This window comes from Natator depressus, chromosome 14 (genome assembly GCF_965152275.1).
Source record: "Natator depressus isolate rNatDep1 chromosome 14, rNatDep2.hap1, whole genome shotgun sequence".
NCBI classification, from domain to species: domain Eukaryota; kingdom Metazoa; phylum Chordata; order Testudines; family Cheloniidae; genus Natator; species Natator depressus.
The window spans coordinates 37,610,459-37,723,787 of NC_134247.1; the positions used below are offsets into that span (position 1 = coordinate 37,610,459).

Consider the following 113,329-nt stretch of genomic DNA (forward strand, 5'->3'; position numbering starts at 1 on the left):
CAAACACCTGTCAGGGATAGTCTAGATAATACTCAGTCCTGCCATGAGTGCAGGGGATTGGACTAGATGACCTCTCGAGGTCCCTTCCAGTCCTACAATTCTATGAAAATGGAAAGTGCCAGACTGGATCTGACAAAGGCTTGTCCTGTCTCTGATGTGGGACAGCATTGAGTGCCTCAGAGGAAGGGGCAAGAACCCCATGATGCAGATTTACAAGGCTTGGGCTATACCCTGGCCCTTAACTTAACGCAGCAGGAACCCTCTAGTGCGCCAGATCCCCAGGGGTCAAACGCATCCACCAGGGCAGGCCACGCAGCCTCAACAGCTTTTGGGCTGAGTCTTCAAGCTCCAGCAATTAGTGTTTCTCACCGTGGCTCTCAGCAGCAAGTCTAGCTGAGATCAGAGCCCCAGGCAAGGAATATCAACATTGAGGATCTTCTGTGAGGCAAAGGGATTTTTATTAGTCACCTGGAATACAGCATCAGCAGGTCCTAAGGTTAGCCTGGGCAAGGGAAGCTTAAGACAGTTCATATTGGTGGGAACCTTGGACCAAGATCAATGTTCCTGTAGATCCAGATTCTCTCTTGTCCCTCCAGACTGTTCCCAGAAGCAACGTTAAGACACAGTCTTGTATCTCCTGTCTTTGTTCTCCAGCTAGGGGTTTTTTGCTCTGGGAGGGAAGGAACTTGCTTTCACAGTTGATGTTTGGTCACTGAGTTTTCCGCACTCTCTCTTGCTTGGTCTTCCATCCAACTGTGTTGATTCCAGCCCAGACAGAGAGACATTGCTTCCCATGTCCTCAGGCAGGGGTTCTCAAACTGTGGGACTGGACCCCAAAGTGGGTCGCGACCTCATTTTAATGGGTTCGCCAAGGCTGGTGTTGGACTTGCTGGGGCCGAGGGCCGAGGCCAAAGCCTAAGGTTACATGCCCCTTGCCCAGGGCAGAAGCCTTTGGAATTCAGCTTTGGCCCTCACCCTGCCTGGGGTGGTGCAGCTGGGGCAGGCTCAGGCTTCAGTCCCCCCTCCTGGGGTTGTATAGTCATTTTTGTCGTCAGAAGGGGGTTGCGGTGCAATGAATTTGAGAACCGCTGTCCTAGGGAGAAGGTGAACTCTTTCCCTTCAAAGGGTAGCAATACAAGTGGGTAGGTACAGAGTCCTACAGATCCTTCATAACAGTATCACAAAGATGTCCACAGTTGTCGTGGGGTAGTCAGCCCCCCGCCATCAGTCTTTCTGTAGTAATTAGAGATTGGTTTAAGGCCTGTAGCCTCTCTTCCAGCATTTTAGAGTGGTAGCCGTGTTAGTCTGTAGCAGCAAAAACAATGAGGAGTCCTTGTGGCACCTTAGAGACTGACAAATTTATTTGGGCATAAGCTTTCGTGGGCTAAAACCCACTTCATCAGATGCATGGAGTGAAAAATACAGTAAGCAGAATATATATTCTAGCACATGAAAAGATGGGAGTTGCCTTACCAAGTGAGGGGGTTAGTGCTAACGAGCCAATTCAATTAAGGTGGAAGTGAGCATTAGCTGTTCTAACTCTGAATATTCAAGTTATCTGCATAAATAGCCACTCCCTTTTAAAAAAATCTTGCTGAATTCTTGGCTTCAACCACTCCCTGTGATAACAAATTACATAGTCCAATCCCACGTGGTGTGAAAAAAGTGCGTCCTTTTTATCCGTTGTTCACTGGCCACCTTTTGTTTTCATTGAATACCTCCTTTGCTCTTGTCTGGTGAGACAGAGAGAACAGAAATTCCTGCTGTCCTTCCTCTAACCAGTCCCATATTGTATAGATTCTCATCATGTCTCTTTTCTAAAGCCATGTCTTTTCAGTCTCTCGTCACGGGAGAGTTTTCTGGACACCGTATGAGCCTCATTGCCCTTCTCTGAATCTGTCCCCTCCAATCCTTCAATGAAATGGACCCATGTTTTAAAATGAAATGATCTGCCCTGAATTACTTATGAAGATACTTAACATTTAACACAGAGGTTCTCAACCAAGGGTACATGTACCCCTGGGGGTATGCAGAGGTGTTCCAGGGGGTACATCAACTCCTTTAGATCTTTGCCTAGTTTTACAACAGGCTACATAAAAAGCACTAGCAAAGTCAGGACGAACTGAAATTTCAGACAGACACTGACTTGTTTATACTGCTCTACAGACTATACACTGAATTGTAAGCACCATATTTATATTCCAATTGATTTATAATTATAGGGTAACAATGAGAAAGGGAGCAATTTTTCAGTCGTAGTGTGGCTGTGACACTTTTTTATTTTTATATCTGATTTTGTAAGCAAGTTGTTTTTAAGTGAGGTGTAACTTGAGGTACACAAGATAAACCAGCCTCCTGAAAGGGGTATAGTGGTCAGGAAAGGTTAAGAGCCACTGATTTAACAAAAACAAAGGAGGGCGGGGGGTTGGTCAACAATTTTTTTCATTCAGTGGAAAAACCCATTTTTCAGTTGTGTTTGGGGGACAAATATTTTTAACTAAATAATGGAAAAAACCCAAAAAAGTGATGGGGGGGGGGCCACAGAAGGAAGCCGTTGTATACCAAAGTCGTCCTGTGAAAAATACCAACCCAGCTCTGGTGTTAACCCTTTGCTCTTCATGTCCCTTCTGTGATGACCAAAGTTGTCTCTTTGCCCAGCTACCCCAGGGGAGTCCTCGATGCAGGAAAGTGCTTAAACATTTGCTCACATCCTGACAGCAATGAGATCGAAGCATGTGGTTATCTTACATTTTGCTCAAGTACTTTCCTGAACCAGCCCTTCCATCAGAGAAGAAGTCAAGACCCGTTGTCCCAGCCGCAGAGCTAGCTGCCTCCCTGACCCTCCTCTGCCTCTCTGAGGGCACTCCCACAAGTGCTGGCCTCATGCCTTTACCTCCCTGGGATGGAATCCTCATGCTTCAGGGTTTCACCTGGCAGTGGTCAGGAAAGGATTTCTCTTCTGCACCCTCCCCAATGTCTTCTGGGAGGGCTTTTCAAATCTCTTTCCTCTGAAGCATCAGGGGTGACCACAGCTGGAGATGGGACAATTAGAGGGAGGTGGGTGGGCCAGGATGCTGAGATGGCACCAGGCATTCTTGCTCTCTCAGGTGCTTGGCTGGCTGGTTCTTGCGCACATGCCTGTGGTCTCACTGATTGCCACATGTGGGGTGAGGAAGGAATTTGCCCCCCAGGGCAGCTTAGCAGTGATCTTGGGGAGGTTTTTCACTTTCGTGTGCAGCAGGTGGGTGTGGGTCGCTTGCCAGGATTATCTGGGTATATCTCACTTAATCACTTCCCTGCCATTGTGGGGTCCATGGACACAAATGCACCTTGGTCCCTCCTGGTCCCTGCCTGTGGCACGTAACAGTCTAGTCTCCTGCAGGCTGTAATACTGTGGTCTTGTTCCAGGTGTTGGGCTGAGCGGGCCGGTGGCGGTAGCCTGTGATTCAGGGTCAGCCGCATCGGGTGGCACCTTCTGCCCTTAAACTTTATTTCTGCCACTCCCAGCCTGGATCCCTGGGCTGCCTGCGCTTCCCGTTTTGGGCGTTCTGACCAGTAGTAAATGCTATGACGAATGTAGGGTTTGCTTCCCCCAGCCGGAACAGAGCAGAGCATAAGAGGAAAAAAATCAAGGCTTTTAAAACCCTCCTGTGGTTATATTACCTAGATGCTTGCCAGCCCTTGGCAGAGCCGCTAGGCAGGACCCTGTTTACTCCAGCCATCTGGGATCTGTGGCTGGGAGGGGGAGACCAGCTGCTCAGTAGCAGCACCCACCAGCTCCCTCATTTCTCAAGAGTGCCTCTTTTCATCCCTCCAAGGGCCTTTGGCTCAGGTTTCTGGGCTTCTGATTCTCCTGCAGTTACAAACAGGGCTCCCCGTCCGAACAAACTGGTCCCAAGCACTCGGTAGGGGGGACATCAAGGTGAATAGTTCTAGCTTTGTCCCTCAAGTGTTGGTAGAGAGGCTGGCTGCAGCTCTGGTTTGCTTTCCTGCCTGCCTGCAGACAGGCTCTTAATAGCCATCCCAATATGTAACCCCTTGTGTTCACACAATAACCCCCCCCTTGCAGCAATCAGACCTTACAATGATTCATGCTGGGAGCAGAGAGGCTGCTTAAAGCAATGCCCTACCCAGTCCAGTGCTGATACAAGTTTGCCAGGTCTCAGAGGGGCTGATCGGACTCTGGGCCGTGTCTGTGAGGTTGCAAGTGAAAGTCAGCTCCACCCCCAGCAGCTGTGTTTGCTGCCCTTTCCTCTCCCTTTGCGTGTGGCTGTCTTGTTTTGTCTCCTTTGGAAACAGGATTGGACATTTAACCACAACAGCTCCATCCCGATTCCCCTAACTTCTCTTGTGCCCTGTTATGACCATATTTGATACCATCTAAGAAGTGGTCAGACAAGGGAGTGGTTAAAATGAAAACCTTGTTCAATATTTTATCTTTCAGCTGCTTTAACTAGTTTTCCTTCATTTTCTGTCTCTTTAATAAAAGGTTAAAAGGATTTTTAACGGTGTATTTGACACGGTGCTAAGCAGGTTGGTCTCTGCATACCACAACCCAGACCTTGTTTAACTATTTCATAGTTGCAGTGTTGTTACCGCCAAACTGGTCTCAGGGATTACGAAGTGAGTGAGGTAATATCTTTTATGGGCTCGCCTTTGGCAGGTGAGAGAGAGACATGCTTTCCATCTTACACTGAGCTATTCTTCAGGTCTGGAAAAGGTACTCCCCTTTCCAGACCTGAATACAAGGTGGAATAGATTGTTAGCATAAGTAGTTAACACACATTCTAAAGCACCATTCAAGGTGAAATGGCCCATTAATACCCCTCCAGTCATAGGACACAAAGGGGATTAGTGGATTACACATTGCTGTAATACAGTAGTTCTCAAGCAGAGGTACACATACTCCTGGGGGTTTGCAGAGGTCTTCCAGGGGGCACATCCACACATCTAGATAGTTGTAGCCTAGTGTAAAACTAGGCTACGTAAAAAGCACTAGCAAAGTCCGGACAAACTAAAATTTCATACAGACACTGACTTTATACTGTTCTACAGACTATACACTGAAATGTAAACACATTTATATTCCAAATTGATTAATTTTATTATATGGTAAAAATGAGAAATACTGAAAAACTGCATAATAGCGTGGCTGTGATTCTTGAATGTTCATATGATTTTGTGAGCAAGTCATTTTTAAGTGAGGTGAAACTTGGGGGTAGGCAAGACAAATCAGACTCCTGAAATGGGGACAGTAAGCTGGAAGGCTTGAGAGCCACTGCTGTAATACATCCTAAATCCAGTGTCTTTATTAAATCCATGCTTTGGTCCCTTACAACATGTTAACTACTCATGCTAAACAATCTGTTCCACCTTGTATTTAGCTGTGATGCTGGGAGTCTCCGAGCCCTGCAGAAGAGCTAGGTGCGGCTCAAAAGCTTGTCTTTCATTTAGCAAAGTTGGTCCAATAAGAGAGATCACCAAAGCCCCTGCATCTATCATTTAATGTTGGAAAACAACTGGCTTACATTAACCCCTTTAGCCTAAATACACCATCTAAATTAATACAAGTCCCTCCTGTTCCTGGTTCATAGCACAGAACAGTTTAGGCTCCTGAAACCTGGCATACTTATTCTAAGTCTTTGTGTTCAACAGAGTGGGGTCTGGATGAAATTCTCTAACCTGTGGTACACAGGTGGCCACATCAGTTGCTCTATGGTCCTTTCTGGTCTTTGAGTCATGGGTGAATTTCACTCTCGATGGCTTGGCCTGGATGGATCTAACTCTGCCTGTATTTATTTATCACTTGTATTACAACCCACGACTGGGGCCCCCTTGTGCGACACACTTCACAGACCCATAGTAAGGACTTGTTTACACACAGAAATTGCACTTAAAGTTGGATCAGCTTAAACCTAGTTTACATTAGGGCCTGAAAAGCACAAGTTGTACTTACTGGCACTATGTCCAGATCAGCCCTCGCCCCAGAGATCTTACAAAGGATGGGAGGAGAAAGTGAGGCAGAGAAGGGGAAAATGGGAGGGTTGGGAACAGAGGCCTCATGTCCCATCTACCCGCTAAGCCACATGGCTTGATTTGTGCCAGTGCACCCGGCTACATCAATAGGGGTAGAAGGAACCTAAGAAATCTCTAGGCATGAGGCAGGATTACATCAGAGCACACCTCTAATGTAGACACACTGCACTGATGTGAAGTGGGGCTCACCCATTAGCCACAGCCTATCAAGCAAAGGTATGTATATGGCACCCCATTACGTAAACACCTGAGCACCTCATCTTTTAACACCTCGATCCTCCCAACACCTCAGGGAGGCCAGGCTGAGCTGTTTGCTCCCCACGGGGAAACTGAGACTGAGGCTAAGTCCCAGATTGCTCCACTTAGCACTCAAGCCCTAAGGTAGCTTAGATGGCTAAATTCCGTTCTCAAGAGTAATTGGGGGCCCAGATCATCCCATTGAACGTCAATGAGACACAGGCTCCCCAATGGCAGAGTCGTTTCTGAAAACGGGACATGGCCCTCGAAGTCACTTGGCACCAGATTTTGAGAAGTTGGGCAGCTGCTGTGATTTTCAGAAGTGCAAGAGCACCTCCCTCCCCATGAAAGCAGCAGGACTCCGACACTTGAAAATCCCACCAGGTGGAGGGTTCCCAGTTTTGGCTGGACGGATTCCCGGAGATTTCATCAGAGCACAGAATCTTTCATTAAAACGTAAGAACGGCCAGACTGGGTCAGACCAATGGTCCACCTGGCCCAGTATCCTGTCTCCCGACAGTGGCCAGTTCTGGGTGCCCCAGAGGGTATGAACAGAGCAGGTGATCATCAAGTGATCCATCCCCTGTCGTTCATTCCCAGCTTCTGGGAATTAAAGATTCATTTTTAATTCCTGGAGACCCCAAGTCTGCCTCTTCCTGCTGAGGCCACCCCCCACAGCTCCGAGACGTGAAAAAACCGTGCTCCTCCAGCCCTGGGGCTGTGGCAGGGGGAGATTTTTCTCAAGAGCCCCCCAACCCGCCGCTGCCCCCACCCCACTGGAGGCATGAGCTTCCATTAGCACTGCCCATGCCAGGTGTGTAGTTGCAATTTTTAGATGCCTGAAAACCCTCTACCCTTCGGCTTCACAATACCGAATGCAACGCAGGCTAAATACCTTTACAAATCCAGGGCTACGGGACTTGCTCCAGATCTCTGGCAGAGCAAGGATTTGACCCAGGGACCTGAACCTGGGGCTAGGTCCATAGGCTCTGGGCCACGCTTCCTTGAAAGTTCAAGCTGCCATAGACAGGCGCGTATGGCAAAGATGACACCCAAACAATCCCCAACCTCCAAAATGCACTTTTTATTCAATATTTTTACACAAAGGTAGGCTGCGTCCTGTGGGTGGGCTCTCATCTGGTCCCGATGGTGACCTGCCAGACGCGGACCAGGTTATCTGTGTACCCAGCAAACAGGGTCTGGGGAGGAGAGAAAAGATGCATCAGTAACAGGGTAGCTACAGCTGGCCTGGGGACAGATCAGCCCCCAGGAGAACAGCCAGACTGAGGGCCTGCGTCTGGGAGGGGCTCAAGCTCCCTCGCCTGATGCCAGTGCCCAGCCGGGAAAGTGGCGACAGGGTTTGTTAGGGGGCCGGGAGAAAGGGCTGGGCCTCAGCCCATCAGCGACATGGCGCTCTGGGAAGGGCCAGGAAGCTGGCGGGTGTGGAGGCTGGGAGGGGCTGAAGGCAAGGGCTCAGGTCTCTTGCAGGGGGGGAGGAGCAGCAGTGCTGGAGGATAGGGAGGCGGGTGGAGACAAGAAAGGGGTGATGTTGGAGGGGCTGAATCTCTTGCTAGGAGAGGGTTGGAGGCTGGGAGGGGCTGGGCTCCATGCTGGACAGGGGGCTGGAGTGGATGGACCATGGGAAGGATTGGGATGGCGGCAGGGACAGAGGCAGAGAGGGCTCAGGTCTTCTGGCAGGGAGGACGACAAACGCGAGGCCCTGGGAGGTATCAGGGCTGTTGTCAGTGCAAGGAGGGGCTCGGGTGCTCATGGGCACATCTGCTCTCCCATGGGGTGTGAGAAGTGGAGTGGTTCACAGGACCACCTTCCCACAGGCTGAGCCAAGAGCAGGTCCCTTGGCTGCCTTCGCCCTGTGGGGCCAGTGGTGAGGATGCATAGGGCACCTCCGCCCCCACTGAAATATTGGCCCCGGCCCTTTAAGATTCTGCCCTGGCACTGAGTTCCCAACCCCTCCCCCCGGGTGAGGGAGGTGGGATGTTAAAGGGCCATTACCTGTCCATCCGCGGACCAGGCCAGCGAAGTGCACTGTGGCGGCTCGGCTTTGCTGCTGGTGCTGATCACCTCCTGCTTCAGCTCGTCCACGATGATTTTCCCTTCCAGGTCCTGCAGGGGAGAGGGGAGAAGGTCAGAGAAAGGACCCCTGCTGGGACTCACTGACCCAGGACCCCCCCGCCCCGGGAGGGCCATGGAACCCCTTCCCAACTGTGCCCACATCAGGGCAGGTGCTGGGAGCTGGCTCAGAAACAGCCTCTGGGTTTCAGCACGGAGATGCAGTCAGTCGGCATGACGTTTCATCACAGCATGGCCTCTTGGCCTTCACAGCCCCTGTGGGGCTCCAGACGCACAAACCCCACAGCATGGCCTCACCCCACATCTCCTGGGGGCTCCAGACCCCAAGGTATCAGAGCACGGCCTCACCCCACATACCAGGGGGCTACAGAAACAGGCAAGGAAGGCAACTCTCTGGGTATTCCCTATAGAAAAGCATAAGCCTTGTTCCCTATATAAAGGAAGCACACCAGACACGACTCCCAGAGGTGTGTCCTCTACACACACCTGGTCCCTACTCCCTATAGAAAGGAGACAGAGAATGAATCTCTGTGCCCTACGGAAAGGAGTCACGGAGATAGGGAATTCCAGGGGAGCGGCCCCTAGGAATCCCAGGCTGTACGCTCTGTATAAAAGGGGGTGAAGTCCCCTGAAAGGCCCATCCCCGCCCAGCAGAGGGCACCCGCTCACCCAGATCTTGATGCTGGGCCCGGTGGCAGCGCAGAGCCAGTAGCGGTTGGGGCTGAAGCACAGGGCGTTGATGATGTCACCGCCGTCCAGCGTGTACAGGTGCTTGCCCTCGTTCAGGTCCCACAGCATGGCCTGGCCGTCCTGGGGGAAGAAAGAGCGTCAGCCGGAGAAAGAGTCCCTCTCCCACACCCACCCCATAACCAACCAGCCAGCAGCCTGCACTTGTACCAAGGAAATGACACACCTCGGGGGTCAGGCAGCAAACCTTTAACCAGTGGCACTCCCTGCTGCAGGATAGCACCGAGAGAAAGGGTAACTAATATTTGTTATTGCCTGCTATGTACTTCCCTGATGCCCAAGGACAGGCCCTGTACTGAGAGACTCAGAGATGAGGGGAAGGGGAGTAACAAACTTCTCAGATTCAAAACCAACAAAGTTCCCCTTAGGCAGAGATGGGGCCATGTGGACTTGGGCAGGGGCTCAGAGTGGCTGTCCGGTGGCTTTGTGAGACTCTGACAGGGTAGAATGAGATTGGAAGCAGCGGTGGAGGGGAACAGGCAGGATCAGGGTGGTTGATCACACAGAGCTTTGATGGTGGTTGTAAGAAACTGGAGTTGCAGCCAATATTGGTCAGCGAGTCAAGGGGAGTTTAGCAGCAGCATGGTGAAGGGATCAATAACGTGCCTCTGTCTGTGTGGGCACAGAGGATGCTGCTGTGAATGACAAGGGAGCTCTCTGCCCCCCAAAAGCTCATAACGTCAGTGGAAGGCAAGAGACGACAGGCGGATAAAGAGAGAGGAGCACAAGGAAGCAGCCATCTCAGCACAGCGGCTGCCCAACCACTAGAATCCAGTTGAGCTGGAGTGAATCCCCATCAGCCCAGGGAGAGCTGGGCGGGGGCAGCTCAGAAACAGCCTCTGGGTTTCCGCACGCACACGCAATCAGAAACTCAGTGGGTTTCATCACGGCTCAGCCCCGCTCCCACAGGCCAAGAGAGAGACAGACAGAGACAGACAACGTCCCCCAGCCTCCAGGTGGGGGGTAGCTCAGCTGAGATCTATGACCCCTCAAGGCCGACAGAACCCAAGGAGGACAGGGACCTCGATCCAGTCCCTCGATCCCGCTGTCCATCCCACCCGTGCCTCCCAGTCCTGGATCCCCACTCGAACTGGGCTGGGAACGGACCTTGCCGCCGGAGGCGCAGAGGGAGCCGTCGGGAGAGACTGTCACGGTGTTCAGGTAGCCGGTGTGCCCGATGTGGTTGGTCTTCAGCTTGCAGTTGGCCAAGTTCCACACCTGGGGGGTGGGAGAAGAGTACCACGTGATCACCCAGTCTGAGCTCGAGAATCTCCCAGGCCACCGACCCTCTGCAGCCGAAATCCCCCCTTCCCGTCACTTTTTATGGCCCTCAGCAGCCCAGCAATGAAGCGCCTGCTTCTTTGGAGACCAACCCACCCACAGGGTAGGACGCCAGCGTCTCGAGGACAGGACAGCAGGCCGCGGAGACGAGACACGAATCCCTAGTGCTGAAATGCCCCCTCCACCACCAAAAAGCAACCAAGAGATCATCCACCCACAGTCTATCCCCTAACCCCAGGGCAACCGAGCAGTTGCGGGACAATGCGAATTCCCAGATGTCTGCTCAGATGCTCCAACCCAGCACCACTGGGAGTGGGAACACAAACAATCGCAGCCCAGGCCAAGACCCCATCAATGGTCCATGCCCTTCCCTGCATGAAGCAGCCCCGGACCAGCAGGGGGAGCCAAACCTCTGCAGCACACCACAGCCTCAAACCCACCTTCACCAGCTTGTCCCAGCCACAGGAGACGATGATGGGGTTGCTGCTGTTGGGGGAGAAGCGGACGCAGGACACCCACTCCGAGTGGCTCTCGTCCTGGGGAGAGAAAGGGGGGGAAGGCAGGTGACTCAGGGAAGTCAGAACGGCATTGAGGTCAGAACAAGGAGAGATCGGAGACCAGGTATCTCCCACTCTACCCGGAGCTCTGATGTCCACTGCCCACCCATCTCCCTAGACCCTGGGGGGCTCTACCCAAACTGTTCTAGGCTCACTGCCCCTCACCGTTCCCCACTATCCAGGACTCTGCTGACCCCCCATGTGAGCTGCTGCCCAAACCCCTGGCCTTCCAGGGCTTTGCCAGCCCTCCCTGCATCCCATCATAATTGCAGGACATGTCGTCAGGCCCCGAGGGGTCAGCAGACGTGTCAGATCTAATCATTGGGAATGGGAGGGCAGCAGAGAGCCCTGAATCCGTGACAGCTGGGAGCAGGACCAGTTCCCAGCAGGGGAGACACGAGGCAATTGCAGAGATGCTTCCAAATCCAGCTTAACTCAGAGGGGTTTCCCCGAAGACCCAGAGGCCATCTTCTTCACCAAGGCCATATAAATCCTCCCCTTCCCAGATCCCATCCCCCAGCACTTCTGAGCCAGCTGTTTGCCAACCACCCCCTGCCCTGCAAGACTTCAGAGGCCCCCCCCCCCCCCCACCACCAGAGCAGCAGTTCATTAGGGTCACATTCAGAATGCAAGTAGGTTGTTACCATCACCAAATCTGAAGAGAAACAGTGAGGAGCATAAGACAGAGTCAGGACTCCTGGGTTCTATCCCCAGTTCTGGGAAGGGACTAGTGGGTTAGAGCAGGGGCCTGGGAATCAGGACTCCTGGGTTCTATCCCCGGTTCTGGGAGGCAAGCGGGAACTAGAGCAGATGCCTGACCCACCCCATGGCTCAGCAGCCCCGTCCTATGCCTCACCTGCACTGTGTACTTGCAGACGCCCAGTGTGTTCCAGAGCTTGATGGTTTTGTCCCGGGAGCCCGAGACGATCTGGCGATTGTCGGACGAGAAGGCCACGCTCAGCACGTCCTTGGTGTGGCCCACAAAGCGGCGGGTGGTGGTACCTCTGCAAGGGAAGAGACTAAGTCACTCCCAGCCTGGCTATGGGAACCTCCCCTTGCACCCCACTGAGTCATAAACACACACCAGGGACAGAAAGCAGCCGGGACGTTAAGCACGAAGGGGAACCCAGGACCCAGCAGCAGTGGAGGTAGCTCAGCCAGATGCAAAGGGATGGATCAGAGGAAGATCCAGGCAGGCTGTTAAACAGAATGAAGGACTGTGAATAATGTCTCTTTTGGGGCGACAGGAGGGAAAAAAGCGAAAGGAGAGCGCAACACCTCCCCATCTCTCCCTCTGTCCCATCATAATTGCAGGACATGTCATCACACCCCTGGGGGGTCAGCAGACATGTCAGGTCTAATCATTGGGACTGGGAGGAGAGGGGGGCACCTCAGAAAACCCTGAGGCCCCAACAGTTGGAAGCAGGAATGTCTTGCCACTGGGTAGAGCCAATCCAGCCCCCAGCAGGAAATCTCCCCATTTGTGGTCTTAGAACCTGGACTGGTCATTTCCCTGCAGCAGCTTCTGCAGCAGTGTAAGACCCCGATCTGATGTCAAACATCTGCAGCCCTCCTGACATTGACTATGAACGAATAAATAAAGGGTCGACACCACTAAGCCTGTATACATAACTGGGGTGCTTCCAGACATCGACAGAGAACACTTGACTTGGAAGGGGAAAGGTGCGTAGGGGAGCAATCTTTGGTTTTGCTTTAAGTTGTGAATTTCAATGCCTCATGACCCCACCCCCCAACTGCCTTCCATGACCCCTCCTGGGGGTTGTGACTGCCCATTACAGAAACACTACCCTAGGGCACCACTAAGGGGAGCTACAACAAGCCAAGGAGTACTTGTGGCACCTTAGAGACTAACAAATTTATTTGAGCATAAGCTTTCGTGAGCTCCGATGAAGTGAGCTGTAAATCTTATGCTCAAATAAATTTGTTAGTCTCTAAGGTGCCACAAGTAATCCTTTTCTTTTTGCGAATACAGACTAACATGGCTGCTACTCTGAAACCTAGCAAGCCAAGGGACTCTGGGGTGGGCAGCCAGTTCCCCTCCCTGGCACACCAGCCCCTCTCCACTAGGGGGAGCTGCCATGGGCAGGGCAGACAGGACATGTGGCTGAGAAGAGCCCGACTGACTCTGCCACCCATGGGATCCTCTCCCCTTTGCGCTCCCACCCTCCTCCGCACAGATGCTCGCTCTGCGAAGGGTGCCCATCTGATGGCCACGGTGCCCCCTCACCCGTCACTCACGTAGTGAGGTCCCAGAGCCGCAGGGTGCCGTCCCAGGAGCCAGAGAGGGCGAACTGCCCGTCTGAGGAGATGACCACATCGCTAACGAAGTGTGAGTGGCCACGCAGGGCGCGCTGGGGGATCCCGTAGTTGGTCTCATCCCGCGTCAGCTTCCACATGATGATGGTCTTGTCTGCGTGGAGGGAGCAGGGAGAGTCCAAGTCAGCCAGTCACCCCCCGCAACAGGCATTTCCTCCCAGGAGAGCAGCCTCTGTGGCCCGAGCCCAGAGCCAAATACACCACAGCCTATTCCCCACCAGTTCCCGCAGCCTGGGGCTAAATCCAAACTGGTGCTGCTAAGAGAAAGGCCTTGTATCCTACTTCATCGCCCCCCCACAGCCAGTCACCCCCTAACCTGGGGCCCGACTGGAGCCAGTGCCCCTAGAGAAGATAGGTCCTGTATCCCATTCCTTGTATCTGCATTTATGAGCAGATCAGCGTCAACTAGAGGAGAAAGATCCCACATCCCTGAACCAGCCAGTCCCCCAACCTGGGACAGGATCGAAGCCGGCACCCCCTAGAGAGGAAAAGATCTCATATCCCACCCTGCACCCTGAGCCAGCCAATCACCCCCCGCCCCCCTCTATTTTTATAGCCACAGGCTTCCCTTGAGCCCAGCCCTGCCTCCCACAGCCAAGGGCTCCACTCACGCTCCTTCCCGGCATCCCTTCATCATTGCAGGACATGTCATCAGACCCCGGAAAGGGTCAGTGGATGAGCCAAGTCTAATCATCAGGGCTGGGAAGAGGAGGCATCGAGCAGCCCAGTGGCGGAACCGGAGGTGGATACTGATGCTTTGACAGGGATGCTCCCAGGGACCCATGCGCAGGGCAGGGGGGAATGTGCCTGAGCTGAGCTGCCAACAAACTGGGTCATTACTGCCTGTGGCAGCTCAAGGCGGAGGGGGGCTGGGCTTGCAAAGCCCCAATGTTGCCCCTGTGGCCGCATCATGGGTATGCCCCTCCATCCCTTCTACTGAGTTAACCCCTGGGCTATGGTATTTAGGCCTAAAACCTCTTCCCAGCCTCCTGCAGCACGTCCCCTCCAGTGTATCTATCTAAGGCCCTTATACACCAGACCCCCCCATCTCCGTGGTATCCAAGGGCCTCTCACTGGGTTCTACCCTTCCAGTCACCCCCGCGAGATGGGGTAAGCACCCCATCACCGACAGGAAAACCGAGATGGGCCACAGCCCTGATTTGCAGAGAATCATAAGGAGCCATAACAACAGGACAAGAGCCCCCCCCCCCAGATCGAGAAGCACTCAGAGAGCCCCAGGTGGGAAGTGCCCCAGGACAGACAGGTGGTGCCACCTGGTTGGGGGGAAGGAGAAGGGAAATAGGAGCCAGAGCCAGGAATTGAACCCAGGTGTCCGGAGCCCCAGACCAGAGTCCTCGCTGCCACCTCCCCACCCAAGGAGTTAGTGAATTACCCCTCCCCCCACAGCCTGTTATTCACCCCTGTCCCCCCCTCCCCCAATAGCTGGACCCCCCCTGCCCTGCCCCTCCTCCTCAGGTACACACGTCTGTGCCCTCCCCCCCTGCCGGGATGACACTGACTTCGCCCCCCCGCGGTTGGTCCATCCCCCTCCCCTGGGATCGATCCTCCCCCTTCCATGGCTGAGATGGTCCCTCCCTTGCCTGCCCCCACGAGTGAGAGCTGGTCTCCCCATGACCCCCCCTCCCCCCCCAGCGAGATGGGATCTTCTTCCCATGTCCTCCCCTCTGCAGTGACCAACCTCCCGCCCCGGGTGACTACCAGATGGTCTCACCCATCCCCCCTCCCACACCTGAAGATATAGAACCTCCCACCGCGCCCCCCATCGTGGGTGAATCGGTTCCATTCCGCGCCCCCCACCCCCGCGAGCGCCGCCTGACAATGCGCCCTCCCAACTATAAGATGGTTTCCCCCCCCCGGACCCCACCCCGCGGCGGGGCGGTTGGTCTGGCCCACGGCGCTCACCGCGCGAGGCGGACAGTATCATGTCCGGGAACTGCGGGGTGGTGGCGATCTGGGTCACCCAGCCGTTGTGGCCCTTAAGGGTACCGCGCAGGGTCATCTGTTCCGTCATGGCGGCGGCGGCGCGGGGGGCTCAGCTCGAGCGGGGAAGGAGGATGGAGGCGGATTCGGCGGCGGGCCCGACCCGTCCCGTCCTCTCGCTCAGCTAGCGGCCCAGAGAGAAAGGAAGCGCTGACGTCACCCGGAAGCGGAAATAGCCTTCCCTCTGCGCGGCTGTATGTCAATATGGCCGCCGGCAGGAGAGGGTCGCAATATGGCGGCGCCCATGTAGGTATTCAACTTCGTGGCTACATGGTCCCAATGGATCCAATATGGTGGCGTCTATGATGAAAGCTCATGTGCATCAGACGAATCCAATATGGTGACGTCTGTACAGGCCCCTAGATGGCGACATTTCTGAGAAATCCTCATATTCCTCAAAGGAATCCAATACGGCGGCGCCCTTAGCTTGATCCAACAGGGCGGTGCCTCAGGTTGGTACCCGTATGAGCACAATATGGCGGCCTGTATACGGAATGTATCATGGCGACCCCCATGGGAAATGCCCGTATGTTCTGCCGTGCTGGAAATACAGACGCAACGTGGCAATGGCGGCGGCTTTAGGGGGGGATACAACCTGGAGGCGGCCATGTCTGTGCTTTCCGTACAACCCTCTCCTATCTGTACAGCATAGAGAACGGGCAGTTAGTCTAGCCCCTGAAGAGACAAGTACAGTCTGGGCCCGCCGGGTGGCGCTGCGGCTGGCGGGGCCCAGATACAGCCTGTTTGCTTGGAGGGGCTACCAAGCTGGGCAGGTCTAAGGGCAGCCCCAGAAAGTGAGCGGCTTGCACGTGGCTGGGCTAAGGAGCTGGGCTCTCAATGCAGCGCGTCTTTAATGATGCAGAGTCTAAGCACCAGGGATCCCCACGGTCTGGAAAAACGGGATCTGCACGTAAAAGTCCAGCACGTTTGCTTGTGTAGAATCCCCCATATGACCCGTGGAAAATTCAGAATTTGCACCCCACCCAAACTGGCACATGTAATCCTTAATACCAGCATGAATGCACAACCCCTACTTTGGATTTATTTATGTATTTATTTGGCATGCACCTTTCCCATGTTTGCATAGGGGAACCTAGGAAGTGGCTGGGCTAACTTCCCCCGCCCCAAATTTCCACACTTACAAAAGCGCAAATTGGGACAGGTGAACCCTTGAATCTGCATGCAGAAATCCTGGAATGTGCATATAACTCCCTCTGTATTTTCATACATAAACTTCCAAATTTGCATTGTCCCCCCCCCCCCAAATTGGTATAGATGAACTCCTGAATTTGCAACTTGAACCCCAGAATTTCTATGAACAGTCACTTTTAAATTGCACTGACAACCACACAAATTAGCATAAGAGACCCTGTGAATTTATACCCATGAAGTAGCAAATTTTGCTCATATTAACACCAGCAATTAGCAAAGGTGAACCCCTGAATTTCATGCATGAACCACTGAATTATGTACACCCCCTACAAATTAGCCTTCTTTAACACCTGAACACCCAATTCTTCACGCCAACTCCCGTGAATTTACATGTGTAAATTTCGAAGTTTATATGCCTACAACCCTGCATTTGATCAGAGCCTTAGGGTTCAGATGAAACAGTGTAGGAAGTAATAGGCACAAATTTAGCGTGACATACATTCATATTCAAGGTTTTGAATGTGACGAGTTTTTTGCAATTCAGGATTTAACATCTGCTTATTCAGAGTTTTGCAGGTGAAATTTTGGGGGATGAGAGACATAGGCACACAAGAAACATGCAAATACAGGGGGTTGCTATGTCAACATTTGGAATTTTATATGTGCAAATGCAAGATGAAAAGTTGGAGGAACAAGGTGGTGAGGTAATATCTTTTACTGGACCAACATCTGGTGGTGAGAGAAACAAGCTTTTAAGGTTACACAGAGTGCTTCTGCCCAGATCACATTTCGTCTGCTTCCTGTGAAATTTACCAACATGCCCCAGGGGCTCTCTGATCTTTCATGGCCCATTAGGAGCTGGGTGTATACAGTGCCTGGTCAGCATGAAGATCTCTCTACCTATAACCTCAAGTAGACTCAAAATTTAGGACCAGATTTTCAAAGGTGCCAAAAGGCGCAGGTAGGTGCATACTGGGATTTTCAAAAGCACCTACGTAGGTTAGGGGCTGAACTCCCATTGACTATCCTTGTGTCTGCGTGGATTTCAAATGTCCCTATGTGAGTTAGGCAGTACTCTGCAATCTTTAGAAGCTTAAATACCTCTGTAAATCTGGCCTGAACTCCCATCTGATTTTGGATCTGGCCTCAGAATGAAGGATCTGGCCACAGCTCTGATCCGAGGCGGCTTATCCACTCTCTACCAGTGCAAGGAGTTGTGATTTGAGGTTCTAGATGTGGACCGTCATGGCCAGGATTATTGGTGGTCTCGAGAAGACAACATGGTCCAGTGAATAAGACAGAACTAGGCGGCAGGATTCCTGAGTTCCATTCCTGACTTTGAGAGGAAGTATGTTTTACTAGTTAGAGCAGAAGGCCTAGGAGTCAGCACCCAAATTCCTACTCCCAGATGTGGGAGGAAGAATGAACGAGTGGTTAGAGCAGCGGTGTGAGAATTAGGCCTCTTTGTTTCTGTTCCTGGCTTGCAAAGGGGAATATGGTCTAGTGGGGCTCTCACAACAAATCTTTTGGTGGCCTCTTGCTGGTGGCCACTCTGATCATTTTTCCTAAAATAATTAATTTTAGGAAAAACAAATAAATATGCACATATCCATGCCCAAATCATTGTAATGTATTTATGAAGAGTATTTTTTGCAGACTCAATAATAAAAGTATTGTACAGTTGTCTCTATTCTTTGCTGGACCTAAACAGAATAGAAACACAAATAAGGTGCTTTGCATGTTCTTGTCCTTTTTTGTTGTTGTTGTTGTTTTTTTAGACTTACTAGCTAGTACGTCTGTGGCTGTGAAGAGTGATATTTGTCTGTTTGTTAATATCACTTTTCACAGCCTCCCAGCTTGCTACTAAGTTTGCTGTGAAAGGTGATATTAACAAACATCACTTTTCGCAGCAGACTTACTCAGCCCTGGCAAGCCAGGTAAGCCCTGGTTGGGGAGGTGGGGAGGGAGGCAGCGGGGCCAGAGGCGATGGGGGGATGCATGGGGGCCAGGGGAGGCATCAGGAGCCAGAGACGATGTGGATGGTGGTGAGCCTGGGACCGGCGCCTGAATCCTGGGGCCCCATGGCTGTGGTCCAGGGCCGGAGCCTTCTGCCACTTGGCTGAAGCCCAGGGCCGGAGCCTGAAGCCTTGCTGTCGGAGTCCTGGACCAGGCCAGAGCCAGAGGAGGCAGTGGGAGCCAGGGGTGATGGGGGTCATGGTGAGGCCAGGGCCAGAGCCTGAAGCCCTGCGGCCGGGAGACAGAGCCTGCCGCTGCATGGCCGGAGCCTGGAGCCTCACAGCTGTAGCCTGCCGTCTGCCACCCCAGGGCTGACGCAAGAAGCCCGAGCCCCATTGCTCCTGGAAAGGTGGGGAACTCTCACTGGCTGCCTGCTTCTCTGGCATTTGTGACTTGAGGGGGGGCAGGGCCCAGACCCTGCTGGTGGCCCTGGGGGGGGGCACTGCTTTGTCCCATCCCTCCGTCCCCCCAAATCACTGCCCAGGAGGCTGTGGCCACAAGAAAAACCCTGGTGGCCGCATTTGAGAAACGCTACCTTACTGTAATCTCCATGGAGGTTCTTTCTCAGTCCTTATCCAGTATTCAGATGTGGCTTTGCCATGGGCACTGAGCAAGAGTTTAGAGCCAGAAGGGACCACTAGATCATGGAGAAACTGCATCACACAGGCTACCACCACCAAATACCACCAGAACCCTCCCTACCCCCCCTGAAACTAGAATGAGACCAAGCTACTTGTGACATGCCAGGGTACAATCCAGACTAATGAGTAGCAGTGTCACCCCTGCCCTGTAACCTGGGGTGCCCTTTAAACTGCCTTGCTGCTGTAACCTCTAGCCTGGACTGCTCACAAACAGCCTCCAATAAGCCTCTGTAAGTGCTGTGGTCAGCGAGCCACACCTTGGCTCTTACCAGCCCTAGTCATACTTCAGGGTGACCCCAGCACACTCCCAGTCCTGGATCTTCCCCCAGAAATGAAAGTCCTTTATTCCCCAGCCCTCTCCTGGGCAACGCAAATAGCTTGAGTTCGTTATTCCTTTAAGGCAATAATATGCACACAAATTGTCACCCCAAATGGAGGTACCCAGACACTTCAACATGAGTGCACTGGATTAGATAAAACAATAACACAAGTTTATTAACCACAAAGAGAGATTTTAAGTGACTACAAGTCATGAGGCATAAAAGAAAAATAAAGATAGAACACTTACTAATGCCTAACTTAACAAACTATATTAGATTCAAGAAAAGTTTCTCACCACATGCTTTCAGCATCCTTACTGACCAAACCATCTAGGTCAGGACTCCCTCTCCCAGTAAATGCTTCCTTTGTCTCTTCAGGTGCAGTGAATGTGATAAAAGACAGAGGAGTGTTTTGGGATGTTTGTCCCTTCTTTTCATAGCTTCAGTCCCCCTCTTGAAAAACAGAGTACCAGGAGCCAGAGTGTCTATGTAGAAGAATGTTCCCTGCTGTTTTTTTCACCTGTTTGAACTTCCTTTGTTTTCCCCTTCTGCTTGATAACTCTGTTTATTGCTCAAATGCAAATGAAGCAGAGCACATGTTCTTTCGTTTAGGACAGACCTGTTTGCCACCTTCTCTTTGGACAGTACTGTGGGGTTTTGAACACATGTTAACAACACCATATAGGGGAATCTTATCACTTCACACACACAGAGTTGCCACACATATATTACCAGGACAATAATGACCAGAAAATTATGAGTTTTCATATGATACCTCACAAGTAAGGCTACATTTTAGTCACAGGTTTTTTTTAGTAAAAGTCATGAACAGGTCACGGGCAGTAAACAAAAATTCACAGCCTGTGACCTGTCCATGACTTGTACTATATACCCCTGACTAAATCTTGGGCAGGAGTAGTCCAGAACCCCTGCTGGTGCTGGGGTTGGTGGGGCTGGCAGGCTCCCTACCCGGCTCCTTGTGGCTCCCCGTAAGTGGTGACACGTCCCTCCCTCAGCTCCTAGCGCTGCGCGCTGCCCCCGCCCCAGCGCTGGCTCCGCAGCTCCCATTGCTGGGAACCGCAGCCAATGGGAGCTGCGGGGGCGGTGTCTGCAGGCGGAGGCAGTGCACGGAGCTAGGAGCTGAGGGAGGGAGGGACATGTTGCTGCTTCTGGGGAGCCCACCCCTGAGGTAAGCGCTGCCCCTCACCCACTCCTGTGCGACAACCCCTAGCACTGAGTCCCCTCCCAGACAAAAACTCCTACTGCTGCTGATGGGGGGAGTGGGGGGCGAGACTGCCCCAGCAGCGGCTGGTGTGGCTGGCCCAGGGGCTGCCTGAATTACTCAGGCGGCCCCCGGGCCAGCTGCACCGGCTGCTGCAGAAGTCACAGAGGTCCTGGAAAGTCACGGAATCTGTGACTTCCGTGACAAACTCGCAGCCTCACTTACAAGTCATACTTTGTACAAAGATTATTACAATAGTGTGTAGGGTGTGAATGCAGAGCTGTATTCTGTCACACGATTACACCGCGTCGCCCAGGGCAGATGGAGGGCCCAGGGCTCCCCACAGCGGCCTGGACTCCCTGGGCAGCAGGCTGGCTCTGCCTTCTGGCCTGGCCAGGGGATGGGCCCCTGGGGGGAAGAGGAGGAGCAGAGGTGGGGCCACTGAGAGGGGCCGGCTGGGAAGAGGCTGGCGCTGCAGGCAGGGGTCGCGAAGTGCAGCCCCTGTTTGCGTCGCTCCGCGCCTGCCTGATGCTTGCATTTTGGCGGGGCAACGCAGCTCCCTGCCCCGCAAACTACGCTCATGTTAAGAAGTGGATGGGCCTGGCCCACCCACTGTGAAAAGTGAGGGGACCATGGCCTCCTGGTCCCCCCATTCCAGCACCCCTGTCTCCATTCCCCTGATTATCCTACTAGGTCTTCTCTGTACCTATTGCAGTTTAAATTAATCTTTCTGGAACATGGGAGACGAGAACTCTACACAGTATGCCAGATGAGATCTTACCAGTGCCTTGTGCAATGTCATTAATACTTCTCAGCCTCTGCTGGAAATGCCTCGGCTAATACTTTGTAAGATCATATGATCATCCTCACTGAAAACCAAGGCAAAATGCGAATTTAGCTTCTGGGCTATACTGTAGCTTATCTTTAATCTCTTTCCCATCCACAGTGCATAGTGGCCCTACCACTTCCTTCCTTATTCTCTTTTCATTTATGTAACTAAAAAACCACTCAGTATTTGTTTTATTTCATTTGGCAAGAGCTAATTCCGCGTCACTCTCAGCAATTCTCACTTTATTCGAACATTTTTCTATCTTCCTTGATGTAGCTTTCTTTGCTCATCATTTTCCCTTTCCATATTGGTGGTTATCCAGCCAGCCAGGTCTGGAGCCTTTTCCTACAAGTTTCCCTCCCTTGTTTGGGATGTAAATTTCAGCTAGCTTTTGTACAGTTGGGCCAAAGAAATTCCAAGCTGCTTTTGCATTTCAGTCCTTGCGAACGTCAGTCCAGCGACTTCTTTAACTAATTCCCTTAATTTCCCGAAGTCTGCCCTCTTGCAACCTAGACCTTGCTCCCTCTGCTCTGTGATGCAAGTGCCTTGCACCAGCCCTTTACCTGGCACAATTTTTCCCCGGCAGTGATCACTGAATAATTAAAAAAGAGAAAAGTTGCAAAATTTGTACAAAGCCCTTATAAAGGCACAGAAATGGCCCTACTTTTCATGCCCCAATAGTGCATTGAATGGATGAACTATGCCGTGAGTGACAGCATCGCTTTCATTAGCATTCACCAATCCCACTGTCACGTACGTTGCTTTGTGTCTCTCTCCTTTTCACTGCCCTTCACTTTAATTAACTACGGCTCCCATCTATCAGTCTCCGATCCTACAGGCAGCTAGAGTCCTTCTGGATCACTGAGGACCATGACAAACAGGTGTCAAATCCTTGTGGCAATGAGATTGGCTTCTGTATCTCCATCTCTCCCTGGTAGCCTGTTGTGGTTTGGACACTCCAGAGTATGCATTAGAAGGTCTGCGGGAAGCTGGGACTTGGCCAGGGCCATAGAGATGAGGACGTCAGAGGCTACAAGGGAAAATTGCAGGGTCCCCAGTGGGACATTCCCCTCTTGTCTCAGGGACAGAGCCTGAGCTGAGATCCCGTCCCCACTCGGAACCAAGGGTGGATTCTCTCCCCAGTGAAAGAGACCAGCAGGAAAGTATAGATCAGAACCTTGTTATCAGCGTCGAAAAATGTCACCTGCCTCTGTTCACAGTCCAGAGAAACACGGATCTTCTGGGGGCTGTAGCTCATGGACAGGAAGGTTGTTGGGCAGGTGAGAGCTCGGTACTGGCCCCCCCACTGTCGCACAGCCCAGATCCCCCCCTCAGGGTTCAGGATGATCTCTCCCTTCCTCCTCACAGACTCTCTGGCCACCCCCACGGCCCACCGTCCCCCATCTCCCACGTCCACCTCCCAGAAATGTCTCCCCGAGGTGAATCCCTCACAGCCCAGCACACAGAGAATAAAATCAAATCTCTTGGGATTGTCAGGGAGATCCTGCTGTGTGTTTCCCCATCTCACGCATTTCCGATCTGCAGACACGATGAGCCTGGGATGAGCCGTGTCTGGATCCAGAGTCACATTCACTGGGGAGAGAGAGAGACTCAGAGCGTTAGGGGCAGAGCTCAGACCTGCGGGAGGCTGGGACCATTTCTCACACTCCCCAGCAGCCCCGGTTCTGGCTGGGACAGTCCCTAGTTTTCTTTCTGTCCTGGGTCCCAGGGAATTGCCTCTGTGCTGGGGCTGAGCCGGGATTTCACTGCAGTTCCCTCCTTCCAGACACTAAAGGTGCAGTTACAGCTGCTGTTGTGGTTGCAGAGCTTGGCTCTCTATCTTTTTCCTATTACCTCTCCCTGGACAGGTCTTGCAAGTTCTTTCTCCCTCTCCACAACCTATATACTGGTTTGAAGGAAGATTTTAATCAACTGTCAATAAGTTCACTCCATTTTTTAAAATACGATTTTGTGCAGCACTAGACCCATCCACTCATGGCACTAAAACTGTTACAAACATGGGGGAATTAGCCTGTAAGCATTATAAACGTCACTTTCCAGACAAGGTTTCCCCATACATGGAATCAGAGAATCGTAGGACTGGAAGGGACCTCGAGAGCAGTGGCGTAGCCGGGTGGAGAAAACAGGGGGAGCGGAGATAACAAAGGCGCCACCCGCTTGTACTCACCCGGCGGCGCTCCGGGTCCTCGGCATCGGGTCCTTCACTCGCTCCGGTCTTCGGCGGCACTGAAGAACCCCTCCCCCTCCCCCACCACCAAAGACCGGAGCGAGTGAAGGACCCGACGCCGAAGAGCTGCTGAAGACCCGGAGCGCCGCCTGACCGGCTGCCAAAGACCTGGAGCACCGCCGGGTGAGTAAAAATTAAAAAGGTGCCAAGACATTAAAAAGGCCCCACTTGTGCTCGGTGTGGGAGTGGCCGCTGCCCCGCTCCCCCCGTAGCTACACTACTGCTCGAGAGGTCGTCTAGTCCAGCCCCCTGCACTCATGGCAGGACTAAGTATTATCTAGACCATCCCTGACAGGTGTTTGTCCAACCTGCTCTTAAAAATCCCCAGCAGCCCCAGTTTTTCCTCATGTCCAAACTAACATGTTTGCACTCGGGTGTGCATAATGTTAATTTAAGGGACATGCTAACGTCGGCACATTGGTACCTAAGATGCTGTAGACCAGTGGTTTTCAACCTGTGGACCACAGGCCACTGGGGGTCTGCAGACTACGTCTAAAGCATTCGCGAAAGGTCGTCGTTACCATAGACCAGTGGTTTTCAACCTGTGTCCACAGACCCTGGGGGCCCGCAGACTATGTCTGAGATTTCCAAACAGGTCCGCACTTCCATTTGAAATTTTTTAGAGGTCCGCAAGTGAAAAAAGGTTGAAAACCGCATCTGGGCTGTGTTTGCATAGGAATGGTCAAACGACCATGTGATACAGATCCACCAGGTGGTATGTTCCATTAAAGAAAAGGTCACACAGCCATTTTCAGCGTACATGTTCATTACAAACACCCAGTTTTATTTTATTTCTACATCAGCAGTTTCATCAACCTCTAATTTCATCCTTCTAATTTTTTTCAAATATTTTTTTTTTTAAAGACACATTCAGGGGACCCAGGTGCAATGTTGGATAAAATAACCATTGGATAAATGTTTAATGCTCTAGCTTTTCGCTGAAAAAAGACGGTCAACATGGTCTGTCTGGGGTATCATGCCCCCCCCACCCATCCCAATCCTCAGTCACAGTGTGTGCACAGCACAGGATTCCTCTGGGCAGGGAGAATCAATCTCTACCTGTCACAGCAACCCCCTTCTCATTCACATGTTGAGCCTAGTTTGAGATGAGGTGGGTCTCTGATCCCAGAAAGGTTTTTCTACAATCACTGAGAATCTGAGGCCCAAATCCCTGTAAAACTCACCCTTTGTATGTGTTTTTGTTACACCCTGTGGCAGAGACAATTCCCATTCTCTCTTCAGTTCAGATGACAGCATGTCTAGAGTGAGGAGAAGGGGAGAGAGAGATGAGATTTCGGGCTGTCATGTTTATGGCCAGCTTTCTGCTATTAATTGACACAACTGTTCTTTAATTTTGAAACCCAAGCAGAGGGAAAGGGGTTGAGAGACAGAGGAAGGTTGAGAAATGAAGAGATACAGGAAGAATTTCTAGGAAGGGCAAAGTATAATTAAACAGAATCAGGAATATTCTGGGAACACTTTGCATAACGAGGGGCCTGATACTCATTTGCTCTGAGGACTCTTTGTATGGCTCTGACAGTGTAAAGAGGCCTTTACACACTTTAAAGCCCCTTCATACTGTCAGTCCGTAAAGGTGTTAGTGTAAATAAAGACCAGGCCTTATATCACTCAGTCCATCCAAGGATTTCAGGGTCTGATTTTCAAAGGCTCTGTGCACCCACGGCTCTAACTGAAGTCAATGGGACCCGCTGGTGCTCAGCACTACTGTATATCAGGCCCTCAGTGTTTGTTACATGTAGGGATCTGGAAGCATTTTAATACATCCACCAGTTGCACATCAGATCCACACCCTCCTGTGGGGACTGGAATTATTGTAATTATCATTTTGAAGATGGGGACACTGAGGCAGGGAGAGGCTGATTTGGCGAAGGAGGTTAAGTCCATTAATGGCTATTAGCCAGGATGGGTAAGGAATGCTGTCCCTAGCCTCTGTTTGTCAGAGGGTGGAGATGGATGGCAGGAGAGAGATCACTTGATCATGACCTGTTAGGTTCACTCCCTCTGGGGCACCTGGCATTGGGCACTGTTGGCAGACAGGATACTGGGCTAGATGGACCTTTGGTTTGACCCAGTCTGGCCATTCTTATGTTCTTATGAAGGTCGCACAGCGAGTCAGTGGCAGAGCTGGAACAGAGCCCAGCAATCCCGACTCCCAGACTACCGCACTATCTTTAGATATATTTCCTTTCTCTTTGTTATTAAATAGCAGTTTGGGGGGCTCTTGTCTCCATTTATAAACAGGATGAAGCCATAACTGAATGTTGTCAGGAGAATGTGACATGGCTCCCTTCACCTGGATCCTGTTTTTCTCATTACTTAGAAGAAATTTCTTAATGGAAAAAGGAATCACATTTGTATCATTATTGATTGTGAACAATAATTTATTTTTGCTTGGAAATTCCCCAGCCCTTTGCCCCCTGATTCAGGAGCTGTGTTTGAAAGTTAGGCTCTGATTTATTTCAGTTTGATGTAAGCATCTAATCATAATTAATCAGCTGGAGCCCATCACCTCCCAAAAGCACAGGTTTCAGCTTCCTCACTAGACCTTAGTACCTTTGAATTTCCTCAGAGTAGCCTTCAGGGCAATATTTTGCTGACACCAAAAATCAAGTTTGCTTTCCAGCTTAGGAGAAATCTCCTCTGGCTGCTGGAACTTCCTTTTCTCACATCTAAGGAGCAACAAACTTTTTCCGGTTAACAAGCATTTTATTTTACTATGAAAGTACTGAGCTGTGGGGCCTAGAGACAGAATTTCTCTGTGTGTCCCAGCCACAGAGCAGTTATATCCCAGCCAGTGGCAGTGCAAGCTTCCCCCCTGGTGTCCCATGAGTGTGCTTCAACCTGGCCCAGTGGGACCAGCTTTAGGGATAGGAAGGGAGTTCGATCCCCATGTGCAATTGACTCTTTGTCCTCTGTGCTTTGGTGGCCAATAGGTTCCCATATGTCTGCTAGTCACTCGGCTGTGGGCACCTGTCCACATTGATCTGGACTGAGATCAACTCCCCTCTCACCAGCCCATTCCTTAGGTTTCCAAATCGTCATCAAGACTTTTATTTACTCCTGACCTGGGCCCTACAGAACTCAGACGCCCAAGAGGTGAAAGGCTCATACTCCATTCCACAGGCCTGGGACATCTCCCCACCCTGGGAAGGCAGGTGATCAGATAATACTGTTCACAGGCGCCAATTTTACAAAGTGCTGGGGGCACTCGCCCCCTGGCTCTGCCCCAGGCCCTGCCCCGACTCCACCCCTTCCCCCAAGGCCCCACCCCACCCTGCCTCTTCCCACCCAGTTCCGCCCCCTCCCCCACGCATGCCATGTCCTCCCTCCTCCTCCTCCCTCCCAGAGCCTCCCATATGTCACAAAATAGCTGATTGGGACATGGGGAGGGATGGGGAGTTGCTGATCCGTGGGGTCCACCGGTGGGTGGGAGACACTGGGGAGGCGGGGGGGAGCTGATGGGGGGCTGCCGGTGGGTGTTCAGCACCCACCATTTTTTCCCGATGGGTACTCCAGCCCCAGAGCACCCACGGAATCGGCGCCTATGATACTGTTAGCTTTGCATGAAATGCAGGAACCCCAGGTTTCTATTAAACAGAGGGAGAGGCCTACTCCATGTGTCACCTTGCCCCACTTTGCTGTTGGGCCTGGAGGTGATTTTTTGGTCATGTGGTGTCCCAGCCTGTTCCTAGAATAATGAAGTACGAAGGCAATTGAGAAGGAGCCATCTACCTGTTCAAGGTGCATCTGATGCCCTATAGGGGAAACAGAGAGAAACAGGAAGTTCAGTTCCATGCACCATGCACTGGGGCTCTCTCCTGCTCTGGACAGGACTCGCTGTGCCATCACACGCTGAGCTCCCGCCATGCTTCACTGGAGTTTGTGACTTTACAAATTCAACTATGAATACCTGGATAAACAGGCCAGGTTTTCAGCAGCAACCACTGGATAGTCCCATGGAATAACACAAGCAAGTTATGGTGAAATGGAAGCTCTGGTACAGTTAAAATGGATTATCACCTTGTCTACACTGAAGTGCTACGGCAGCACAGCTGTATTGTTTTAAATGTAGACATACCCTGATTTAAAAGCAATATTGTAAAGTGCTCTAAAATCCACATGAAGACTCTGATTTTACTTCAGATGTATCGTCAAAGGAATTCACATTAATTAGAGGCATGATGAAAGATTCTACTAGTCCGTGTAAAGTAATCATGCTCCTCAACCATATCCTGAACAATTTGACTGATTGTGATCAAAGGAAAGCAAGTTTCTGGGACCTTTGGCCAAGAGGTTCCTTACTCCCAGCGCCCCTACCAGGAATTGCTCATAGCATCTTTAGCGTCATGTAACTTCTTTGTGCAGAGTTAGGCAATATGAGTGGTCAGCGCAGAGAGGAGAATACGTGTGTGGACGGTGTTGGAGGAGTGCAAGGGATGTGGGGGTTGGGAGGATGCAGGGTCGGGGTTTGGCCTCTTTGCCAGCCTTTGGAGGTGTGTTGTGGTGCAACTGTTGAGGGGCCAGCTGTTTTATGACCCCTGAGTCAGGAAATAAGGAATTGTCCTCAAACAGATCTTCGCTCTGGGAGCTCAGAAGAGCTGACAGAGTAGAACCATAAATGGGGGAAATTGACCACCTTCCCCTCCAGTGACATACCTGTCTGAGGAAGGGAAGGGGAGGGTTCTGTGGCCAGGGTAATCATTGCCAGTGAGCCAGAGGCAGTGGAGGGGGTTGATACAAATAAATTTCCTGGTGTGGCTCTAACACAGGCTCACCTGCAGGAATTCCCTCACTGGCTGCTGACACTTCTTATCCATCTCACCGATCAGCTCACTGAGACGGGAAATCTCCTCGGAGAGTTTGGCGACCTTTTCGTCCTGAATCTTCACAATCTCCTTCTTCAGCTCTTCCAGTAATGCCAGCAGGGGTCGCTCTTGTTCCTTCAGAAACTGGCGCAGTTGCTCAAATTCAGACACAATCTTCTGCCTCTCGGCTTCCGTCTTTTCCTTTAGTGAACAATGACAAATCAGGAAAGGGCAGGTCAGAGTTTTGGAGACAATCAGGGTGAGTTTGTGCCAGAAGCGGCAGAAGCACCCTAAAAGTGTGTGTGTGTGGGGGGCCCACCGGCACTTGAACCATGGCCTGCCTCCCGGGCCGCCTCTTCCCCCTGAGGCCCTACTCTTGCACCGCCTGTTACCTCCAGACCCCACCCTCGCACCATCCCTTCCCCCGCTCCCGTGCCGCCTATTCCCCTCAAAACCCCACTCTTGGCTCACTCCTTTCTGCCCCCTCCCCCAATCACTTGCCCCTGTGGCTGATAAAAAGTGATGGGGCCATTGCCCCCTGACCACCCCGTTCCAGTGCCCTTGAGATGTGCAGGAGGGAAAATTCACCACAACCTCTAAAATTCAGCTTAAGATATTGCCTTAGAAATTTTCCCTATGGATGAGAGAGAAGATTTTCCTAGAGACCCCCCCAGCCAGCCCCATTTTCTGTTTATCATGTCTGAGATCTGGCATGATTAGAAATTCTTTTGCACTGGCCCCTGACAACCCAAGTCTATCAATAGAAAGGGCAGAAGGGGGTAGTACTCAGAATTCCCCGGGCAGACATCCATGGGGAGAAAAACCACAACACACAAAAACAACATTTAAATGGGTCAATGGTGCTCTCCTGACAACAGTTACTCACACACACACACACACACACACACTGCATGCACACAGAGAGAGCAACAACTCACCGACAGCTGTGACACACAAAACAGACATGCACAAAAGTGTGCACACGCAGGAACACAGTTACAGAGAGATAGGGACACACACACTGTCTCCCGTAGCACCACATGGCCACAGAGGAAAAACATACACTCCTCCATAATGCCACAGCAAAATATACCCTCAAAGATCGTTACCCCAAATAATAACTACTGGTTAATGACAATGGGACCTACCAGGAATTCCTGCAATTTCCTCTCTTCAGACTGTCTACATTTTGTGAGCTTTTCTTTTTCTTCCCTCAGCGTCAGCAAATGGGTTTGGAATTGATCCTGAGAGGGAAGAAAAAGACTTGGTGTGGTTTTTTTTTTTGCTTTGGCAGGAGTGGGCAGGGGTCTATTCCCACCATGGGAAAGAAAAAACAGCATTGCTGGAATTTAGTTTTTGATGAAACTCTTTCTAACGTGACTCCATTGGCAGTAGGAAATAAAGCCAATTCCCTGAAAGCCCACTGGCTGGAGATGCTGGGTTAAGCCCTAGAATAAATTGCCTAGGGAGGCTGTGGAATCTCCATCATTGGAGATTTTTAAGAACAGGTTAGACAAACACCTGTCAGGGGTGGTCTAGATAATACTTAGTCCTGCCTTGAGTGCAGGGGACTGGACTAGACGACCTCTCAAAGTCCCTTCCAGTCCTACAATTCTATGCCCTGGTCTACACTAGGACTTTAGGTCGAATTTAGCAGCATTAAATCGATGTAAACCTGCACCCATCCACACGATGAAGCCCTTTATTTCGACTTAAAGGGCTCTTAAAATCGATTTCCTTACTCCACCCCTGACAAGTGGATTAGCGCTTAAATCGGCCTTGCTGGGTTGAATTTGGGGTACTGTGGACACAATTCGACGGTATTGGCCTCCGGGAGCTATCCCAGAGTGCTCCATTTTGACCGCTCTGGACAGCACTCTCAACTCAGATGCACTGGCCAGGTAGACAGGAAAAGAACCGCGAACTTTTGAATCTCATTTCCTGTTTGGCCAGCGTGGCAAGCTGCAGGTGACCATGCAGAGCTCATCAGCAGAGGTGACCATGATGGAGTCTCAGAATCGCAAAAGAGCTCCAGCATGGACCGAACGGGAGGTACGGGATCTGATCGCTGTATGGGGAGAGGAATCCGTGCTATCAGAACTCCGTTCCAGTTTTCGAAATGCCAAAACCTTTGTCAAAATCTCCCAGGGCATGAAGGACAGAGGCCATAACAGGGACCCGAAGCAGTGCCGCGTGAAACTGAAGGAGCTGAGGCAAGCCTACCAGAAAACCAGAGAGGCGAACGGCCGCTCCGGGTCAGAACCCCAAACATGCCGCTTCTATGATGAGCTGCATGCCATTTTAGGGGGTTCAGCCACCACTACCCCAGCCGTGTTGTTTGACTCCTTCAATGGAGATGGAGGCAATACGGAAGCAGGTTTTGGGGACGAAGAAGATGATGATGATGACGAGGTTGTAGATAGCTCACAGCAAGCAAGCGGAGAAACCGGTTTTCCCGACAGCCAGGAACTGTTTCTCACCCTGGACCTGGAGCCAGTACCCCCTGAACCCACCCAAGGCTGCCTCCTGGACCCAGCAGGCGGAGAAGGGACCTCCGGTGAGTGTACCTTTTAAAATACTATACATGGTTTAAAAGCAAGCATGTGAAAGGATTACTTTGCCCTGGCATTCGCGGCTCTCCTGGATATACTCCCAAAGCCTTTGCAAAAGGTTTCTGGGGAGCGCAGACTTATTGCGTCCTTCATGGTAGGACACTTTACCACTCCAGGCCAGTAACACGTACTCGGGAATCATTGTACAACAAAGCATTGCAGTGTATGTTTGCTGGCGTTCAAGCAACATCCGTTCGTGTGTTATCCTCAGGAGAGTGAGATATAATCCATGGTCACCTGGTTGAAATAGGGTGCTTTTCTTCAGGGGACACTCAGAGGAGCCCATTCCTGCTGGGCTGTTTGCCTGCGGCTGAACAGAAATGTTCCCCGCTGTTAGCCACAGGGAGGGGGAGGTTTGAGGGGGTAGCCACGCGGTGGGGGGAGGCAAAATGCGACCTTGTAACGAAAGCACATGTGCTATGTATGTAATGTTAACAGCAAGGTTTACCCTGAAAGAGTGTAGCCAGTGTTTTATAAAATGTGTCTTTTTAAATACCGCTGTCCCTTTTTTTTTCTCCACCAGCTGCATGTGTTTCAATGATCACAGGATCTTCTCCTTCCCAGAGGCTAGTGAAGATTAGAAAGAAAAAAAAACGCACTCGAGATGAAATGTTCTCCGAGCTCATGCTGTCCTCCCACACTGACAGAGCACAGACGAATGCGTGGAGGCAAATAATGTCAGACTGCAGGAAAGCACAAAATGACCAGGAGGAGAGGTGGCGGGCTGAAGAGAGTAAGTGGCGGGCTGAAGAGAGGGCTGAAGCTCGAATGTGGCGGCAGCGTGATGAGAGGAGGCAGGATTCAATGCTGAGGCTGCTGGAGGACCAAACCAGTATGCTCCAGTGTATGGTTGAGCTGCAGCAAAGGCAGCTGGAGCACAGACTGCCACTACAGCCCCTGTGTAACCAACCGCCCTCCTCCCCAAGTTCCATAGCCTCCACACCCAGACGCCCAAGAACGCGGTGGGGGGGCCTCCGGCCAACCAGCCACTCCACCACAGAGGATTGCCCAAAAAAAAGAAGGCTGTCATTCAATAAATTTTAAAGTTGTAAACTTTTAAAGTGCTGTGTGGCATTTTCCTTCCCTCCTCCACCACCCCTCCTGGGCTACCTTGGTAGTCATCCCCCTATTTGTGTGATGAATGAATAAAGAATGCATGAATGTGAAGCAACAATGACTTTATTGCCTCTGCAAGCGGTGATCAAAGGGAGGAGGGGAGGGTGGTTAGCTTACAGGGAAGTAGAGTGAACCAAGGGGCGGGGGGTTTCATCAAGGAGAAACAAACAGAACTTTCACACCGTAGCCTGGCCAGTCATGAAACTGGTTTTCAAAGCCTCTCTGATGCGTACCGCGCCCTCCTGTGCTCTTCTAACCGCCCTGGTGTCTGGCTGCACGTAACCAGCAGCCAGGCGATTTGCCTCAACCTCCCACCCCGCCATAAACGTCTCCCCCTTACTCTCACAGATATTGTGGAGCACACAGCAAGCAGTAATAACAGTGGGAATATTGGTTTCGCTGAGGTCTAAGCGAGTCAGTAAACTGCGCCAGCGCGCCTTTAAACGTCCAAATGCACATTCTACCACCATTCTGCACTTGCTCAGCCTGTAGTTGAACAGCTCCTGACTACTGTCCAGGCTGCCTGTGTACGGCTTCATGAGCCATGGCATTAAGGGGTAGGCTGGGTCCCCAAGGATACATATAGGCATTTCAACATCCCCAACAGTTATTTTCTGGTCTGGGAATAAAGTCCCTTCTTGAAGCTTTTGAAACAGACCAGAGTTCCTGAAGATGCGAGCGTCATGTACCTTTCCCGGCCATCCCACGTTGATGTTGGTGAAACGTCCCTTGTGATCCACCAGAGCTTGCAGCACTATTGAAAAGTACCCCTTGCGGTTTATGTACTCGCCGGCTTGGTGCTCCGGTGCCAAGATAGGGATATGGGTTCCGTCTATGGCCCCACCACAGTTAGGGAATCCCATTGCAGCAAAGCCATCCACTGTGACCTGCACATTTCCCAGGGTCACTACCCTTGATATCAGCAGATCTTTGATTGCGTGGGCTACTTGCATCACAGCAGCCCCCACAGTAGATTTGCCCACTCCAAATTGATTCCCAACTGACCGGTAGCTGTCTGGCGTTGCAAGCTTCCACAGGGCTATCGCCACTCGCTTCTCAACTGTGAGGGCTGCTCTCATCTTGGTATTCATGCGCTTCAGGGCAGGGGAAAGCAAGTCACAAAGTTCCATGAAAGTGCCCTTACTCATGCGAAAGTTTCGCAGCCACTGGGAATCGTCCCAGACCTGCAACACTATGCGGTCCCACCAGTCTGTGCTTGTTTCCCGAGCCCAGAATCGGCGTTCCACCGCATGAACCTGCCCCATTAGCACCATGATGCATGCATTGGCAGGGCCCATGCTTTCAGAGAAATCTGTGTCCATGTCCTGATCACTCACGTGACCGCGCTGACGTCGCCTCCTCGCCCGGTAGCGCTTTGCCAGGTTCTGGTGCTGCATATACTGCTGGATAATGCGTGTGGTGTTTAATGTGCTCCTAATTGCCAAAGTGAGCTGAGCGGACTCCATGCTTGCCTTGGTATGGCGTCCGCACAGAAAAAAGGCGCGGAATGATTGTCTGCCGTTGCTCTGACGGAGGGAGGGGCGACTGACGACACGGCTTACAGGGTTGGCTTCAGGGGGCTAAAATCCACAAAGGGGGTGGCTTTACATCAAGGAGTAGTTCAGGCAGGACTTCACGGAGGGTTCCAATAAGAAATGGTGCACCTAAGTTATTGTTCTTATTGGAACAAGGAGGTTAGCCTGGCCTCTGACTGATACATGGCTAGATTTACCTCGCTGCACCTTCTCTGTGAGTGACTGCAGTGTGACCTAGAGGAATGAGTCCCCTAGACAGGGGAGAAGGCAAATGAGTACAAAACAAATCTGGTCTATTTCTTGTTTTGATCCACTCCATCTATCTTTTACATCTTTGGCTGGCAGCAGACGGTGCAGAAGGACTGCATGCCATCCACATCTCATGGCTGCTCGGCAGAAGATGGTGCAATAGGACTGCTAGCATTCCATATTGCCTGCCTGCTCACCATAAGACGGTTCAATAGGACTGACTGCCGGACTAAAGAGAATGACCTGGTCAAGTCACTAAAAATTTAGTCCCTGCGCCCATGTCTGCCCAGGCGCTCCTGATCGACCTCACACAGGCGACCAGGAACACCTCGGACATGATGAGGACGGCTACCAGTCGTACTGTACCGTCTGCTGCCACAAGGCAATGGGTTGCTGCTACTGTGTAGCAATGCTGTGCCACGTCAGCACCCAGGAGACATACGGTGACGGTTACCTGAGTGGGCTCCATGCTTGCGGTGGTATGGCATCCGCACAGGTAACTCAGGAAAAAAGGCGCGAAACGATTGTCTGCCCTTGCTTTCACGGAGGGAGGGAGGGAAGGGGGGACTGACGATATGTACCCAGAACCACCCGCGACAATGTTTCAGCCCCATCAGGCATTGGGATCTCAACCCAGAATTCCAATGGGCAGCGGAGACTGCGGGAACTGTGGGATAGCTACCCACAGTGCAACGCTCTGGAAGTCGACGCTTGCCTCGGTACTGTGGAAGCACTCCGCCGAGTTAATGCACTTAATGCACTTCTGTGGAGACACACACACTCGAATATATAAAACCGATTTCTAAAAAACCGACTTCTATAAATTCGACCTTATTCCGTAGTGTAGACATACCCTATGATTCTCTCCAGCGATTCCCTTAGATCCTCTCACCAGGCAGTAATATTGACAGTGATCATTCTCGGCTGCCCAGTGCACAGCAGCAAGGGGCCCTGCACCCAGCGCTGCTCTGGCTTTGAGTGATCCGGATGGTTTGGTCCCCATAAATGACTTTACCCTTGTTGGGATGGAAGTGAGTGATACAGACAAAAGGGGGGCGGTTCTGGGTTCGATCCCAGCCCCTGTGTAACTGTAAGGCTCTAGAAACATGATCAATCTCTTCATCTCCTGAGTAAGGGGATGACATGGGGCGAGCAGAGTGAGTGTTCACCAACCCCCTGGTTTATAGGGACCTGCTGGGGACATGCAGGAATGTGGCTGGGGCGCCCTGCACTCTGCCTTTTCTCAGCTGCCACAATCGCCCATGGAGCAGAGTGTAAGAGCAGCCCCCGGGGCTGGGGATCCAGGCAGGGCCCCCGGAGAAGCAGATATTCTCAGGAGGTGGAAAGATGTCATACAGCCACCTCTGCCCCCACTCTGTGACCCTGTGCTGAGCTCAGCTCTGTTGGAGGTGGAGAGTGAAGGACTGTGATCTATTTAAGGCACGGTGTGTACACACCCTGCAGAGCATGTTCCGAACAGAGGCAGCAGATGGGACAGGCCACTCCGAGTTTCTTTCCTACCTCCCCTTGATCTCTGGCTGTCCTGAAAGGTTGTAAATATTTGGGGGGGGGCGGGCGGGCAGGGACCTCCTTGCAGATTTGGCTGGTCTATTAATGAATCATAATAATAATGAATAGTGCAGTCGTGTAGCTTTTCTCACTCCCAGGGGCAGTACTGAAGGAAAGCATGTTCCCCGCCCTCCTTTCTGTCTGCACCTTCCCTCCAGATTAGAACAAAGGGATGTGTACGTGCAGAACTGCAGTAAGGTAAGCCAGGACTCTATTCTAGACAACCTAGAGAGCTTCATTCACCAGCATGCTGGATCTTTCTGCCCTTGCTCTCATGGCCCAGTCCTTGCATTAGAGATGACCCCCCTGCTCCAGCACTTGGAATGCTGGGTGCACCCCCTTCTTCTAGCGAACCAGATCCAGCAGCATGGGGCCCTTCTGCCCGCTCAGGAATAGCCACAAAGGTCCCACACCACCCCCCAGGAACAGCAGGGAAGGCAGCAGGGCCTCAGAGTCAGGGGAGCAGCTGGGCCCCATCAGATGCTCCCCCCAGCAGTCAGGGTTTATCTGCTTGGGAGAATTGGTTGGATCTAGTTAGCTCTTCCCCTGATGACACACCTGGAGCCCCCTGCTGGGGTGTGGTTGATGAGGACCCCAGAGCAGTAGGTCTTGGAGTTAACACCCTCTTTGGATTGATGGATCAGTTCTAGCCCCTTGGAGCTATTGTCTCAGGCTCTCTGAAAACTCAGGCAGGCCTTGCCATATCACTTATGCTTGGTTCTCATTTCCAAGCTATTCTTTGCAAGAATGAAGGCCAAGAGCTTACTTTTTGGTGGTTCTGTTGAGACTGGAAATTGAGGGTGTGATGCAAGCGGGTGACTCCAGGAGCTAGGGTCCATATGCCTGTGCCTTAATCCAGCCCCATATGTGCTCCATGCAGCAGAGGGAGGGCTGCTGTGTTCATCATGAAGGTGAATGCCCTGCTTGAAGTGCCTGGGCTGTCAGGGATGTGTTGGGAGCAGCTCATTCCCCCTCCATTCCCGGCCTGGCAGCAGAAACTGCCTCACTCTGAGCTCAGGTGACCATCTCTCCCTAATGAATAGTGCAGGTTTGGCAGGCTGGAACAGCACCTGCCCGGAGGGAGGAACCTGCAGGGGAGAGATTTGGATGGAGCTAGAGACTAGGGAAAAAAATGTAGGAAATTAGGGGACTCTGCTGCTTCTAGAATGACTCCAAAAAGACTCTAGATGCCCTGGGAGCAAAGTTCAGATTAGACTGCAAAGGAAAGGACCAAATGAACCCGGATCCACAGTGTTTCCTACCTGATATTTCTGGGCAGCCTCCTTCATGAGCAGCACCTTGTGAGATCTGTGCTCGGGGGATTTCTCGCAAACCACACACACGGCTTCCCCGTCCTCTTCGCAGAACAGGTTGAGTTTCTCCTGGTGTTTCTTGCACAGATTCCATTCTTTAAGTATTTCTGTTAATCTTGCCAGGTCCCAGTTGGGCCGGAGATTCTCCTTCTGGATCCGAGCTCTGCACATGGGACAGCACAAAGGGTCATAGTCCCCCTTTGTCCATGTGTCACAGTGCTGAGAGATGCAGTCCCGGCAGAAGTTGTGCCCACAGTCTACGCTCACCGGCTCCGTGAAATAGTTTCTGCAGATGGGACATTTGGTTTCCTCTTGGAGTCCCTGTTCAGAAGCCCCTGAAGCCATGGCAGCGAGGAGCTGGGCTTCTGTTCTCTCTGCCTTCTGCTCCGAATCAGAAGTGATTTTGCTGATAATGAAAGGTCCCTGCCTGACCTGCTATCAGCTGCTCTCCAGCACAGGAGCAGAAGGTGCAGAAAAAGGAGGGGGTGGGAGAAGGAATAGAGGAAAGATAAGAAAATAAGGAAGTTTGACCTACATGGGGCGAGGAGGAGAAGGAATGCGAGGGGAAGGGGGTAGAGAAATAAAAAGGGAATGGAAAGAAAAGGCAGGGGGAGGATAAAGTGGGTGATGAATATGAAAAGAAACAAATTTAGGCTGCTCTTCATCTGAAACGAGTGTGTCTCAGACACATACAGATTTGCACTGAAATAACCAACGGGGGGAATTAAACCCATATAGTTGTGTCAGTGACAGTCGTGTGCGTCGATCCGGCCTGGCTGTGCTGTGTTAGATGCTGAACAGTCTAACATTCCCATCCCAGGGACTGCCAGACTTACAATCACTTCCTGGCTTAATATCAGAGGCATCCTGTGACCTGGGAACAAGTTGTGTCCTACTTGCTGTGGGCTGATTCTGTCAGTATTTTCTCTCGTCTTCACCCGGAACATGAAGATTTCTGTACAGAGCGACCCTTGAACCGAAGGGTGATTTTTTTTGCGGTAAGTTTTATGACTTTTCTGAGTCGACAGTTCACATCCACGCCCGTTTCCAGACTCCAGTAAAGCCTCAGAAAAACAGATTTCGGTTTTAAATTTTCAAAACAACAAGAAGAAAAGGCAAAGGAACAATTTGTAGCCCATACAGAGAAAATGTAACTAACACCACACACAGCTTATTCAAGGGAGTCAGTGTGTTTTGCCATGACTAAGACCAAGCGGAGACGGGGACACATAGCAGAGAGGAGAATGTGTTTGTTTTGGAGGTGATTATTCATTTACTAATCTGACCCCATGACTTGCCCTGGGGACAAGTCTGAATTCCACAGAGATGGGTAAATCTCCCCAGTTGTAAGTAACAGGGACATGTTTGCTCCAGCAGAGATATCACATATGTCCTGTGTTAATGAGCACAGTAGCATGTGACCCTGTCATTAGAGGTTATATCCTAATGCCCAGACACAAGGGAAAAGAAATAACTTTGCCCAGATGTAAGCGGGAAATGGTCCAGCTATTGCGGGGAAGAACTTTCCTGGCTTATACACCACCCTGGTGGAATGGGCTAGCGAAAGGATCTCAGTCCTCGCTCCCACTCTCTCTACCCAGAGGCCTGCCTGACCTTGAGGGCTCCCCTTCCACTCTAGTCCCAGTAACCCTGACAAGGCTGGGTCCAGGATTCCTGGGGGGCTCGACCCCCAACCTTGTCGTGGTCACTTAGGGCAGGGGCTAGGCTGTCCCCACTCTGGGGTGCTCTCTCTGCACTTGACACTTCCCTGACCCACTGATCATTACATACAGTTCAAAGCAAATACAATTTAAATCATTACATACAATTCAAAGCAAATACAAATACAAACAGCAATCAATGAAAGAAAAAAAAGGAAAAAATGGGAAAGGTTAAAAGAAAACACACGTCACCCTGCTCTGTGTCATGGGGCAACCAGAAACAACCATCTCTGGAATGTTAGGGCAGTTCACAGTCTGTGCCCCACATGTTCCAGGCCTCCTGCCCGGGCCCTGGCTGCGCTGCGGGATGCTGTGCGTCGGACACTTGCTCTGGCGGTGACAGCAGTGCTGGATTAACGCGTAAGATAACTAAGCTACATCTCAGGGCCTTGCAATACGAGGGGCCTCTAAAAAAGAAAAAACTGACTCCGTTTCAAATTTTATCAAAATCAGTTGATAAATAAAGGAGATATAGGAAAAAGTAGATTCTCTCTAAATATAGCAAAAACAACGAGGTACTTGTGGCACCTTAGAGACTAACACATTTATTTGGGCATAAGCTTTTGTGGGCTAAGACTCACTTCATCAGATGCATGAAGTGGAAAATACAGTAGGAAGATATATACACATAGTACATGAAAAGATGGGAGTTGCCTTACCAATTCTAACGAGACAATTCAATTAAAGTGGGCTAGTATCAGCAGGAGGAAAAATCACTTTTGTAGTGGTAATCAGGGTGGCCCATTTCAAACAGTCGACAAGAAGATGTGAGGAACAGCAGGGGGAAAATTAGCATGGGGAAATTAGTTTTTAGTTCTTGTAGTGACCCATCCACTTCCAGTCTTTATTCAGGCCTAATTTGATGGTGTCCAGTTTGCAAATTAATTCCAGTTCTGCTGTTTCTCATTGGAGTCTGTTTCTGAAGTTTTTTTGTTGAAGAATTGCCACTTTTAAATATAGACATATAGAATAACTATAGACATTTTCGTTCAAATATGACAAAAATATATACATCTGGCTACACAAATACCCTTACCTTACCCTTCACTAATTGTTCATTATTGACAGGTGGGAGGCCAGGGCTGAGAAAAAAAAACAATAATTGCACTTGTAAAATTAGTATTTCATAAAATATCAGGGTTGGAAGGGACCTCAGCAGGTCATCTAGTCCAACCCCCTGCACAAGGCAGGACCAATCCCCAGTTTTTGCCCCAGATCCCTAAATGGCCCCCTCAAGGATTGAACTCATGACTCTGTGTTTATCAGGGCAATGCTCAAGCCACTGAACTATCCCTCCCACCAGCCCCCTACTTGTCAAGACAAGAAGTAGTGCCACATCTGGATAACAATGTACAGCCCACAACCTGAAGTTCAAACTCCCCAGATCAGTTCCATTTCATTTCATTTCATTTCATTCCATTTCATTTAAGTCATTAGACTTAAAGGCCCAGATTCTGGGAAATTTGGGAAGCCCATCTACTTATCCATTGTGGAAGGAGGAGAGCAACAACAGCTGCCCTCTGTGAGTGACATGGGACATAGTTTGGATTTGTTTTCATCATCAGTTTATTCATTTATGGTTTGAGATGAAGGAAAGCTGCTGGATTGGGGAGTTTTTGTTACACAATTCCATTTTTAATTTGTGGCAGCTGGAGCTTTTAAAAATATATAATAAAATCAAATAGTCTGCTCAAGAAATGTATCGTACTGATTGAATATTGTTACTCACTTCTTTAACTGTCCAAATCTAAATGATAGTAATGTAGATTATTCTAAAGATTAATTTATTCACATTTTTTATTTGTTACACTCAACTTCACTAAAACTACTCACGAGTCCAACCCACATCAGGTCACATACAAATGCAAAAATTTGTACGAGTAAGTCTGCTATCAGTCTCCTAAGGCAGCATTTTGTTGGCCAGCTACTACTGGTAAAATTCTGACCATGCCCTCATGACTTATTTATTTAAATAAATAATCTAACTGACGATAAAATCGGGGAAAATGTGAGGTTGGAGATGGCAGTGTCGTGAAGCCATGCTGCTAAGCTCATACTCGTATGGGACTCATCCTAGGAGTGACATCATCTATAGAGTCCCCCTTGGCTGGTAATAGCTGGAAGGCCGCCATCTTTTGTTTACAGTCGAACACGCTCAGTTGTATAGTGCCTTCACTCCTGCTTTTCCTAAGTGGTAGTGTGTTCTTTCTTCGTTTGGTCTGTATGTATGTAGAATTGTGTATTTTAGTGCGCACACTACTTTCTATTTCATGCGCTATCCATGCTTCACATGGAGTTTGCAGGTGATCATCTTATGGACTTGGCTTGATTGGATCTTGAGGAGGATAAATTTGTGTTGGCTTCCCTCTGTCAGTTTCTGGAACCTTCACAGTAAATATCAGAGAGTGCTGATGAAAGGATAACTAGAGGGTTTTGAGAGAAGTGAAGGAAGATATAAATATATATCAAAATATTCTGAGTACTTGGGCAGCAAGTTATTTCAAAGTATGTGCATATATGATTTATAGGCTATTAAATATTCATTATACAGGCAGTCCTCGACTTTACGATGTTCGACTTACGACAAACAGCACATATGATGTTTCTGAATTGACACCCTGATTCGACTTCCAAGAATTGGTTTTGACTTTATGACGCTCGGTCCCTCAATGGAGTGTATTGCGGTTCCGAGTTATGACGTTTAGACTTACGATGCAATTTTCAGGAACCAATTGTGTCGTAAACCCGAGGATTGCCTGTATTTGCTTGAATATAATCTAGTTTTTCTTACTTTCTCAATGCCTGTCTAAAGATTACCAGTCTTTTTTCAGGTAAATTCTTTCTTTCTCTTTCACGCATATAGCTTGTTGTCACTCTGTGTGTCCAAGGTGTTTACTAGAGATTAATTAGTGGTCCTGGGGGAGACAGAAGATAGGGAAGCAAATGCAAAGACAGATGGCTGCCTAGCAAAAAGACTGGGATTTTCTGCTTGGCGGGATTGGAGCACGCAAGATCATATTTTATTATAGGTAGTGTGCTATGTAAAAATTCTTATATAGACTTATAAATCACATATCATATGCATAATACATCATATTTTTTATAGTATGTCAAAAGAAAAATCCCAACAATTCATTGTTTCATAGCAAAAATTAAATCAGAATAAACATTTGTAAATATATTTTATATATAGTCTGGATAAACTTTGTATTTCCCAAACAAAATTAATCAAAAGTTTTTTCATTTATTCATATGAAAAGAAGGATAATTTTCCTTATTCATAGTTTAAAAAAATTGTATATCCTCTCTTGTTTTCCTGTGAGAACACAGACAAAATAGCACTAACTTTAACAGAAATATCCTGGTAAAATAATACAGGTTTTCAGCATATATATATATAATTTGTTGTTGTATAGATATATAAATCTCAATATTTATAATTTAAAATTAATTTTTTTACTAGTTTTTGAAAGTGATTTTGTGCCTTTTTTTGAGTCTAATGGTAACAAACTGCTCAGGAGAATAGTCATTTTTGCAACTGAAATGTCAAGAATGAACTGCGGACAACAATTCTGCAAGACAAGCTATCTGCCCTAGGCATTCTGTGCATCGAAAGTGACAAACTCCATAGCTTATCATGTGAGGACATCACCAATGACTTTGTTGTCCAAAAATCACGAAAGAAAATGTTTTACGTTTCAGTGTTCAAATTAACATGATGTGCAAACAGACATACTGCAGGCTGTACTGCTTCCAGTAAGTAAGCTGGTCTGTGTAACTGTCACTGCTTTTGCATTGCTGTAGATATAAAGTTTTCATATCTAGTAATTAAGAAATCATAGATGAGAATATGTTAATCTGAAACTATTTTATAATGCAAACAGGCATATTGCAAGACGTGTTTTAGTTAGATTATTCTATTTTTACAACTTTGCCTTTGAATATATGCAAATATAAAGCTTTCATGTTTATATATTCAATGTCATTTATGTGAAAATAATAAATTCATTTTTTTTTTATGGTATGGGGCCTCTTACACTTGACATAGCTTAGGGCCCCAGAATGTCACAATCCGGTCCTGGGTGGCAAGGCCCTTCTTCCCAGCGTCAGCCCACCCTGTTGGGGTTATGATCCCCCTCCAAGTCTGGCCTGCAAGGCCTCTTGGCTGGGGGCAACTCCTTGTGCTGGGCCCTTTGCCCAGGGTCCCCCCTCGCTCTATCCAGCTGGCTGCTCACAGCCCCCGACTCCGGACTGCTCCAGCCCCATCTCCAGCTCCACCACTCTGCCTCAGCACGGCTGCTGCTCTAGCTCCAGTGCCCTGAGCTGCTTTTCTGGCCCTTCTGGCTCTGGCAGAGCTCTGCTCCCCAGCTCAGCTAGGGCCCCTGCTCTCTCCTTAGCTCGGCCCCACTCTGACTGACCCAGGCAATTCCAGCTCACACGGGAGGAGGACTCCCTGATTAGCCTGCCCGCCCTTTCAATCAGGCTGACCTGGAGCGTTGGCCTCTCCCCATTGTTCCTGGGGACTGCCAGTCTCAGGGTCCTCATTTCCCATCGACCCTTCCCCTTTCTTTTGGTACTGGGAGCTAGCCAACCAAAACACCCCCACTGAGTGGTAGTAAGGGGACAACAGTCCCCTCACATCGGCATGTTTGGGGGCGGGGGCAAAATGGGGCAGGAAGAGGTGGGCAGGGTGAATCGGGGTAGAAAGAGATAGGGCGGGGGCAGAGCAAGGGTTGGAAGAGGGGGCGGGGGTAGGGCCTTGGGGGAAGGGGTGAGTGGGGGCGGAGCTGGGGGGGGGGAGCAGAGCACCCCATTGCACATTAGAAAGTCAGCACCTCTGTGCCTATCGTACCACTCCTTCTGAGCTTCCTGGCTTTCCTTCAGGTTTTGCTGAATCAAATTTGTCATACTTTGCAAATTTTTCTTAAACGGAGACACATATTCCATCACTGGTTGCTCTGTCTCCTCATCATTATCTTCCCAAGAATCACGAACCAGATCTGGGGGGTCCCCTAACGTGCCTCACATACAGCAATTCAAAGGGAGCAAAGCCGGTAGACTCTTGGGGTACACTCCTGTACGCATACAACGGATACGGCAGTAGAATGTCCCAGTCATTCTGGCACCTGTCCACATACATTTTCAGCAAAGACTTCAATGTTCCATTGAACCTTTCCACCAGACCAGTGGCTCTCAAACTTTACCAACCCGAGGACCCGCATTTTGATTTAAAAATTTTCGCGGACCCCCGAGCCGGCTTCTAATTTTCCCTGGGGGTGCTCAGCCCCAGGCCCCACCCCCACTCCACCCCTTCCCCCAAAGCCCCACCCCTGTCCCACCTATTCCTGCCCCTGCTCCACTCTTGCCCCTCCTCTTCTCCGCCTCTTTCCGCCCCTTCCCCCAAGCACGCTCTGTCCCCGCTCCTCCCCCTCCTACCCACCATCTCCTGCATGCCGCTGAACAGCTGTTCCATGGCGTGCAGAAGGCACTGGGAGGGAGGGGGAGGAGTTGATCAATGGGGCTGGTGGCCCCGGACCCGTTCCTGCCATTCCCAGTGTTCTTCCCTGGCCCAGGCTGGCTGGGGCTGGGGCTGGCTGGCCTGCCGCAGGGACAAGGGGCAGCTGGTGCACGGGCCATGCTGCCTGCCCAGTGCTGCGGCTGTGTCGCCTAGTGCACCAGGGCTGGGGTCACAGTGGGGATGCTCTGGACTCCTGCGCGGGGGCGGGGGGCAGAAGGGCAGGGGAAGGAGGGCTGAAGGGGGGAGACCAGGGGCTAGCCTCCCCCAACAGCTGGTTCACTGGACATGCTGTATCCATTTGTTACCATTCATTAGATACACTGTCACTGAATGATTGATAAACAAACACTCTGTACCTGCTGTAATTTTGAGATGTTCAGTTTTATGAATTTTTTGATTTAATGGCCTCCTGAACCCCCAATTAGTTAATAAAATAGGGGTTCTACTGTAATTAGGTCAGAGTGGGACCTCATGAAAGGCTTCCTGTGGGTCAGATGCGATCTGTTTTTTTCCACGTCGGTTAATTATGCACTTGAATCTTCCCACTGAACTCAACGGGAGAACCCCTGGGGGATAACAGCTCACCAGTGTGAGTAATGGTGTAACAACCTGGCCTCCGATCACAATATAGCCCAGTGACTTCCTTAGGTGGAACAATAAAAAAAACCCATCATGCCATACTTTGAAAAGGTCAGGTTCTGTCATATTCACTCAGCACCTTATCCTGGGCTAGATTGGAGTTTCACTAAATGCCCTGACTAAGGGGTAATGTGTAATTGTACTGCTCTAGGAACAGAGCAGGGACTATGTTTTAGTACCCCTCTCTTACATAGCGCATTTCCACCCTTGATCTCAAAGCATCTTGCAAAGAAGATGAGAATTATTATCCCCATGTTAATGATGGGGAAATATCATGCTGCCTCCCAAAGAACCAGACCATGGCCTTGATTTCCCCCCCTTACTCCAGGGGCAAAATAATCTTTGCCAACCTGGTGCAGATTACTTCCCCTTCTGCACCTGCTTGGATGCCCTGGCCATCCTGGGGATGGATGGGATGGAGCCAACATTCCACACATTCCCTTTCTGTGCCCATCTGTGTTGGAGGGACAGTAGCAGCCCAATGGAGGCTGTTTTCCCTAGGATGCTGAGATCCATGTTATGATTAGCCTGAAAGGAAACAGGTGGGTGCTTTTACACCTCTTTACTCCTCTGCACAGATGCATAACGCAGGTGACCTCTGTGAGCAGTCCCACTGGTTTCATTCTTAAGTCATAGTCATTGGGTTGGCTATTATAATGAGATAAAATCTGACAGTAACGACATTTTCTAATTGGCTGTGCTTTAACCTTCATGGCAAGAATAATACAAAGAGCAGTGCCATAAAACCCTTGATGACATTATGAGGATTATTGCCTGGTGTAATAGGGATTTTTCATTCTGAGTCTGAGGTTCAAAACACAGCTTAAAGCAGGCTGGGGCCCCCGAGCAAATTCTCGTGTCCCACGGCTTCGTAAAATGGAATGATCTGGCAACACTACAGAACACCTTAGGAATAGGGTAAAGGGTAAAGAGCTGGATTGAGATTTGGGAGATCTGGGTTGCATCCCTGGCTCTCATAGGCGACACGTAATGGAGGCTGGAGGAGGTTAAGCCTCCCCAAACCTCGTGCCGCCGGGGCGGGGCTGGGGGCGGGGGGAGAGGAGGGAGTATCGTATCTGGGGTCCCTGGAAAAATCTCCCCCTGCCGCAGCCCCAGGGGCACAGAGCTTTTCTGGTCTCAGGGTCGCAGTGGGGTGGGGAGGTGGAAGTAGTGAGCGGGGGGTGGGGGTTCAGGGGAAGAGGTGGAATGGGGGCAGGGCCTTGGGGACGGGGTGGAACGGGGATGGGGCTGTGGGTGGAATGGGGTGGGGCTGCAGGGAAAGGCATGGGATAGGGTGGGGCCATGGGCGGGGCTGTGGGTGGAAGGTGCAGAATGGAGGAGGGGCTCCAGGCTGTGGTCCCGGCTGAGGCTGAGAGCTCAACCCTGGCCGGGGCCAAGCTCTCAGCAACCCCACTCCACCCCAGCCTGGGATGGGGGGGGGGGAGTAGGGGAGAGAGAGGAGGGGAAGGCTGTGAACAGTGAGTGGTGTGTAGTTGCGGCCAGAAGAGGGGGGTATGGGGCTAGCTTTCCCACGGGAAAGTTTCACCCTCCACCCATGCTGGCTGTTAATTCCCTGATTTCTGGCTCTCATCCTATGTGTCCTGTGGCAAGTCACTTAGGGCCAGATTTGTAGAGGTATTTAGACACCTAATGGGATTTTCAGAAGCACCTAGGTGCCTAACTCTCATTGAAGTAAATGGGAGTTGGGTGCCTAGCCACTTTTTACATTTCTACTAGGTGTCTATCTGCATCTTTAGGCACCTAAATACCTTTAAACTGGCCCTTAATCTCTCCAGGCCTCAGTTTTCCATCTGTGAAATGGGAATTAATATTTCTTCTGTATCACATAGAGGGACTGCGAGGATAAATTCATCAATGGCTGTGAGGTACTCAGATAATAAGGTGATAGGCAGGAGAGATGGATAAATGATCTGGAGAAAGGGGTAAACAGAGAGGTGGCAAAGTTTGCAGATGATACTAAACTGCTCAAGATAGTTAAGACCAAAGCAGACTGTGAAGAACTTCAAAAAGATCTCACAAAACTAAGTGATTGGGCAACAAAATGGCAAATGAAATTTAATGTGGATAAATGTAAAGTCATGCACATTGGAAAAAATAACCCCAACTATACATACAATATGATGGGGGCTAATTTAGCTACAACTAATCAGGAAAAAGATCTTGGAGTCATCGTGGATAGTTCTCTGAAGACGTCCACGGAGTGTGCAGCAGCAGTCAAAAAAGCAAACAGGATGTTAGGGATCATTTAAAAACGGATAGAGAATAAGATGGAGACTATCTTACTGCCCTTATATAAATCCATGTTACACCCACATCTTGAATACTGCGTACATATGTGGTCACCTCATCTCAAAGAAGATATACTGGCATTAGAAAAGGTTCAGAGAAGGGCATCTAAAATGATTAGGGTTTTGGAACAGGTCCCATATGAGGAGAGATTAAAGAGGCTAGGACTTTTCAGCTTGGAAAAAAGGAGACTAAGGCGGGATATGATAGAGGTCTATAAAATCATGAGTGGTGTGGAGACAGTGAATAAGGCAAAGTTATTTACTTGTTCCCATACTATAAGAACTAGGGGCCACCAAATGAAATTAATGGGCAGCAGGTTTAAAACAAATAAAAGGAAGTGCTTCTTCACACAGCACACAGTCAACCTGTGGAACTCCTTGCCTGAGGAGGTTGTAAAGTCCAGGACTATAACAGGGTTTAAAAGAGAACTGGATAAATTCATGGAGGTTAAGTCCATAATGGCTATTAGCCAGGATGGGTAAGGAATGGTGTCCCTAGCCTCAGTTTGTCAGAGCGGGCTGATGGATGGCAGGAGAGAGATCAGTAGATCATTACCTGTTAGATTCATTCACTGTGGGGCACCTGGCATTGGCCACTGTCGGCAGACAGGATATTGGGCTGGATGGACCTTTGGTCTGACCCAGCATGGCCACTCTTATGTTCTTATGGACTACAGCTCATGGGAGCAACCAGCAGGTATCCAAAATAACCTGAGTAGCTTTTTAAACAGGGAATAGGGGAAAAGAGGAGGAGCGTTGTTCAGAAAAACAGGGACATGTCAGAAAATGGGGAAGACAGAAGAAAAAAGGACTTGGACGGTTAAAATATATTCTGCAGACACTAGTCACACACAAGGAAAGATAACTGCACTGGGTGGCTCTCTTTACACTTTTAGCAAGGGACCTCCCCAAAGTCAAAAGACAGCTAATTTAAAACTGGTAAAAGGAAAAAAAAAAACTTATTTACACAATGTATAATCAACCTTTGAAACTCAGTATCACAAGGCATCACTGAGGCCAACGGTTTATTGGTGTCCAAAGAGACTTTAGACATTGATATGAGTAATTAAAGTTAACCAGTTTGATAGTTACATTGGAAAACATCACTCTTCTACATGGCCATATCAAGTTACTTACATTTTCTGTCTTACTTTCCCCTTATGTAAAGTGGGAATGCTAATAGTAACCTACCAGTCAGGGGTATTTTGATGATCAGCTAATCTGACCTCTTCAGGTCCTGTCCAGTCCTACGTTGCTATGTTTCTATAGCCATTGAGTCATTTTAAAAAATGTGACAATTTTCATTGTTATTTTAAAGCTGACAATTAAGGAATAATTTTTCATAAAAAGCATTCCATCACTTTTCACTTTTACCTCTCTGACACTTTTCAGAGCAGACTTCCTCAGACACAGCACGCTGGGGGACAAATTAAACCCAGGATGGGAGGTGGGCAAGGAGGCAGCAGGGGTTGCGAGTGATGGGGTGGATGGGTGAGGGGAGGCTGCAGGGGCCAGGAGCGTTGAGGGGGTTGGTAAGCCCAAAGCCCGGCAGCTGGGGATGGAGCCTTGTAGCCCAGGGATGGAGCTCGCCGCTGTGCAGCCAAAGCCCGGAGCCGGAAGCCCTGCACTTGGAGTCCGTGGCCGGAGCCCGCTGCCATGCGGCCAGAGCCAACCCAGGCTGAAGCCGGAAGCTTGAGTTCCATCGTCCACCAGAAGGTGGGGAGCTCACCTCCTCCAGCATTTGTGGGTTCAGCGGGAGGCAGGGCCCAACCCATCCTGGTAGCCCCAGAGGAGCAACCGCTGCTTCCCCCAATCACTGCCCAGGAGGCTGTGGCTGCAAGAAAACCCACTGGTGACCGCATTTGATAAATGCTGCTCTAGGCCTAGGTGCAGTTAGGTCAGAGAAGATGTGTGTGTGTGTGTGTGGGGGGGGGGATGTGGGGTCACATGCCCCCTTCTCCCCCTGAGATTTGCTGCTTGGCTTGTATCGAGCAGGCTAACACAGACTGAGCATGCTCAGTAACACTCCTGAAGCTGGCTGCCCTCACTCTGCCCCCCCCTCCACTATTGGCAGGCACGGGTCATCTGGGATTTGAGCACCTACCTCCCATTTGTGCTTTTGAAAATCTCCCCAACTTTCTTTTTGTCTTCTGTGAAGCACCTGGCACTTTTTTGGGGGGGCTACAAAGTAATTAAAGTGATTATTTATTATTATTTTACTAACAATAATAACAGCTCTGTCACATTGTTTTCTTCAGTTCAGAGAATACTTAATTTTTTTGGCAAAATGTACCAGTGGGAAAGAGCTCCATGCAGCGCTCCAAAGACAAGTCCAATGCATAATGTTGAGCATGTGCACAAGTGTTTGCTGGATAAGGGCCTACACAAAATATTGGGACAGGACTGGACTCTAAAAAAGAATAATTTTCCTCTGTGGTTGAGAGGTAAATACTTTATTTAAAAAACAAAACCAAAATAAACAAACAAGCATATTTCCAGCTCTTTTCTAGTCTCTTTAACCCAAGAACAGTATTTTCTCTTGTTGCGGGTTGGCTTATTGTTTTGAGTTAATAGACAGCTGAGCAAATCTTGGTTGATGGTTGCCTTACCAGAGAACAATTTTATTTGATTCTAGTAATCTGTGGTGACTGTGGGAAAGAAAGAAAGTTTTCAAAACTGAAATTGTTCTCCAGCACACAGAAGACCTTGGAAAATCAAAACTGCTGACAGTGAAATTGCTATCTCAGTATTATTGGGATACTAGGACTTATATCTCTCTAACATAATTAGCACATGATAAGCATTCTAGTTTCTAGTCTACTTCCATTTCTGAAGCTGGTGAATACAGTGGGAGGGCGTCCATTTCAATTCGGAGTGCATTAAATTGAAAGGAAAAATGCATTCAGGCTAGCCTCAAATTCATGGGTTCTGTGATGTTATTTGTAGAATTAGAATTCAGAATTCACTGAAAACGTAATGTAATGTTGACGTTTGGAAGTGGATGATAGAAAAGCTGGGAAGATCCTGAAGAGCTGAAAGTACTCTAGACGCTTTTTTTGGCCAGTATTTGTCAGGTAGGTGAACTTTGTTCAGTCAAACAATATATAAATTGCTGTTTTCTATATATTCTTATATATACCCTAATGCAGATGAACTGTTGTTATTAAAGGACAATACTCCCAAGACTTTCAGGGATAAGTTATTTGGAATTTGAATATTGCATTTGAAATGTATGTTCAAAGTACTATTTTAGTTCAGTTTTTCATTATATGCTAGAGATGATTATGCTGGAATAATATTTATTCTGTCTTTTGCTCTTATGCGTAGTTTATTGACATTGCATTATATCACAATATCAGTTTTCGAGCAGAATTCCGTGGTGAAATCATTGCAGAGTTCTATAAAAGGCTGCTGGTATGATATAAGCCACATGTCATCACATTCCGGTGTTAATACCTCATTTCACTCGATTGGTTATGTTTAGGTTAGGTTAGTTCTTAGGATATTTTTTTGTTACTGCCTCAATAATACATTGATACCCTACCATAATGTAGTGAGAGTAGAGAAATACCTTATTTAAAGCCAGTTTTCTCTTTAATAGTTTTAAACATACAGTTTTCAGCATCATGAGATCTATTTATCTTTGGTAGAAAGCGTTCCTGAAATTATGCTCATCATACACGTGGGATCAGATCATTGTTCATCCTGACTATTGGTGTAAAGGGTTAAAAGATTATAAGGCATTCTATTATTCCTTTGTGTCAGTGTACAGTATGGTTACTTACTTTTAGTTGCATAGAGTAGAAGGACCTACAAAGCCGCTACAGCCTCCTCATGCTGGAGGAGATGGGGAGTGGACACAACCTTAGCTCTGCCCTGATAATGTGGTCTGCAGCATAGCATTGAACCAGATGTAAACCTGGTATGGTTTACTCCCTCCCTGGATCATGGTGATAGCTTGGCCTCCTGGGCTGCTCTAGGGGCAGCATGATAATACATTGCCCTTTGGCTTTGGCCCCCCCATACCCAGGGCTGCGGGCCTTGGGCTTTGGCTTCGGTCCCCCCTTCTGTGGTTGTGTAGTAGTTTTTGCTGTCAGAAGGGGGTTGAACAATTTTCTGTGCAAGCCATTTGTCTTCGGAGCATGATGTTTTGTTGAAATAGAAATTTTCAGGAAAAATATGTGCTTTTGTAGAAATATTGGGGTTCTATGTGATTAAAAAACAAAACTTTCAAAAAAAATTTGTATTGGGCAAAAATGAAACAAAAATTTCATAGGGAGAAAAATCAATTATTCACCAGTTCTTATCATAATGTCACAATCTAGCTTATGAGGAGCACGAGTCACTGATACATGCTATAAATTAAGTCTGTATCCCCAGGGAAACCAATAGGGTTAGAATGAACTCAGAATATACAACAGTGCAGGGTGAGTTAGGACAATAGAATCATAGAAATGTAGGGCTGGAAGGGACCTCAAGAGGTCGTCAACTCCAGCCCCCTGCACCTCTGAGGCAGGACCAAGTAAACCTAGATCGTCCCTGGTGGGTATTTGTCCAAACTGTTCTTAAAAACACCTATGATGGGGATTCCACAACCTCCCTAGGAGTAAGAATGCCAGCACTTGAAGGTGTAAGGGTGCAAGATAGTTGGTTAAAACTAGACCTGGTTGAACAGTTTTCCACCAGAAAAAATTGATTCAACAAAACTGAAACATTTCACAGGAACACATCAGTTTTGTTGAAATTTTCTATGGGAAATTATTGAAACATTTCATTGTGACTTCATTGTTTTGACTTTTATGTCAATATAATATAATGAGACAAGGTGGGTGAGGTAATAATCTTTTATTGAACTAGAAGTTGGTCCTATAAAAGTTATTACCTCACTCACCTTCTCTCTCTAATATCCTGGGACCAAAATGACTACAACTACACTGTATAATATAATATAATATAATTATAATAAAGCTGAATCAAAATATGTTGACCTTATCATCTCATTTTGTGAAAAATTCAGATTTTGTCCTTTCATCCCAATTCCTGACTCAGGATTAAAACAGAGTTTGAAATCTTGGAATTTCCGATGGGATGGAAATTTGAGTTTTAGACCAGCTTTAGTTAAACACATACAGGTAGAAAGGTCAGGATGACGACAGGCCGATATTTTCTTTCTTTCTTTCTTTCTTTCTTTCTTTCTTTCTTTCTTTCTTTCTTTCTTTCTTTCTTTCTTTCTTTCTTTCTTTCTTAATGAAGACAAGCAACATACAAAGAGTAGGGGAATGGAAGACAAACAGAATGTATACACTTTTTATAAACCTTACGTACAATTTATATTTTCAGCAAGTGACCCAGTGGTTGTGTGGTTAAGAGAGGAGTGGCAGCAGCACAGAAATTATGGAGATTAATTTGCTGGAAATCTCAAAGGGCTGGTTAGTTGATTTGATGGTGGAAGTAGGTGAGTGATATTCAAAGAGATGACGTGGAGGTCAGAGAAAGGGAACTCAGAAATATACAAACCAGAGGCAGTATTATTCTTGTATATGGAATGTCTACTTCCTAACCTTCAAACTCTAATACCCAGGGTATCTTATGTACAACTCACTGCGTTGATCTCAAATCACTGGCTTTGCACTCACTTATTTTTTTTCTCCTTTTGTCCAGTACCAGCTAAAATGAAGATGAAGCTTTTCTCTTTCTCCAAGAGCTCAGTAGGGAGCTCATCTCTGCTTGGCTACATCATTTTCTTCACTTCTCTACTTGTTCACAGGTTGGACTCAGGTAGGAATTCCTATTTGCACAGCACAGATGTTGGAGATAGCTGATACATTATAATATCCATCCCCCGTAACTTTACAATTGTTCACCCTAGAAACTATTTCTTTAGGTAGGGAAATTATGCTCTTTCCCTTCTTTTTGGGTGAGGCCATTGTCATTCCTCCCTCATTCTCCTTAGAAGATTTAGGCATTATGGCCCTGATCCAACCCCCATATCGGATCAATGGAAGTCTTACCCATTGACTTCAGTCGGCATTGGATCAGGGTCTAGGGGCTAGAGTCACAAAAGGACTTCAGCCCCTAACTGCCACTTGAGGAACCTAAATCCCAGAATCTGCACCCTGTGGGATTCATAAACCCCCCTGCTCAGCTGTCCCTGAAGCCTGTAGGTACCTAACTCGCTCGATGCCTACATTTTTGCAGAAAAAGTTCCCTAGGCACCTATGTTTTTGCCTCTGAGCATGTGCACTGCAGTGCCATGCCAAGCGTCCAGACAGCTAGACCCCAGAGTAATACGCAACCAGTGAAAGATCGGCATCCTCTGCCTAGCTCACTTGCAGGGCCTGATCTGGTAAGCATGCTCAGAGCTCGCCTACTGGCTCTGGCCCCTATAGGCGAGCTTACCGAAAACAGCTGGGGGTGTGTGTGTCGGGGGGAAAATAAGTCATCACTGAGTTACTACCTCCCTCAGAAGTTTTAGCCCTGGGGTTAGGCTACTCACTTGGGATGTGGGAGACCGCCAATTCAAGTCCCCCCTCTGCCTGAGTGCGGGGGAAAGGGATTTGACCTAATGTTTTCCTCTTGTCACATGAATGCCCGAGCCCCTGATCTATGGGATACTCTGGTACGTGTGGGTGGGGAGGTCCTCAATCTTTTTTGTTGAAGCTGTTCTACTGTGGATAACTAATTAAAAAAAAAGGCACTGGAGCAGCCAAACTTGCTTCTGAGTCTCCCAGGCAAGTGCGCTAACCACCAGGCTACAGAGTCATGCTTGCTCTCTCTCTAGGGCCTGATAATTCTTTCATTATTTATTCACCCTGAAACAGCTGCAGCAGGAGGGACTGAGGGTGCCCCACATCAGAATAGCCTAATGATGAGGGCAGTCATTTGAAGGGTATCCTGGTTCAAATTCCTTTGCTCCTCAGCAGGAGTGGAGACTTGAACTGTGGTTTACATCGTGCATGAGTGCTTTAACCCAAGGGTTCTCAACCTTGTTTTTTCTGAGCCCCACCCCCCCACTTCAATATGCTATAAAAACTCCAGAGCCCAGTGGCGGGGGGGATGGGACGGGGGGAGAGACTCGGGGCTCTGGGCCAGGGAGGTGGGGAGACCCTTGGGCATAAGTGTAGTTTTACTTCTATTTTGGGGGGTGCAGGGGATGGCAGGGCTCGGGCCAGCTCTGCATAGATGGGTCCATGGAGTAGGGAGAGCCACCTCCACCCCCTGATTTAGCTGCGGGGGGAGGGGGGTACTGGGGCTCCCAGCTTCAGCCCTGCACCACTCCCGGCCGGCTTCAGCCCTGTGCCACTCCCAGCTTCAGAGTGCGGGGGAGGGGGTGGCACGGGGGAGATGGACAACACATGCCTCTCAGCTTAGCGGTTCCCAGTGGCCAGTTTAGGCAAGGAACTGACTAGCGTGCTGGCTTCTGTGACTGGCATCTTTCTCTCCCCATTCAGTGCTGTGAATCTCAGTGATTTTCCAGGTACCTAAAAGTTAGGGGTGGGGATACTAAGTGTCTCTGTGAATCCAGCCCTATATGTCCCTGTGCACGAGCCAGAACACCCGCAGCTTGGATCAGCCTTCTATGTATAGCGGGCTGAAATTTTCCAAATTTCAATTTTTTGGTGAAAAACTGTGGTATTTTTGAAATTTAACACAAAACGGGGGAAGGGGGTTATCATGACTTTTCATGATTTTTTTTTCCTTTCATTTTTCAACCAGCTACATAGGGGGTCAAAAAATGTAACATGTCAACACGTTTTTTCATCAGAATTTTGAATTTTGGTGAAAAAAACCCCTTTCTCCTCCCATTTTTTGACTCCCATGCTTCTGCTAGACAATACAAACTGCAGGAATGTCATTGCAGATTTAGACTGTATTGACTTTCTGGCAGATTCCCTGTAAATCTGAAGATCATCTCAACCTACAAGGTAACAAGGAAACAACGTAGATCAGGACACATGAACATCCCGACTGTACTGAAAGAGAATAAGAGAGATTCTTTTAAATAACATGCCTATTGTGACTTATTGCTCAATTGATGTCATAGTGTCATTGTCTTCATGTGCTACTATATTTTACAGCACACTTTACCGTGATTGGGTCAGATCAAGCTGCCACTTCCTCGATAGGAGATGAAGCCATTTTACATTGTCACCTCTCCCCCAGAATGAGCACTGAGAACATGGAAGTGAGATGGTTCCGATCCAAATTCTCTTCACCTGTGCACCTGTACCGTGATCAGAAAGATCAGTATGTACAGCAGATGGCAGAATATCGAGGACGGACAGAACTTTTGAAAGACGGCATGGCTGATGGAAGAGTTGCCTTGAAAATTCGCAATATCAGATTCTCTGATGCAGGATGGTACAGCTGTTTTTTTTCGGTCAAATGTCTCTTACGAGGAAGCCTTAATAGAACTGAAATTAGCAGGTTAGTTAGTGTCTTGACTCCTTCAAAATGTAATGAATGGAGTCATATCTATTAATCAGAGATGACACTTGGTGTTTCACAGTTGCAATATAATGACAATTACTTCAATTTTACTTCTGGTTATTTAGAGGATCACAATAGTTTTTGAACTCTAGGAGTACAGGTAAAAGTTTTGGTCAACCAGGAAAGTGGGGAAGTGCCACTGGTTGGCTGGTGACAAAGTCCTTTTCTAACCACTGTTCTTCTCACCCACCATCCTGTGGAGTGCTACTCTTGGGACCCAATCTCAGTCTTCAGAATCAGGCCTTCTCTCCTGCAGAGCTTAGGGGGCATAAAGAAGTTGTAACCTGATGTATCGATTGTGTATTAATTATACTGGTTACTTAAGAATTCCCAGTGATCACTCTGAGGTTTGACAGGTTCTTGTCCCAAGATCAGTATTATTAAAATTACTGCTCAGTTGGGAATCTCGGTGTGAATGGTACAACACTCACACTAAAGGAACCCTCCTGTATTTGTAACAGTTCATTAATGCATTTAGATAAGTCACAAACACTCCAACTCAGTAAGGTAGACAGAGATAACACGGACTGTCCATTTGTCCATCCACATACTCACACCATCCCTTGCAGAACAACCTGAAATGTTAGCCATCATCTTCCTCATCACCATCACCTTCCTTATGATCACCCATGGCCATCAACCTGGCACCTCCTAAGGGCTACGTCTCTCTCTCCTCTCGCATGTGGGCTGGGATACAACTTTTATAATATGTTACGCTGATGCCACCATGTCTGATGCATGTTCAACAGGGGTTTCTCCCCTCTTCCTTATGAGTATTTCCTCACCTTACTAGTGTTGGGGTGCCCATTTCCTAAACTCTGTCCATGAGTTTGATTAGGTTCTCTGCCAACATTCCACATTCACACATATTGAGACTTAAGGGATGCAAGTCAGGCTACAGTCAGCTTTTATACCTCGAGGAATTCTGTGCCACTGCACAATGCAGAATTTGCACAGAATTAACTTTCTGCACAGAATTTCCTCAACCAACCCCAGAAATGGGCTGCAGAGCTGCTGACTGCCACTAGGGGCTGCTGGACCTGGCAGAGCCAAGCTGCCCATATCACAAATGGAAGACACTGCCGGGGCGGGTGATGGGACATGGAGGGCTCCTGGCAACTGCAGTTCCCTGTATGCTCTGAAAGAAGGAGGAAGAGTTCAGGAAACTCCACGCAAGCCTGGGACACAGCATTAGGCTGTTTCTGCCTCTGGATCCCTGGGCTCTGGGGGATAGGGGTGTGATTGGCTGGGCTGGTAGGTGCCCCACAGCTGGGCTCTGTGGAAGAGGGAGTGTGGGTTTCTGGTCTCATGGCTGGGCTCTGGTGTGTGTGTGTGTGGAAGGGACAGAGAAATAGGAACTGGGTTGTTGTAGGGATTTCTCCAACTCTCTACCACAGGCATCAACTTTACACAGCGCTGGAGGGTGCTCACCTCCTGGTTCTGCCCCAGACCCCCTCCCCACTCCACCCCCTCCCCCAAGGCCCTGCCCCACCTCTTCCTGCCCGCGCTCCACCCCTCCCCACCTCTTTCTGCCACGTTCTGCCCCCCCCCCCCCGAGTGTGCCGCTTCCTTGCTCCTCCTCCTCCTCCTCTGCCAGCCACCTGCACACCATGAAACAGCTGATTGCAGTGGGCAGGAGGCTTGGGGAGGGAGAGGGAAGTGCTGATTGGTGGGGCTCACTGGCAGGCAGGGGAGCTGAGGTTCTGATAGGGGGACTGCTGGTGGGAGCTTAGCAAATTTTTTCCCTATGTGTGCAACAGCCCCAGAGCACCCACAGAATTGGCACCTATGCTCTCTGCTCCAAAATAATTGAAACTCACATGATTATATAGCGTTATTTTGACAAATATAATATGCAGAATTTCAAAATATTGTGTGCAGAATTTTTAAGTTTTTGGCTTAACTGTGCAGCTCACAGGTATGGATTTTTCACACCCCTGAGCAACGTAGTTAAGCTGACTTAATTTTCTAGTGTAGACCAGGCCTGAGGGTCAGTAAAAATGTGAATGCAGCCATGCAGTAAGGTTACTGTGTGAACTTTGATTCAGTTTCCTGACTCTTGCATGTTTAAAATCTCAAACTTAATATTACTGAATATATTCATCTAGATTATAGGCATACTGCAATTTTTATTCCTTTCTCTAGCTTCCGGCTCAGATCCACTGATATCTGTTGAGGATTATCAAGATGAAGGGATCCGAATTGTTTGCCAGTCGACTGGATGGTATCCAGAGCCTGAGCTGCAGTGGAGAGATCTCAGTGGAAATCATTTGCCATCCCTTTTCGGAAAAAAATCTCAAAGTGAAAATGGGTTGTTTAGTATTCAGCATGTGCTCATTATAACAGAAAAGTCTATCAGAAACCTTTCCTGTTCTATCAGAAACAGTGTTCTGAACCAAGAAAAGGTATCAAAAGTTTATATATCAGGTGAGTTTCTTTCTAATTTACACAACAAACACAATGAAATATGGCTTACTTTAATGGGGAGTATTTATTAATATATTCTTGACATTGTCTACATGAAAAACTCAAGATGCTACAGGTAGAGGCAGTAGTTAATCAATATTTTATACAAAATTATTCTCTCAATCACCATTAACCAACTGCTTGAAGTGTTGCTATTGGATAATGTGCTTCTGGATATGCCTTATTTATGGGTGAGTTATAAAACCCAAATGTCGACCAATTATAAGCCCAGTTTGGACCAATGAAAGATTCCACCACCATTCTCAAAATAGTAAGAGGTTTTGCCTCAGTACCTTGGAAAAAATTACAATTTGGTTAATTTTATTGAGCTGTGAAAAATTGCCCCTCTTAATTTTAATTAGATACTGGATTCTTCTTCACTGCTTGTATTCTTAAAGTGTTATCAATAATACAAGAATAATCATAGGAAAAGCTGCTGCATTCAACATCAGATATAAAAGTCTGTAATAGGTAAAGTGATTCTTGTTACTGTTAAATAAATATAAATCAAATTTTGTCACAAAATCACTGTTCAGTTTAGAAGAAAATCAATTTATCCTATCAGTGTTTCCAAATTAATGAGACTTTGTTTTACAGATGTATTTTTCCCCAAAGTTTCCCCCTGGCTTGTGGCACTGCTTAACCTGGTGGCTTTTATGGTTTTTTCCATCTCTCTTGTGATTTACTTCTATTGGAATCAACACAAAGAAAACGGTAATATTAAGAAAAAGAGCAAATATATTGTACTCAGGAGATTTTTCTTCTAAACTAGAAAGTTAGGTAAAGTGATTGGCAGAAGGGTTATGATTCACTGGTTTGAAGAAGGATTAATAATGGATGCCTGGAAGTAGTGAGAAGCACAAAAGATGACTGAAACACTTCTCAGACAAAAGCTGAATGTTATAGGTTCAATTTTAGTAATAATAAGATGTCAAATAACTTAGGTTTCATTTTATTAATCAAAAACAGAACTGCACAATGCGGAAAGGTTAATACTTTACTGATCTGGGAGGCAGCAGTGCAGCAGTCAAACAGTTCCAAATTATCTGCTTCCCCTACCCCATATATATATATATGATTTCACAATTTCACTGTATTACCACAAACCTAACACTCCTTTTTTATCTAGCTCTTTTGCATATTTTTCAAGATGTCAAGGCACTGGGGTCAAACAGACATTAGTGCAGTCCCTCCTGTAGATACCATCCTCTGCCTGATGGGCTCGGCTTCATAAGCCTCATACGTCCTAGCTTCTAACAGGTTGTTAGCGGCATGTACACACAACTAGTTACACAAAGGCTTAGCAGAATTCAATGTTTGTTTGTTTTTATCATTTTGATGATTGATATAGATGTTTATTTTTAAAATTTCCCCCCAATGTTCCCAGTTGTACAAAATGGATTTTAAGCATGTTTTCAATTTTTATTGACTTAAATGTTCACAGTGCTTTGAAATTCAAAAAGTTAATGCTTTCTGAACATTAAAACACAAATTGGGAACATCACATGTCAAAATATACAAAGTAAAAATACTTAAATCAAAGTCTAATGATTCTCTTGCAGCACTTTTCCTACCTTGCCTCTCTGTAAATTTCAATTATCATTGATGGAAATTTTTTTGTCGGTTTGTGTGTGTATGGCAAAACCGATGTTTTCCAACATTTACTGATAAATATGTAATCCTTCCAATCTTAGTTATACAAAGGTCATAATCAGTTAGCATCAAAAAATTTCCAGTGTACAGTTAGCCTAAGTATTTTAAGTAATACAGTTAAAAGTTTTATACCTTAGAATGAATAAAACTATTCTAAACATATGATCTACCCTACTTACTAGCTACTTTCTTATTTTAATTGTGTAATATATTCACTGAAGGTGAGACAGGAAATAATTGGCTTAGTTTGCAGCAAGAAAGATTCAGGTTATATATTAGGAAAAACTTTCTAATTCTAAGGATAGTTAAGTGCTGGAATAGATGACCTAAGGAGACAGTGGAACCCTCTGTCACTGGAGGATTTTAAGAACAGGTTAGACAAACAATTGTCAAGGATGATCTGATATATTTAATCCTGCTTCAGTGCAGGAGGATGGACTAGAGGACCTCTTAAGGTCTCTTCTAGCTCTATATTTCTATGATTATTTACCTTAGATTCATGTCAGTTTCTTTCTTTTCAGTGAGACTTCATGAAAAAATTAGTAAGTTCAATTTTTATCCCTCATTTAAATGTTGTATGAATTTCTTCTCTCTTATGAGTGTATGGGCTCATGGTTGATGTAGCTCTGGGTATGCAGGGGTGGGTGGGGATGAAAAAGTGAATCTAAGTTGCTGTTTTGCCTTCCCCAGTCCTTGGACCAATCAGAGTCTGAAACAGACCATGACTTTGAGTAGCGTAAAGGCTTCTCTGGTGCAAACTAGAGGGTCCCCTAGGGTCTACTCCACCAGCTGAGGTTTGGGCAGAGTGCTGAGTGCAGTGGCCTCACCTCTTGGATGCCTGTTCCACCCTGTGTACCTCCAGCCCTGACATGCCTCCTAAGACAAAATCAGGGGAGCCAGTGGTGTAAAGCCTGCCTATGCTGGGAGGATTCTCGGCTGCTTGTCTGAGGCAGTTGTAAAAGCAATTTGTGCTACCGGAGTAGCACAAAAAGCATTCAGGGACTGAAAGGAAACCTTGTGTAGTCAATGGGAGTCTTTCCATTGACCTAAACAGGCTTTAGATCAGACCCTTGTTGAGGGCCAGGGGTGTTCGGATGAGTTCTCTAGCCACCTTGTGTTTATATCTGATTCTTTCTTTTCAGAGAAACTTATTGAAGAAATTAGTAAGTTCATTTTTTTCTTCCTATCAATCTTTGTATTACATTCTATCTTCTTAATATGACGTGTTCAAAGGAGTTCTCATCTCTATATATTTATGCTCTTGATTTCAGAGTGGAGAAAATTTCGAGGATATGTAGGTGACTAAAGCTGATGTCTTATCAATATCAAAATCCCATCTTCCCCTGAGATCTTATATGTCCTGTCCTCCTACTATCAAATATCTTAATTACAAAATTAATGGGATAAAACTAAGAATGGTAGAAAAATTCCTTTAAATTATTTTTTTCCAAGTGGAGGTTTTTCAACTAAGCTAAACTAAACACATTTTCATAGAAATGAATCTGCTTTTCTTGAAACTTTTCATTTTTTTTGTCAGAAAACTGAAAACCCATAAACTGAATTTCTTCCATCTTTTGGCCAAAAATATTTCTGTTTTTGCCTGTTTGGGGCAAAACTTTTTTTTCTTTTGTTTTTTTTTCCAGTTTTCAACCCCAAATATTTTGCTTCTGGCAGCTTTTGGCTGAAAGCTGATTTTTTTTCCTTCAATTTTTAGTTTTTCCAATGAAAAGCATTTCTTTCTCTGCTGAAAAAAACCCAACCAACCAACAAACCCACCCACCCCAAAATGCTTTCCACCCAGTTTGAGATAAAACTGATAATTTTCCTTGTGGGAGAGCAAATAATGAAACGTCTTTCAGGATCAGGATCTGCGTACTTTGAAAAAGTAGAGAATAATGAAAAATATTTTCTCTGGTATTACATTTTCAGGATGGCACTTGGCTTTTATTATTATTTGTTTTATAGTGGCACCTAAAGGGTCCAACCCAGATCACAGTTGTGTTGTGGTCATCATCATCATCATCATCATGTTCCCATTATGCCTTTGGCATTTAGGGGAGTGAGGAAGCTCCTCCACACCTGTCTGTTTCTGGCAAGTCTTTCAGTGGTTTCCCAGCTATGCCCCAGGTTTTTCAGCTCGACTTCCACAGCTCTTCGCCATGTTTTTGGGTGGCCCCGTTTTCGCTTGCCTTCGGGTGTCCATCTTATTGCTACTCTGGTGATGGAATCAGTTTCCATCCGAATCACATGGCCGATCCATCTCTCACGCCTTCTGGTATTGATGGTGCTCAGATCCTCTTGGCTGCACTGTGTCAATAGACCTAGGTTTGAGATTGTTCTGAGCTAAAAGATACAGAGGATTTTTCTGAGGCAGGTTGCATGGAATGGACAGTTTGGACATAGGGATTGTAAATACTTTGTCCCCAGGAGTTTGCAGTCTAAAGAGATAAACAAAGGGTGGAATGGGAAACAACATGGGCTGCACAGAAACACCCCCATTGGGGAGGCTAGTCCCCTACCCTATCCCTTCCACTTGAGGCCCCGCCCCTTCCCGGCCCCTTCTGCCTCCTCCCACACCAGAGCCCTGAGCCTCCCTCCTCACCATGGCTGGAGGAGCCCTGGCTAAACCACCCTGACCCCAGCCCAACCCCCAGGCTGCCAGCTGGCTGGCCCAATCCCCAGCTGCTGGTGGGCCCGCCCCTGAGTGCCAACCCGGCCCCTGGGCTGCCCCCTGGCCCAAGTGGCCCCAGGCTTCCCTTGGCTGCCAGCTGGCTGAAGTGGCCGGCTGGCCAAGCCCAAGCTCCAGGCTGCCGGCCCAAGCTGAGTCCCCTGCCAACTTCTGGGTAGAGCGGGAGCTAGGGCAGGGCCTCGGGCTGAGCCATGGGAGGGGCCAAGGTCTGGGTTAGGGGAGTCTTAGCCTTCCCTGGCCTATGATAGCCGCCGCTCATGGGAAACAACTTGTCTAAGGCTTATGTCAGCCTAACTATGTTGGTGTCTACACTACAATTGTGCTCCTCCCAATGTAAGTCACCCACTACATCAACATAATAACTGCACGTAGCTCTTATATCGATGTAGTTAGGGTGACACAGTGTCCATGTTAGGGTTGCCAGGAGCAACTGGAACAAGTGCTCAAAAAGGGACCCTGGTGGCTCCGGTCAGCGGTTAAAAGTCCGGTTGGTGGCACAGCAGGACGAAGGCAGGCTCCCTGTCTGCCCTGGCTCCGTGCTGCTCCCGGAAGTGGCTGGCATGTCCAGCTCCTAGGTGCAGGGGCCAGGGGGCTCTGCTTGCTGGCCCCGCCCCGAGTGCTGGCTCCACATCTCCCATTGGCCAGGAACCACGTGAGAGCTGCGGGGGTGGCGCATATGGGCATGGGGCTTACAGCTGTCCATGTCTCACGATGCTCCACTTCAGTCGGTGGAAGTGTTCCTGGTGAGGACATGCACCGCCAACAGAAGGCGCACAGTGAGGATGTGAACCAACACTGTAATTAGTGTGGTGGCTGTACGTCGACTTAATTTTGTAGCCTACACAAGCCCTTAGGTAACAGCAGATTCGTGTCAAAATTGGGATTAGCAAGAAGGTCTCCAGACTGCTAGACCAGTGTCCTGCCATGCTGCCACCTGCGCGGCACCTGGCCAATATTTCAAAACACACTTTAATTTCTTTCATATTCTCTTATAAATGCTGAGATTTCTGTAGTTAGACAAAAAGAAAAGGAGGACTTGTGACACCTTAGAGACTAACCAATTTATTTGAGCATAAGCTTTCGTGAGCTACACTCACTTCATCGGATGCATTCAGTGGAAAATACAGTGAGGAGATTTATATACACAGAGAACATGAAACAATGGGTGTTACCATACACACTGTAACGAGAGTGATCACTTAAGATGAGCTATTACCAGCAGGAGAGCGGTGGGGGATGGGGGGGGAACCTTTTGTAGTGATCATCAAGGTGGGCCATTTCCAGCAGTTGACAAGAACGTCTGAGGAACAGTGTGTGTGTGTGTGGGGGGGGGGGGAATAAACATGGGGAAATAGTTTTACTTTGTGTAATGACCCAACCACTCCCAGTCTCTATTCAAGCCTAAGTTAATTGTATCCAGTTTGCAAATTAATTCCAATTCAGCAGTCTCTCATTGGAGTCTGTTTTTGAAGTTTTTTTGCTGAAGTATTGCCACTTTTAGGTCTGTAATCAAGTGACCAGAGAGATTGAAGTGTTCTCCGACTGGGTTTTGAATGTTATAATTCTTGACGTCTGATTTGTGTCCATTTCTTCTTTTACGTAGAGAGTGTCCAGTTTGGCCAATGTACATGGCAGAGGGGCATTGCTGGCACATGATGGCATATATCACATTGGTAGATGTGCAGGTGAACGAGCCTCTGATAGTGTGGCTGATGTGATTAGGCCCTGTGATGGTGTCCCCTGAATAGATATGTGGACACAGTTGACAACGGGCCTTGTTGCAAGGATAGGTTCCTGGGTTAATGGTTCTGTTGTGTGGTGTGTGGTTGCTGGTGAGTATTTGTTTCAGGTTGGGGGGCTGTCTGTAAGCGAGGACTGGCCTGTCTCCCAGGATCTGTGAGAGTGATGGGTCGTCCTTCAGGATAGGTTGTAGATCCTTGATGATGCGTTGGAGAGGTTTTAGTTGGGGGCTGAAGGTGATGGCTAGTGGCGTTCTGTTATTTTCTTCGTTGGGCCTGTCCTGCAGTGAGCTGTAGCTCATGAAAGCTTATGCTCAAATAAATTTGTTAGTCTCTAAGGTGCCACAAGTCCTCCTTTTCTTTTTGCCAAAGTTACACTGGTTTAACTAAAAGTGTGGGGTTTTTTAGGCCTTATCTACACTGGCGGTGGCATGTAGGGTACATGTAGCCACATGTTACAGTGAAAGGCAGGTTGCATCCACACTGAGGTGTGTGACTCCATGTGGCAGTGAAGGGGCCTGGCAAGGGGAGGCAGTGGGGACACTACACAGTTAAAATAGTGTAGATGTGGGAGGCATTGCTTGGGCATATAGAGACTGTGTAGGGTCCATACCCCAGGATTCTGGCATGTCCCTTACTCCACTTGTCTCAGCAGAGCCTCACTGTCTACACTGCTGCTTATACCCATGCTAGCTGAGCAGGCAGTTTCTATACTCTAGATGCCTCCGTAAGTGTAGACGTACCCTTACATCGGTTTAGATTAATTGACACAAACTCCTGTGTTGTCACTCTTCAATCAGTTTTACGCTTAAATCAATTCGGGCACAATGATCAATCTAACAAAATATGATAATCACTCTTACCTTATTCCTAAAAGGCCAACTTTAAATTAGGGTTCCTAAATAACATGGGGTCATATTGTCCTGAACCACGCAAGGAGATGGGCTGCATGCACAGTTCTTTTCTTCGCCATGCAGCTATGGGGACTTAGCCACCTCTACAGCACTGTCCCATGTATTGGGATTGTGTGGGGCTTTCTCACCATGTCCGGGGGCAGTGCTGGAGGGGTGGGAGAAAGTTTGGTTCCGCTGCAGGAAGCAGTTAGCAGGAGGGTCGTAAGTACACAGTTCCCCCATTTTGGCCTACTGGATCTTCCCTGGAAAAGGTAATACAGAACCACGTTTTGGGCCCAATTTTCAAAGGCAGGGGTTTTTTTTAATGGAAAATGTTGAGTTTTTCTTGAAAAAACAAAAACGGATTTATTTTTATTTTTATTTTATTTTTTGGTTTTCAGATCAAAAATTCGTTATTTTTAGGAAAGCAGCCACTTTTTCTGAGAAATTTTTCATTTCATTGAAAAAAAAAAGTGTTGATGGAAAATGTTTAACCAGCCCCATCGCTCATCCACCACTCTAGTGGAAGCTGCAGGTCCTCAACACCACAAAACATCGGGCTCATTCTCTCTTTTCTTTCTCTCTCTATAATAAAAACGATTAATCCCTTCCATGGGAGTGACTGTGATTCTCTTGTTCTTCTTTCTATAGTGAATTTCACACTGGATCCAGACACAGCTCATCCAGAACTCATCCTGTCTGAGGATCAGAAAAGTGTGTATCATGGAGATGTACGTCAGAATCTGCCCAACAACGCTGAGAGATTTGATTATTCTGCCATTGTGTTGGGCAGTGAGAGATTCACAGCTGGGAAACATTATTGGGAGGTTGAGGTGAAAGGCAAGACTAACTGGGACTTGGGTGTTTGTCTGGAGAATGTAGATAGGAAGAAGAAGATTATAGCAAGCCCTACAAAGGGATACTGGGTAATTGTGCAGAGGGCTGGAGGTACGTATAAGGCCCTCACTGAAGATCGGATTTCCATAACTGTGAAAGTAAAACCAAAGCAGATAGGGATTTTCCTGGATTGTGGAGAAGGAAAAGTCTCATTTTACAATGTGACAGACGGGTCACACATGTATACTTTCAATGCCAAGTTCACGAGGCCTGTCCGACCCTTTTTCAGTCCTTGGTACAATGAAGATGGTAAAAATGTTTCTCCTCTAAAAATCTGTCATGTTAGGGACTGGGAATGAGGCAATCAGCAATTCACAATGGCAGATCAGGGAGGCAAATGTAGTCCAGTGAATAGGGTGGGAGACAAAGTGTGAAGAGATGTAGGGGTCTATTTCTGGCTCTGCTGTATTACTGCAAGGAAGACGCACTGGGTCCATTTCCCCTGCCTTGTCTGTGTAGATTGCAAGCTGTGAGAAACAAAAGGTTTAATTGGTGAAAGAGCCAAGTGGCTTTCAAATCCCTCAGCTAGGTTATCTCTGTTCTCAAGATTTCTTGGCTCAATTTGTTAATTTGAAACTTAAAACAGCTCTGTATATTTTTATAAGTTGTATTAAAAGCTAATAAACAAACAAACTTAAAAATCTAACAGACTTATTCATAGAATCATAGAATCATAGAATATAAGGGTTGGAAGGGACCTCAGGAGGTCATCTAGTCCAACCCCCTGCTCAAAGCAGGACCAATCCCCAACTAAATCATCCCAGCCAAGGCTTTGTCAAGCCTGACCTTAAAAACTTCTAAGGAAGGAGATTCCACCACCTCCCTAGGTAACGCATTCCAGTGCTTCACCACCCTCCTAGTGAAAAAGTTTTTCCGAATATCCAACCTAAACCTCCCGCACTGCAACTTGAGACCATTACTCCTTGTTCTGTCATCTGCTACCACTGAGAACAGTCTAGATCCATCCTCTTGGGAACCCCCTTTCAGGTAGTTGAAAGCAGCTATCAAATCCCCCCTCATTCTTCTCTTCTGCAGACTAAACAATCCCAGTTCCCTCAGCCTGTCCTCATAAGTCATGCGTTCCAGTCCCCTAATCATTTTTGTTGACCTCCGCTGGACTCCTTCCAATTTTTCCACATCCTTGTAGTGTGGGGCCCAAAACTGGACACAATACTCCAGATGAGGCCTCACCAATGTCGAATAGAGGGGAACGATCACGTTCCTCGATCTGCTGGCAATGCCCCTACTTATACATCCCAAAATGCCATTGGCCTTCTTGGCAACAAGGGCACACTGTTGACTCATATCCAGCTTCTCGTCCACTGTAACCCCTAGCTCCTTTTCTGCAGAACTGCTGGCTAGCCATTCAGTCCCTAGTCTGTAGCGGTGCATGGGATTCTTCCGTCCTAAGTGCAGATCTCTGCACTTGTCCTTGTTGAACCTCATCAGATTTCTTTTGGACCAATCCTTTAATTTGTCTAGGTCCCTCTGTATCCTATCCATACCCTCCAGCGTATCTACCTCTCCTCACAGTTTAGTGACACCTGCAAACTTGCTGAGGCTGCAATCCACACCATCCTCCAGATCATTTATGAAGATATTGAACAAAACCGGCCCCAGGACCGACCCTTGGGGCACTCCGCTTGATACCGGCTGCCAACTAGACATGGAGCTATTGATCACTACCCGTTGAGCCCGAGGATCTAGCCAGCTTTCTATCCAACTTATAGTCCATTCATCCAGCCCATACTTCTTTAACTTGCTGGCAAGAATACTGTGGGACACCGCGTCAAAAGCTTTGCTAAAGTCAAGGAACAACACGTCCACTGCTTTCCCCTCATCCACAGAGCCAGTTATCTCGTCATAGAAGGCAATTAGATTAGTCAGTCATGACTTTCCCTTGGTGAATCCATGCTGACTATTCCTGATCACTTTCCTCTCCTCTAAGTGCTTCAGAATTGATTCTTTGAGGACCTGCTCCAAGATTTTTCCAGGGACTGCGGTGAGGCTGACTGGCCTGTAGTTCCCAGGATCCTCCTTCTTCCCTTTTTTAAAGATGGGCACTACATTAGCCTTTTCCCAGTCATCTGGGACCTCCCCCGATCGCCATGAGTTTTCAAAGATAATGGCCAATGGCTCTGCAATCACATCCGCCAACTCCTTTAGCGCTCTCGGATGCAGCACATCTGGCCCCATGGACTTGTGCTCATCCAGTTTTTCTAAATAGTCCCGAACCACTTCTTTCTCCACAGAGGGCTGGTCACCTCCTCCCCATGCTGTGCTGCCCAGTGCAGTAGTCTGGGAGCTGACCTTGTTCGTGAAGACAGAGGCAAAAAAAGCATTGAGTACATTAGCTTTTTCCACATCTTCTGTCACTAGGTTGCCTCCCTCATTCAGTAAGGGGCCCACACTTTCCTTGACTTTCTTCTTGTTGCTAACATACCTGAAGAAACCCTTCTTGTTACTCTTAACATCTCTTGCTAGCTGCAACTCCAGGTGTGATTTGGCCTTCCTGATTTCACTCCTGCATGCCCGAGCAATATTTTTATACTCTTCCCTGGTCATTTGTCCAATCTTCCACTTCTTGTAAGCTTCTTTTTTGTGTTTAAGATCAGCAAGGATTTCACTGTTAAGCCAAGCTGGTCGCCTGCCATATTTACTATTCTTTCTACACATCAGGATGGTTTGTCCCTGTGACCTCAATAAGGATTCTTTAAAATACAGCCAGCTCTCCTGGACTCCTTTCCCCCTCATGTTATTCTCCCAGGGGATCCTGCCCATCAGTTCCCTGAGGGAGTCAAAGTCTGCTTTTCTGAAGTCCAGGGTCTGTATTCTGCTGCTTTCCTTTCTTCCCTGTGTCAGGATCCTGAACTCGACCGTCTCATGGTCACTGCCTCCCAGGTTCCCATCCACTTTTGCTTCACCTACTAACTCTTCCCGGTTTGTGAGCAGCAGGTCAAGAAAAGCTCTGCCCCTAGATGGTTCCTCCAGCACTTGCACCACGAAATTTCCCCTACATTTTCCTAAAACTTCCTGGATTGTCTGTGCACCGCTGTATTGCTCTCCCAGCAGATATCAGGGTGATTGAAGTCTCCCATGAGAACCAGGGCCTGCGATCTAGTAACTTCTGTGAGTTGCCAGAAGAAAGCCTTGTCCACCTCATCCCCCTGGTCCGGTGATCTTTAGCAGACTCCCACCACGACATCACCCTTGTTGCTCACACTTCTAAACTTAATCCAGAGACTCTCAGGTTTTTCTGCAGTTTCATACTTGAGCTCTGAGCAGTCATACTGCTCTCTTACATACAATGCAACTCCCCCACCTTTTCTGCCCTGCCTGTCCTTCCTGAACAGTTTATATCCATCCATGACAGTACTCCAGTCATGTGAGTTATCCCACCAAGTCTCTGTTATTCCAACCACATCATAATTCCTTGACTGTGCTAGGACTTCCAGTTCTCCCTGCTTGTTTCCCAGGCTTCTTGCATTTGTGTAGAGGCACTTGAGATAGCTCGCTGATTGTCCCTCTTTCTCAGTGTGAGGCAGGAGCCCTCCTCTCTCGCGTGCTCCTGCTCGTGCTTCCTCCCGGTACCCCACTTCCCCACTTACCTCAGGGCTTTGGTCTCCTTCCCCCAGTGAACCTAGTTTAAAGCCCTCCTCACTAGGTTAGCCAGCCTGCTTGCGAAGATGCTCTTCCCTCTCTTCGTTAGGTGGAGCCCGTCTCTGCCTAGCACTCCTCCTTCTTGGAACACCATCCCGTGGGCAAAGAATCCAAAGCCTTCTCTCCGACACCACCTGCGTAGCCATTCGTTGACTTCCACGATTCAACGGTCTCTACCCAGGCCTTTTCCTTCCACGGGGAGGATGGACGAGAACACCACTTGCACCTCACACTCCTTTATCCTTCTTCCCAGAGCCACTTAGTCTGCAGTGATCTGCTCAAGGTCATTCTTGGCAGTTTATCCTTCTTCCCTTATTGCTGGGGCTAACAACTATAACGTTTTACTAAACTAACTACGGATAAAACAACAAAATTATTGAGTTAATCAATCAATGAATGAACAATGGTACTGAACTTAAAATATTCTAGTAATTTAGCCCCAAAGTATTGGTCTTGTAAAGCAAAGACTGAAGCCTATAATCTTCCTAGAATAATCAAAAGAGAGGGACTCAAAACTTCATCCCCGGTCCCCAAAACCCAAATCTTATATTAAACTAATTTTAATCAAGTCATTAAATTAAGACAGCTGATCATCAAATCATGATATTAATACGGCACACTGTCAATTCTTAAACATACTACCTTGAAAACTTCAAGAGGCAGTTGTCCTGTTAGTTCCAAACCTTAATTACAGGATCTTGCTCATGGCAAGGTGAATAACTGAACTGATTGAATGTTTTAGAATCAAAACCAATCTAATTCGACCCTCAGACCTGAATGAAAATTTATACTCCACTTGCAGGTCCCATATGCTTAGGGCATGTCTATGCTACAAAATTAAGTTGACTTAGCATACAGCCACCGCAGTAATTACACCGCTTGTATGTGTCTACACTTTGCTTCTTGCGTCGGCGGTGCGTGTACTCACCAGGAACACTTGTGTCAATTGCACTGTCAGTGTGGGGCACTGGGGGATGACTTCTGAAAGCCAGTAACAGTCGACTTAAGCAACACAGCATCTATGTTGAAACTGCATCGACCTTGACTCTACACCTCTCGTGGAGTTATTAAGTCGGCATTGCGGGGCAATTACATCAGCAGGAGCGAAATTTTAGTGTCAACCCTTCCATAGTTAGGTCGACGTACATTGCCTTGCATCGGCCTAACTCTGTAGTGTAGATAATGCCTTAGTGACTACCAAGTCTCTTACCAGCAAACGAGGCCAACAAAGATTGGCTGCAACACACTGCAGACTACAGGCTTGGAAATACAAACTGCTGCTACTCGTGGTGATAAAATTGCCACTCTAGCTGAAAGACGTGCAGGAACCTTCATGTTGTGGTGTACCAAGAGTCACAGATGGCTTTAATTTAGCCCAGTATTCTGCCGACTGTCCTGCACCACACTAGTTGCCTCTTGCTGGAGAATTGGAAAAACTCAGTAGAAGACCTGTACCCATCCGTTTATAACCCTTGGGACATGGGTGGTGTGTGACTCCTCCCTTTAGGGAGGCTGTGCGTTCCCGGACCGTGGCCCCACCCTGAGGCCTGCCCCCACTCAGCCTCCTTCCCTCGGAGCCCCACCCATGCTCCACCCCTGGCCCCACTTGGCCCCCTCCATGAGACCTGAAGAACAACTCTGTGTAAGCTTGAAAGCTTGTCTCTCTCACTAACAGAAGTAGGTCCAATAAAAAATATTACCTCGCCCAGCTTGTCTTTCTGATTTCCCTGGAAGCAGACAGCCCCAAAAGCAAGTCCCGAGAAAGTGCTTGTATGTTGCATACCCTCATAGATTTCTAAGGCCAGAAGGAACAATTGTGATGATCTAGTCTGACCTCCTGTATAACACAGGCCATAGGACTTCCCCATAATTCCTTTTGAGCTAGAGCATAGTCCATCACTAATTTCCATTGCTTCAGTGTCCATCTTCCCAGAGAAAATGTGAATCAAAGCTTTTGCACACCATACAGACTTTTAAGAGAAGAAGAATGACAAATCCAACCTGAATCATGGCATAAGGTATATTTTAATAGTCATATGAAGATTGATTCGACTCCTTCACTAGCACATGAATCAGTTGTGTTTTTTGCTCTTTACACAACAAACATAGTACAAAGGAATCACATGGGACCAGCAGGGTCAGAATAACTGTATTTACTATGCAACCCTTCTGCCAGACATTGTTGGCAGCAAAAAGGCACTCAGATATCTAGGGGTTCCTCTTAATGTTTAACAAACACATCCTTTTCAGCCCCCACACGGGAACTGGGAAAAATCCAAAGTACCTCTCCTGTCCATTAATAGACAATATTTTCCACCACACAAGCACTGAGTCTGTGTCTAAGATAAGGATTGGGAGTGTGTGTGTGAGTGTGAGTGAAGGGAACACAACATAAACTCAGGCGAACACAGCAACAATGCATCAACATTATATTTGTATAAATAATAAGTAAAGTACTCATCCCCTCAGTATTTTCAGGAGTATCCGTCACCTCAGTTCCCCCCATGCCTGTGTGAATGTCTGCCAAACAAATGTCCCTTTAACATGTCCCTGCCACCCTCTTCCTCTCCAGTGTACCCCACTCGTGGGTTGTTGTCAGTGGTTAATAAAGTCCAGGCGTGCGCTTGGGCAGGTCTGTCTCCAGCTCCTAGGGGAAAGTGCTACCTGGCTTCCATGACCTTGAAGCTGCTTCTGTGCCATCTCTCACTGCACCTCTTTCATCTCACTGCCACCATCCTCAGGTACCACCACCTAACCCAGCTATAGTGACTTCTGCCCAAATCTCCCCTATTGAAGTTGTTCCGAGTTCACTGAATAATTGAATAATTGACTATTAAGTAGGCCAGAGACCATATGAAAGTCATTCTATACCTCAGAGGTTACGGGCACACATGTGAGATCCCTGTTCGAATCCTTTTTTTATCCCCCTCAGGCAGAGGAGTGGGTGCCCTAACCACTTGGCTAAAAGCTATAAGGGAGAATACCACCTCTTCTACCATCCCCACCCCCGCCATTTTGTGTGGAGTGAGGCAGATGCCTAACTCCATCTTGCAAAAAATGACTTAGGTGCCTAAGTTGCCCGACTCCAGGAAAGGGGTTCCCGGCTGTGGATCACAAGCAGAAAGAAGCACCCCCCAGCAGCCTAGGCCCAGAAGACGCTGAACTTGGAGAGAGGGGCAGGGGTTTTAGGACACACTACTCTGGTTGGCATCTCCTCTTGGTTAGTATAGGTGGCTCCCTTCCTAGCTTGGAAGCTTTTATGCTGTCCATTCTTAGGCACCTATCTCTCTCCCCGTTCATTGTGTAGGGATTCTGAGCGCCTAACTCAGGATTTGTGGTTCCAGTGATTTTCCAGGTGCTTAAAAGTTAGAGGTTGTGATGCTTTGTTGATCTCTGGACCTTCAGCTCTGTGAGTGCTCAGCCTCAGCAGAGCTCACTCAATTCGGTTGCTGCCCTCTGAAACGTCAGTGAAGGGCTAGAATCCACCACTTTCCCTTTCGCAACCCTCTGCTGCACATCTGGTAGGTCATGACAGTCTGTTGAAACTTTTCTCTCTGTGTTCAGATTAAAACAACTCCTTCTTCAAAGTGCATGTGTAATTGAGGCTGAATGGAGTGTCGCTGTGTGTCCCTGTCTATTGGCCTAAACCAGGAGTTCTCAAACTTTTTTTGCTTGGCCTCCCTTTGAAAATCTTTCAGGCTGTGACAATCCCTCTTCTCCCCCCCACCCCGCTGCCTCCCCAAGATACTGGACATAGCTTTCATGGCATCCATGCAGATCCCTACAGAGCTAAGTAACCATACCATGCTACCCTTACTTCTGCGCTGCTGCTGGCGGCCTTCAGATCTGGGCGTCCAGCCATCCACGTGCCGCTCTCCAGGCACCCAGCTCTGAAGGAAAAAAAAAGGATGAGCAAGGACCAAAAAAGAGGTCATGTCTGGGAAAACCTGGATGTATAGTAACCCTATTTTTTGTGATCTCGCGACCCCCCCCCACATAGCCTTGCGACTCCCATTTGGGTCGTGACCCCCAGTTTGAGAAATGCTGGCCTAGACCATATATAAATGTTTTTGAGTCTACTACTGCATCTTAGGTTATGTAACTAGTCCTTTATCTCAAGCAGAGCTTGTGCTTTTAGATTCAAGTGCCTTGAAGTTCTGTCCCAAACAGGGGCATCATTACATATTGAATCCTGTTTATCCGCTTTGAAATAATCTACATGAAAAATGTCATTGATTTATTTAGCCTTGATGAAGATGTGAGGTTGGAAAATTACAGCATCTTCAAGACTCATTTCCTGACATGCAGATAAATAGAATCCCTTCAAGAAACTCACCATCAGACCTACACTTTGTGTCAATGTAATAAGAGGCAAAACTCCAGAGGAGGGATATTATTACAAAATCCCAAGGAGGAGAAGGTTTCAGGAAGGAGAGTATGATTGGTGGTGTCACAAGCAGTGGAGAAGGTGAAGACAGTGAGTAAAGAGTATAAGCAAAGCGGCTTAGAAAATGAGTTTTTCCCATGGAAAATTTTGATGGAAGCAAAAAAATATTTCATGTTCATTGATGCTTTCACCTGAAACTTACACTTTTTGTCAAAAAGATGAAAATGAGAAAACCGATTTTCCAGTTTTTTGGCAACTGAAAACCAAAAGGGTTTTGGCTCAAAATGAACAAAACAAACAAACAACCCAATCTTGATTTTTAATGTTGACTAATAACAAAAAAGAAAAGTACACATTTTTCCAGCTTTTAGGTGTTGAGTTTTCCAAGAATATTTTTGAGGAAAGCAGACACTTGCTGCGAAACTGGTGTTTTGTCCAAAAAAAAAAAAAAAAAAGACTAAATCCAGTGAAAAATTTTAAATGAAAAATTTTTGAGCACCTTTAGTAGATGCCCTGTGATATGACCAAGAAGAAATCCTCAGAAACTTTAGCAGAGAGAATTTAGTATGGTCAATAAAAGTCTTCAAATGTAGAAATTGGGGATGAAGATTAGAGAAAAGGAGAAGGGGCTAGAATATGAGACTGGTAAAAGAGAATGCATGATTAATCTTTTGTCAGCATATTGTGCTAATAAAACCTATGGTTTAGCCATCTCCAGGCAGCCTTGCATTTTGATATGGGATGGGCTTTTACCTTCAGACTTTTCATTAATAAAAGTCCTGCTTAGAATAGAATGTCTATTTACTATTTGCTGAAAAAACTCATCCATTTTTAATCACAACACTATACACAGGATCAGCCTGAAGGTTGGTCTTCTTTTGGGGGTGGCAGAAGCTATGTTAGTGAGAGAATTCTGTGGCACATCCCTAAACTTGACTACTTTTTTATGAACCGTGGTGAAAAACCACAGGACCCCTCTTTTCACCCCTCTGCTGCAGAAGTTATGCCTGGCTGTTTGTTCTGGTGTCTCTGTGGAGTTGCCAACTTTCAGAAAAGTTTTGCAAGGAACAATTCTGCAACAAAGGTAAAGAGCTTGAGGAAAAGTAGGTCCCCAATTGCTGGAGGTCTCGTTGTACAGGGAATTTTAGTTTTGCATAGTGCTAAACAACCATTAGCTAAAAGAAAAGGAGTACTTGTGGCAACTTAGAGACTAACCAATTTATTTGAGCATAAGCTTTCGTGAGCTACAGCTCCAATGAAGTGAGCTTTATCAGAGCAGCCGTTCATCCAATCTCCTGTCTCTGAGCTGACAGTACCAGCTGCTTCGGAGGAAAAGGCAAGAAACCTTAAACAGTAGTGGACAATTCTGAAATAACTTGCCAATAGGGCACATTTCTTCCTAACCTCAGGCACTTAAATCCAGATCTTCACAGGCATTTAGGTGCCAAATTCCCTCTGAAATTAGGATCTGGGCCTTAGTGAGTGACTGAAATATGTCTTACATATAATAACATAAGAGAGGCCGGAAGAAGATAAGAGCAGCCATACTGGGTCAGACCAAAGGTCTATCTAGCCCAGTATCCTGTCTTCCAAAAGTGACCATTGCCAGGTGCCCAGAGGAAATGAACAGAACAGGGCAATTGTTGAGTGATCCATTCACTGTTGTCCAATCCCAGCTTCTGGCAGTCAGAGGTTGTGTCTCTGACCATCCTGGCTAATAGCCATTGATGGACCTATCCTCCATGAACTGATCTAATTCTTTTTTGAACCTAGTTATACTTTGGGCCATGAAACAGAAAGTCCCGTGTAATTTTTACCCTTGCTCTAACTCTAATTGTTTTCATTATCCATAGCAATGACTAATTCTCCTTTGACTCCAATAAACCTCTGGCCTCAGGTAATGACTGTGCCAGTTGGTTTCAAAGGTTAACTATTTGTTTGTGAAAGAGGTTTTCCTTTTATCTGTTTTTAAAATAGCTGCCCTTACACTTCATTAGTTGCTCTATTTCTCCTTCTATTATATGAGAAAGAGGAAATAGAAACTCCCAATTTGGTTCCGTATACCTGTATGCTACTAATGTTTGCAGAATGTATTTGGAAATCTCCATGAGGTCTCTGTTTTTCTTCTGCCTTCCCCATTTTTGTTAACTTACCATATATGGTCCCTGCCTTTTGAACAATCCTCCACCTTTCTTCAAAAGTTTCTAGTTTACAAGTGTAAGCAGAGTCAGAATGAACTCTACCCTGACATCTGGTGGTGAGCTGTGGAAAAGGACTTCAGGGGCTGATCTCATTTGCATGAGCACACCCACCCTGCCTAACACGATGGACTGCCTGCCCAAATGGTCACTTTGGCTGCTGTGGGATCCCCAGTCTCTTTGTTATTGGGGCAGGAGTAATAAAGGGTTGTTATTCTGGTTATGTGAATCAAAGACAGTAGAACTGTACTTGGCATTTTATGATGGAGGGACTTGCCCTCAACTAAGTAGCACTTGATAGGCAAGGGACATGGGTTCCAAAACCAGTGACTTGGGTGAGGTTAGGTGTAGGCATATGTGCCTGGTAGTGTGGGTCTATTCTGAGGGACCCAAATGCTGCTTTGACTCCTCTTCTTTCCATTGTGTAATAACAGACCTAATTTTGACTCTATTAGGAGTCTTGTTACATACTGCAGAGCTGAAATCACTGATACCTAGGTCTAAGCCTTGGACCTACTTTGGGCTAGTGGTGCACCAGCACTGAGGCTCTCCTACTACCAGTTAAACTTGCTGAGAGCTGTGGTTAAGTAGGGGCTGTGGGGGACTGAAGACAAGTTGGTGAGCTGTAGGGGCTGGGGGGGACTGAAGACAAGTTGGTGAGCTGCTAGTAGGATGGCGAGTGGAGTGGATAGCAGGGCGGCTGGTGGTGAAGGTTGCAGTAGAACCCCATGGAGAGGTATGGCACTCGGCCGTCAACCTGATGCCCCCCTGCCTACCTCCCTCCACCTTCACCTGGGCTGGGAGGTAAACTCTGCAGATGACCTTCTGAACTCTGGGGCTGCCCTGACCAAGGTCAGAAACTGTGGGTGGGGTGACAGTTGGGTTGCTGGACTTAAGACCCTGAGGGGAAAAGCACACTGCCAAACTTACTTGGGGGTGAGTCATTTGCTCATGGTTTGTGTTAGGAATCTTGGTGGTGGTGTTTCCCCAACATAATGCCACATTGTTTCCCTCCTTTAGCAAAAAGCTTTTGCTACATTCAGACTCCGTGCTTGCGAGAGGGGAAGTATTGCCTCTTAGAGGCACCCAGGGGGGTGGTATGTAATTGTCCCAGGCCACTGGGTGGGGGCTTGAGCTGGTTTTGCATTGTGTTATTGGAACGGAACCCCTAGATACTGAACCCGGCCCTTGTGGCTGCCAGCTCTGACGGGCAGAAGGGTTACACAAGGAATTCTGTGTATTATTTGGATGCCCCCATTGAAACGCAGCCTATTTGCTCTACACAATTATGAAGTGATGTAATATTAGCTACAGCTGAATTAATACAGATAAATTTGGCAGAGATGATTCTCCCCAGCAGAAAAATGAGACAGATGGTTGCCTTCTAACTACAATTTTATTTTAGCCTTGTAATGCTTGGGGGCAAGGGGAAAAAGAACATTTTCATAATTACAATGATCATCAGGCAAGCAGAGAACCTTGAAACGGCTGCCTTGGAAATACTGTTTATTATTGTGTTTTTCTTTAAGGTAGTGTCTTTATCTCTCTAATATAACCAGCACATGATAAGGATCCTGGCTGCTGATCTACTTTCACTTCTGAAGTTACTGAGCGCAGTGAAAGAACATTTCAGATCAATGCAAAACAGGTCAGGTAAAGGGGTAAAAATACAATCAGGCTAATGTAAAACTCCGATTTTATATGTAGAGGTAAAGATGCACCCTGCTCAACTGACATATTCACTAAAAATATTATGTTAACGCTAATGCCTTGAAGTGGATGTTAAGGTGGCTGAGAACACTGTGGGGAGCTTGAAAATACGCAGAAGTATTTTTGCTCCAGGATTCATCAGGTAGGTGATCTTTGTTCATCTGAATACCATCTAGTCTGCTTTTTTCTCGGTTTCCCTACTCACTCTGTGGCATTTATTCTTTTGATGAATTGTTAATGTCAAATAGACACTGGTCCTAGGACATCCACAGATAAACCGTCAGTTTCTTACTTTGCATTTAAATGATGTTAGAAATATTAGCTTATGTCAGAGGCTGGTACTTTCTTTCGTTATTATGATTAGGACACTAACATTCAGTTCTCAAGCAGAATTCTCCACTGTCATTAATGTAGAGTTCTGCGGGAGGACTGATGGGATATTATAGCTGCAGGTAATGACATTTTTATATAGTTTACCTCTTGTATATTACTGGTGGTAGGAGGATATATTTTACCTGCATGTGCTGTGTCAGGAGGGTTTTCAAAGATGGGAGCATATGGAGGGGAGGAAGCTGCTTTCTCAGCTTTTTCTCTAAGAGTGGGTGTCTAGTGCAGAGTAGGAGATTAATTCTCTCATGCCCTTTGTACCTATATTTTCCGATATTCGGAATATGGATGTTCTGCTTCTGTAGCCTCCCACTAGCAGAGGACTGAGATGTGTAATGGAGCTATATCCATCCTTTCATTACTTCATCCATTAATTAAGAGACTGAATTCCAGAGCAAAGATATGGAGGATATTCATCCTGGCTTCTTATTAATGATAATCATAATTTGTCTTATCATAGTGTCTAGGGGTCCCTGCATGGGCAGTGGGTATCGCAGGCCAGGGGAGATTAAGCCTCCCCAAACAGTCAGGTGTTGCCCTGCCCACGCTCCACCCCGAGGCCCCCTCCTGCCTCTTGCTCTTCCCCCATGGCTCCAGCCCAGGATTCCTCTTCCCAAAGCGGGTGGTGGCTGGGGCTGGGGCTAGGGTTGGCAGCCCAGGACTCGGGATGGCTGGGGATGGTGCTCAGGCCGCCCGGTGCTGGGGCTGCTCAGTGCTCCGGCGCTGGGGCACTGGGACTGCCCGCCCGGCACTCTGAGGCCGGGGGCGCTGGGATGGGCTGGGATGAGGGAGCTGGCAACTGGGGCCAACCCGGGGGCCGGGACTTGAGGCAGCTGGGGAAGGGCTTCTCTGGCCACGATGGTGAGCTCAGGGCTCCAGCAGTGGAAGGGCGGGGCCTCGGGCAGAAGGGGCATGGCTGGGGGCTAGCCTCCCCAGACAGGCGGTTCATGCACTGCCCATGGGTCCCTGTCCTGGACCTGGACTCCATTGTGCTAAGGGCTGTACAAATACAGAACATACGGTTGGCCCCTACTTCAAAAAGTTCACAAACTAAGTAATCCCAGGAGTATAAAGAGAAGCACAATCTCATTATCTTCAATTTTACATCCCGGTCAGAGTGCAGGTGGTAAGATAAATATTTGGAAGCTAATCAGGAGATATTTTTTAATGGGTCACCCAGTTTTCAACCTTCAAAGCAAATAAAATATGCAGGGTGTTCACCATACTTGCATCAAATTCACTGGCTGACACTCACTTATTTCGCAGGGGAGGGGTGGGGGGAGGTTGTTTTGTTTTTTATTTTGCCCAGCACCAACCAAAATGACGATGAGACCTTTCTCCGTCTCCAAGAGCTCAGTAGGGAGCTCCTCCCTTCTTGGTTACACCATAATCTTCATTTCTCTTCTTGTTCACAAGTTGGACTCAGGTAAGAATTCCTACTTTTGAACATACTTTCTGGCACCTCCTGGAAATAAAATATTAATTCCATGGAAAAAAATATGAAATTTCCAAGTTGTTTCTCTTTTGAAGGGTTGGAAATGGAACAATTTTCGGGAAGAATGTTCATGACATTTTTAAACATAAATGTGGCTGAATATTTTTTTAATCAAAAATGTTCTTCGGGTTGTTCATGTACTGAAAACTCAGGAACAGACAGGTTCAGATTCCTTCTCCCAGAGCTTGCATGTCCTGCCGCTTCTCTCTTGGGCCATGTCTACACTACCCGCCGATGGGTAGTGGTCAATCTATCGGGGATCGATTTATCGCGTCTACCCTAGACGCGATAAATCGATCCCCGATTGCTCTGCCGTCGACTCCGGAACTCCGCCACGGCGAGAGGTGGAAGCGGAGTCGGCAGGGGAGCGGCGGCCGTCGATCCCGCGCCGCAAGGACGCGAAGTAAGTGATTCTAAATCGATCTAAGGTACGTCGACTTCAGCTACGCTATTCTCGTAGCTGAAGTTGCGTATCTTAGATCGATTCCCCCCCCCCCCAGTGTAGACCAGGCCTCGGTCTCACAGTACAGCAGGACGGTAGCCTTAAAGGGGTAGACAGTGACAGAGGTTCTCCATTCTTGTGGGACACCCTCTCTTCCCTCCTTCTCGACCTTCATGGGGTCAGGATGGCTGCAGCTGGGGAGCCCCTGGAAGCTTAGGAAGTTGCGGGGGGAACAGGAAAAAGTGAAGAGGAACAGGCACTTCATGTCAACAATGTTGTCAGCATTTTGGAAACCACAAAACCATCCCAAAAACCCAGTTACAAATTTTTAAAAAGAATCCAGTGGCAGGGTTTTTTACACATTATTCGAGCAGGTCTATTCCCAGGCATCTCGGATGAGTGGCAGGCAGGAGGGGGTGAAGTGGTGTGAGCAGCAGGCGGGGGGGCCAGGGAAGGGGTCGAAGAGGCGGGAGGCCGGGGGATGGGGCAAAGAAGTGTGAGCGGCGGGCGGGGGGCTGGGGGAGGGGGTGAAGAGGTGGGAGGGCGGGGAGCCGGAGAGAGGGCAGGAAGGTGCGGAGCTGGGGAAGAGGGCGAAGAGGTGTGTGAGCGGCCAGGGAAGGGGGTGAAGAGATGTGGGCTGGGGGAGGGGTTGAAGAGGTGTGTGAGTGGCTGACAGGTGGGGGGCAGAGGCGAAGAGGCTTGGAGGCGCAGTGCCTCAGGGTGGGGGCTGAGCGGGGCCACAGGTGAAGTGTGGATGGGGCTTCCAGGGGAAGAGGCTGAGCAGGGACGGGGCCACGGTCCGGGCACCCCCAACCTCCCCAAATGGAGGAGTCACACGCCACCCATGGCCTCACACTGTGCTTCCAGGTTGCATCTGCCTGCCTTTCTTTCTGCTTCTCTCTGTGTGCCATGTCTCCTGCTTTTCTAAGACACTCACCCAACTCCTGACCCACCTCTCTGGTCCAACAATACTCAGCAAAGCCATCCAGCTACATATTTTTAATTTGTATATGGGCTTGCATACTCCTCTGCCCAATGGGGAGCTGCTATGAGGGAGCCTGGCTGTTTCCCATGGCCATCCAAAATGCAGCCACACCCATTTAGCCTAACCTACAACAATAATTATTCAGCCCAGCTTCTAATACATACAAGGTGGAAGGAAGGGAAAGAGAGTTGAAATCAGATGTATAATGGAAACCTATTATAAGTCATGGAAGGGCCCTGATTTTCAAGAAGTGCCAATTAAGGCATCTAAAAACTGAAGCACCAATAAAATCACTTGACACCATTTGGCCAAAATCTTGACCAATAAATGTTATTTCAGGGAAGGGAGTTTTTAAAATGAAACTTATCTATCAGGGTTGTTCACAAAAACACTGTTTGCATATGCAAATATTAGCTTTTTAATGTACATAGATTTGGACCTCCAATATTGTGGACCTAAGATTTTGGGTGTAGAACGTTGAGTTCGAGGCTATTTTAGAAAATATGGGTCTTAAAATTATACTGGAAAATAGTCTGGCCAAATATTGCACACAGATAAATACTGCTTAGCTCTTTTCATCTGCATATCTCAGATATGCATATCTGCATATCTCAACTGCATATCTGCAGTTCTTCTCGAATTCAATTGCTTTTATGTCCTGTTCCATTTAACAGCACACTTTTCAGTGATTGGACCCGATTGCCCTATCACTGCTTCTGTAGCTGATGAAGTCAGATTAGCCTGCCACCTGTCACCCAGGATGAGTGCTGAGAACATGGAAGTGAGATGGTACTGGGCTCAGTTTTCTTCAGTTGTACACCTGTACCGTGAAGGGAAGGATCAGTATCCGGAGCAGATGTCAGAATATCGGGGAAGGACAGAGTTTCTGAAAGAGGGCCTGGCTGATGGAAGAGTTGCCTTGAGGACAGGCAATATCAGACTCTCTGATTCAGGGCTGTACGCATGTTTCTTTTGATCAGAGTTCTCATATCAAGAAGCTGCATTGGAACTACAGGTATCAGGTCAGTAAACTTGATTTTCTATATTGCCTTCCCTAGGTTGAGAGGACATCGTTATATCTCATTTCATAAGCGCTGACTTTTGGTTTTGCTGGTGGGTGCCCCACACCAGCTCCACCCCCTCCCCGAAACTCCACCCCCACTCTGCCCCCCAGAGCCCCGCTCCACCCCTCCCCCGAAATCCCCTCTCCTGAGTACCTTCTGCCTGCCGCTCACTCCTTTCTGCCCCCTCCTGCCTTAAGGGCAGTGAGTGGGGGTGGGGGCAGAGAGGAGCAAGTGGCTCAACAGCTGATCGGTGGCACAGCCACTGAACAGCTGATTGGCAGCCAGCCCTAGGGCTGCCACTATAGCTGCCCCGGGCAGGTCCATGGGTGCTGAGCACCCCCTATTTTTTCTCCATGGATGCTTGAGCCCCTGAGCACGCATGGAGTCAGCGCCTATGTCTCCTTTAAATGGCAATTACAACACTTTTCTTTCTGATATCAGCTGTCGTTTGCCAGCCTTGCTAAGTGTCTGAGATCTGAGGAGACACTTGAAAGTTTTGGTCTGTGCACTGCAGTTATATTTCTAAGCGCTGATTGCCAATCGAGATGTGTGGAAAAGCTGTTTTTTCTTCCCTCTCCTCCATATTTGTGGTTTTTGAGGAAAATATTGTATATTAATTTAAGGTGATACAAAATATCTGAAACCTATCATTGCATTCAATCGCCTGCACCACTCTGTCCGGCGAAAACTACTTTCAGCTAACATGACAGGAGAAAGATTTATACCCAGTCTTGCTGATTTTCTTTGAAATTACGGGGCTTGGTTGTCACTAGCCCTAACTTGGCCATGCAGGGGAATGGCAGAGAGTAAGTGTGGCCATGTTAGGTTTTCAGGTACCCCAGCTTTAGCATGTGGGAGTGCAGGGACCAGATGCTCACCCACCAGACCAAATACGTGACGAGTAGGCAAAGAAAAGTGAGTCATAAGCACAGCCATGTCTGCAGTCCTTTACCCCCATGTGCCCATCAACACAGCTGGCTAGGTACCCAGTGAGAATACGCTGCACCATGAAAAAGAAACGTTTTTTCTCCTCCCAGTGCAACCCGGGATGTCCCTAAAATGCACAGTCTAGTCCTATGGGATTATATAGAAGATAATCCAGTGGTTTTGTAACATATGGTAATACACAGAGACATGCTAGACTAGAATCAGCATTTCTCAAATGTGGCCACCGGGGGCTTTTCTTGCAGCCTCCTGGGCTTTGATGGGGGTGCGGGGGAGAGCAGCCCCTCCCCCTCCCTGGTGCTCCTGGATGCACAGCCTTGGTGTTGGGGCTTCCAGTAGGGCTTGGTGCCTGCCCCTCTTTGGAGACACTTGGGCACAATGCTGGAGAAGCAGGCAGCTGGTGAGTTCCCCACCTTCCCAGGAGCGGTGGGGCTCAGATTTTGGGCTTCAGCCTGGGCATGGCGGGGTGGCAGGCTCTGGCTGAGTGGCATCAGGCTCCAGCCCCGCGCTCTGGCCACATGGTATCGGACTCTGTCCCCTAGCCACGGGGTTTCAGGCTGCAGCCCCCTGCTGCCTCTCGCAGCCACCCACCCACCCCCATCGTCCCTGGCCCCTGCTGCCTCCCCCTCCCCCCATCCAGGGCTTAATTAGTCTCCAGACTTGCCGGGGCTGAGTAAGTCTGTAATGAAAAGTGATATCTGTGTGTTTGTTAATATCACTTTTCACAGGAGACTTACTAGCTAGCAATAAATAAATTACAATGATTTGGACGTGTCTATGTGCATATTTCTTTGTTTTTCCTAAAGCTAATTAAGTATTTTAGGGGAAAAGTGTGAGTGCAGCCACCAGCAAAAGTCGGTGGCTGCACTCCGGGGCCATGAAATAATTTGTCTTGAGAACCCCTGGACTAGTTTCTGTCCTGCTTTACTCCCCTCCTTGGATCTTGGGTCTGAGTGTTGGAGAGCTCTTCCCCCGGTTTCCACAAGGAGTCAGAGGGTGAAGAAGGGGGTAGAGAGAGAAAGGAGGAGAATGGGTAGATCCTTTGCTCTCCCACTCCCCACGCCCCTGTGTTTGGCCAGAACAGCTGGCCAGGTGTGAAGATGGCAGTAAGATACTCCCTTCCATGGGCTGCAGCAACTTACTTCTCCCATAAGAATGGCCATACAGATTCAGACCAATGCTTCAGATAGCTCAGTAGCCTGTCTTCCAACAGTGGCTGGTGTCAGATGCTTCAGAGGGAATGAACAGAACAGGGCAATTACTGAGTGATCTAACCCCTGCCGTCCAGTCCCAACTTCTGCCAGCAAGAGGCTTAGAAACACCCAGAGCATGAGGTTGGGTCTCTGACCATCCTGGCTAATAGTCATTGCTGGCCCTATCTTCCATGAATTTATCTAATTGTTTTCTAAACCCAGATATACTTTTGGCCTTCACAAAATCCCCTGGCAATGAGTTCCACAGGTTGACTGTGCGTTGTGGGAAGCAGTACTTCTTTTGTTTATTTTAAACCTGCTGCCTATTAATTTCATTGGGTCACCCATGGTTTTTGTGTTGTGTGAAAGGGTAAATTTCACTTCCTTATTCACATTCTCCACACCAGTCATGATTTTATGGATCTCTATCATATCCCCCCCTTAGGCATCTCTTTTTTAAGCTGAACAGTCCCAGTCTTTTTAATTTCTCTTCATATGGAAGCTGTTCCATACCCCTAATAATTTCTGTTGCCCTTCTCTGTACCTTTTCCAATTTTAATACATCTTTTTTGAGATGAGGTGACTAGATCTGCACACAGTATTCAAGATGAGGGAGTATCATAGATTTGTATTAGGGCTGTTGATTAATTGCAGTTAACTCACATGATTAACTCAAAAAAATTAATTGCAATTAAAAAGTTTATTGCAGTTAATCACAGTTTTAATTGCACTGTTAAACAATAGAATTCCAGTTGAAATTTATTAAATATCTGTGGATGTTTTTCTACATTTTCAAATATATTGATTTCAGTTACAACACAGAATACAAAGCGTACAGTGCTCACTTTATATTATTATTTTTATTACAAATATTTGCACTGTAAAAATGATAAACAAAAGCAATAGTATTTTTCAATTCACCTCATACAAGTACTGTAGTGCAATCTCTTTATTGTGAAAGTGCAACTTGCAATTGTAGATTTTTTTTGTTACATAACTGCACTCAAAAACAAAACAATATAAAACTTTAGCAACTACAAGTCCACTCAGTCCTACTTTTTGTTCAGTCAATCTCTAAGAAAAACAAGTTTGTTTACATTCACGGGAGATAATGCCGCCTGCTTCTTATTTACTATTTCACCTGAAAGTGAGAACAGGCATTCACATGGCACTGTTGTAGCTGGCATTGCAAGGTATGTGCCCGGTATGCTAAACATTTGTATATCCCTTCATGCTTCGGCCACGATTCCAGAGGACATGCTTACATGCTGATGATGCTCATTAAAAAAATCATGCGTTAATGAAATTTGTGAAAGAACTCCTTGGGGGAGAATTGTATGTCTCCTGCTCTGTGTTACCCGCATTCTGCCACATGTTTCGTATTATGGCATTCTCGGATGATTACCCAGCACATGTTGTTCGATTTAAGAACACTTTCACTGTAGATTTGACGAAATGCAAAGAAGGTACCAATGTGAGATTTCTAAAGATAGCTACAGGTGTGGGACATGCTTTCAGAAGTCTTAAAAGAGCAACACTCCCACAAGGAAACTACAGAATCTGAACCACCAAAAAAGAAAATCAGCCTTCTGCTGGTGACATCTGACTCAGATAATGAAAATGAACATGCATTGGTCTGCACTGCTTTGGATTGTTATCAAGCAGAACCTGTCATAAGTATGGATGCATGTCCCCTAGAATGGTGTTTGAAGCACGAAGGGACATATGAACTTTAGCTCATCTGGCACGCAAATATCTTGCGACGTTGGCTACAACAGTGCCATGCGAACGCCCATTCTCACTTTCAGGTGACATTGTAAATGCCAAGCAGGCAGCATTATTTCCCATAAATGCAAACAAACTTGTTTGTCTGAGCAATTGGCTGAACAAAAAGTAGGACTGGGTGGACTTGTAGGCTCTAAAGTTTTACATGGTTTTATTTTTGAGTGCAGTTTTTTTTTGTACATAATTCTATATATGTAAGTTCAACTTTCATGATAAGGAGATTGCACTACAGTGCTTGTATTAGGTGAATTGAAAAATACTATATACTTTTGTTTCTTTTTTACAGTGCAAATATTTGTAATCAAAAATAAATATAAAGTGAGCCCTGTACACTTGTATTCTGTGTTGTAACTGAAATCAATATATTTGAAAATGTAGAGAACATCCAAAATATTTAAATAAATGGTATTCTATTATTGTTTAACAGTGCAATTAATTGTGCAATTAATCATGATTAATTTTTTAATCACTTGACAGCCCTAATTTATATAGTGGCGTTATGATATTTTTTGTCTTATTATCTATCCTTTTCCTAATGGTTCAGACCATTCTGTTAGCTTTTATAGCTGCTGCTGCACATTGAGCAGATGTTTTCAGAGAACTACCCACGGTGACTCCAAGTTCTCTTTCTTGAGTGTTAACAGCTCATTTAGACCCCATCATTTTGTATGTATAGTTGAGATTATGTTTTCCAATTTGCATTACTTTGCATTTATCAACCCTGAATTTCACCTGCCATTTTGTTGCCCAGTGACCCAGTTTTGTGAAATCTCCTTGTAACTCTTCACAGTCTGCTTTGGACTTAACTATCTTAAGTAATTTTGTAGTATCTGCAAACTTTGCCATCTCACCGTTTAACCCCTTTTCCAAGATCATTTATGAATATATTGAATAGTACTGGTCCCAGTACAGTTCCTTAGGGGACTCCGCTATTTACCTCTCTCCACTGTGAAAACTGACCATTTATTCCTACCCTTTGTTTCCTATCTTTTAACCAGTCACTGATGCATGATAAGACCTTCCCTTTTAGCCCATCATTGCCTACATTGCTTAAGAGTCTTTGGTAAGGCTTTCTGAAAGACCACGTACATTATATCCACTGTATCACCCTTGTCCACGTTTGTTGATCCCCTCAAAGAATTCTAATAGATTAGTGAGGCATGATTTCTGTTTACAAAAGCCGTGTTGATTCTTCCCCAACATATCACGCTCATCTATCTGTCTGATAATTCTGCTCTTTACTATAGTTTCAACCAATTTGCCTAGTACTGAAGTTAGGCTTATCAGCCTGTAATTGCCAGGATCGCCTCTGGAGGCTTTTTTAAAAACAGGTGTCACATTATCTATCCTCCAGTCATCTGGTATAGAGGCTCATTTAAGCAATAGGTTACATGCCACAGTTTGTAGTTCTTCAATTTCACATTTGAGTTCCTTCAGAGCTCCTGGGTGAATCCTATCTGGTCCTGGAGACTTATTACTGTTTTAGTTTATCAGTTTGTTCCAAAACCTTCTCTATTGATACCTCAATCTTGGACAGTTCCTCAGATTTTTCACCTAAAAAGAATGACTCTGGTGTGGAAATCTGCTGCACATCCTGTGCAGTGAAAACCAACACAAATAATTTATTTAGCTTCTCCGCAATGGCCTTGTCTTCCTTGAGTACTCCTTTAGCACCTTGATCATCCAGTGGCCCCATTGATTGTTTGGTCGGCTTCCTGCTTTTGATTTAAGTTTAAAGCAGTTTAAAAAATGCTGCTTGTTTTTGTGTCTTTTGCTAGGTGCTCTTCAAATTCTTTTTTTGGCCTACCTAATTATGCTTTTACAATTGACTTGCCAGAGTTCCTTTCTATTTTCCTCAGTAGGATTTAACTTCCAATTTTTAAAGGATGCCTTTTTGTCTCTAACTGCCTCTTTTACTCTGTTGTTTAGTCATGGTAGCATTTTTTTGGTCCTCTTACTGTGTTGTTTTTTTTTTTTTTAATTTGGGTTCTACATATAGTTTGGGCCTCTATTATGGTGCTTTTAGAAAGTTTCCATGCAGCTTGCAGGCATTTCACTCTTGTGACTGTTCCTTTTAATTTTTGTTTAACTCGCCTCCTCATTTTTGTGTAGTTCCCCTTTTTGAATTTAAATACTACTGTGGTGGGCTTCTTTGGTATTTCCCCCCCTATAAGGATGTTAAATTTAATTACATTATAGTTGCTATTACCGACGGTTCAGCTATATTCACCTCTTGGACCAGATCCTGTGTGCCACTTAGGATTAAATCAAGAATTGCCTCTCCCCTTGTGTGTTCCAGGATTAGCTTCTCCAAGAAGCAGTCACTCAGTGATGTCTAGAAATTTTATCTCTGCATGCCATCCTGAGGAGACATGTTCTCAATCAATATGTGGACAGTTGAAATCCCCTGTTATTATAGGGGTTTCTCTTTTTGTAGCCTCTTACTTCCCCCCCCACAGCAAAAGAGTAGTAAAGGGGTAATTGTGGCTCTCTGAGTCATAATTCCTTTCAAGACTGCTCCTTGAATTGATAAATGTGTCCTCCCTTACTCAAGGCTGAGCCTAAAGGATCAGTCTAGCCCTCAATGCTCTGTTGCCGAATATGTTAAATTTTTAACCCAGAATATACAATTAATGCAGATTTACTTCATTCTCCAGTTTCAGGTACTAATCCCCTGATCTCTATTGAGGGTTACCAGGACGGAGGTATCCAAATGGTGTGTCGATCGGGAGGATGGTATCCAGAGCCTCAGTCACTGTGGAAGGATCTCAAAGGACAGCCTCTCCCATCATTGCCTGCAAAATGCTTCCGTGATGAAAATGGGCTGTTTCAGACTGAATCGGTACTTATTGTAACAGAAAATTCCAACCAGAATCTGACCTGCACAATCAGAAACAACATCCTGAATGAAGAAGAAGTATCAAGCGTTTATATAGCAGGTCAGTTCATACATCCATTGACATGAAATTTGGTTCGAGAAACTGTCCTATATCAGTGGTTTTCAATCTGTTGTCCATGGACCCCCGGGGTTTAGCAGACTGCGTCTTAAGATTTCTTAAGGGGGTCCGCAACTCCATTCGAAATTTTTTAGGGGTCCACAAATGAAAAAAGGTTGAAAACCACTGGCCTACATTCATTTCAGGACTAGTCTCCCTGTGTAAATAAAGTCAATTACACTGAGAATATGCCCTGACTTCATGTCACTGGTTTTCCTCTGCTGGAAACTGACGTGCAAGGCCCAGATATTTGCTACCACTCGACAGACGGTTGACACTGGGGTTAAAACTGGGATGCTGGTATTGGAAAAAAGAGACAATAATAAGGTTAATAAAAAATAATAATAATTCATAATAAATTAATAATATTCATTTGTTTTTCAGATTCTTTTTTCCCAAAGGTCTCCCACGTGACAGTGATTCGCCTGTCACTAAACCTGTTGGTTTTGGGTTTTTTCATTCCCTTGCTTATTTACTATTTATGGAAGCAACACAAAGAAAAAGGTAATACATGAAATAAAGGGGACAGTACAGACAGAGCCGTCCTGTCCATAGGACGGACCGGGGCAACTGCCCCGGGCTCCGTGCTTTGGGGGGCCCTGCGCTTCGGGACATGGAGTCCAGGGGGGCCTGGGTGATTAGTGAGGGCCTGATGCCAGCAGCAGCAAGTGACCCGGCCCCAGCCCGCTCCGCTCTGCCCCATCCCACCGGCTCCTGGCATTGCTCGGGGGAGGGGGTGGAAGCCAGAAAGAGGTGGGGTGGGGCTTGGGGGAAGGGGTGGAATGGGGCGGACAAGAGTGGAGCAGGGGCAGGAAGATGTGGGGTGGGGCAGGGGTGGGAAGAGGCGGGGCAGAGGCTTGGGGGAAGGGGTGGAGTGGGGTGGGGAGGGACAGAACAGGGGCAGGAAGAGGTGGGATGGTGAAGGGACAGGAAGAGGCGGGGCAGGGGCTTGGGGGAAGGGGTGGAATGGGGTGGGGAGGGACAGAGCAGGGGCAGGAAGAGGTGGGATGGTGAAGGGGCGGAAAGAGGCGGGGCAGAGGCTTGGGGGAAGGGGTGGAATGGGGCAGAGCAGGGGCAGGAAGAGGCGGGGCGGGGGGTTGGGGAAGGGGTAGAGTGGGGGCTGCACCTGGGCCAGAGTGGGGGGGTTGTCCCAGGCCCCGCACCCCCCCTAGGGACGGCTGTGATACAGATATAGTCAGGGAGAGATTTTTAAAATGAGAGAGGGTGGTGTAGAGAAGCGTTAACAGAGGGTTTCAGTTCAGTGTTCAGCTTCCCTTGGGGTTCTCCCGTGCTCCCTATGCGCAGCCACAGGGTGACTGTGGCCAATCGTTACACCGTGTCACGGTCTAACTGTCGGCAGGTTATCTGGAAACTCTGCCCCTTTGTAAACCAAGCGTGGAAGAGAGCCGCAGCCTTCAGATACTTAAAACCGTCCCTCTGGAAGAGTCATCTTGACACTCTGTGTCAGGGGTGGCCAAACGTACTGACCCTCTGAGCCACATACGATAATCTTCAGAAGGTCAAGGGCTGGGTGCATAGGCGCTGACTCCATGGGTGCTCCAGGGCTGGAGCACCCATGGAAAAAAATTAGTGGGTGCTTAGCACCCACCGGCAGCCAGCTCCCCCGTTCCTCTCCCTGCTGATCAACTCCTCCCCCTCCCTCCCAGTGCCTCCCGCCTGCGGCGATCAGCTGTTCCGCAGCATACAGGAGGCGCTGGGGGGAGGGGAGGAGCGGGGACAGGGTGTGCTCAGGGGAGGGGGCAGAACTGGGTGGGAAGTGGCAGGGTGGGGTGAGGGTTTGAGAGAAGAGGTGGGATTAGGGTGGGGCCCAGGGCAGAGTGGGGGCAGGGGTGGGGCTTTGGAGGAAGGGGTCGGGTGGGGGTGAGGCCTGGGGTGGAACGGGGGTTTGAACACCCCCGGGTCCCAGAAGAAGCCAGTACCTGTGTCTGGCCGTGCCTGCCAAGGCTTGGGACTTCAGCCCTGCAGGGCTTACCTGCCGGGGCTCCTGCCCTGTGGAAGGGTGGTGGGGTTAGGGGCTTCTGCCCAGTGAGAAGTGCGTGCTGGGGCTTGGGGCTGAAGCCCCGACAATGCCCACCATGGGGCAGAAGCCACAAGGCCCCCCTCCCTGTTGTACAGAAGCCCCTAGCCCCACCACGCTGCCGCAGGGCAGAAACCCCGAGCTCCGCTCCCAGCCTGGTAGGTGGAGAAGGGGTGGGTGTGGGGGCCTCCACTAGCCACACTTTAACTGTAAAAGAGCCATATGGGGCTTGTGAACCACGGTTTGGCCACCCCTGCTGTATGTGAAAGAGAACTCCTACAAATTCTGTATATTACAAAATACAGTACAATTAAGACAAGTTAAAATACAATACAATGAAGAAATTTTATTCAATTCTCTGAGTCAGAAGAAGACGTTAGAAAAAATAATTTCATCTTAAAAGTTTCATTATGAAATGGAAATTGTACAGAAATCATTTTTATACTATTAGAATGTCTTCTTTTTTTGGCATAGTAATGAGGAAATGCAAGATACAGGCAAAAGATATAATTCTGCTTCTTTTGTCTATAGTGAATTGCACATAGTGAAACAAAGCTGAATGCTGTTTCTTGGTATGGAAAACAATCCAAACGTACATCTACTTACTGTGAGATTAAAAAAACCCCAAACTATTTTAATCTTTTTTTGGTTTCTGATTAACTGTAAATTACTTTCCACATCATGTACACCGGTTTCTGTTTGTTTTTCAGTTATCTCTGTTTCTATCACAATTATAGCAAAATTACAATAAATATTAGTTGAAATGTCACCATAAATGTGACAGGATGACATCTAACATATCTGATCTTTTCCTTCCAATAGATTCTCTGGACTGTAAATTGAAAGACTTTGAAGGTAAGTTTATGGGTTATATGGAGCAAGTGAACTATCTGATACAAATAGTCCATGAAATAAGGTAAGTCAAGAAAACAACATTTATTATCATGTATGTGTAGTCCCCCCCCGAGGTGTGGCTTAAGCCTCTTCCCTTTTTTCTCTCTCTGGTGCTTGCAATGGCCAATATTGAGAGTTTACATATACACAGGCATAGGTTCTGACTTCAATTTTTCCCCAGGGGTGCTCCCGCCCCCTCCCCCCCATTCCGCTCCAAGGCCCCACCCCCACTCTGCCTCTTCCCCTGAGGCCTTGCCCTCGCTCTGTCTCTTCCCTCCTCCCTGCCCCCTCCGCCGAGGCCCCCGCCCTCGCTCCATCTCTTCCCTCCTCCCCATTCCCTCTGTTGAGGCCCCCCCTCACTCTGCCTCTTCCTGCCCCCGCTCCAATCCAGGCCCCTGCCACTCACTGCTCTCCCCCCTCCCCCACGTGCCTCCTCCAGCCACCAAACAGCTGTGGCAGGTGGGTGCTGAGCACCCATTGAGTCAGCACCTATGTACGCAGAGGTGCTGTCCCCTGAGAAAATTAGTACAATTACTGCGAGCTGGCAAAGAATGTAAAGCCTAGTACACAGGGGACAACAAGGCAAACAAAACAAACTTAGCAATGTCATAATACACCCAAAATAAGAGCATAACTGAGGTAGGGACATTATTGGGAACAGGAAAATTAGGATGTGGGGAAGGAAGGGGTTAAGTTTAACTAATACTTAATAAACATTGATAAACAACCCTTTTCCTTGCCTCTGAGCACTCACAAAGTCCTCCAAACCCCAGCTCCCACCCTGGCACCTTCCCAACACTGCAGGCTGAGGTTGGGTGTCCCAAGATGGAGTGATGCAGTGCTGTAGTATCGGCCAGCTTAAATAAAAAAGTTCCCTTAGTTTATCTTCACCCCTGGGTGGGGCAGGGTCCTCTCCAGATGCCAGCCAGGCTCAGGTATTCTCTCAATCTGGAATTCTCCCGGAGTCTCAGCTGTCTCTCTGGAACTGACGCTGGGTCAGATCTCTCTCTGCTGGATGCCTGGTCCATGCAGCTAGATCTCACAGAGAAGCAAGGACTCCATTGGGGGGCTGGAAGTTTAGCAGGGGCTCTCTGAGCTGCACTGTCTCTCCCCCAGCTTCCTTCTGAACTCAAAGCCGAAATGGTCCTAAACTCTATGTGTAAACTTAAGTCAGGCTGTCCCCAGGCTGGGGGCTGTGTGGCACTGGTGGCACTGGGCCAGCGGACTGCACATCCAGATCAGCCCCTGCAGATGGGGACCATATTTCCCAAAGATGCTCATCCAAGGCCCCCTCCCCACGCAGGGCTGGCCTGAACCATTCACCCAAACCCTGCCCCCCCTCCCCACGCAGGGCTGGCCTGAACCACTCACCCAAACCCTGCCCCCCACCCCCAGGCAGGGCTAGAGTCGCTGCTCGCCCAAAGCCTGCCTGCCCCCCACCCCAGCCCTGCATGGGGCTGGATCACCACTCCCCCCTTGTTCCTCCACACTCCACCTTTTTGACAAAACAGAGCGTTTGTCCTGTTTGCTCTTGCCAACTGAGCAAATGGGACAAGTTCACACTTCTGTCAAAAAAGTTGGGACGGCCGGGACAGGGCTTAAAAAAGGGACCGTCCTGGCCAAAACAGGACATATGGTCACCCCATGCAGATGCCTTGCTACTGGCCTCAACATGGGTTTCAGTCCCTATTGCCCACGCTTCTGACTCCAGGAATGCTGGTGTAAGCAGTGTCAGGATGAGCTCCACCCTGACATCTGGTGGTGAGGTGTGGCAAGTTGTGGAAAAAAACTTCAGGGGCCGATCTCATTTGCATAGGCACACCCACCCCGCCTAGACTGAGGCCATAGCTGCCCAAATGGTCACTTTGGCTGCTGTGGGATCCCCAGTGTCTCTGTTATTGGGGCAGGAAGAATAAATTGTTATTACCCTGATTATGGGAACTGTGCTTGGAACTGTACTTGGCCTTTTGTTATGATGGAGGGATTCACCATCAACTAAGTAGCACTCGCTAGGCAAGGGTCATGGGTTCCAAAACTGTGTGAATTGAGAGAGGCTGGGGACAAGTATTAATAGTTGGTGGCATGGGCCTCTTGGTGAGGGCCTTACATGCTAATTGCACTTCCTCCTCTCTCCACTGTGGAATATCAGAGCTAATTTTGATTTCATTAGAAGTCTAGTTACGGGCTGCTGAGCTCACTTGGGGCTAATGGTGCACCAGCACTGAGGCTCCCCTACTACAAGCTGAATTCGCCTAAGAGCTGAAATCACTGAGTGTTGTGTCAAGTAGTGGGGGAGCCTGAAGATATATTGTGGAGCAGTTTGTGGGATGGCTGGAGTGCCTTGTGGACAGGGTGGCGGAGCAGTTCGTAGGACAGTGGGAGCTGTTGGTGGGATGCGGAGCAGTTTGTGGGCCGGCTGGTGGAGCAGTTCGTGGGATGGCGGGAGCTGCTTGTGGGCCGCGGAGTGGAGTGGAGCGGAGCTGAGCGAAGGAGTTCATGGGTCGGCTGGCGGAGCAGAGCGGAGCAAAGGCCTATGGAGCTGTGGGGCGGTCAGCTTCAGATCATGTAAGGTGCCTCTTACCCCCGTCCCATCTCCACCCAGGGAGGGAGGTAAAGCTCCGCAGATAAACTTTCGAACTCTGGGGCTGCCCTGACCAGGGACAGAGACTTTTTGGTCATTGGACTTTTGGGACTTTGGGTGATTTGGAGTTGCTGGACTCAAGAACCAAAGGGAAAGGGGCATGCCCCAATTGGCTTGGGGTGGGAGTTTTTTGCTCATGGGTTGTGTTATGAATCCTGTTGGTGGTGTTTCCCCAACATAATGCCACATTGTTTCTCTCTGTTATTAAAAGGCTTTTTGCTACACTCAGACTCTGTGCTTGCGAGAGGGGAAGTATTGCCTCTTGGAGGCGCCCAGCGGGGGTGGTATATATTTGTCCCAGGTCACTGGGTGGGGGCTCGAGCCGGTTTGCATTGTGTTATTGGAATGGATCCCCTAGATATTGAACCTGGCCCTTGTTGCTGCCAACTCTGACGGGCAGAAGGGTTACACTGGGAAGTGTGGTCAGAGGGATATGGCAGCCATTACATTTGCAAACCTTTCAGTAAAGCCCCCTAAAAGCTCAGTCTGTAGCCCCAGGAGCGGTTTATCTGAACGATCAGAGAGAAGAGACTTTACCCAGGATACATAAGGAGGGTCCTCACACTCTGATTGGAAAGAATGGCACATAGGCCACAGATTTATTGACTATATCAATGCTAATAAATGCAGTGAAATCAAAGAATAATTCTTATAGCAAGGAGTTGACCGTGGCCAGTTTTCCAACCATAGGCTGCTTCTTGCTCCAGCTGATAAGCAGCAAATTCTAAATTCTTCTGACAGTGGCCAGTGCCAGGTGCCCCAGAGGGAATGAACAGAACAGGTGATCATCAAGTGATCCATCCCCTGTCGCTCATTCCCAGCTTCTGGTCACCTCTGATTCTCCAGAAACTAACTTGGCCACACAGCCTACCATAGTTTGAGCTGCAGGCAAAGGTCATAAACCAGAAAACACTTCCAGGGAGGCCAAATGTAGCACCGGCTAGGTTCCATCAATCTCTGCTGTGGGGTTTCACTGTCCTAATACATCACAATTACCAAACTAGGAGACAAAGACCACCACTCTCCCTCTGAGGCCCTCTATCACCCATTTAATTGCCAATTGGCTGTCAAATTTTCACTAAAAGAACATCCTCTGAACAGTAGAAGTTGAAGGCTTCAGTAAATAGTATAACAAAACCTACTTATGTAGAAAAAACACCCCAAACTTGTGGGGTTGGTCCATGTCTGTGATGACACGGTGGGTGAAGTAATATCTTTTATTGGACCAACCCATCTTGTGAGAGCAACGCTGCAACCCGTTATTAGAACGAGACTTTGTACAAGTGGTCTTTATGGTCTTGCTTTCAGGGAAAAGATCAAAAAAGTCTATTTTAGTATGTTTTTAATTTTGATAAATTGTAATTGGGCTTCCACAGAAAGATCAACTTGTGTCTGTCCTTATTTCATAGGAACATAGGCAACAGGAATGGACATACTGGATTAGATGTGTGCCCATCTAGTTCAATATCTTGTCTTTAATAGGAGAAAGATTTTCAATCTTTCTGTCTCACATTGTTTTTAATCATTTTAGCATAATTATATGAAATAACAGTAGGAATATCACCAAAAATACGACAATATGGAATCTCGTATTTCATTCTCTTCTTCCTCTAGATAAACTACAATTTCAAGTGGAGAAAGAGAAAGGTAAATTTCATTTACCTAAATGTGTCTCTAAAATGAAGAAAAAATAATAAAAGCTTATCTTTGTATCTCTGGTAGAAGAGGTGTTTTTAAGTAAACCAAAAGTGAATGTTTTCCTCATAGAGAGGAAACATTACAGAGAAAAATTAGAGATATCAAACATTCTGATTGCAGCTGGTTAAATCAATCAAATAAGCACAACTTGCAAACCCTTTTCAAGATATTTTACTGTATTAGTCAAAATTTGAGTTTTTGATGAAAAAACATCACTATAAAATCAAAAGCTGAAAAATTTCAAAGAGTTTTACATCGGACGGTATATTTAGGCTGCTGCGCTTTCGGAAACTGCTTATTACACGTTTGCTAACAGAGCTTTCTTTCCATAGCTTGTGGCACCTTAGAGACTAACCAATTTAGTTGAGCATGAGCTTTCGTGAGCTACAGCTCACTTCATCGGATGCATACTGCATCCGATGAAGTGAGCTGTAGCTCACGAAAGCTCATGCTCAAATAAATTGGTTAGTCTCTAAGGTGCCACAAGTCCTCCTTTTCTTTTTGCGAATACAGACTAACACGGCTGTTACTCTGAAAACTTTCCATAGCTGTGTACCTAAGGAAAGATAGGCTGTGACTTTAGGTTTCATTGAAGAGCCTTTTAGTTTATAAGCCAGGACATCACTGGAGTGAATATGATATAAACGTTTATAACTTTAAAAGTACCAGAGCAACTTTCCTCAAACTCAACTCAGGGCTGAGAATTCCTGAAGGCACCAGGGCACCTAGAGGTTAAGCATTGCAATGAATCTGGCCATTACCTGTGTCAGTGGTATCCCCCATTTTCCGCATAGGGAATATCATTGGAACCAGTAATACCTGTAAAACCTGAATGCACTTTTTAAATGTGTGCGCTGTATCTCGGCAACTGGAAATCTTAGAAGGTGAAATTGACTTCTGTGGAGAGGGGTCACCTCACAGACCCACGCACTGCTTGAAGCACGCTTAAACCTTCGTTTGATTTAAGCGATGCATAATATTGATGGCCCACTGCAAAAGGGTGAATGTATCTTTTAACCACTTATCAAGTAAATCAGAGGTTAGGTAATGTAACTAATTAAAAATGGCAGGAGACACAGTGCTAGAAGAAAGGGAGTACTTGTGGCACCTTAGAGACTAACAACTTGAAGTGAGCTGTAGCTCACGAAAGCTTATGCTCAAATAAATCTAGACTCTAAGGTGTTAGTCTCTAAGGTGCCACAAGTACCTTTTCTTTTTGCGAATACAGACTAACACGGCTGCTACAGTGCTAGAGTGTCTTTCTTTCCAGCATTATTCATTTCAGGTCTTGTTTTCTGTTTGTTTCAGAAAAATATCTTGCAGGATTTGGTAAGTTCCATTTTCCTCTATTATTATGAAAAAGCAGCCACTCCATAGTTAAGACTGAATATTCCTGACCATTATAAGCCTGGTTCTCTCCCCTTTTCTAATATACCAAGTGAAGGGTATTTTAGCTTTATCTCTTAGGATACGTAATCTTTGGGCAGAGGAAATATGAGTGTATTTGAGGTTATTGAGAGAAGGCATTTTTGAGATAAAGTGCTCAGAAAAACAGGTAGTCACCATAGTCACCATTTACCGCTTCCCTGGTGGTCTAGTGGTTAGGATTCGATTCCCGGTCAGGGAAACAAGCTTTTCGTCAACATATATTGAACAAAGGGAAAGTGGTCTAGAGCCTCAGCGCAGAAATAAGGCATGTTCCCACAGTGGACAGTTTATACAAATAGAGCTGTGCAAATCAGTTGTTGTTGTTAAAGGGGAGGGATAGCTCAGTGGTTTGAGCATTGGCCTGCTAAACCCAGGATTGTGAGTTCAATCCTTGAGGGGCCATTTAGGGATCTGGGGCAAAAATTGGGGATTGGTCCTGCTTTGAGCAGCAGGTTGGATGAGATGACCTCCTGAGGTCCCTTCCAACCCTGATGTTCTATGATTCTATAGTTCAAAACCACAGTATTCTTGTAAGGCTTGTAGCATTCAGATTTCTGATTTGGGTTTAACAAATATTTTTTTCCTGGCCATAAAAGTGGTACCAAGTTGTATTATATTAAGACTGCATGTATTTGGACAAGTCTTCAGCTGTTTTTGTACCTTTGTTTCAGTGCTCAGAAAAGCCGGAAGATTTGCAGGTAACTGAAATTGACATGTTACCTATGTCAAAATACCTTTCTTTCAAAGACCTGTGCTCCCTTTCCTTCTCAAAATTAGCAGGATAAAAAAGTATTGGCTCTCAAGAGAGATGTAAGAGGCGATCATATAAAAATGCAAGTAACTGTTTACCCCTTTTAGACCTGAGCGGTCAGCCGCATTTGGGGTCCTGCAGGTTGTTTGTTAGGAGGAAAAATTGATGTTGGAGTCAGCTATTTCTTTGATGCAATCCTGTTTATTTACAAAGACTGTAGAAAGCCATGAATCCCTGAATACAGGAAGAATCAAACAAGAGGAAATAGTTTAGTTTTGCATAGTCTCAAGCCTCTTTCAGCTAACATTCAGTCCACAAAAGTTTTGCTCTAGGCTTTTTCCCTGGGCCAAACTCCCAGTGTCTATTCAGGATGTGTCCCTCACTTTCTGCTTCTTATCTGTGTCTGTTTCTGCTTTGTTCTTCCTGCCTTTCTCTCACACATACACCTCCACTGAAACAATACCCACTGAAACCCCTCTGCCCACATATGCCTCACATGTGCCTTTCTCTTGGGCCATATTATTTGCTTGTGTTATTGCTGGAAAACACTATTGTTTCAGCTACGTGGTTACATAAAGGAGCTCAATTCCTTTCCCCATTGATACTGAATGAAAGGCAGCTGTTAGACCCACCAACTTTTATGGGTTTAGCCCAACCCATAACATTATAAACAGGACAAAGAGCTCAGAGGAACGGAAATATGAGTCAGCAGTGTAGTACTTTTGCAAAACAACCAAACAGCATGCTGGGATGTATTAGCAGGAGTGTTGTAAGTAAGGCACGAGAAGTCATTCTTCCGCTCTACTCCACGCTGATTAGGCCTCAACGGAAGTATTGTGTACAGTTTTAGGTGCCACATTTCAGGAAAGAGGTGGACAAATTGGAGAAAGTCCAGAGAAGAGCAACAAAAATGATTAAGGGTCTAGAAAACATGACCTATGAGGGAAGATAGAAAAAACTGGGTTTGTTTAGTCTGGAGAAGAGGAGACTGAGGGGGGACATAACAGTTTTCAAGTACCTAAAAGGTTGTTACAAAGGGGAAGGAGGTAAATTGTTCTCGTTAACATCTGAAGATGGGACAAGAAGCAATGGGCTTAAATTGCAGCAAGGGAGGTTAAGCTGGACATTAGGAAAAACTTCCTAACTGCCAGGGTGGTTAAGCACTGGAATAAATTGCCTAGGAAGGCTGTGGAATCTCCATCATTGGAGGCTTTTAAAAACAGGTTAGACAAACATCTGCCAGAGGTGGTCTAGATAATATTCTTCTTAGCCTTCCCATTAGTGCAGGGGTCTGGATTAGATGACCTATTGAGTTCCCTTCCAGTCCTACTCTTCTATGATTCTATGAAATCTGATGCATTGAGAGATCTGTGCTGTAACCCCTAATTTATTCCATCGGAGTAGAGTGAGGCCTCAGAAGGGAACATGTATCTAAGTGCCTTGCTTCCATGTGGAGAATCATGCTTAAATCCATGACTTGTTAGACATAATTATTATCCACCCACATTCACTCCCAAAACACAAGCCAATCCAAATTTGGATGGGAGATCTCCTGTATCTGAAGTGTCCTGCCCCTGTGGTTCAAATATTGTCCCACCTCAGAACAAGACCATCTTGAAAGAATTGTTTTCTTATTTGGCTATGAATGTTTAGCCATCTTAACATGTAGCTTAGCACTCAAACAGTAGTTCATCTAGCCAGGATGGGTAGGGATGGTGTCCCTAGCCTCTGTTTGCCAGAAGGTGGAAATGGGCAACAGGGGATGACTCACTTGATGATTACCTGTTCTGTTCATTCCCTCTGGGGCACCTGGCCTTGGCCACTGTCGGAAGACAGGATACTGGGCTAGATGGACCTTTGGTCTGACCCAATATGGCCGTTCTTATGTTCTTAGTGTCAGTGCAACTAAAACACCCATGATTTAGGTGCTTTAATAAATGCTCCTCTAAGAGCTACTGCAAATATCTACAACCACCGTTCTCAACGTCTTTGATGTAAATAACATGCAAAATGAGACAACTCCATATTTTATGTGGGATGGAGGTAAATCTGGGCCTTAAATGTTATCTGTAAGTTATTTTCTTCCTATCATAGCTGGAGATAACTTTATTAGTCTGGTAAAGGGAAGGGTGAGGGAAGAATAGGCTTTTCGAGGAGATGGTTATTACACCCCGTTTTGTAGGTCCTGATATGGATAACTGAGACGTTTGAGCAATGCTGCTGTGAGCCAAGGACAGAGAGATCTGATTGCAGGGATTCTGTACGATTGCTTGGATTCTCTGAATTTCCTTTAGTGATGGTCACAGGGAGACAAGGCAGGTGATTTCTGGCTTTTAGGGCTAGATTTTCAAGAGTTCATCACATTGGCTCTGGAGCTCCTTTGAAAATTTGGCCAGCTCATTCTATCAGGTTTCTCATCCACACTTAGGACAGGAGGGTCATTATATCCTCCTATTCCCTCTTCCACTTAACACCAGGGATATCACTTTCACCTCTCTCGTTACCCTCAACCCTCTCTACATGCACAATATTAGCCATCCAAAACAGGTAGGTCTGTCACCCCAGCTGAATGTACCCAAATACCCCTCTTTCTCCAACTACCAGTTCTACCACAATCCCTGTAATAGAAATCTAAAGATAAAACAACACTACAAAACCAATTCCCTCCACATTGAACGAGTAGCCCCCCTTCCATCAAAGGAGCAAATACCATTCCAAATGCTCACTCCATAAATGAATAAATGCCAAACACTCCTGTCTTCTCACCATGCCCGCACCAAATACCCCACCCGCAAATAACTCCCTCCCAGAAATAGCTAATGAAAATATGCCTGATCATGTTTCCACTCGCTGTCTTTAGGAGGTGGCTGGAGGAGATGGAGGAGAAGATAGCCCATCCTGTAGGGGATAAATGGATTTAAAGACCTCTTTCTCTAGATCCAGGACAACGAAACACTATTTATGAACTTCTGGTGCACAGATGCCAACTTTCAGCTTTCCCCAGGGGTGCTCCACCACTGCTTGGCCCCGCCCCTTCCCCCAAGGCCCCACCCTCGCTCTGCCTCTTCCCACCCCTGCTCCACCCCACCCCACCTCTTCCCAGCTCCGCTCCACTCCACCCCCTCTCCCGAGCATGCCCTGCCCTCGCTCCACTTCTTCCTGTTCCTGTGGCTGCTCCTCTCCCTCCCCCCAGCGCCTCCTGCATGCCACCAAACAGCTGATGGTGGTGGGCAGGAGGTTCTGGAGGGGATGGGGGAAGAGCTGATTGGTGGGGCCTGCCAAACAGCTGATCGGCAGGTGGCCAATGGGTGCTGAGCACCCGCTATTTTTTCCCATGGGTGCTCAAGCCCCGGAGCACCCATAGAGTCGGCACCTTTGGGCTAGTGTAAGGAATCATGACATTCAAACCAATAACAATATGCTTATAAACCTGATCATTTAACTTGTAATTTTTCTACACAAAGATACTGAAACTCTACTACTTTTATGATAAAATGAACATGGGCTCGATAGAATGCGATGGCTTCCCAGATGTTATTAACTTAAAGGAATAACAGATTTAAAATGACTAGGTGTGAATATGTAAATATTATTAAATATGTTTTTGGATTATCTACACCAAAAGGAAAACTCTCTCTTTCTTCCTTCCAGTGAATGTGACTCTGGATCGAGAAACAGCACATCCTGAACTCTGGGTGTCAAAGAACCTCAAAAGTGTGAAATGTGCAGACATAACGGGGGAACAACCTACAGATCTGGACATTGTTGATTCTTATCGCTGTGTCCTGGGCTCTGAGAGATTTAACTCTGGGAGACATTACTGGGAAGTGGAGCTTAAGAACAAGACTATGTGGCACTTGGGGGTTTCTGCTGAATCAGAAAACAGGGAGAAGTACAAAAGTATAGCATCTGAAGATGGATACTGGGCCATAAGGTTGTGGAATGGAGAATACAAAGCCCTCTCCACTCCTCGGACAACAATCACCTTGGAAACAAAACCCACGAGGGTTGGGATTTTTCTGGACTATGAGGCAGGAGAGCTCTCATTTTACAATTTATCTGATGACTCCCATATCTACACTTTCAGATATAGCTTCCCTGGGACACTCCGGCCTTTCTTCAGTCCAGGTATACACGGATCTAAAGAGGATGCTCCCCTGACCATCTGCCCAGTTATAGACTGGCAGTGAAGGACACATTGTCATTCACAACTACCATTACAATTTTCTAGCTATGTTAGATGCACACAGGAAAAATTTTTGGTAAAATGTCTGATGATGGGGAAACATCTAGTCGAGCTGGTTGAAAATTGAGAGACAAAATGTTTTTTCTTCGGAAAATACCATGTCATCGATATCTGAACTTTCCATGGGAGTGTGTTGATTTCAACAAAACTTAGTTTAGAAAAAAAATTAAACACAGCATTTCATTAATGTTAAAATGCCCCTTTTGATATTTACGGAACAAAACATTTTGATTTTTTGTTTCAAAATGATCTTTGTTTAACATTTTATTGTATATAATACAATAAAAGGAATAAAGGCAGTATTGAAACAAAATCTTTTATTTCAATAGATTTCTACTAATCTTGCCAGGTCCCAGTCAACCCAGAGATTCTCTTTCTGGATCAGGGCTCTGCACATGGGACAGCACAAAGGGCCATAGTCCCCTTTTGTCCATGTGTCACAGTGCTGAGAGATGCAGCCCCGGCAGAAGTTGTGCCCACAGTCTACGCTCACCGGCTCCGTGAAATAGTTTCTGCAGATGGGACATTTGGTTTCCTCTTGGAGTCCCTGTTCAGAAGCCCCTGAAGCCATGGCAGCGAGGAACTGGTCTTCCGTTCTCTCTGCCTTCTGCTCCAAATCAGAAGTGATTTTGCTGATAATGAAAGGTCCCTGCCTGACCTGCTATCAGCTGCTCTCCAGCACAGGAGCAGAAGGTGCAGAAAAAGGAGGGGGTGGGAGAAGGAATAGAGGAAAGATAAGAAAATAAGGAAGTTTGACCTACATGGGGCAAGGAGGAGAAGGAATGCGAGGGGAAGGGGGTAGAGAAATAAAAAGGGAATGGAAAGAAAAGGCAGGGGGAGGATAAAGTGGGTGATGAATATGAAAAGAAACAAATTTAGGCTGCTCTTCATCTGAAACAAGAGTGTCTCAGACACATACAGATTTGCACTGAAATAACCAACGGGGGGAATTAAACCCATATAGTTATGTCAGTGACAGCCGTGTGTGTCGATCCGGCCTGGCTGTGCTGTGTTAGATGCTGAACAGTCTAACATTCCCATCCCAGGGACTGTCAGACTTACAATCACTTCCTGGCTTAATATCAGAGGCATCCTGTGACCTGGGAACAAGTTGTGTCCTACTTGCTGTGGGCTGATTCTGTCAGTATTTTCTCCCGACTTCACCCGGAACATGAAGATTTCTGTACAGAGAGACCCTTGAACCGAAGGGTGATTTTTTTGTGTAAGTTTTATGACTTCTCTGAGTCGACAGTTCACATCCACGCCCGTTTCCAGACTCCAGTAAAGCCCTCAGAAAAACGGATTTCAGTTTTAAATTGTTCAAAACGACAAGCAGAAAGGGCAAAAGCACAATTTGTGGCCCACACAGAGAAAATGTGACTAACACCACACACAGCTGTTTCAAGGGAGTCAGTGTGTTTTGCCATGACTAAGATGGAGCAGAGGTGGTGACACAGCAGAGAGGAGAATGTGTTTGTTTTGGGGATGATTAATTCATCTACTAATCTGACCCCATGGCTGCCCCGGGAACAAGCTTGAATTCCACAGAGATGGGCAAATCTTCCCAGTTTTAAGTGCTGACAGGGACATGTTTGCTCCAGCAGAGATGTCCTGTGCTAATGAGCACAGTAGCATGTGATCTTGTCATGGGAGATTATATCCTAATGCCAAGACACAAGGGAAAAGAAATAACTTTGCCCACACATCCTTGATTCTGGCACTGCCTAACTGAAACTGCTTGACTTTTCAGCCTTAAGAACTACCTTTTAATGTAACAGGTTGAGGGTAATGTTAATATAAAGCCCTCCTGTTTTTTCTGTTCTTCTATATAATTAGCTAATCTGTAGCTATAATCCCCTCTGTTCTTGGCTTTTTTCTCTCCAGTATTCAAATATGGCTACACAATCTCTCGCTATTCTCCCTTTTAGTCACATACTGAATTTTAATATAAATCCCCTACAGCTGTTGATAAAGTTTTCTGTTTAGGGATTACTAATATATTGTGTGCACAAATATTGCTTATTTTTCCTCTAAATGCCCACTATCAATACCAAACCTTTCAGATTTTGCTTTTTCCCCTGTCTCAAGATAGCCAATTTGTGTAAATCTTCTCAAAGTTTTCCTCATATTCTCTTAATTATCAAATGCTGATATAAACTTGCCTCAACAGTCACTGGTCCTATAGCCCCTCTCCCCTGAGTCACTGCAGCCCCAAACCCCTCTCCCACCCATCACCTCTGTCCCCAAATTCCCTTTCGCTCTCAACAAGCAATCGTGTGTCTAATTTATTTTATTTCTAAAAAGTAGCTTGATGACACTTCCCCAAAATAACTCCCCCAATAACAACTAGGTGGGTGAAACAAGACAATCACTACGCTCTCGAACGAACTCACACAGGAAAATGCTAAAAGACAAAAGAGGTGAACACTTTTCACAAAGTGATCACTCCATATCTGAGCTCTCAGTCCCCATTCTCAAAGCAAACCTGCCCAACACTTTCAAAAGACAAGCCTGGGAGCTTAAATTCATAACTGCTAGACACCTAAAATCAAGGACTGAACAGACACACTGGATTTATGGCTTATTAGGCCAAGCTGTAACCCGCTACCCCTCTCTTTTTGTCCTGTGCCTGCAGAGGTGGTAATGGTCTGCCTTGAATGGTCACTTACAATATGTGCTAACTGCTTATGCTAAACAACCTGCTCCACCTTGCATTGTGCTGTGATGCTCGGAGTACCTTTCCCAGCCCTGCAGAAGAGCTCTGTGTGGCTCGAAAGCTTGTCTCTTTCATCAAGGGAAGTCGGTCCAATAAAACGTATTATCTCACCTGCCTTGTCCCCCAAGAGAGACAGAGTTTAGTCCTAGATTGGATACAAGCTACCACTGGCTGAAGGTTGGGTTGAACAGTGGCAACTGCACGTGCTCTTGAGCTATTCAACTTCGTGAGAAATGGTACACTCAAAAGCCTGTTGGCTGCCTTTTCTGGGCATGCTCAGTGGAATCCGTTTAACTCATGAGTGTTAGGTCAGTGACTAACTTGAGACCTAGCTCTCTTGTCAACATCAGTTTGAAAGGGACAGTAGATGCCATGCATTAGCTGTGATACATGTGAAGTGCTAGCACCGGCGCTGACTTTCATTTTTCTGATTGGGTGCTTCCACCCCCACTCTGCCCCAAGGCCCCGCCCCGCCCCTTCCCCAACACCCCACCCTCACTCCGCCTCTTCCCACCCCGCTGCGCCCCAGCTCTGCCCCCTCCCTGAGCATCTCCTCCCTGCCGCTAAATACACCCACTATTTTTTTCCCCTGGGTGCTCCAGCCCCGGAGATCCCTGTGTCCAGATCAGAGCCATGGTTTGACCCTGTGACCCAAAACATCCAGGTACACACACCCCGCCACACTATTGCAACAATCTTTGCACAAAATAGGCCGTGTGAGGTATCATTTAAAAACAAATCACTAGCTGCTCAACCATACCATGGTGAAATGTACGTAGCAACACTATATGTAAACTTACGAGTTCCCCCGTATGATGTTACTAGAACATGTTCAAGACCAGACAGCCTTGCCTTGGTAAAGGTGTGACATAGGTTTGTCCTAAACAAAGGAATGTGTGTTTACCTCAATTTACTTATAAACGGGACTATCCAGACATCTGAGGAAAGAGATTGCAGGGAACAGAACAATTTGAATTTTAGCTAATACCAGCAGGGGGAAAAAAACCCAGCATGGAGCTTCCATCACCACACGACCCCATGTTGCCTTCCTCACATAAACTTTACTTGGAGGAGTAACATTCAGGAGAATATATTGCAAACGTTTACTGGTGTATAAAGACGGAGGGGCTGAACCTCAAGTGATAAGCAACTGAATCAACTGATTGGATATAATATTACTGTACTTATAGAAGTATATAGAGTGAGGTCTTTTCTGAAAGCTAATGACACACTGGTGATTAATAGCATTATGAAAGGTCCATATTAACACTATATGAGGAAATATGGACACCTAATGATATTATGCTTTAAAGTCTGTGGCCAGACAGGGAGAAACACGTAGGAGAGAAGGCAACTATCTACCTGGCTGCAATGAAAGGTGAAATGCAAGTAGGGTGACCAGACAGCAAGTGTGAAAAATCAGGACAGGGGTGGGGGGTAATAGGTGCCTATATAAGACAAAGCCCCAAATATCAGGACTGTCCCTATAAAATCAGGACATCTGGTCACCCTAAATGCAAGGTTTAACCAAAAACAATGGAAGCCCCATTTACATAGAAATCAGCAGAGGGTTGGGAAGTCCACAGAAAGGGAAGTAGAGCATGAGGCATCCTGCCTCTTGAAGCAAGGTCATTGAAATTTGGAAAACATAAGCAAGGACAGAAGCCGTCTTTGGGATCCCTCATTAGATAGACACAAAGGAACAGCACTCTTGCGAGCTGAGAAAGTTGCGCCCTTCAACCAAAGGGGCGGGGGTTGAAGTCTCTGGGAACTGAATATAGGTAAGAAATCAAAAGGCAAAGGTCTTTCACCCAGAAGGACAAGGGAAGCCAGTCCCTTGGGCTTCTGCGGAAGATCCTGATGGAGAGAAAGTCAGCTCTGGCTGGCAAGAAGGAAGATTGCTGAGAGAAACCATCTTGAATAAAGCCTGTACCTCGCTAGATTCAGTTTTCAACTTTTAGATACAAATTTTCACTTTCATTTGCTTGTAAACATCTCTATTTTTATTCCTTTTAGTCAGCATCACTTAACCTATGACCTTTTGTTAATAAATTTGTTTGACATTGGGCATTGCAGAGCACACAGTTCGGGGAAAATTCGGGACTGGGAGTGTGTTGGGGTCACCCTGCTGGTGGTAACCCAGGCTGGTAGAGAGCAGAGAGTGTGACTGCTGTGTTGCTGGGGTCAGAGTGGCTGGACCAGGGTGGGAGTTATACACAGACACTCAAGCTGTGACCTGCATGCTTGTTGCTGACTGTGACCATCCCAGGCAGGGAGTTACAGTAGCAAAGCATTGTGAGGCTCTCAGAGTTACAGGGTTAGAGGTGATGCAGCCTCGAACCCTGTGACAGATCCCCAGATCTGGGCAAAAAAACATTGGTGGAACCGCTCAACTTTGCAAAAAGAAGCTGTGGTCAGGGGGCTGTATCTCAGGAACCCCATACTCAGGTGACCCCAATTTTATTTCACTAACCCTACCCCATGAACCCATGAGGTACACCAAATATCAGAGCAATCCGAGTAACCATGCAAGTTTTAGAGCACTTAGAAGAGACAAGCATTAAACAGAAAGCTAACAACAACAGAGGCTGGCAGCCCGCTACAATTTCTCTGCTGTGTGGAGTCTCTCATGTCCAATTTGATGTGAACTCTGCTTGAAACATTTGCCACACAGAGGATGTTTAGGAGGTCTCTATCTTGTATGGATTTGCAGAAGCCTGTTATGATCATAGCCCGAAGTGAAGAGTCACCCACATTCAGGTCCTCTTTGCTGTGTGGGTTTTCTGATGTTTAATAAGATGTGAGCTCCGCTGGAAACTTTTCCCACAGTCCAGACACTTATAGGGCCTCTCTCCTGTGTGGGTCCTCTGATGTGTAATAAGGTTTGAGTTGACACTAAAACTTTTGCCACAGTCAAAGCATTTATACGGCTTCTCTCCTGTGTGGGTTCTCTGATGTACAATAAGGTGGGAACTCCGACTGAAGGTTTTCCCACAGTCCAAGCATTTAAAAGGTTTCTCTCCCGTATGGATTCTCTGATGCACAATAAGCTGTGAGCTCTGAACGAATGTTTCCCCACAGTCAGGGCACTTACAGGGCTCCTCTCCTGTGTGAATTCCCTGGTGTCTAATAAGGTGTGACTTCTGAGTGAAATTTTTCCCACAGATGAGGCACTTATGGGGTTTCTCTCCTAAATGGAGACTCTGATGTCTAATAAGGTGTGAGCTCTGAATAAAACTTTTCCCACAGTCAAGGCATTTATAGGGTCTCTCTCCCGTGTGGAGTCTTTGATGTGAAATAAGATCGGAGCTCTGAATGAAACTTTTCCCGCAGTCCAAGCATTTATAGGGTCGCTCTCCCGTGTGGTGTCGCCGGTGTGTAAGAAGGTTTGAGCTCAGGCTAAAACTTTTTCCACAGTCCAAGCATTTATAGGGTCGCTCTCCCGTGTGGGTTCTCTGGTGGGTAAGAAGGTTTGAGCTCAGACTGAAGCTTTTCCCACAGTCCGAGCACTTGAAGGGTCTTTCCCCCATGAGCGTTCTCTGATGTCTAGGAAGATGTGAGCTGTCATTAAAACTTTTCCCAAACTCAGTGGATGTATTTTTTCTCTCTCCCATTTGGATTCCTTGCTGGGCTGTAGTTTCCTTGAGATTCCCACAGCCACTCCCACAATAAATAGATTTATCCACCTTTTTCCTAGCTGCCTCTCTTACGACTCTGGAAGAAATTCCCTTCAGTTCTTCTTGATAACGTCCCACGCAGTTACACTTGCTGAGGATTTTCTGCTGAGGATTCTCCTCCTTCGTTCTCACTCACTGTCCCATCACCTTCTGGGAGAGAGAGAGAGAGAGAAATAGAATCCAGAGAGCAGTCATTCCCTGGGCTGGAAAGAAAGGAGTACAGCAAAGAGCGGAAACACAATATAATAACTGTTTAGGAGACTGAGGAATTAGATTCTGCCTCCCCATCCCATCCAAACACTCAAGGGGAAATAAAGTCAGGGCGGGAACTCCTGCCAGCTGTCAGTTAGGACAGGTGAGAAGCTAGGAGTATATGATGTATGCAGTGCAGTGTAGCCGTGTCGGTCCCAGGGTATTAGAGAAACAAGGTGGGTGAGGTAACATCTTTCATTGGACCAACTTCCGCTGGGGAGAGAGACAAGTTCATGAGTGCATGATGACACCTACTGGTTCAACCCTGGTTGGATGGAGGTGAAGCAGAACTGCGGGAGTCTGTTCACAAATAGAGCTGGGTTGAATTTTTTGGCCAGAGTTTATTTGCTGAAGAACATAGTTTCAGTCAACCTGAAACTATTTGTGAATTTGATTGAACTCCCCAAATAGTTTGTTCCTCCGCACACCTCTCAAAAGTGTGGAGGGGCCAAGGCTCCTTTCACAAAATGGCCAGAAGAGAAGAGAGTGGTGCCTCGTTTATAACCTTTACCCCGGCGGCTAAGGCACTTGCTTGGGATGTGGAGAAGGGATTTGAATGTGGGTCTCCCAACATTGCAGGAGTACTAAAATCTTTGGCTAATAATGTTAAAAATTCGGGCCTTATTTCTAATCAGAATTTGTCTGGCTTTAATTTCCAGCCATTAGTTCTTGTTATGCCTTTCTCTGCTAGATGAAAGAAATTTTAAGTACCTGATATTTTCTCCCTGTAATCAAGTCAATAATTCATGGCAATAGTTCTGCAAAACGGAGGGAATCATCTATAATTCAATAATTAGAGGTGGCAAAACATCAGTGAATACTGAGATTTTTTTTATCAGGATTGATAAGTGAGCGAGAAAATTAGGCAAATCTATGAAAATGTACATATCTTCACTAATTAAACAAAAAAAACAGAAATATCTGATAGGTTTTTATATTAATAATGCATATGTAGATGAAAACAATAAGCAATATTTACACAGAGATTAATAATGTATAAATACAGAGAAACGGATCAAAATCAGATAGGATTTTATATCCAAATTCAAGAAGAGCAAAAAGCTGAAGGATGGTCCAGCAATGTTTGATTATTGGAGAGAAAAGTGGCCAGAGAAGATAATTATAAAGAGAAGCATCAGAATTGGAGGGTTTTTTTTTCTATATTACCCTCAAAAACTACATTAAGAAAATGTTATTAAGGTTGCAAAGTCCAACACTCACAGCTAGGCTGTGCCAGAATCAAGGGTATCTGGGGAATATCAATTTCGTCCAGCACATTATACTGTAATACAATCTCTAATGCTAGAATCACATACTGCACTGTTCGTTAACACAGGACCCTGCCTCCTTGTAGCTGGGATGTATTTGCTGCAGGAAACATCCCTGTCAGCAGCTGAATAGTGAAGAGATTTCTGTGGAATTCAAGGGGGGGGGGACCCCAGGGCTGGGAGAGCAGATGGGTGGGAAGTAATGGGTTTGTTTTTTAAAGGAAGAATAACCACCCTTCCACAAACACACCCTCCCCATTCCCCTCACTGCTTTTCCTTCATTTCTGCCTCCTTATTCACCCTTTCCCTTTCTGACAATCCAGAAACACAAAGGGGAAAACCCAGTGGGTGGGGCCTGTTCCTGGTCTCCCCTTCCCTGTTTCCCCTCCTGAATCCCCCAGTTTGCCCCCCTGCCCCCGGAGCAGATTCCCCACAAAGGGGTGCTGCAAAGGAGAGATCAACTCCCAGGCAACTTCACACAGCTGCCAGATCCGAGTCTCCTGGGGCCCTTTGTGCAGTCACTTTCCTGCCCATCCCTCCATCACCTGGAGTCTCCGGCTCAGGAGCTGGTGTTGGCAGAGCCTGGGGATGCCCCAGGGCCCAGGGGCTAGTTCCAAAAAATCCCCACCTGGGCTGGGCACAGAAGGAGCTTTAATGAAGGTCTCTCCCCTGCACAGACCCGGCTGGGGAGCAGCAGCTGCTGGTTCCTCCCCAGATGACAAGGGAGGAGACAGCAGCTCCTGACCCAGGAAGATAAACAAAGCCAGAGCAAACACAGCTTCCCCCTCCTGGCCCGAGCGGAGAACCAGAGCCCTCTGGATACAGCAGCTAATGAAACTCTCTGCCCCCTCACCTAGCACAGCCCTGGCCCAGGAAAGATCTGGGGCCAGAGCCCTTCTCTCTCTGCCCTTGAACTCTAGAAACCTGCAGAGGAAATAGCATACAGATCAGTGCCACTGAGAAACGCCTCCCGTGCAGCATGGGGCTATGGGCAGCCTCTCTAGGGCCAGGATCCAGGGCTTAATTTGTAATGAAAGAGGGGCTGGGGGGCTCAAGCAATTTTTTTACATTCATAACTGATGCAACAAGCATAGAGGTCCGGGGCTCAGCCCTGGCACAAATTAAGTACTGCCTGGGCCAGGCCCCCATTGCCCTGTGTCCCCTTTGATTTTGGAGACCCTCAGGAACAATCCTCAGTCCCCATAGAAATCCCCCTTGTCCGCTCTCCCTGGGATATTGAAGTCACCCCCTTTCCATCCCACATTGAGGTGGATGCTTCAATGCACAATGCGGCTGCACCCAGGGCTGTGCACAAGGAGGGGCAAGCAGGGACATGGGATCCCTCAGGAGGGGCACAGAACTCCTCTGGGGCCGGCGTAGGGAGATCCAGCTCCTCTGGCTGCTGGGGGATGCGAACTCCACCGGCCCCAGGGCTGCATGCGTCAGGGAGAACCAGGCCCTCTGGCCGCGGGGGGGTGGGAGGTGGGATAGCCCGCTCCCCCGGTCGCCTATCTGATTTTGATCCGTTTCTCTGTATTTATACATTATTAATCTCTGTGTAAATATTGCTTATTGTTTTCATCTACATATGCATTATTAATATAAAAACCTATCAGATATTTCTGGTTTTTTTGTTTAATTAGTGAAGATATGTACATTTTCATAGATTTGCCTAATTTTCTCGCTCACTTATCAATCCTGATAAAAAAAATCTCAGTATTCACTGATGTTTTGCCACCTCTAATTATTGAATTATAGATGATTCCCTCCGTTTTGCAGAACTATTGCCATGAATTATTGACTTGATTACAGGGAGAAAATATCAGGTACTTAAAATTTCTTTCATCTAGCAGAGAAAGGCATAACAAGAACTAATGGCTGGAAATTAAAGCCAGACAAATTCTGATTAGAAATAAGGCCCGAATTTTTAACATTATTAGCCAAAGATTTTAGTACTCCTGCAATGTTGGGAGACCCTCCCCCGGTCGCAGGGGACACAGAAAGTGTCAGACATCTGCTGCTCAGTGACCATGTTCCCCTCTGTTCAGACGCATTCAGATTCCATGTCTCCCTCCCAGCACAGTGCGGGGCCAAGGCACAATCAAGGAATGTTCCTCTGACAAACTAATCAGACATGATGCATCCTGATTTCACCCCCATTCCCGAACCTGACCTGATCACCCAGCTAGAACAAGGGGAAGAGCTGATGATCCCCGATCTCCAGCGCGCTGAGGAAAGCTAGGAAAGGCACTCGCACAGGCGAAGTACCAATGAAATTGATAGAGAAACCCTCTGATTAGTGCCAGATGCCTCCAGAAATGTTATGAGAGGGATTCCCCAGTTCCGCCTCATCTCTCCACGTCAGGGTTGTAACTAGTAGGTGTCATATCTTCATGGCAGATGTCACACACAGTTTCACACCCATCCTGGCTGACAGCTGGTATGAACTCCCTCCCTGCCTTTGCTTCCCCTCTGCTGTCTGGATGGGACATAAAGACAGACTCCAATTTCTCCACCCAACAGT

General features: G+C 47.3%; 4 protein-coding genes and 2 pseudogenes across 5 annotated transcripts; 3 read left to right on the forward strand and 3 right to left on the reverse strand.

Annotated features, from left to right (window-relative positions):
• Positions 1–7,339: 7,339 nt before the first annotated feature.
• RACK1 (receptor for activated C kinase 1) lies at positions 7,340–15,441 on the reverse strand. Its single transcript, XM_074971382.1, has 8 exons — positions 15,210–15,441; positions 13,209–13,380; positions 11,806–11,953; positions 10,833–10,928; positions 10,219–10,329; positions 9,034–9,174; positions 8,287–8,397; positions 7,340–7,472 (listed from the first exon to the last, which is right to left on the reverse strand). Exons 1-8 carry the CDS (start codon positions 15,316–15,318, stop codon positions 7,407–7,409), a joined length of 954 nt encoding a protein of 317 aa, XP_074827483.1. The 5' UTR covers positions 15,319–15,441; the 3' UTR covers positions 7,340–7,406.
• A 5,589-nt stretch (positions 15,442–21,030) lies between these two features.
• On the reverse strand, positions 21,031–37,338 carry LOC141998468 (zinc finger protein RFP-like). Its single transcript, XM_074971321.1, has 7 exons — positions 36,885–37,338; positions 29,690–29,785; positions 28,512–28,742; positions 27,469–27,491; positions 26,290–26,405; positions 24,900–24,974; positions 21,031–23,060 (listed from the first exon to the last, which is right to left on the reverse strand). Exons 1-7 carry the CDS (start codon positions 37,278–37,280, stop codon positions 22,546–22,548), a joined length of 1,452 nt encoding a protein of 483 aa, XP_074827422.1. The 5' UTR covers positions 37,281–37,338; the 3' UTR covers positions 21,031–22,545.
• On the forward strand, positions 30,296–32,197 carry LOC141998786 (uncharacterized). Its single transcript, XM_074971770.1, has 2 exons — positions 30,296–31,098; positions 31,677–32,197. Exons 1-2 carry the CDS (start codon positions 30,516–30,518, stop codon positions 32,195–32,197), a joined length of 1,104 nt encoding a protein of 367 aa, XP_074827871.1. The 5' UTR covers positions 30,296–30,515.
• Positions 37,339–37,826: 488 nt separating the features above from the next.
• On the forward strand, positions 37,827–66,363 carry LOC141998496 (butyrophilin subfamily 1 member A1-like; annotated as a pseudogene).
• A 13,248-nt stretch (positions 66,364–79,611) lies between these two features.
• On the forward strand, positions 79,612–102,888 carry LOC141998902 (butyrophilin subfamily 1 member A1-like; annotated as a pseudogene).
• A 4,493-nt stretch (positions 102,889–107,381) lies between these two features.
• On the reverse strand, positions 107,382–111,537 carry LOC141998536 (uncharacterized). 2 transcript variants are annotated; one of them, XM_074971399.1, is made up of 2 exons: positions 111,434–111,537; positions 107,382–109,435 (listed from the first exon to the last, which is right to left on the reverse strand). In XM_074971399.1, exon 2 carries the CDS (start codon positions 109,220–109,222, stop codon positions 108,365–108,367), a length of 858 nt encoding a protein of 285 aa, XP_074827500.1. In that variant the 5' UTR covers positions 109,223–109,435; positions 111,434–111,537; the 3' UTR covers positions 107,382–108,364. The 2 variants fall into 2 exon arrangements, with proteins under 2 accessions (XP_074827500.1, XP_074827499.1); XM_074971398.1 differs by having other exon boundaries at positions 111,351–111,531.
• Between the last annotated feature and the right edge of the window lie 1,792 nt (positions 111,538–113,329).

What these genes read in the sequence shown, in the direction of transcription:
- LOC141998536 (XM_074971399.1), bottom strand. Translation starts at nt 109,222, where the DNA reads ATGGGAGAGAGAAAAAATACATCCACTGAGTTTGGGAAAAGTTTTAAT.
- LOC141998468 (XM_074971321.1), bottom strand. Translation starts at nt 37,280, where the DNA reads ATGGCTTCAGGGGCTTCTGAACAGGGACTCCAAGAGGAAACCAAATGT. An exon ending in AGGCTGCCCAGAAATATCAG is followed by an intron (nt 29,786 to 36,884) that starts GTAGGAAACACT and finishes CTTCCCTCTCAG; the next exon opens with GATCAATTCCAAACCCATTT. An exon ending in TACTCTGAGGAAATTCAAAG is followed by an intron (nt 24,975 to 26,289) that starts GTACTAAGGTCT and finishes TCCTCACTCTAG; the next exon opens with ACATGCTGTCATCTGAACTG.
- LOC141998786 (XM_074971770.1), top strand. Translation starts at nt 30,516, where the DNA reads ATGCAGAGCTCATCAGCAGAGGTGACCATGATGGAGTCTCAGAATCGC. An exon ending in AGGCGGAGAAGGGACCTCCG is followed by an intron (nt 31,099 to 31,676) that starts GTGAGTGTACCT and finishes TTTCTCCACCAG; the next exon opens with CTGCATGTGTTTCAATGATC.
- RACK1 (XM_074971382.1), bottom strand. Translation starts at nt 15,318, where the DNA reads ATGACGGAACAGATGACCCTGCGCGGTACCCTTAAGGGCCACAACGGC. An exon ending in CGGCTCTGGGACCTCACTAC is followed by an intron (nt 11,954 to 13,208) that starts GTGAGTGACGGG and finishes CTTCCCTTGCAG; the next exon opens with AGGTACCACCACCCGCCGCT. An exon ending in GGCCCAGCATCAAGATCTGG is followed by an intron (nt 8,398 to 9,033) that starts GTGAGCGGGTGC and finishes TCTCCCCTGCAG; the next exon opens with GACCTGGAAGGGAAAATCAT.